We start from the raw sequence: 144,179 nt of genomic DNA on the forward strand, positions 1-144,179 counted from the left end.
TGTTCGAGGCTGTAAGTCAGCCTCCTAACTTTCTCATCTCATCAGTTCCTTCCTTTCTCATCTCTGTCTCTATCCTAGTCTAAAGTCTCACTACTTCTTGCCTGGATAACTAAGAGTTTTATAAGTGATTCTCTTATCTCCAGGATCTCTCCCACTTTGATCCATTCTTTACCAAATTAACATTTTTAATACAAGTGTTTAAGCCTAGTATTCATCTGCTCAGAAAAATCTTCCATGACTCCCCTATAAAATAAAATATGGTGTCCTTAGCCTATCATACAAAGGTCTGCATGATGTGCCATAAATTATCTTTCTAGCCTCATCACTAATAAGCATGGTGCAACTTCAGAGGACTGAGAAGAAAAGAACCATTGTCAATGCACAAAGCAGAGAACACATCTCCATCGAGACCATTCCATAACAGCATATGACACTGATTTCATCAATGCTCTTGTTTCAAAGAATGCCTTTCCAATTTTCCATATAATGTAAGTGTACAAGTCATTGGGAAATCATAGGCAGTAAAAGTTATATGTTCATGCTTCTTGCATGCCTACGTTATTTTTCTTTTGGAAATAAAAATATTAATTTCCTTGGACAATCATAGAACCGATGTACTGGGAAAAGTCTTCGTATCTGTCTACTTCTCTTTTCATCTACTGCTACCACTCTTGGCCAAACCACCATCATCTTCTGCTTGCACCTCCACAGAAGCCTCCCAAATGTTTCTCTGTTTCTATTCGATCATTTGTCTAAAGTGTTCTTCACACAGCAACCAGAATACATTTTTCAATAATGTTAACCATATTATGATACTACTCCCCTGCTTAAAATCCTCCTATGACTTCCCATTGTCTTAGAATCAAATCCAAATATCTTGCAGGCTCTTCCTGGTCTAGTTTATTCTATTTGACCTTATTTCCAACTATTCTCCCCGTTCTGCTTACTAGGCTTCAGCCACACACCAAAAGTTATGAAACTTCTGGTTTCATAAATCTGCCTAACTTGTTCCTACCTCTGGACCTTTGCATCTACTGTTCCATTCACTGAAATGCTCCTCTGTGAATCCATGCCTGGTGGCTCCTTCCTGTCTTTCATGTCTCATTTCATATATTCCTCTCTTCAGAAATTCCTTCCATCACCACCTGATCTAAAGTAGGTCTCTGGTCATTTATTTATTTATTTTTATGGTTTTTCTTTTTTAATAAATTTATTTATTTTAATTGGAGGCTAATTACTTTACAATATTATGTTGGTTTTGCCATACATTGACATGAATCCGCCACGGGTGTACATGTGTTCCCTATCCTGAACCCCCCTCCCACCTCCCTCCCTATCCCATCCCTCAGGATCATCCCAGTGCACCAGCCTTCAGCACCCTGTCTCATGTATCGAACCTGGACTGGTGATCTTTTTCACATATGATAATATACATATTTCAATGCTATACCCTCAAATCATCCCACCTTTGCCTTCTCCCACAGAGTCCAAAAGACTGTTCTATACATCTGTGTCTCTTTTGCTGTCTCGCATACAGGGTTATTGTTACTATCTTTCTAAATTCCATATGTATGCATTAGTATACTGTATTGGTGTTTTTCTTTCTGGCTTAATTCGCTCTGTATAATAGGCTTCAGTTTCATCCACCTCATTAGAACTGACTCAACTGTATTCTTTTTAATGGCTGAGTAATATTTCATTGTGTATATGTACCATGGCTTTCTTATCCATTCATCTGTTGATATAGATTGCTTCCATGTTGATAGATTGCTTCCATGTCCTGGCTATTATAAACAGTGCTGTGATGAACATTGGGGTACACGTGTCTCTTTCAATTCTGATTTCCTCAGTGTGTATGCCCAGAATTGGGATTGCTGGGTCGTATGGCAGTTCTATGTCCAGTTTTTTAAGGAATCTCCACACTGTTCTCCATAGTGGCTGTACTAGTTTGCATTCCCACCAACAGTGTAAGAGGGTTCCCTTTTCTCCACACCCTCTCCAGCATTTATTGCTTGTACACTTTTGGATCGCAGCCATTCTGACTGGTGTGAAATGGTACCTCATTGTGGTTTTGATTAGCATTTCTCTGATAATGAGTGATGTTGAGCATCTTTTCATGTGTTTGTTAGCCATCTGTATGTCTTCTTTGGAGAAATGTCTGTTTAGTTCTTTGGCCCATTTTTTGATTGGGTTGTTTATTTTTCTGGAATTGAGCTGCAGGAGTTGCTTGTATATTTTTGAGATTAATGTTTTGTCAGTTTCTTCATTTGCTATTATTTTCTCCCATTCTGAAGGCTGTCTTTTCACCTTGCTTATAGTTTCCTTCATTGTGCAGAAGCTTTTAATTTTAATTAGGTCCCATTTGTTTATTTTTGCTTTTATTTCCAATATTCTGGGGGGTGGGTCATAGAGGATCCTGCTGTGATTTATGTCGGAGAGTGTTTTGCCTACGTTCTCCTCTAGGAGTTTTATAGTTTCTGGTCTTACGTTTAGATCTTTAATCCATTTTGAGTTTATTTTTGTGTATGGTGTTAGGAAGTGTTCTAGTTTCATTCTTTTACAAGTGGTTGACCAGTTTTCCCAGCACCACTTGTTAAAGAGATTGTCTTTTCTCCATTGTATACTCTTGCCTCCTTTGTCAAAGATAAGGTGTCCATAGGTGCATGGATTTATCTCTGGGCTTTCTATTTTGTTCCATTGATCTATATTTCTGTCTTTGTGCCAGTACCATACTGTCTTGATGACTGTGGCTTTGTAGTAGAGCCTGAAGTCAGGCAGGTTGATTCCTCCAGTTCCATTCTTTTTTCTCAAGATTGCTTTGGCTATTTGAGGTTTTTTTGTACAAATTGTGAAATTATTTGTTCTAGCTCTGTGAAAAATACCGTTGGTAGCTTGATGGGGATTGCATGGAATCTATAGATTGCTTTGGGTAGTATACTCATTTTCACTATCTTGATTCTTCCAATCCATGAACACAGTGTATGTCACCATCTATTAGTGTCCTCTTTGATTTCTTTCATCAGTGTTTTATACTTTTCTATATATAGGTCTTTTGAATCTTCCAGCAAACAAAAGCCCAGGTTGACGGCTTCAAAGCTGAATTCTACCAAAAATTTAGAGTAGAGCTAACACCTATCCTACTCAAACTCTTCCAGAAAATTGCAGAGGAAGGTAAACTTCCAAACTCATTCTATGAGGCCACCATCACCCTAATACCAAAACCAGACAAAGATGCCACACACAAAAAAAGAAAACTACAGGCCAATATCACTGATGAACATAAATGCAAAAATCCTTAACAAAATTCTAGCAATCAGAATCCAACAACACATTAAAAAGATCATACATCATGACCAAGTGGGCTTTATCCCAGGGATGCAAGGATTTTTCAATATCTGCAAGTCAATCAATGTAATACACCACATTAACAAATTGAAAAATAAAAGCCATATGATTATCTCAATAGATGCAGAGAAAGCCTTTGACAAAATTCAACATCCATTTATGATAAAAACCCTCCAGAAAGCAGGAATAGAAGGAACATACCTCAACATAATAAAAGCTATATATGACAAAACCACAGCAAACATTATCCTCAATGGTGAAAAATTGAAAACATTTCCCCTAAAGTCAGAAAGAAGACAAGGATGCCCACTCTCACCACTGCTGTTCAACATAGTTTTGGAAGTTTTGGCCACAGTAATCAGAGCAGAAAAAGAAATAAAAGGAATCCAAATTGGAAAAGAAGTAAAACTCTCGCTGTTTGCAGATGACATAATCCTCTACATAGAAAACCCTAACGACTCCACCAGAAAATTACTAGAGCTAATCAATGAATATAGTAAAGTTGCAAGATATAAAATCAACACACAGAAATCCTTTGCATTCCTATACACTAATAATGAGAAAACAGAAAGAGAAATTAAGGAAACAATTCCATTCACCATTGCAATGAAAAGAATAAAATACTTAGGAATATATCTACATTTATTTTTTTTAACTGAAGTATAGTTGATTTACAATGTTATGCCAATCTCTGTCATACAGCAAAATGACTCAGTTACACACATATATACTTTCTTTTTTTATATTCATTTCCATTATGCTTTATCCCAGGATATTGAATATAGTCCCCTGTCCTATTAGTCATTAGTCATTTCTTATTAATTATCCTGTTTGATAGCATGTATCATCTGAAATTGCTGTGTCATTTATTCATTATTTATCACCTTCACCATCACCACCTCTGTAATGTGAAGTTCCATGACAGAAGTTCATTTCTACGTTTTCACAGCTGTCTCTCTTGCACATAGAACAGCATCTAGAACAGAGGCACCCATTAAATATGTGTTGAATGAATGAACGAACTACTTCCAAGCAGGCTGAAGGGAAATAGATTGTTCTCTCCTTAAACATTTCCAGAGATGATACCACCATTTTTCTGAAAATGAATTCCAGCATCCAATAACTTTTAGTTGTCAGAAAGGTCTTTCTAATATCCAACCTAAATCCTTTCTAAAGCAATTTCTGTCTCTTCCTATTTGGCTCTCAATGGAATCATTAAATTGTCTTCTTACAGTCAGTCATAAATTTGTTATTAGGCCCTAACACTGTTTTTACTCTTCATATTTTCTAACATTGTTGTCTTCTTCTGTCATTGTCAAATTCTCCATCTTAAACTTTGTGAGCCCAATACTGGACACAAATATTACTGCTTAAAATAATGCCTATGTAAGAAAACCTCAGCTTATAAGTACCAACCTTAAAAAAGAGCAGTTCTCATTGTCATCCCACCTCTTCCTTAATCTCTTTTTCTACAGGTTCCATATGTGTTTTTATAAGAGACTTTTATGAAAATGCTCGGATTTTACAAGAATCTGTAAGTTCAAATGAGAATTGAAATAGCTGAAGGACATAGATCCTAGAAAAGATCCTCAATTTGACTGACCCATCTGTATTTTAGCCTAAACTCCACACAAAGCAGATTACAGGCACTATGTCTGAGGTTCCAACAACCCAGAGGAAGGTTGAATGGATAACAGTAAGGGCATACTTCAGTGAGAAGTTATTAAGACTAAAAGTGAGTTTTAGGGGTAAATCTCTTCAAAGTTGAGATGGCAGAAAAGATAAGCAGAACTTTTAAACTATCTGTTTAAAAGGAATCTTTAAACTAGCTGATATTCAAGAATGTGGCATAGTTTTATTTCCAATAGCCAAGACATGGAAGCGACCTAAATGTCAATCAACAGATACACGGTTAAAGAAAGATGTGGTACATATATACAATGGAATACTAATCAGCTGTAAAAAAGAAGAAAATAATGCCATTTGCAGCAACATAGATGGACCTAGAGATTGTCATACTAAGTGAAGTAAGTCAGAAAGAGAAAGACAAATACCATATGATATCATTTATATGTGAAATCTAACATAGGACACAAATTAACGTATCTATGAAACAGAACCAGACTCACAGACACAGAGGACAGGCTTGTGGTTTCCAAGGGAGAGGAGGATGTGAATGATGGATTGGAAGTTTGGGATTATCAGATGCAAGCTATTATATAGAGAATGGATAAACAACAAGGTCCTACCGTATAGCACAGTAAACTGTATTCAGTATCCTTTGATAAACCATAATGGAAAAGAACATAAAGAAGAATGTCTCTGTGTGTGTGTGTGTGTGTGTGTGTGTGTAAAACTGAATTACTTCGATATACAGCAGAAATTAACACAACATTGTAGATCAACTATACATCAATAAAATAAATTTTTTTAAAAAGAAACCCATCTTCAGAAACAGTGTAGTGTAGCTGCAGGACGTCCAAAACAAAAAAACTATCTTAAAATCAGACAGGAAGTTACTACTTTCAAAGGAAAGATTATTAGATTTACATCTGACATTTCAGTAGGAACAATGGAAGCCAGAAAACGGTAATGTATTCAATATGCTCAAATAAAATAAGCATAAACTAGAAATGTATATTTAGTAAAACTGTCTTTGAAAAGGGGCTTCCCTGATAGCTCAGTTGGTAAAGAATCTGCCTGCAATGCAGGAGACCTGGGTTTGATCCCTGGGTTGGGAAGATCCCCTGGAGAAGGGAAATGCTACCCACTCCAGTATTCTTGCCTGGAGAATTCCATGGACTGTATAGTCCATGAGGTCTCAAAGGGTCAGACATGACTTAATATCTTTCAAAAACAAGAATGAAATAAAAATATTTCAAACAAATATTGAGAGTTGGCCACAACACTGCAGGAATTCTAAGAGTTATAATTCAGGTAAAAGGAAAATTATCTGTTTCTTCCAAAATAATTAGCAAAGAAAGTGGTAAATATGTGGGTGACTCTAAAAAAGCAATAACTAGATGAAATAATGACAATGTCTTATGGGGTTTAAATAAAACAACATAGAATTAAAATGCATGAAAACAATACCATAAAATTGGAAAGGAGACCTTTGGAGGCAAAGTTTTCTACAGTCTTTTTTATTGTCAGGTGTGGTAAAGACATTGATTACCTTCGGACTTTGAAAAGCTGAATATGGATAATAAAATTCCAAGGGTAAACATTAAAAAAATAGAGAAAGTGTATAATTTCTAAGTTACTACTGGGAAATAAAGAATGAAAAAATACTCAATCACTTTAAAAGAGGCAAGAAAAGATAGAAAAAGAAACATGCCAGAAGGTGGAACAAAGAGAAATCACATAGAAATACAAATATGTCTGTAATCACAATAAATGTAAATGGGTTAAATGGTTTCATTTAATCAGATTGATTAAAAGTAAGTTTATCTATATCAGGTTTTACAAGAGAGACATAAACCATAACAATTTTTCAAGGGAAAAGATGGAAAAAATACGCCAGGAAAACACTAGCAACAACAATTAGGTTAGTTATATTAATATTGGACAAATCAATGTTAAAGCAAAAAGCGTTACTTGAGATAATGCAGATCAATTCCAGAAAGTTTAGCAATTCTGAACAACATAATTCACAATTTAATCTAATAGATCTAGAAGATACCCAACATAACAAGGTATATACTCTTTAGAATTCAAAAATACTTTAAACTAAGTGACATATACCATATATGTGATACAACTAAAACAATACTTAAAAGGAAGTTTATAACATTAAATGCTTTTGAAAAGAGGATGATCATACTAGGGCTGCTAAGTGTTCCCCCAACACAGCAGTTAGCTTCTCCCAGAGCAAGTCATTCAAGAATGAGAACAAAATGGCATATAGCTTAAGAAGTTAAGAAAAGGGAAATCATAAATCCAAAAAGAGTAACTAAAATGAAGGAAATAATTAAGATAACCTCAGAAAGTAAGACTTTACATAGTACTTTCCATGTGCAGGGTAGTGTTCTAAATTCTTAGCACTTATTAACAAAACCATGCAAAATAGAAAAAAACATGCTGCTGCTGCTGCTAAGTCGCTTCAGTCGTGTCCAACTCTGTGCCACCCCACAGACGGCAGCCCACCAGGCTCCCCTGTCCCTGGGATTCTCCAGGCAAGAACACTGGAGTGGGTTGCCATTTCCTTCTCCAATGCATGAAAGTAAAAAGCGAAAGTGAAGTCGCTGAGTCGTGTCTGACTCTTCAAGACCCCATGGACTGCAGCCTACCAGGCTCCTCCATCCATGGGATTTTCCAGGCAAGAGTACTGGAGTGGGGTGCCACTGCCGCAAAACATTTTTGGGCATGCCAAGAGGAACATGAAAAAATGCTCAGCATCATTAACTAATGGAGAAATGCAAATTAAAACCCACAATGAAGTATCAACTCACGTTGGGTCACAATGGCCATCATCAAAAAGCCTATGAATGACAAATGGTGAAGAGGGTATGCAGAAAAGGGAACCCTCCTGTACTGTTGGTGGGAATGTAACTTGTGTAGCCACTATGAAAAACAGTATCAAGATTCCTTAAAAACTAAAAATAGAGTTCTACATAATCCAGTAGCCCACTCCTGGATATATATCTAGAAAAGATAAAAATTTTAATTCAAAAGGTTACATGCACCCCTATGATCATAGCAGCACTATTTATATTAGCCAAGACATGGAAGCAACCTAAATGTCCATTGGCAGATGAATGAAGAAAGAAGATGTGGTATATATACACAATGGAATATTATTCAGCAATAAAAAGAACAAAATAATTCCATTTGCAGCAACATGGACGGACCTAGAGAATATCTTACTAAATGAAGTAAGTTAAATAGAGAAAGACAAATATTGGTATAACTTACATATGGAATCTTAGAAAAAATTGATACAAATGAACTTATTTACAAAACAGAAACAAACTCACAGACATAGAAAACAAACTTAAGGTTACCAGAATGGAAAGGGATGGGGAGAAGAGATAAATTAGGAGTATGGAATTAATAGAGACAAACTACGAGCGACTTCACTACTTGCTGCTGCTGCTGCTGTGTCGCTTTAGTCATGTCCGACTCTGTGCGACCCCGTAGACGGCCGCCCACCAGGCTTCCCGTCCCTGGGATTCTCTAGGCAAGAACACTGGAGTGGGTTGCCATTTCCTTCTCCAGTGCATGAAAGTGAAAAGTGAAAGTGAAGTCACTCAGTCGTGTCCGACTCTAGCGACCCCAGGGACTGCAGCCTACCAGGCTCCTCCATCCTTGGGATTCTCCAGGCAAAAGTATTGGAGTGGGGTGCCATTGCCTTCTCTGTACTACTATACATAAAGTAGATAAGGAACAAGGATTTACTGTATAACACAGTGGACTATATTCAATGTCTTATAATAACCTATAATGGAAAATAATCTGAAATATATGTATCTGAATCACCTTCCTGTACACCTGAAACTAACACAAAATTGTAAATCAACTACACTCCAATTTAAAAAGAAAGAAAATCATATAACAGAAAGAATGAACAAAATCAAAGCTTCAATTAAAAATTTTAAATCTCTGGCAAGATTGATCAAGTAAGGGCGGGGGCGGGGGGGGGGGGGGGTTCCAAATAGTAATAAGTATAAAAATGACAGAGATTAAGTAGGTAACAAGAGTATATTATGATAAAAAACAACATAAATGAAAACTTGCATGAATTGAATCAACTTCCAGAAAAAAAATATAGCTTTCTCAAACAGACACAGGAATAAACAAAAACCTTGACTAATTCTATAATTGTTAAGTCATTGAAACAATAGTTGAAAATCTTCCCAGATAGAAATCAGGTCCAGATTGTTTTACCAGTGAGTTAAAATACACATTGAAGGGCCAAACAATTTCACTTGACATAAGCCAATTCAGAGTGTGGACAAAAATAAATTACTCCCCAACTGATGAAAAGCAAAATCCCGGCACCAAAACTCAACAAGGACTTTATGACAAAGGGGGCTTCCCTGGTGGCTCAGTCGGTAAAGAATCTGCCTGCAATCCGGGAGACCCAAGTTTGATCCCTGGGTCAGGAAGTTCCCCTGGAGAAGGAAATGGCTACCCACTCCAGTATTCTTGCCTGGAGACTCCCATGGACAGAGGAGCCTGGCGGGCAGAGGAAGATTGTAGGTCAGACTCACTCAATAACATAGATGCAAAAATCCTAATAAAGTATTAAAAAACTAAATCCAATAATGTAAAAAAGGGCAATACGTTATGACCAACTTGGGTTTATCTTAGAAGTACAAGCTTGTTTTAACACTAGAAAATCAACCAATATAACTAACCATAGTCATAGTGTTGTGTCACTCAGTTGTGTCTGAATCTTGGCAGCTCTGTGGACTGTAGCCCACCAGGCTCCTCTGTCCATAGGATTCTTCAGGCAAGAATACTGGAGTGGGTTGCCATTTCCTCCTCCAGAGGATCTTCCCAATCCAGGGATCAAACCTAGGTCTCCCCCATTGCAGGCAGATTCTTTACTGTCTGAGCCACCAGGGAAGTATAACTAATCATGCTTTTATATTAAAGAATGATAATATGTTCACTTACTAGATGGATAAAATTCATATAATATTCAACATCAATTCATAATTGTAAAGAAATCTTATGAAAGTAGAAATCAATGGGAACTTCCTTAATCTGATAAAGCTTCTACATAATCTCCCTGCATTTGTTATTCATTTTATACAGTAAATTACCCCCAATGTTAATAGCTTCATTCAATAATAAACATTCATGCTTTCACATGATTTCTGTGGGTTAGAAATTCAGAAGCTAGGGTTTCGCACAAGGTTTCAGTCAAGAATGTTGGCCAGTACTGCAGTCTCCTGAAGACTTGACTAGGCCAGGAGGGCCCACTTCCAAGGAGGCTTACTCACAGAACTAGCAAATTGATGCTGGCTGCTGACAAGAGGCCTCTGCCACACTGACCCTGCCATTGGGCTGCTTGAGTAGGCGCCCAACACAGCACCTGGTTTCCAAAGTAGAGCAAAGTGGAAGCAGCAGTATCTCTTATAATCTAGCCTCAGAAGTCGCACATGGAAATGACACCCTCATTTCCACAATATCTTGTTACACAGGTCAACTTTATTCAGCATTGGGTTGAGTATATCATTAGGCAGAAATCATTTGAAGGCATCCTGAGGACAGGTTATCACAAAGCTATGACAAATATTTTGTGGTGAAGCATTCAAAGTATTGCAATTTCACAAACAAGACAAAGGTTGCCACTATCATCAATTCTATTCAGTATGGAACTAGAGGTCTTGGCTGATACAGGAAAACAAGAAAAAGAAACAGAAGGAAGAAACAGTCACTATTTTCAGATCATATAATGTATCAAAAAAGAAACAACAAACAAATACACCACAAAATAATAGAATTAAGGTGAATAATATTATGTTTCTAGATACAAAATCAATTTATGAAATTCATTTTTAAAATTTTAAATTAAAAAAACATTTGTTTTATTTGTTTGACTATATCAGTGTCTAGTCGCAGCAGTCAGGATCTTTGATCCTCACTTTAGCATGCAGGATTGCAGGATTTTTTTTTTAGCTGCCACATGCAGGATCCAGTCCCTGACTAGGGATCAAACTCGGATCCCCTGCACTGGAAGTGTGGTGCCCCAGCCACTGGACCACCAGGGAACTCCCAATCAGTTGAATTTTTACACATTAGCAACAATGTTAGAAAATTCAATTTAAAAGATGATTTAACTTACAATAGCATAAAAATTATGAAGTACCTAGGAATAAACCTGACAAAATATATCTGAGACCTTGGAGGAGAATATCATAAGACTTCGCTGAGTAATATTAGCGATCATCTAATAATGGAGGGATGTATCACCATCATGGACTGGAAGACTCAGTGATGCAAGGGTGCCAATCCCCCCAAATTAATCTGCAGGTCTGATAAATTCCAATCAAAAGCCTAAGAGAATTTTGGGAGGAGGAGAGAATTCACAAAGTGATTCTAAAGAACTAGATAGGAGGACTTGCCATACAAAATATAAAGAATGATTATAAATCCCAAATAATTAAACTCTATCTTACTAATATAGAGATAAAAATGTAGCCACTGAAATAAAATGGCCCAGAAACAGACTCATGAATAAACGAAAACTGGACTTATGATAGAGCTGGTAAAAAAGGGCAGAGGAAAAAGGATAACTTTTTTTGATAGGTACTTGGTTATCCATATGAAAAGTAATTAAATTGGACCCCTATCTTACACCATAAACAAAAATAAATTCTTAGTGAATTCAGAATCTAAATACAAAGGGTAAACTATAATATTTTTATAACACAATATCAGAGATTATCTTTATAACCTATGGATAGGAAATAATTTCTTAAAGAAGCAGAAAAGTTACAAGTTGTTGATAATAATGATAATAATGACAACAGAAACACTAAATTTCATAGAATGTCAGATGCCAATGATTATACGATGCACCACTACTTTTAAAATAGGAAAAATATATCAATTAAACTATAGGACAGTTTTCTTATTAATCAGGGTTTTTAACCTTATATTTTATAAACTTATGTAAACATAGATTTTATTTACGTACATGCATAAGAAAGACAATTTGAGAGAAACAGACTAATTAAAATATTCAATATCCAGTATATACAAAGAATTTATGTACTTCATTAAAAGAGGAAAGACAAATAAAGCCAATAGAAAAAAAATAGGTTAAAGATTTGAAATTACACATCATAAAGTACCCAACAGAGTATAAATTACTGCTGCTAAGTTGCTTCAGTCGTGTCCGACTCTGTGTGACCCCATAGACAGCAGCCCACGAGGCTCCCCCATCCCTGGGATTCTCCAGGCAAGAACACTGGAGTGGGTTGCCATTTCCTTCTCCAATGCATGAAAGTGAAAAGTGAAAGTGAAGTCGCTGAGTCTTGTCCGACTCTTAGCGACCCCATGGACTGCGGCCCACCAGGCTCCTCCGTCCATGGGATTTTCCAGGCAAGAGTGCTGGAGTGGGGTGCCATTGCCTTCCCCAATAAAATACTAGTTGGAATGTAAATTAGTATAATTGCTTTGGGAAATAATTTAACATCGTCTCCTAAAGTGGAAGATGAACTAGCCCTACAATCATGGAATTTCACTTTAGGTATATATTCTAAAGAAACTGCTGTGAATGTGTACAAAAGAATCTATAAGAACATTCACAGCATCTCTGTTATGGACTAGCAAAAGATAAGACACAGCCCAAATACTATCAACAGTAACATGGATAAATTGTAAACTATATATACAATTAAATAGTCTATCACAGTGAAAATGAATGCACTACAGCTATACATTAACAGCATGGATAATCTCAGGAATGTAATGTAATGTTAAGTTAAAAAAGCAAATTGCAGAAGAATACATACAGTATGATTTCATTAGTATAAGTTCAAAAACACAAAACCAGGGGACTTCCCTGGTGGTACAGTTAAGAATCCGCCTTGTAATGCAGGGGATGCAGGTTTGATCCCTGGTTGGGGAGCTAAATCCCCACATGCCACTGAGCAACAAAGCCCCTGCGCCACAAGTTCAGAACCTGCATGCTGCAACTAGGAACTGATGCAGTGAGGTAAACAAACACTAGAAAAAACAAAACAAAAACACAAAGCAAACATTGTTTAGGAATAGAACATGTGAACAGCAAAGGCATGTTAAAGGAAAAAATTCAAGATATTATCTATCTCTGAAGGGGGAATAAAGGAGATAAGCTTGGGATGAGATATAAAGTGCAGTCCAAATGTAATAGAATTAGTCTATTACTTGTATTAAGCTACATAGGTGTTCATTTTATCTTGTCTTTAAATTTTTAGTGTATACGTGTAAATTTTATTTTCATATTAATTAATATCTAAAGACAATTTTTAAAAGCTAGATATAATAGTACATATAAGATTTACATCTACTTTGCAAACACAAATGAAACAGTCACATAACTTGAAAGAAAATCTCAAGGAACTTCAAAAAGTCATGATTATACAAGCTATATTTTCTGATCACAATATAATAAAGTTTAAGATTAACGATAATTTTTTAAATGCATCCATTCAGAAAATATAAAATGCCTAATTAAATAAGATTAGAGCTGAAATCAAGACAGAAATTTTAAAAAAATATGGGATGTGGCTAGGCAGTTCTCACAGAAAAAATTTAAATGAATATACTAGAAATTAATGATCGAAAATGAGTAAAGCATATAATGCAAGAAGTTCTAAAAAGTAAAATAAATTCAACTGAAGCAGATGAAATTAGTAAAGTTAAAGTCAAAATGAAATAGAAAACAAATGATAGGAAGAAGCAACTCATGGAATAACAATCTGAATAACTGTCATTGGTAATCAATAAAATGCAAATTAAAATAAGATACCATTTTTACAAAAGAGATACCATTTCACATCCAATACATTGAAAAAATGTAAAATGTGAAAATAACCACTATAGAATCTAAAGAATCTTTCATTCAGTAAAAATGAAAAAGAAAAAATTGTGAAAACACCAAATGTGGATGAAGATGTGAAGAAACAAGAATTTTCATGTTGCTTATGGGAATATAAATTGGTATGAATACCATGGAAAAATATTTGGCAGAATCTGGCAAAGCCAAGAAAGAATATTTTGGGGACCAACAATTATATTTATAGTTATATATTTTATAGAAACTTTGATATAGGAGTTCCAGGACACATGAATATCTGTGTAAAAAATTCTTAAATATTCACCAAGAAAGAATGGATAAATGAATTTAGTATATTCATGAAAGGTATGTTATGTGGTAGTTTAAATGAAGAAACTAGGTTACATGAATCTACATGAATAAATAACTAAAGAAGAAAAAGAAACAAGGAAGATATAAAACTATGTGGCATATGATTGCATTTGTAGAAATATTGAAAACATCCAAAACAATACTACACATTATTTAAGAATACATATATATTAAAGTATAAAACTTGCTTGGGAATTATAAGCACCAAATGCAGAATAATGATATGCCTGGGGAAAAAATGAAGGGAAGAGAATTGGGACGTAGTATGTCAGAGACTTCTAGTATATCTGCTATCCTTTATTTCTTTTTCTAAAATTAAGCAAATAAATTATGACTTCCCTCATAGCTCAGTTGGTAAAGTATCAGCCCGCAATGCAGGAAACCCAAGTTCAATCCCTGGGTCAGGAAGATTCCCTGGAGAAAGGAACGGCAACCCACTCCAGTATTCTTGCCTGGGAAATCCCATGGACAGAGGAATCTGACAGTCCATAGCGTTGCAAGAGTCTGATACAACATAGCGACTAAACCACCATGAAGCAAGTAAAACAAAATGTTTGGATTTGATGGAAGCAAGATGAATACAGATGTTTGTTATGTTTCAGTTCCGAATGATATATTTTATAATATTTTAAATACTTTCAAATGACTCAAGAATATGTAGAAAACCTGAAAAGACTGATATTTACAAAAGATATGAATATGGTCTACTCAAGACAGCAGCATCTGATTCACATAATTTTATATGAGTTCTAACAAGTCTTAAAGAAATGATAATTTTTATGTTATTTGTATCAGAATTTAGAAAAGGATGAAAGTCCTTCAGTTTGTTCCAAAAAATCTAGCATAATCCTGCTACCAATACCAAACTAGGATGACATTTAGCATTTTAAAAAGGGAGGCAGGTAGGGCTAAATTTACTTACACTCATAGATGAAATATCTGAAATGATATGTTAACAAATTAATCCAGCAATGCAGTAAAGTAATAATATATCATGAACCAGAAAAGTGCATCCCAGAAATCCATGAATGATTTTGAATTATGAACTATATTGATATAATTCACTACATTAACATAGTAATGGAGGAAAACCTATCATCTCAATAGATACCACCAAGATAATTTAATAAGATCAAAGCCCATAACAGATTTTTTAAAACTCAGCAGAAATATTAAGAAAATTTCTCAGTCTCATGAAGGATACTAATCTACAACAAAAATCATATTTAATGATGAAATATTTAGCAGCATTTCCACCTAAATAGAATAAGATAAAAACGACTACTTTCAACATTACATTCAAGTTTAGTCAAAGCAATAAGAAAAATAATTGAGAAATACAAATATTGAAAAGGAAAAGCAATTTGGTAGTATCTACCAGAAAACTAAGCATGTATATACACAAGTTTTATATAGCTTTGAACACATAGTTTTCCCCATTCCCTACTGGCACCACACTCCATTAAAATGGTGACAGGGAACTTATGGTTGCCAGGGAGAAGAGATAGTTAGGGACTTTGGGAAGGTCATGTACACAGTGCTACATTTGAAATAGATAACCAGCAAGACCTATTGTATAGCAGGTGGAACTCTGCTCAATGTTATGTGGCAGCCTGAATGGGAGTGGGGTTTGGAGGAGAATGGGTACATGAATATGTATGGCTGAGTCCCTTTGCTGTTCACCTGAAACCACAACATTGTTAATCAGCTATGCTGCTGCTACTGCTGCTAAGTCGCTTCAGTCGTGTCTGACTCTGTGTGACCCCATAGACCGCAGCCCACCAGGCTCCCCCGTCCCTGGGATTCTCCAGGCAAGAACACTGGAGTGGGTTGCCATTTCCTTCTCCAATGCATGAAAGTGAAAAGTGAAAGTGAAGTCGCTCAGTCGTGTCTGACTCTTCGCGACCCCATGGACTGCAGCCTAACAGGCTCCTGCGTCCATGGGATTTTCCAGGCAAGAGTACTGGAGTGGGGTGCCATTGCCTTCTCCTCAAGAAAATTAGAGATACCAAAAAACTTTTCATGCAAAGATGGGCACAATAAAGGACAGAAATGGTATGGACCTAACAGAAGCAGAAGATAGTAAGAAGAAGTGGCAAGAGTACACAAAAGAACTATACAAAAGAGATCTTCATGACTCAGATAATCACGATGGTATGAAGACCATCAATGTGGTGAAAGCTTCCTCTCTCCTCATAATGCATGGTCTTACACAAAGCGAGTGTGTATGTCAAAGTTTTAAATGGGGATTAAACAATACAGCAGAGCGTCAGGACATGAATAGCAATCATTTGTACAGTTCATATCATTTACAGTACTCATTATATTGCTTTTTTTGCATATGCCTTAATTTCCATACTTTTAGGTTTAAAAGAATATTATCAAGCAAATATCTTCAGACAATAAGCTAGAATTGAAGGAAATTAAGAAACTTAGTTGTAAGATGCTTCAATATGTCAGGTGCTGCTACAAAATTCCAGGAGACCTAAGAACATCTTATTTTCAAGTATCTATCATATTGAAAAGTTATGGAATAATGCAATATATTTTATTTTTAGAGGAAAATGCAAATGTAGTTCATTTTTAACTCAGACCCCTGATTTGAGGGCATCAAGTGGAAACTCCAAACCTAAAATTTGGAGAAGATGAGAGGAGATTAAGAAGGTAATATAAACCTCAAAATTGCTAAAAGACTAAGATTTGTCCTCACAATAAAATATAAATGATAATTATGTGACATGATAAAGCACTAACACTTTAATGGTAATCATCTTGCAATGTTTCAAATCAGCATGTATCAGATCAACTTACACAATGCTGCATGGCAATTATATATCACTTAAGAAGATTAAAAAGTTGAGCACAAACACAAAAGTACTGTGAAACTCATAACCTTATGTATAATCCATTGTACCTCAGACGTGGAGATAACTCCTTTTTCCAGTGTCAAAGTGATTAAAACAGCATTGTGTGTGGGTGCGCTAAGTCGCTTCAGTCATGTCCGACTCTGTGACTCTATGGACTGTAGCCTGCTGGGCTCCTTAACTCCAAATTGAAATAAATCAGAAAGTTGCCAGTTTCTCTGCTAGACTGAAAACAACCCAAAGATTCAGCAAAGTAAGAGTGATGACAATTTATATTATCATGGTCTTAAAATAAGCGAGAGGTCTTTAGGCCCTAGCGTAGGGAGCTGTATAATATTAAATGAGGAAAGCAACTTGCAAAATATAATCTATATAATCTCCTTTTTGTGAAAAATGTTAATATACATGTTTATATTCATATATATATATATATTTAAAAACCCAAAACACCATCCAAAATTTAGTTATTATCCTGGAGTAGGGAGAAGGCAGTTCAGCAAAGGGACATGTGCTCTCGACTTCATATGTTTCTGTTAGGCTTAAGTTTTCACAATGAGAAGGCATTAGCCTTGTTCAAAACAATATGGGTATGAAATCTTTACTTTGTGGGAAAAAATTCTGAGGGAGTGGGACAGCACATCAAAAAACTTGTTTTAAACCAGGTCTCCCTCTTCACAGAAAAGTCACCTAAGTCTGTTCTACTTCCTACGAGTTTTTTCCCTCCCCTGGGAATTTCCTAGTCAAGTAACTGTAGAGTACTCTGTCCCTGTTGTCAGGGAAGAAGTTAGGGTTGAAATTCATGAGTCATTGTGCCTTGTTTTCCTAGGACTTAACTCTGGGTCTTAAACAGACTCCGTGGCTCCCTTTCTGAAAGATGAAAGAGAGAAAGATCTACAAAGGGTACAAACTTTCAGTTACAAGATGAACAAGTTCTAGAGATCTAATGTAGAGCATAGTAACTATAGTTAATAATACTGTATTGTACACTTGAAATTTGCTAAGGGAGTAGATATTCAGTGTTCTCATCACACACATACACACACTGTTACCATGTGAGGTGATGGATGTATAAATTAACTTGATTGTGGTAATCATTTCACAATACAGACATACAACGAACTATCATATTGGACACCTTAAGTACATACAATTTTCCTTTGTTAATTATATTTCAATAAAGCCTAGGAGAAAAAAAGAGAGTGTGAAGAACCTAAAGCTATTTGTGTGGGTGTCAAAACTGACTGAGCTTATCTCACTGAGATCCCTTATCTTAAGGGATCTCAAATAAAGAGCTGGAAGATTCAAAATGGACAGCAAAGTTCATGGTCAAAATATTTAAGAGTCCTATGTCTTCTGGCCTGAATAATCCAATAATGAATGGATCTAATAATTCTTTATTTCCAGTTCCCTTTGTCAGTGTAGATCTGGCCAGAGAGGGTTCTGAAGCAAGAGAAATAAAGATGAAGGGAAGGAAACAAAGACAGACCATTGTTTCTGGGGAGCCCTGAGGAAAGGGTGATGCAGACGCTGAAGCAGATGTGGCCACATGGAAGTGTGTTGGGGGCCCTTTGGGTTCCTGTGCTGAGACTCAGGTGACCCTTCCTTTCTAAGTGGAACAGAAGGGAAAACAGCTCTGACATGTGAGAACAAGAAGTTTGGGTGCCCTCTTGGCTTCACCTTAGGGACTTGGTTGCCTTTTGAAATCTCATCCTTTCTTTGAAGCTCAAATTCTACCTTCTTCAGAAAACCCTCCCCAAATAAGCCTACATGATTTATACTCAGTTTGTAGCAATTTAATACCTTATTAAATGACATTCTTATATTATCACCTTACTAGGTTGTAGGTGTCTTTAAGGCAGAAATCTTATTTTGGTTTTAAAAAATGTCCACGATGTCTAGTGTTGGGTTGAAAAAGTAATGTGTTCAACAAGTAAGTGTTTAATGGAAAAGTTGAAAGGAAGAAACCAACAGGCTCCTAAAGGTGCCCAAGCTTCATTCTAACTTGAAGAATACAGAGAGTTGAGTAATATCCCTGCATTCTCAAATCAGAGCGCTGAGGTTCACCCGGTTCATGGTATATTTTTTTCTGAAGAAAGCTACACTGAATGCAAATGAAGTCTCAAAGCCCTACAAAGTACAGTCAGGAAAACACAGTTCCTTCTAAATCCCTTTGGGGACCAGGCTCCCCTCTCCGTGTGTCTGTGTCTGCGGTGAGTATGCCTGAGTGGGGGAGGCTGGGGTGGGTGGGAGGAGGCAGAGGGAGGAGAGACTCCTTGCAGTGATTATGTGGAGGGGATTTGCTATGTCCCTTCCCCCCCCACCCCTTTTCTTTGTCCTCTTTCTCTGTGTTCCTCTCTTTGTCCCCTTTTCCTCGTCCCCTTCTTCTGCATTTGTCTGGGAGAGGATCCTGGAGTGTTCTTTTGATCGAATCAATCTTTCTCTGGCACTTGAGTTCTGATTGGCTGAAGGACTTAGGGAGGAAAAAAAAACTTTAATTAAGGAGATAATCTCTTCTTTGGAAGTTTGGCAGCTCCATTTCACCTCCCCTTAACTCTGTTTGGGATCACTTACACACCAAGGAAGTTGGGGTGTGAGGGGAATTCCACCCCACTACCACTGAGGAGGATACTTTTCCGTCTTGCCTCTCTGTCTCCCAAAGTTTAGAATTCCCTATCCTTATTACTCCGAAGGATTAGGATGCTTGTGAAGCCTTCTGTGTGCATCTTTCTTTTCACCTGTGTCTTCCAACTCAGCCATACCTGGTAAGTAACCTGGACTCTTACCTGGAACTGGGAATAGGTAATTGTGTATAATCTATTGGAGAGAGCTTATTTTCATTTCTAGAACTGGAGGAAGCCTTGGGATCTCTCCTAGGGAAAAAAAAATTGTTCCACGGAGTAGGACTCTTTCTAAATTTACGGTCAGTTTTAGTAAATCTTTAAGATTCTTGGCAATATAGGAATGGATTATAAGATGGGGGGTCCTTACTTTTGTAAATTGCCGGACCACATATATTCAAGTCATTTTGGGGGAAACGGACAGTAGCTCTTTTTACCAAATTCTGATGTCAGCATTGTGGTGAAGAAGAGGTGGTTCAGAGCAAGATCTACTGTAAGCTGAATCTGATCTTTGAGGTGGAGGCGGGAGACAAAATTCAATGGAATCTTATTTTGCACTTTCTGACTTAAATATTTTTTTCAGAATATTCTAAGTAACTGCTCATATCAACACTTCCTAGACACTGAAAAATTTACTCAAGCTACTGAGTTGGTACCAGGTTAACAAACATGTTTGAAATAAACTGTTTTAGAAACATAAACTTCTCTACAAATGTGTTTAATTTATTCCTTTTACACATATTTCTAAATTGCTCAGAAAATGAGAAAATGTGTCTGAAAATGCTTTGTAATCTATAAACCATTACACAAATCATAGATGATATTATCATCCTGTTCATTTAGCTCTTGGAAACCATATAAATATCTATATAAGGAAATGTTAACAAGCAGGTATCCAATAACATACAGAAGAAAGACCTGGGAGATACATGTCGCTAGGTGTTTGGAATTTCTCCCCAATTAAAATATAAACTCAGTTTCTCTCTTTATCAATTTTAGCCTTGCCCATCTATGTAATCAAGATATAAATCCAATTGCTGCATAAACTATTGAGAAAACAAAAATAGGAATTTCATTGCTAAAATCAGCTTCCTATGCTGGTTGAGAGTGTATTCTAATTTTAAATGAGTAAATCCATCTGTATTAGAGAGTCGATCAGAAGTGTGTCAAATGAGTACAACAACTTGCAAGCTAACACAATAATTTGTAACATCGATGATTATAAACTGAACTACCAAATAACTGGTCAGTTTTTAATTGGCATTTTAATTAAATATGTCATGTTAAAAAAAAAAAATCTGTCTTCTCTCTCCATGAGAACAAAAAGACAAAAGGGAGAGGAGACTATTTCAGAGCATTTCTACTGACGTTCATGGTATTCTTCAGCTGATTCAGTATCAGCAAAAGAGAAACACGAGATTCCTTTCGCCAGTCACCAGGGCAGTGTGAAGAATTGTTCTATAAAAATACCTTTACTGTGTGTTCCTTCCCTGCTGGAGGGGGTCATGTTCATTTCATTCCGATACTGACACAGCCACGCTGAAAGGTGGCTGGGTTGCTTGTCTGTCCAAATTCAAGTGTCTGGATTCAAAAAGAGACAAGAAAAAAAGAGATGTGAAAGAAAGTTCTAATTTAAAAACAGGGTTTAAGAACCCCTTCTTGCCTCGCCTGACTTTGAGGAGAAAATGTACAAATCTCCTGTATAATGCAATTAGATTTTAATTGCCTTTCCCCTATAAGCCCCAATTTGAATGCAACATTTATAGTTTGCCAAGAGTCTGATTTGGGTAGCATTTGAAAGTGATTTTTAAGCTTCACATTAAATCTTGATTATTCTTATAATGGAACTATCAGGGTTTTACATAAGGTCATCCTTCCCTTTGTGCCATGAAGAAAAATTTGACCAACCGCAGCCTTTCAGAGTTTCTCTTAATACTTCATTATCAACCTTTTATGTAAGGATCCCAAAAGCATTTAACAAATAGAGAACCACAATTTCTGCTTGGCTGTTCAATTGTAGGCTTTCCTGAAATTGCTGTCTAAAGGAGTCTATCAACAGAAATTCCTGAGCTTGAAAAGGAGAGAATAAAGATGACATTCACCTACAATCTGCAGTTTTACTAGATATCTCAGGGCAAGATAATTAGGAGGAAAAAAGCATTCTCCCCAGTTCCTTTTTGTTGGGACTTATCTGAGAATAATTTTCTTTAATAACTTGAGAATAATATTTTCTTTGAATTTGTTTGTCTTAATCCTAATGGCTTAAGAAAGAGAGAGAAGGGGACTGTATGAGCACATAACACAGCCAAGCAGATGGTGATGGCTATAATGGTGGCCAGAGATAAGCCAATTTGACTTTTCACTTCCAATACTTGTATTTATCTGGAGTGAACAGGCCTAGAACATGTTTTTTCTTAACTTTTACCTTCATTTTACTCCAAATGATGTCTCATAATGATACTAGGTCTTGCTCAGTACTATCCACTTCTCTTTCTTTCTGCTCCACTCAATCACCAAATCAGAAAGATGCACTGGGGGGTAGATGCTAGCCCTGGCTCTGCCCTCATGCTTTAAGGGGGATTTTTAACTACCTCTCCTTCTTTACAAAGGAGTTAAACAGGGTCAGTCTCTTTTCTGCAGGAGAGAAAGAACTTATCTGAAAACTTAGGGTTTTAAGGCAGCTTTGAAATATATATTTCCTTGGTTCTCTGCATGTGCATTTTTTTGGGTAACCTTTCTATGGCTCTTGAAATTTCATCTGATAATGACATGCAAAACCCCTGATTTGAGATTATGTGTGTGTGTTGTCAGGGGCGGGGGGGCTTGAGTCCATATTCTCACTGACTATCATCTCTAGTTTATTATTTTTTGCATGTATGTGAAACTATTTTTCATATAAATTATGAATAATAAAACACACTCATTTAAAAATGATTGAATTCATGGTGATTTGTTGCATATTAAGATTTTGTTGAGTCCTTCCCTCTGATAGATATGAAAAGAACAGATGCGATCGGGTGAGAATCCATTCCATCTCGTCAAACTAAGAGGATTCTCATCCCCACAGAGGTTGGGGATTTTCAAAGTTGGGGACATAAAAAGTAAGGTGTGTGAAATTGCTTTGGAATCTGGAAAATAATATGCCAATATGAAAGATTCACATACCTAATAGCTTCCCTGCTCAATAAAAAAAGGTTTATAGCCCATTAAAAAAAAATGGCTTGAGATTTGTGGAGTAACTTGGAGGTGGATTAGGTTGGCAGCTGCACAGTAGGAAGTCCTTCTAAGGGCTTGCGACACGATTACTGAAATTTAATTTCCATTTTGTCGTTGATTTCTCAACAGTGGAGCCATGTATTGTTTCTTTCAGAGTCTCGGTATCTCTTGCCACATATAATAATATTAATATAATAACTATTATATTTACAAAGACTGTGAGGTCTGGAGGAGACACTTCATTACAGCTTTTCTTGCAAAACCAGTTTGTAGAAGCGATGACGACACTGCTCCATGATACATCTTCATTTTTGTGTGTGTGGATGATAATGTGATACAAAGAAAGATCTTCTTTTTATGACATTATAGAAAGAAAATTGGGCTTTCCTGGTGGCTCAGTGGTAAAGAATTTGCCTGCCAACGCAGGAGACGAGGGTTCGATCTCTGGGTTGGGAAGATTCCCTGGAGAGGGAAATGGCAACCCACTCTGGTATTCTTGCCTCGGAAATCCCATGGACAGAGGAGCCTGGTAGACTACAGTCCATGGTGTCACAAAAAGTCAGACACGACTTAGTGACTAAACAACAATAATAATAAGCAAATTGGGATATTTTTTAAAAGGATCAGAAGAAAAGAGATTTCAAACCAAACCCTCTCTCTTCCATGGAAAGAGTTTACTTTTTCCCCTTTTTCTCAGCTGGAACAATTGGTTTAATGCTACTCTATATTGGGTAATGCTATTATCTCTGGGACTATTAATAAAATCCCTTTTTCCTGGACTCCATTTGCTCTTTTTTTTTATCCAACTCATATAATCAATTTCTCTTAATCTGCTGGCTGATTATTATTATTATAAATCAGGGCATTTCTAAAGGATTTCATCTGCTCACATTTGGATGAAATGGGTTTTTGGCTAAAAGATTCCAAAGATTTCACCAGAGCCTTGCCATCTACTCATCCTTAAAGACTTAGCTCAGGTATTCCCTCCTCCAGGAAGTCTTCCTAGATTGAATTAGCTACCTCTGCCTCCATTTTTCATATTTTGTAGTTTAAAAATAGAAAGTTGCCTGGCTTACTGAAGTTCTTAGTGCTGTATAGCTATAGGCTCCTGAGAAAGGAGAACTTATTTTTAGCTTTGGCTTTGTCCCAGATTTGTCTTGGGACACAATCTATACTCAGGAATAATAATGATGTGAACCAATAGTTAGTGAGCATTCACTCTGTAACTTCGCCAAAGACACATAGCTTGTTAGTAATGAGACAGGAATTTGACTCAACATCACTTGCTACACTGAGCCACCAAACCATCCCGTGTCAGACAGGACTGCTTTGTCTCCTCTGCCCATGATTTGTAGCTCAGTAGCCAGAATACTGGACCGTGCTACTTCATACTATGGCCAGACTTTTTTCTCTGTCTGGCACTCCAATTCTTCTGGGAATTTTTAATGATATTAAGTTTAGTCTGACAAACATGCAGAAGTCTGGCACTGAGAAACAAAAGCTTATACCTGGCTAATATTTTAATTTTTAAAAGTATTTCTTCTGTTAGCTTACTTAAATTGTCTCTTACATTAATTATCCATAGAATGCACTTTTATTTCATTCCTTTCATCTCACTGAAAACTATCTTCTACCTCTTGATTTGGATTAGATATATGAAGTACTGGCTTTTGTCCCCAAACTCAAATTACCTGTTCTTTTCAAGACAGCAGGTTTGTGTTTGTATGAAGATCAGTGCAAAAACTTCTGTGCTATCTGTACTGCCTCTGATGTTAAAAGTTTACTTGTAACATAAGGGAGCTAGTTCTGACTATATTCTCCTAAGAATAAAGATATATATTTGTAGCATCTGTTAGAATTTCCAGGAGTCCAAGAATGATTATGGGTATCCTCCATTTCATCATTTTTCATTTAACAGCTTTTAAATAAACACTTGGGAATCTTTAGAGCTCTTTTGCCTTTTTGTTATCAAAGTAACTAGCCAATATAAAAACAAATTACCCAATATTCCTAATTTAATTGCACGACCAGGAGACATATAGAATAAATATATAGAGTTGATCTTAAACCAGACACACCCAAAAAACTCTTCCCTATTTCCATCAGAAAGGCAGAGGAGATTTCATAGAGTTTAGAGAGATGGGGCAATACAATTTTTCTTAGGATAAACTCTCATTTTTCAGAAAGCAGATTTTTCTTCCTAGGTAAAAGATCAGGCAGGGTTAATAGTTGGGGGAACTCTGAGCCTGGTTCACATAAACAACACTCCCCACTGCCTCCCATTTGAAATATACCTACACTCTGAGGGCCTCTCGAAAGAAACTACCATCCACTTTGGACAGACTCTCTAGTCTCATTATGAGCCAAACTTTTACGGTTTGTTTTTCTCAATCTTTATTGTTGGCTCTTGTTATTGATCATATCATTTCACTGTATGCTTCTAAGATCAGAGCTTTCTCCAGACCAAGAGAAATCAAACCATAAGGGGATCATTTAAATCCACTATTGTCTGACCAGTTCAAATTCACCTTTCTTAATAGGATATTTTCCCAACTTCAGCATCCTCCGGTACCAGCACAGTGTGAGGCTATGTGCCAGCAGCCTCAAAAAGACCCTGTAAGTGAGACAATAGCTCAATCTTTCTATGCAATTCCCTAAATGAAATTCTTATGTTTACTAGGTCAAGCTTAACCCATCCTTCAGAATGAGAAATTCCCCTTCATTCAAAACTGTAATTCTTTTTTGCTACCATAAATCATAGTCCTTTTGCTTTACTCAGGCCCTCCATATCAGACTTTGAAGATTTCATTTCATACTAATATCCAAGCTAATAAATAGTGATAGTTGAACCGTTTTATCCTGTCTGGTATTTCTTCATGTTAATCTAAGGCATATGGTAGAGACTAGACTGCACAGATGGTTGGTTCTGTTCAGACTATTTATTCTGTTGTTTAATTCTATATTATAAACATTTTCTTAGAAAGATAGAGTAGCATATAGAATGACCTGCCATAGTTCAGCTTCAACAGTTATCAACTGCTGGCTCATCCTGCTTCATCTATACTTTTTGTATTATTGTCAACTGCATATATTTCTCTTTGTCTAAACCTTCCATGGTAAATACTACCACGGTTCAAAATAGGCAAAAGAAGGATAGGAAAAGGATTCTTGTGCCTGAGAGATCTTGATAGCCAGTAATTAGAGGGAATCTTGGGGAATATCAAATAGATATGACTGCCCTTGGGGGAAAATCAAGAACACAAATTAGTGAAAAGAGAAAATTTACTCAAACAGATATTTGAGTTTATTTCTATTTGAGATGTGGCTGGTTAGCAAAGGCAACAGAAATTGATAATTGGGTCAGATTGAGGAAAGAAAACTTTTACCATCCATTTGGATTTAGTTCCATTAAGTAATGAAAATGGTACCAAAGTGCCAACGCTTGTCAATTTTCCCACCTTGAACTGGTCACCGAATTGTGTTGTAAGATAATTCTTACAGTTACCATACATACCTTCCTCCTTGATCCTGACATAAACCAATTGACTGATCCATCAATGCAGCTGAGAACATGAATATTTTCTAAAGTCTATACTACAGGGACGAATGTTAAAGATCATAAAACAAAACAAAGTTTTATGCCTTCGTAACAATCCTGGAAGAGGTTCCTGCAATCCCAGGCTTTCTGGGAAGAGTGGTTTGAGCTGTACCTTAGCAGCTTTCACTTAGAGACCACAGGACAGAGAATGAGTTCAGTTTATTCCCAGTTAGAGTCCTCATTTACATGCTAAGTGTTGAAGTGCTTTTCTGTAGCTCAGTGTTTCTCAGCAGAGTTTGCTACAATACATAAAGAAGGAGGGATATGAGGACAGAAAGACCGCTCTATAAAATATCCTGGAATACAAATGCCTTTTCAGTTTCAAGGGAAAAGATTATCCCTTGAAATTTGCGATTTCCTTGGGAAAGGAATCTGCCTGAGATTGTTTTGCAGAGCTGCGTGATACATCGTCGCCTGTGGGCTATTACTGTGGGCTATTATATATTATCTTTGCCTTTGCCGGTAGTTACTTGGCAAGGGCTAGATCTGAGATATCACGGGATTTTAATATAAGCGTTAAGGACAACTGTTAAAACTGAAGCATCTGTTTAACATTTCTTTCTTTATAGCCGAGTGATGTATAACACTTTTTCCTAGTATTTTAGGGCACTGCATTGTAATATAGAAAATTCACATTTATATAAAACAGCTTGAGAATTATTTTTAGAGTTGACTTCCTTTTGAAGAATGAGAGGGAGTTTAAAACCATGAAAGAGATAATGGGGATACGGCCAAAACTACACATTCGTTACTTTTTCCTTTCCTACCGATCTTGAAAAAACCCTCACTTGGCTCCAGTCTTCACCACAATCATTTCTCTTTCCTTTCACATCCACACTCCTTCAGTGAATCTATGCTGGTTGATTTCATTTCACAACTGTTTACTCGCTGTAATCTGGCCTCTGAAATAGATCTATTTCTCCACTGAAATAGATCTCTCCATTGATATCACCTCTGTTCCCTCCTGACAAATTTTTAAGTTGGAGGAAGCTTATCTTTGAAATACTGAATCCTTCTCTTCCCTTCAAGACTTTAAATATCTTGGGCCTTCTACTTTCTAATCCCATCCAATGACTAAATCGGAAAAAGCCTGATTTCAATTATTTCTACTATACAATGTATAAGAATTAGTCATGCTGGTCACTCTTGGAAAAGCCTGCAATTTAAACTTAACTCTTTCTAGTTGTACAGTGAATTGTTTCTAGCTCAAATCTCCTTAGGTACTATCAGCAAACATAGTGAAAATGTTTGGATCAATGAGATATTATTTCAGTCACCAGTAAGGCTTGCCTTCTACGTATATAATTGTGTGTATGTACATATCTGTGTCTGTGCTCTGCAGGTCCGATGTTGCAGAGGCTAGAGTCACAATAAAATTTGCTCAGGAAGAGCTATCCTTGGGTTTTCCCCGGCCCAGTGGATTTTGTAAATTCCATGAGGTGAAACACCCGGCCGTTAGACATACATTCTAAGAGAAAGTTTTCCACCGTGGCATCTGCCAGCAGCTCCGCTAGTCTGGACCCTCCCCTCAACCTTTCTCCTCCTTTCCCCTATAACCTCTCTGTACCAAACCACCAGCTCCAGCTGAAGATCTGTATCTACATTCATTTACCACCACTTCTCCTCTTCCCTGGGTTTCACCCCAAAGTTATTATTACCAGACTGTCTTCTTGAATCGAGCCAACTAGGGCTTCATGACCCAGAGACTCTCTGTGGACCTCAAAGGGCAAAGAGAAGCCAAACCTGTTACTCAAGGACTTGTGGGGAGAGTGAACCAAGGAGGGGATCAGAGGGCATAGAGATGAAAGTCCTGGGCATTGAGAAGAAAACACCAAATCCTGGAAAATTCTGTTTAGAACCTTTGTTTAAAAAAAAAAAAAACAACAAAAAACAAACATGTGTGGAAGGGGAAAAGGGAATCCTAACTTAGAGTGAAGCTATATCAACCACTGGAGTTCTAATGTATCTGGTTACACTTGCCAATCAGTGAGGCTGGCCTGTTAGCTTTGCTGCATGAGACTGAGTTCTTTCCTGGGAGGGACTCTCGTACTGAGGGGATAGCGAGTCGTGTCCACAAACTTAGTGCAGTAACAAGGTCCTGGTCATGCAAAGGGATGAGTAAGTCTGCAGGTAGCATGCTCAGTGCTCCTTCCTGGGCCTGCGCTGGTCTGTGCTGTGGGGCTGTACAGAATCAGGCATGTGTCCTCATGAGGGCTGCCTCACCACTCAGAGCACGAGGTGATGCGCTACAGACCTCCTCACGGGCTACGCTAGTTTGGAGAAAGCCTACAAATAGGGAGAAATAAGTAAAACTAATTGGATAGTGTTTGCCCACAATTAGATACAACTAAGAGTGGGCGTGCTTCAACTTTTGTGATTCATGGGGTTGCAAAGAGTCGGACACGACTGAGAGACTGAACTGAACTGAAAAGAGTGCCCAGGTGGCGCTAGTGGTAAAGAATCTGTCTGCCGATGCAGGAGACATAAGAGATGTGGGTTGGATCCCTGGGTTGGGAAGATCCCCTGGAGGAGGGCATGACAGCCCACTCCAGTGTTCTTGCCTGGAGAATCCCATGGACAGAGGAGCCTGGCAGGCTCTAGAACTTCTGAGCAACTGAGCACGCATGCACGCAGAAAGTTCTACAAAATTGCAGGTTCCCATTCTCAATTAGTTATGTCTACATGCATGAATGCTAAGTTGCTTCAGTCATGTCCAACTCTTTGCAACCCCATGGACTGTAGCCTGCCAGAGTCTAATACTTAAAAAAAATTTCCTATTTCCTTGCAAAGATGGCACCCTTTGAAAGGGCCACCATATGAAGGGGCTCCAGGCTGGGATCACTGCTTGGGTTCGGCATACTGCAGGCAGATCAGGAAAACTGGGCGGGCTCAGGCCCCAGAAGTTTATCTAAAGGAGTAACTGTGGAGTCTTCCTAAGAGAGCATTCTCTCTAAAGGAAAGGAATTGAGAAGATCAGCTCTTAAATCTTGTCACTGGAATTTGTTAGCAAGCCCCTCAGTTTCAGTCCAGTGGAGGAGGTTGGAGGGTGACCAGGAGGGGGTTATAAGCAAAAACAAAAGAACAGTTTCATGAAACCCTGTAAGACTTGTACACAAACAGCAGTTTTGATACGAAATGGAAAAGTAAAACTCTAAAAGGGGTTAAAAGATATTTGCCCTGACATTTAAAAAATAGACTTTTAAAAGGAGAAGTTTTAGGTTTACAGAAAATTAGAGCAGAGAGTACAGAATTCACATCTATTTGCTCCCCTTCTCCCCTGTACAGTACTCCCAATTATTAATATCTTGCATTAGTGTAGTACATTTGTTTGTCCCTGTTTTTTCATCTCTTGAGCCCAATGTGAGCAGCAACAGTGCCCCAAAATGTACTCAGGGGACTTAGTGGTAGATAAAGCAGAACCTGGCAGATATGGGTGCCTGGTGGGCATGAAGCCAAAGAAAGAGTTAGAGCAATGGAATAATAGAAAGTCAGCAGAGACAAGGTGATAGTTAACTGAACCTTTTATGACTGTGGGCAAAACACCCCTAAAACCTCCAAGAAATACCAAGAAATTTTCGGGGATTGGGAGTCCTCAATTAGCATGTGGGAATAAGAGCAAGAGAAATATGAGTTGCAGAAAAGCACAGCAGTAGGGAGTACATGCTCCAGAAATCAGACCGACTAGGTTCCAACTCCGTCTTTACCATTTAACTAGCTGTGGGACACTGACCAACACTCTGCTTCTGTGTCTGTGGCTGTAAAATGGAAGACATACTAGCTTCTACTTCATATAATTGTTGTAATAATTATGTGAGCTTAAAACATGTAAAGCACTAAAAAGAGTATTTTGTGTGCACAGAATAAACACCCAATAAGTCGTGCAGTAACTACTCCATGGGGTTGTTATAAAAAAATGGAAAACGATGACACAGGTAGAGCACCCAAAAGAGTTCCTTATATATCTAAGAGATTCTTATTACTTGTGTGATAAAAATTAAACTTTATATGGGATCAGTTTATATACCGGAGGACTAACCAAAGGAGAGGAAACAACTGTAAAATTTTTATTTGGCAGCGTAAAAGCAAAACTAACTACAGTTATTTATGTAAATTGCTTGCTACTTATGCCTAATTGCTATGAAGCACAATAACAATTATACATAGCATTAAGTGTGTCAGATTAACGTTGCTAAAAGTTTTGATTATAACATCAACCTCTGTGTACATATGCTCAGTGTTCATTGATGCTCTTGTGGAATGATCTGCTAATGTACCACGCTCATCTGCTCACCATGCTAGAAAATTAGTGGGAGCACAGGCTTGCCACAAACTTCTTTCTCATATCCCCACAAATCTTTTTTCAGTCCTTTTTATCCTAGAATTTTCTATTGATTCTGATGATCCTCTCATTATTTTTGCAAAATCTTTTAATTTATTTTTATCGGGTACTTGCTATGTTCAAGGTACTATATTAGGAGCTGGAGGGGATACAATGATAACTAAGACAGCCTCTACTTCAAGTTGAGTATAAGGGAATACAGAAAAACCTTTATATGAGGCAGAAAAAAGTTGCTGTGAATCTTCAAGAAACTGGTTGTGGCTTTTGAGTTAGATACTAATTTAAGAATAAGTAACATTTTTAAAATATTCAGTTCAGTTCAGTTCAGTTGCTCAGTCGTGTCTGACTCTTTGCCATCCCATGGACTGCAGCACTCCAGGCCTCCCTGTCCATCACCAACCCCCAGAGTTTACTCAAACTCATGTCCATTGAGTCAGTGACACCATCCAATCATCTCATCCTCTGTCGGCCCCTTTCTCTCCTGCCTTCAATCTTTCCCAGCATCAGGGTCTTTTCAAATGAGACAATTCTTTGCATCAGGTGGCCAAAGTATTGGAATTTCAGCTTCAGCATCAGTCCTTCCAATGAATAGTCAGGACTAATTTCCTTTAGGATGGATTGGTTGGATCTCCTTGCTGTCCAAGGGACTCTGAAGAGCCTTCTCCAACACCACAGTTCAAAAGCATCAATTCTTCAGTGCTCAGCTTTCTTTATAGTCCAACTCTCACGTCCACACATGACTACTGGAAAAACCATAACTTTGACTAGATGGACCTTCATTGGTAAAGTAATGTCTCTGCTTTTTAATAATCTGTCTAGGCTGGTCATATGTTTTCTTCCAAGGAGCAAGTGTCTTTTAATTTCATGGCTGCAGTCACCATCTGCTGTGATTTTGGAGCCCTCCAAAAAATAAAGTCTGTCACTGTTTCCACTGTTTCCCCATCTATTTGCCATGAAATGATGGGACCAGATGCCATGATCTTAGTTTTCTGAATGTTGAGCTTTAAGCCAACTTTTTCACTCTCCTCTTTCACTTTCATCAAGAGGCTCTTTAGTTCTTCTTTGCTTTCTGCCATAAGGGTGATGTCATCTGCTATCTGAGGTTATTGGTATTTCTCCTGGCAATCTTGATTCCAGCTTGTGCCTCACCCAGCCCAGTGTTTCTCATGATGTACTCTGCATATAAGTTAAATAAGCAAGGTGAAAATGTACAGCCTTGATGTACTCCTTTCCTGATTTTGAACCAGTCTGTTGTTTCATGTTCAGTTCTAACTGTTGCTTTCTGACCTGCATACAGATTTCTCAAGAGGCAGGTCAGGTGGTCTGGTATTCCCATCTCTTGAAGAATTTTCCACAGTTTATTGTGATCCACACAGTCAAAGGCTTTGGCATAGTCAATAAAGCAGAAATAGATGTTTTTCTGGAATTCTCTTGTTTTTTTGATGATCCAGTGGATTTTGGCAATTTGATCTCTGGTTCCTCTGCCTTTTCTAAATCCAGTTTGAACACCTGGAAGTTCACGGTTCACATACTGTTGAAGCCTGGCTTGGAGAATTTTGAGCATTACTTCATTAGCGTGTCAGATGAGTACAATTGTGCAGTAGTTTGAGCATTCTTTGGCATTGCCTTTCCTTGGGATTGGAATGAAAACTGACCTTTTCCAGTCCTGTGGTCACTGTTGAGTTTTCCAAATGTGCTGGCATATTGAGTGCAGCACTTTCACAATATCATCTTTTAGGATTTGAAATAGCTCAACTGGAATTCCATCACCGCCACTAGCTTTGTTTGTAGTGATGCTTCCTAAAGCCCTCTTGACTTCACATTCCAGGATATCTGGCTCTAGGTGAGTGATCATACCATCGTGATTATCTGAGTCATGAAGATCTCTTTTGTATAGTTCTTTTGTGTACTCTTGCCACCTCTTCTTACTATCTTCTGCTTCTGTTAGGTCCATACCATTTCTGTCCTTTATTGTGCCCATCTTTGCATGAAAAGTTTTTTGGTATCTCTAATTTCCTTGAGGAGAAGGCAATGGCACCCCACTCCAGTACTCTTGCCTGGAAAATCCCATGGACAGAGGAGCCTGGTAGGCTGCAGTCCATGGGGTCGCTAAGAGTCGGACATGACTGAGCGACTTCACTTTCACTTTTCACTTTCATGCATTGGAGAAGGAAATGGCAACCCACTCCAGTGTTCTTGCCTGGAGAATCCCAGGGACGGGGGAGCCTGGTAGGCTACCATCTATGGGGTCACACAGAGTCGGACACAACTGAAGTGACTTAGCATAGTGTAGAGTAGCGTAATTTTCTTGAAGAGATCTCTAGTCTTTCCCATTCTATTATTTTCCTCTATTTCTTTGCATTGATCACTGAGGAAGGCTTTCTTATCTCTCCTTGCTATTCTTTTTTACATATTAATCGAGATATAATTCATGCATTGTAAAATTTACCCTCTTAAAGCGTACACATCAATGGGTTTCAGGATATTAAAAAATCTGTACAACCCTCACCACAATCTATTTTAGAGCATTTTCATCACCTTAAAAAGAAATCCTTTATCCATTAGCAGCCACGTCCCATTCTTCCACTCCTTAGTCCTTGGCAACTACTAATCTACTTTAAGTTTATATGGAATTGCTTGTTCTGGACATTTGCATAAAAAGAATCATATAATGTATGGCCTTTTGTGTCTGGCTTTCATTTAGAATGATATTTTCAAGGTTCATTCATGTAGCATTAGTACTCCATTCCTTTTTATGGCCAAATAATATTCCATTGTATGAACAGACCACAGTTTATTCACCCATTCATCACTTGATAGACATTTGGGTTGTTTTCACTTTTGGGCCATCATGAATAATGCTGCTATGAACACTCATGTATTACAAGTTTTTGTTGGACACATGCTTTTAATTCTCTAGAGTAAATGCCTAGGAGTGGAACTGCAGGGTCATATAGTCACTCTATGTTTAACCTTTTGAAGAATTGCCAGATATTCTCCAAAGTAGTTACGCTATTTTGTAATCCCACCAGCAATGTATGATGGTTTTGATTTATCCACATTCTTGACAATACTTGTTATAGTTTTTTTAGTTTAGTAGGTGTGAATTCTTGTTGTGTATTTTATTTGTATTTTTATGATAACTAACAATGTGGCTTCCCTGGTGGCTCAGTAGTAAAGAATCTGCCTGCAGTGCAAGAGCCACAGAAGATGTGGGTTTGATCCCTGGATTGGGAAGATCCCCCTGGAGGAGGGCATGGCACCCACTTCAATATTCTTGCCTGGAGAATCCCATGAACAGACTATAGTTCATAAGGTTGCAAAGAGTCAGACATGACTGAAGTGCCTTAGGACGTGTGCAATGATGTTTGGCATCTTATCATGTAGTTAGTGGCCATTTGTACACCTTCTTTGGAGAAATTTTTATTCAGATCCTCTGTCCATTTTTCTTTCAATTAATTTTATCAGAGTATACTTGCTTTACAATGTTGTGTTAGTTTCCAGTGTAGAGCAAAGTGAATCAGCTATGTGTATACATATAACTCCTTATTTTTTGGATTTCCTTCCCATTTAGGTCACCACAGAGCATTGAGTAGAGTTCCTTGTGCCATACAGTAGGTCCTTTGCTCATTTTCAGATTGAGCTATTTGCCTTTTCACTCTTTAGTTGAAGTGCTCTTTATATGTTCTGGGTAGTGTCTAACTAGATATATGACTTGCAGACATTTTCTTCCATTCTATGGGGTGTCTTTTTACTTTCTTGATGGTGTCTTTTGAAGCATAAAAATTTCTAATTTTGATTAAGTCTAATTTATCTATGTTTTCTTTGGTGACATGTGCTTTTGGTATATCTAAGAAACCGTTGCCCGATTCCAGGTCATGAAAAATTAAAACTGTGTTTTTGTCTAAGAGTTTTGTAGTTTTAGCTCTCACACTTAGGTCTATAATTCATTTTTAGTTAATTTTTATGTGGTATGAGGTAGAGATCCAACCTCATTCTTTTGTATGTGGCTATCCAGTTGTCCCAGCACTATTGGCTGACAATACTAAGAATAGGTAAGATTAATGGAACAGCATAATCAAAGGCATAGAGGCATGAATGCATGGATTTCCAAGAATAGCAACTGGTTAGGCCTGACTAGGGGCTTCCTGGTGGCTCAGACAGTAAAGAACCTGCCTGCAATGCAGGAGATTTGGGTTTGATCCCTGGGTTGGGAAGATCCTCTGGAGGATGGCATGGCAACCCACTCCGTGTATTCTTGCCTGGAGAATCCCATGGACAGAGGAGCCTGGTGGGCTACAGTCCATGGGGTCACAAAGAGTCTGACAGAACTGAGCAACTAAGCACAGCAGAGGCCTGAGTAGAGGACTAGACAAGTAGGGGTGTTTAATGGGAAATGAGGCTGGAAAGGGATGTCGGGTCAGATTATGGAGGGCCTTAAGTGGCCAGAGTTGGAGAACTACAAAAGATTCTTGAGTAGGATGCCATTGGAATCAGGCTTTCGGAAGATTGATCTAGCTCAAACCATACCTGACAGGAAGTGGATAAAAACTGTTAAGTAGAGAGGTTAATCACTAGAGTTCTACAGTGGTTTAGGTCGGGGGCCACAACTCAGGCTGCAACAGTGAGAGTCACTGAGACAATGAGAAAGAAAAGAGGGAACTTGTATGTGAAAAATATTACAAAGGTAAGATACACTCGGGTTTTAATAACTGGTTGGATGCCGAGAATGGATTGAGAGAGACTGGGCGGTGGGGGTAGTGGGGTGGGAAACAGTGAGGTCAGAAGTGGCTAGTTGGCAGGGAAGATGAGTTAACTTTTAAATATTCTGTCCTCCATTGTTTACTGGCTATTTCTATTTCTTTTGGGATTTATGTTGTTCATGTCCTTTTTAAAAAAAAAATGTTTTTTTAATATGTAAGAGCTCTTCATGTGTCATATATTGTAAGCATCTCCCCCAATTTGTCATATGTCCTATACAAGTATTATCTCATCTGACCATCTCAATAGCCTCTGAAGTTGCCACATCATAACCCCATCAGTTATAGTTGAGGTTAACTGAGCACAGACTAGTCTCTTTCCCAGGGCCACATAGTTAATAGGTAGCAGAGCTGAGACACCAACCCTCTGGCTCTAGAACTTCCTCTCTCAGGTTTTCTGCCTAATAATAAGGCAAATTTAATAATAGTTTCCTAGAGAATCATCTGTACTTTAAATAAATTTTAAAGAAAATAGGATATATTTAAATCTTTTATAGTATTTTCTTTGCACACACCAACTTAATTGTATGTATTTGTTTTTCTCTTTTCTTGATGGCTCTAGAGATTTGCTGTCTTATTATCTTTCAAAGACAGCCCTATAAAACTGGCTTCTAATTCTTTAACTTTTGCTCTTATCTTTTTTATTTTAGTTCCCTATTTTTCTTACCTTCACTTTGCTGATTTCAAGAACACATAGCAAAATTTTTTTAACTCTTAAAAAAAAAAAAAAACTTAAGAGTTTTTCTCTTAATATAATAGTGACTTTTAAACAGCATGAGAATGGGGAGGCAGGCTAATTATAATCTCCAGGAGGACTTTTTCACAGATAATCTACTATTCTCTTGTCCCTTGTACCAACTGCCCATCCCACCCCAACCTGTGAAGAATATACTGTTTTGAGAGTGCTTTCTAATAGCTGTGTGTTTCCCCCTGTAAGAAAAAAACTCAAGTTTTAACCCATGAGTTAAAACTTCCCATGAGTCTTCATCCCATGAGTCTTCATATGATATTCTCATTGTTAATATTTAAATTGAAGTTATTTCGAAGGTGTGCTTTTTCATATTAAATGGTAAAAATTAAAAAAATAAACATATTGCCCTCACAATCTGAAGCATTCCCAGTAGAGAAGTCTAGCATTTGTTTGAAAACGTAGCTCTGGATCTCAAGATGGAATTCAGGGTTGGAGGTAAAGATTTGGGAGATATTGCATATTCATGGGGTAAGACCTTGCGCATGAATGAAGGATTCTCTCCTTTCCCCATCTCTCTAGATTGCTGTTCCTTCTGAGTTTCCTCAGATGATACTTCTTCCTGCTCCCACCCCTAAATGTGAGTTCCTTTGTTCTTTCATTCAACAAATATTTATTAAATGGTTACTATCCTCGGGCACTGTTCAAGGCATGGATAATATCTGGTGAACAAAACAGACCAAAAGAAAAAAACAAGAGGGAAAAAAAAAAAACCCTTGCCTAATGAAGCTTACAATCTAGTGGAAGGAGAATATACAAATAAAGATGTAAAACACGGCATTTAGATGATGAAAAGTGCCCTGGAGAAATATGGAGCAGAGAGAGGGAGTGGAAGAAGTTGCAGTTTTTAAATAGATGATCCAGGAAAGCCTCAGAGAAAATGACACGTTTGATTAAAAGGCCAGTGCAAGTGAAGGAACAAGCTATATGGTTATATGGGGAAAGCATTCCAGACAGGAAAGATAGCCCATGCAATAGCCCAGAGGCTGAAGAGTACCTGTTGTGCTGGAAGAACAAGAGGACCAGTCTGGCTGGAGCAGATTAAGTGAAGGGAGAGTAGCAGGAGATTAGACCAGAGGCATAACTGGGTACCAGATTGCACAGAATCTCATAAACCACAGTAAGAATTTGGCTATCATTCTATGTGAGATTTAAGAATCAAAACAAAACACTAGAGGATTTTGAGCAGAGTGGCAAAAATTTGATTTATATTTTAAATGGATCACTTTTTTTATGTTTTTTGTTTTTTTTTTAACTTTACAATATTGTATTGGTTTTGCCATATATCAACATGAATCCGCCACAGGTATACACGTGTTCCCCATCCTTAAATGGATCACTTTTTAAAGGGATCAATCATTTTGAGCATAGATTATGAGAAGAATAAGGGTAGAACCAAGGGGTTCAGTTAGCAGGCTATAACAACAGTCCAGGCAAGAGAAATGACAGCTTGGACCAGGGTGACAGCAGTGAAGGTGTTGGGAACTGGTTAGAGTCCGGATATATTTTGAACTGGAGCTGGCAGGAGTTGATGACAGACTGAACACAGGATGTGAGAGAAAGGAAGGAGTTAAAGATGACACCCAGCAGCTGGAAGAAAGAACTGTCCTTTCCCTAGATGAGGAAGACAATGGGAGGAACAGATTTGAAATGGTGACAGTGAAGATCAAAACTGTTTGGACATGTTAAGTTTGAGCTGCCTATTAAAGCCTGAAGTGATGTCAAGAATATAGTTGGGGGAATTCCTGTGGTCCAGTGGTTAGCTCTCTGAATTTCCACTGCAGGGGTCCCAGGTCCAGTCCCTGGTCAGGGAAGTAAGGTCCTGTAAGCCATGCAGCATGGCCAAAACATAAATAAATAAATAAATTGTGCCTCAAACCCTAGTTCCTTTATATATATATATATATATAAAGGAACTTCCCTGGTGGCTCAGTCAGTAAAGAATCTGCCTGCCATGTGGGAGACCCAGGTTCAATCCCTGGGTCAGCTGGAGAAGAGAATGGCAACTCACTCCAGGTTTCTTGCCTGGAGAATTCCATGGACAGACGAGCCTGTTAGGTTGTAGTCCATGAGGTCACAAAGAGTCAGACACAACTGAGTTTTATATATTATATGTATTTATGCAAGTCTGGAGTTTAACAAAGGCCTGAGAAGAGCTGAGAGGGTCCAGAAAGACACAAACCCTTTGACACCAGCCTGGGTCATGTCATCAGCAACTGTATGTAAAGGGAATGGGAAGCTTACACCTCCATGTAGTAGTAGTATGTTGCTTGAACCACATTCTGTAGAGCCGTCTCCATCTTCCACTGTCTGTTAGCGTCTTTCCTTTAATCATATTACTGTCCCTAGGTGGCACACATATACACTTAAATTCCTTCCTCTTTGGCTCTCCTCACATTACACACTCACTATGCCTTCTATAATCTATATTCTATGTCACTCCCTAAAAGGACATATAAGACTGCAAACTTAATCAATAAATGTGTGGGTTCTGACTGATCTACCCACCAGCCCTTCTCATCTCTCCCCCTCCTAGGGCTTCCCTATTCCCTGACACAACAATATTGGCATTAGGTCAGTTGAAAATACCACAATGATCTCTAAGTGTTCCAGTGAAAACATGAATCACTCACTCTAAATCAAAAGCTATAAATTATTAAGTTTAGAGAGGAAGTTAGGCTTCTTTCCCAAACATTGTGAATGCAAAGGAAAAGTTCTTAAGGAAATTTAAAGTGCTGCTCCAGTGAACACAAGAATCATTCTTATCAACAAGAATGATAAGTGAGGGGCTTCCTTGGTGGCTCAGTGGTGAAGAATCTGCCTGCCAATCAATGCAGGAGACACAGGTTCGATCACTGATCCAGGAAGATCCCACATGCCATGTAGCAACTAAGCCTGTGCACCACAACTACTGAGCCTGCGCTCTAGAACCTGGAAGCCACAACTAGTGAGCTCCTGTGTTGCAACTACTGAAGTCCACACACACCTTAGAGACTGTGCTCCACAGCAGGAGAAGCCTGCACCCAGCACCGAGAGAATGGCCCCCGCTCTCTACAACTAGAGAAAAGCCTGCACAGCAATGAGGACCCAACACAGCCCCCCCCCCCCAAAAAAAAAGAATGATAAATTAAACAGTCTATATGGAGACAGGATTAGTATTAGTGGTCTGGATAGAAGACCAAACCAGCCACAACATTCCCTTAAGCCAAAGCCTAACCCGAAGCAAGGACCTAACTCTTTTTAATCCTGTAAAGCCTGAGAGAGGTGAGGAAGATGCAAAAGAGATGTTTGAAGCTATCAGAGATTGGTTCATGAGGCTTACGGAAAAGAAGCCATCTCCATAATATAAAAATGCAAGGGCAGACAGCAAATGCTGATGTAAATCTGCAGCAAATTATCCAGATTCCAGATCTAGTCAAAATAATTAATGAAGGAGGCTAAATTAAACAACAGATTTTCAATGTAGATGAAACAGCCTTCTAGTGAAAGAAGATGCCATCTAGGACTTTCACAGCTAGAGAGGAAAAGTCAATGGCCAGTTTCAGAACTTCAAAAGACAGATTGACTCTTGTTAGGGACTAAGGCAGCTCGTGATATAGACTGAAGTCAATGTTCATTTACCCTTTTGAAAATTCCAGGGCCCTTAAGAATTATGCTAATTCTGCTCTATAAATGGAACAACAAAGCCTGGATCACAGCACATCTGTTTACAACATGGTTTACTGAATATTTGAAGCCCAATATTGAGAATTACTGCTCAGAAAAAAAAGATTTGGTTCAAAATATGACTGCTCACTGACAGTACACCTGAGAACTCTGATGGAGATGTACAGTGAGATTAATGCTATTTTTCATGCCTGCTAACACAACATTCATTCTGCAGTCCATGACTCAAGGAATAATTTTGACTTTCAAGTCTTATTATTTAAGAAATACATTTTTTAAGGCTATAACTGCCATGAATGAGTCCTCTGTACAAAGTTAATTGAGAACCTTCTGAAAAGGCTGCACCATTCTAGATAACTAAGAACATTCAGGATTCATGGGAAGATGTCAAAACATCAAGTTTAACAGGGGTTTGGAATAAGTTGATTTCAATCCTCATGGATGATTTTGTGACGTTCAAGATTTCAGTGGAGGAAATAACTGCAGGTGGAAAGAGAACTAGAATTAGAAGCAGAGTCTGAAGATGTGACTGAACTGTTACAATTTCATGATAAAACTTGAATGGATGAGAAGTTGCTTCTTACAGATGAACAAAGAAAATAGTTTCTTGAGATGAACTCTACCCATGGTGAAGAGGCTGTAAAGATTGTTGAAATGACAACAAAGTACTTAGAATATTACATAAACTTAGTTGATAAAACAGTGGCACTATTTGAGAGGATTGACTCCAATTTTGAAAGAAGTTCTACTCTGGGCAAAATGCTATCAAACAGCACTGCATACTACAGAGGAATCATTCATGAAAGGAAGAACCAATCAATATGGTGAAATTTATTGTCTTATTTTAAGAAATTGCCATATCTACTCCAGCCTTCAGCAACCACCACCCCGGTCAGTCAGCAGACATCAACATCAACGCAAGACCCTCTACCAGCAAAAAGATTGACTCAGGAAGCCTCAGGGGATGGTTAGCACTTTTAACAATAAGCTATTTTTTTTTTTAAGAAGTTCCCTGGTGGGCCAGGGGTTAAGAATCCACCTGCAGGGGACCTGTGTTCCGTCTCTGCTCGGGAAGATTCCACATGCCATGGGGCAACTAAGCCTGGTCACCATAACTACTGAGTCAGCGCTGCAGAGCCTGTGCTCTGCAACAACAGAAGCGGTGGCAATGAGAAGCCCACACTCCACAGTGAAGAGTGGCCCGTCCCCCAACAACTAGAGAAAGTCTGCATGCAGCAACGAAGACCCAGCACAGCCAAAAATAAATAAATAAATGTCAAGGTTGTAAAGTCCACTAAAAAATAAAGTATTTTTAAAATTAGGGTACATACATTGTATTTTTTTAAGACGATGCTATTGTACACTTAATAGACAACAGTATAGTGTGAACATAGCTTTTATATGTACTGGGAAACCAAAAAATTCATGTGATTGGCTTTATTGCAGAATTTGCTTTATTGCAGTGGTCTGAAACCAAACCAGGAATGTCGCTGAGGTATGCCTATATATTTGCTGAAGTAATTCTTAAAACTCTTGGCATCATAAATGAGTCAGTGTATCTCTATTACGCTCTGTGGTTTTTCTCTCTTCTAGGTCAGTGAACAATTTCCTGATGACTGGTCCAAAGGTAAGAAAAAAATTCCTTTGATTTCTTCGGACTTAGCTTAGCTTCTTGACTGAAGACTATACATGTCAATATCTTTTCATTATATCCACATCTTTTATTATACTGTGTATCTTTTAGGCAGAAAAACTGTGGCACAGAAAGGGATACACCCCAAATCACACAGAAAACTAATGTCAGAGCCAGGATAAGAACTCAGGAATATTGACTCTGAATTTATGGCCAGAATAAAAGTTTTCTTTTGTAGTGTCAGGCTATAGTTAGCCATCCTTCTCAGCACACAGCGGGCAGGCCGTCCTCCATCCTTAAAATGCTGGCTTTCTACTATATGATCTCTAAGAATATTTCCAGCTACAAAATGTTTTCTTCATAGGATGAGAACAGTTGAAAATTCATAAATCGTGTAACTGAGTCTCATTTTGAAGTGAGTACAGTGAATAGAGGTAGTGAGGTCTAGAGTCTAACGAAACACCAGTTTCATTCCTACTTCCACCATTTGCTAGTGGTGGGACCTTGAGCAAATTGTTTTACATCACCTCTCTGAGCTTAGGTTTCTGTTCTATAAAATGGTACCAATTTCACAAGGTTATTTGTGATGTTACATGAGACAGCATATTGAAAGTGCTTACTCTGTAATTAATTTGGAGGAGTGGGAAAGTGGGCAGGAAAAGATGTGCTTAGCCACTTTAAGGCAAATGCCTACCAAGTTCAGCTGCTGTGAGTCTGAAGTTTGACCTCTGTGTCCCTGCAGGCTTACCTGATCTACTCCAGCAGCGTGGCAGCTGGTGCCCAGAGTGGAATTGAAGAATGCAAATATCAGTTTGCTTGGGACCGCTGGAACTGCCCTGAGAGAGCCCTGCAGCTGTCCAGCCATGGTGGCCTTCGCAGTGGTAAGGAAAGCTTCAGCCACAGGTCCCTGGACCCCTTGGCCATAGGTTAGGGCCCCACTCTCCAGGGATGGAATCCAGCCCCCTCTTTACCTTTGTTGGTCTCTGCTCTCAGGTCATCTCCCTCTCTAGTATCTTCTCTGTTTTTTGCTCCAGCTCCTCTTTTTCTTTACTGACACCCTCTCTACTCAACAAATGGCCCTTATCTCATCCCCAATCCTATACCATCTGCAGCCTCCTAGCCTCCTCAAAATAGGTAGGTAAGTAGAGGTCATATATTTTCATGCCTCTTAGCCTCTTCCTTTAGCAGGCTCAGTAGAGAGGTACAGAGCAAATGGGAATTGACTTGGAGACCAGATTCCCATACAGAAGATTAAAAAGTGGCCATGCCAGGAAATGATTCAGGACTAGCTAGCACCTCTCAGAAGCCTCTCAGACTTCCATGTTCCAAGAGAAAGTGGGGATGGGTTCTTTACAATCTGACCTTCAGATTCTTCCTCATTTCTTTCTTGGTCTCTTTCCCACTTAAATGCCACCCATATCAACAATACTCTAACCACTAAGTCGTAAAATCTGTAACCTGAAAAGATGGGAAGAGAGAAGAGCTGAGGTGAGACCAGGACTGGAGCAGATCCTGGAAGAGAGTAAGGTACATTATAAAGGTGGCAAGATATTGGGTTCGCCAAACAGTTTGTTGGGGTTTTCCATAAGATCCTGTGGAAAAGCCTGAACTAAGTTTTGGGCCAACCCAATAGAACAGAGCAGTGAGGAGGGTATATGATGGTATTAAAGGTATGTCTTTGGGGCTGTAATTCCTCCAACTCACTCAATTTTTGGTTCCTGTCAGCTAATCGGGAGACAGCATTTGTACATGCCATCAGTTCTGCTGGGGTCATGTACACTCTGACTAGAAACTGCAGCCTTGGGGATTTTGACAACTGTGGCTGTGACGACTCCCGCAATGGGCAACTGGGTAAGTAGTGATCTTGGGGGTGGGTAGGGCAGCCCAATGAAGTTCATTTAGGCAATGAAAAGCTTGGCAGGTACTTGGTGGAGTGAAAAAGGGTGGTAGTCGTCTAAATCTGAGGAAAATCAAGGTGGACCACTTTGAGCCCAAGCGCTACAGTGACAAACACGGCTGTAGGTAGCTGGGAGCCCTTCTCTCACTGGGAGGTTCCCTTAATTTAAATACAATAGTGATAAAAGAACAGTCCCCTCAACCATGGGAGGGGGGCCCTTCCACAGTGCCTAAAGAAGGAAAGCTACAGGGCTCAAAATAGCCTGGAGTTAAAACTCCCCTCCAGGTCCTCCCCACCGTTCTATACAGAATAAAGCACTTTCTTCCCGGAAGAAAGGAATGGACATTAAGATTACGTTCAGCTCCCAGCCAATCCCAGTCTCTGGCTGGTCTCAGGAATTCCTTGCCCCAGTTGTTGAAAGCTAACTAGTCAAAAATAATCATGAGGAAAAACAGACCCCCTCAAAATAATGTATCTCCGCATATATATGTTTTCCTATATATACCTACTCTCCTTGACTTAGCGCAACAGCCCACTAATCTGACTGCTGCCCATTCTCGCCTCATTAAAGGTGATCAGTTCCTGTAAAGTGCCAGTCTTTTTTTTTTTTTTCTCAAACCTCACCTTCTCTAACTCCCTTACCTTACACCCTTCCCTATCTCATTTCCCCTGTTTACCTCCAGTGTCCTCTGCAGGCCTCTGCCCTCCACCTCAGCTGCCAACTGCTGTTCCATATTACCTCAACTGGCCTCTCTCCCCCTCAGTGTCTGCACCTTCCTCGCCTTTTCCACACTATTTTGTGCCTTCTGGACGTCAACCTCTGGCAGAACATGTGTACACTCTGCCCAAAGGCCAGAAACACAGCCCGGGAAGCAGACACCTGCCTCCCCTGGTAGCTACTTACATCATGGAGTCCTGAGCAGGGGATGGGCTGAAGTTAGGAGTACAAAGGTGTCAAAAATAAATCTGGGGTGAAACTAATCTAGAGCGAGGGCACTAGCCCCACCTGAATCCTTCCTCAATCCCCCTAACCCACTTAGAACCAGCAGCCCAGGAGGCTCTCTGCGGCCTGCTTAACGGCCTTTCTGCCCACTATGTTTTCCAGGGGGCCAAGGCTGGCTGTGGGGAGGCTGCAGCGACAACGTGGGCTTCGGAGAGGCAATATCCAAGCAGTTCGTCGATGCCCTGGAGACAGGACAGGATGCTCGGGCAGCCATGAACCTGCACAACAATGAGGCAGGCCGCAAGGTGAGTCCTGCAGCCCCTGGAATCAGGCACCTGCTCCATCCACTGCCAGGCCTAGGTGCGGACAGCCTGTCAAGTCTTATCTGACTGGGTAAACGTGGTACCAAGCCGGCTGGCCAGGTAGACTTGCAGGAAGCCTCGCAACTCGACAGAGGGCGAGACTCCCCAGGGGCGCAATCCCTGGCCCGCTCACTCCTGGCTCTCTCCCCAGGCGGTGAAGGGCACCATGAAACGCACGTGTAAGTGCCACGGGGTGTCTGGCAGCTGCACCACGCAGACCTGCTGGCTGCAGCTGCCGGAGTTCCGAGAGGTGGGCGCGCACCTGAAAGAGAAGTACCACGCAGCTCTCAAGGTGGACCTGCTGCAGGGTGCAGGCAATAGCGCGGCGGGCCGCGGCGCCATCGCTGACACCTTTCGCTCCATCTCCACGCGGGAGCTGGTGCACCTGGAGGACTCCCCGGACTACTGCCTGGAGAACAAGACGCTAGGGCTGCTGGGCACCGAAGGCAGAGAGTGCCTGCGGCGCGGCCGGGCCCTGGGCCGCTGGGAGCGCCGCAGCTGCCGTCGACTCTGCGGGGACTGCGGGCTGGCGGTAGAGGAGCGCCGCGCCGAGACCGTGTCCAGTTGCAACTGCAAGTTTCACTGGTGCTGCGCGGTCCGCTGCGAGCAGTGCCGCCGGCGAGTCACCAAGTACTTCTGCAGCCGCGCGGACCGGCCACGTGGGGGCGCGGCGCACGAACCTGGGAGAAAACCCTAAGCGACTCCTCTTCCCTCTTCTCGTTTCCCCGTTGGTCCTTGGCCTTTTTTTAGAGACCCCAGTAGTGAGGAATCTAGGGAATAGGGACCCCACACTACCAAGGCCAGGGATCCCGAGGGGAGAGCTGCTGCATTCTCTGCGGAGCTCGCCACTTTCCAACCTGTTTCCAAGTTTCTCTGCTGTCGGCATCGTCCGCCCACCACACTGAGACCTGACACAGCTCTGTTCTGAGACTCTGAGCCATTGATCTTGCCAGGACTTCGAAGAGAACGGGCGTTCCTTCTCCCAGTCGTACCTGCCCTAATGCCTGACCTAGCTTGTGGAACTTAGGAACTGGAAGAACCCTTCTGAGATATGCAGGGCCCAGAGAAAGCATGGCTTTTTTTTTTTTACCCATCTTCCCCCCTCTACCCCTACTCCGCTATTTTCTGCTGTCAGCTCTCTGCCACAGCCACACCTTCCTTGGGCAGAGGCCCTCCTGTGCTTCTGATTCCCTAACCACTGGCATAGACTCCCCAAGAATCTCTACTTTTCCTCCCCTTATCCTTCCTTCTTTCTGTGAAAGAGATACTGCGGAAACTGACCCAAGAAAAAGCATGTTTTTAGGGGTTGGTTCCTAGAGGTGGAAGTTGAAGATGGAGGAAGTGATAACGCTTGAGTGCTGACTTGATGAAAACCAAGGGTGCCACTCACCCCCGTCACGTCTCTAATGGACTTTGCCAGTGGGGCAACAACCTTCTTAGACAATCATCCAAGGTGCCCCAGACACATACCCACAACATCCAGGAAAGAGGTAAGGGGAGAGTGCCAGTTATTTCCTACCCTTTCAAATAAGCTTCTCTGTGCTCCTAACCTACATTCTCCTAGCAACCAACTTTACCTCTACTCTTCCCCAAAGGGTCTTATTCCCCTGAGCCAAGACTGAGATAAATAAAGCTAATTTCCCTTCAGACCCTGGTTTGCACCTCTGAAGACAGGTCATGAGGAATGAGAAGCTGGGATCTCTCCTTTTCACCAACCTGATTCTCAAATAGGCAGGATTCAGAAATTGGATACTTTCCTTCAATATATAAACTTTCTGCAATGAAACTGTTAATAGGAAGTTCAGTACCTTGAACCTTAATTTATTGCAGTCACTGTGACATCTGTTTTTCTTTTTCCAGGTATTGAACTTATTCTTGGGGCTATGGGGAAGGGTACATGGAAGATGTAACCTCTACGCCCTCTCCTCCCTCCCACCTTGTCTGGATACTATTCTCCTGTGGGCCTCACTTCCATGATGGCCTAAGTAGTTATCCTGGCCTGACTGAGGTTCATCTGCCAAGTATTAGGAAATCATGCCCATAAATCTTCCACGGATACAGTCACTCAGTGGCTAAGACCCTGCTACTTGTGGTGCTTCTCATTCTCTTCTCAGAAGGAAGCAGTACAGCAGGGACTTGCTGATGGAATGGGGCTCGGGAAGGGGAGAACTAACTCCTGACAGACCCTCTACAGCCCAAGGAGCCTCCCAGTCATCTCCCTCCCCTAGGCTGGTCCTGGATCTGGGTGCCAGGCAACCCTCTGGAGCAGAATGGGCCAAATGCTAGAAGACTTCATCTCATCTCTTGTAGAGGAGAGCACCGAGGAAGAGTAGCTCCAGATCAGTGAGCGCAGAATGGCTCCCATGCTCCAAACTGAGACAACAGCAAGGGCAGACCTCAAACCCCTGGCCTCACCCTACACGTCTTCTGGTCCCACGAACACCTACTGAGGAGAGAGGCTCACCTTCCCCCCTTACAGGGCACATGCTGCCCTTCAGGGTGTTGGAGTGCTTCACTTCCAGTTCTATCAGCAAAGGCCTTTTGCGCCTTTCCTCAGCTTTGATCTGGGCCTCCTGGATCTCCCAACTAGCCCTTTGTCCCTAATCAAGCAGCAGCATGCACTAACTTGGCTGTCCCACTTGGCAGAATTGCTTGACAGTATAGAAAATATAAAAGTAAAACCTTATAAAGGAAAGTGACATTCCCCAGGAGGTCTCTCAGCATACTAGTAGGAGAACTATTGTGCTTCATGTGTGACAACTCCAGGTCGGTATTTGAAACATGTCATGCTGCCAGAAAGTTCTTTCACAGGTTATTGTTTTACATTCCCAAATGGCTATGATTGACATCACATTCATTTGTGTCTATAAAGAAAACAATACTGAGCTACCTTAGATCTGGATGGCTTTCCCCCTGCCCCTTACATTATCCACGGATTCATTTATTCATTCAACAAACACCACAGTAGAAATACAGTGGTGAACAACATACTGACCTCCTGCATTCATGGAGTTTAAGTTCTCTCTTATAATCAATCGCCAGTACTGTGTTCCCCTTTATAAATGTGGACAACCAGACTGGCTGCTTGGGAAGACAACTTCAAGGTCAGCGAGTGAAAAATATTTTGTTTTATAGATTTAAACTGATGCTGAGAAAGATGTCTGGCTTGTTCCACCAACTTGTAAGGTACCATGGGGTGAGTTCTGGAACCCAGGCCCCTCCCCTCCTCTTGTGTGCTCCTTAGGAGTCCATCTGTCTCAGCCAGGGGACAGAAGCGGAGGGAGGTCCTGAGAAGTGACAAGGATGCTGGGTGGAGGGGACAAAACACTGTCTCCTTCCTGTCCCTGGCCTGTGAGCCTACACACAGGCAGGGCTTTCTTTCCTTGAAAAGAATCTCAGCCTCAACTGGCCTTAGCAGCAGGTTAGGGCAAAGACATAGACAGGGTCGTGCTTGGTGCTGGCGGTGCTGGGGGTGGTGGGAGGGAAGGGCAGGCCAGGGCACTCGCCTATTGTGGGTCTGGATTGGATGCTTCCACTCATTCATTTCCTTTTAATTAACCCGCATTCCTGGAGGAGAAATATTTATGTTGGCTCCCATAGAGGCAATCTGCAGACTGGAAAGAAGGGGGAAGAAAGCCCGCCTTAGCAAAACAATATCTCTAAAGAGCTCAAGAAGAGAAAATAAGAGAACAAAATGCCATTAAAATAGCCTTCTACCCCCACCGGAGTCAATGAAAACTTCATTTCACATGCTAATCCCCCACTCCGCCCCCTTCCCTTCTCACAACACCTTTCCGAAAGTGTTTGGGAAAAGTCTTCGCAGTCAGTACACAGCTCCCCGCAGCTCAGACTTCTCCTTGTGTTAGTTCAGGGCCCCAAGTGGGGCTCTCGCTCCAGCAGCGGCTTTTTTCTCCCCCCCTTTAATTTAAACAAAGACTTCGGAGTTCATCAACCTCCCACTGAAATTCACAGCTGCTGAACAAACTAATCCCCTCTCCCGGCCTTTCTTCCCTTCAATGGGCTCTTGGCTTCAAAGACACTTTGGGAAAGGACTTTGCTGGGGCTCACACTGCTTCATCGATAGAAGTTAGTGCAAGTATTATCTGAAGAGCAAGTGGCTTTACAAACAAATACTGCCTAACAATCCCTTCCTCCCAAACACACACATCTAGCCCGCAGACATGATGCGATCTACAACAGGATTAGAGATCGTACCCCTGGCTTCACACCCGGTCCCTTTGTGTAGCTGAGCTCAGCCCTGAAGTGGTGTGGGGAAAACCCTGGAGCTGAATGTCAGGCACGGATGGAGACACACACACACATACACACACACACATACACACACACACAGTGGTGTGGGGAAAACCCTGGAACTGAATGTCAGGCACAGATGGAGACACACACACGAAGTGATGTGGGGAAAACCCTGGAGCTGAATGTTAGGCATGGATGGAGACACATGCGCACACACACCACACACACACACACACCTCTCCGAGTGGCCATAAATGCTGCAAGGAGAGCGCTTAATTCAGTGCCACCTCCTTTCTTCAACTCTCCTGACTTCCTATCTGTCCCCAAGCCTCTCCCTTGCCTTACTGAGGTACAGGGAGCCAGAACAAAGGACTGGGAAGACAGATAAGAGCAAACTAGGACCCAGAGAAGATAAAAATTGGGAGATGACTGAGGAAACCAAACTAAAGCAGCTTTATTGCACATAAAGTACATCAGGGCTTCAGTGCAGAGTCCAACCATGAAAGTGCAGCCAGAGAGAGAAGGCAGCCCTGAGATGTGTGGGGGTGGGGAAGAAGGGCCTCCAAGTCTTGAAGAAGAGTGCCAGAAGAGTCTTTCATTAATATGGCTCCTATTCAGAACCAGGCTTCTAACCAAAGAATGAATGGGTCTATATCTTGCCTGGGCCAGGACTCAGGCAGGCTGAGTCAGGGGCTGCTCCCAATGGGCAGTGGTCCCTCTGCTCCTATCCCATAGCTTAAGACAACTCTCAGCAAAAGGCAGTGCACCCCCTTCCACCCTCCACCTCACCTAGTTCACCCTTAACAATGCTGGCAGAGAAGTCCCTTCTTAAAAGGGCCTGATTTCTTTCTCTTGGTTCTGCTCAGCACCCATCACTCATGTCTAGGATTTGTTGAAAGGCTGAGTAGCAGTCAACTCTACCCCAGTCTCTGGGGCTCAGAGAAGTATGGAAACATGAAGTCAGAGGCAAGGAGAAGGTAAAGTCAGGCTCATAACCCACAGAAGGGGAAAGACAAAAGACCCACATGATGGGTTCGGCAGAGGTAGACTTGAAAAAGTGATCCTGCTCACCCTCTCAGAAACCACCTGGACAGAATACCCCTGGGGGAGAAGGCACACTGTGCCAGCCCCTGTTGGAGGATAGTTTTAGGGAAAGTGAAGGAGAACAGGCTGACCGAGCTCTGGGCAGATCCCAGAGGGCCAGGCATAAAGGGGTAGAGAGCAGGCACTCTGCTGGTTCGGAGCCAAGTCTACAGCATCATATACCTGGCAGCAAGGGAGGAAGGCTGGGAAAAACAAACAATCTGTTCCAAAATTCCCTTCCTGCAGGAAGGAATTAAGTAACAATAAAAGTGGTCTCCTGGCAGGCGGAACTGCCTGGTTTAGACGCGCAGCTTATGAGCAATGGTGAGGACAGACTTCAGGACAGGCATGAAGCTGGAGACCTCACTGAAGCTGCTGCAGCCCACCACCTGGGCATGCATCGCAAGGCCCTGCTCAGGGCTTCCTGCGTCCACACATCGGGCAATCTCATGGAGCCCGGCCAGCACAGGAGGCGAGAGCTGTGGAAGGATTGGCCCAGAGTTAGTAAGCCCAACTCCACCCCTACCCTGGAGGCATGGAAGGGAGAAGCGATGACTCCCTTCTGGAGTTCTGGAGCCCAGTCCAGGCAACATGTCTATATTCTGTAGGGAACCCAGGGTCAGTGAGGCTTATGGGAAGGGACACTGCGTGCCCTTTGGCCAGGGGTGAGGGTGGAAAAGCAGGAGGCAGATGAGAACCACTGAGTGTACTTACTGTCCCCTCGCAGAGCTTGTCATACAGACATTCTAGACGTTGCGCAGCTTCATCTAGCTTCCGTTTTGTCTTCTGCAGGGAGGGAAATGGATTCTAATTCCAGCCCCTAAGCCTAATACTACACAGGACTGTAAAGAATCATGGTACCTTAGAGCTAGAATGACTCAATGCTCTTTCTTTCATTTGACAGAGGACAAATGGAGGCCTGAAGAGGGTAAGTGACTTGCTCTAGCTGACTCAGCAAAGAATGAATGGCAGGTCTCCTCACTACTGATCTCACCCTCCTTCTAGTACTCCCTGCTGCCTTTCCAAGAGCTAAGTCTCAGTGCTGTTGGGTCCTGCTATCAAGGAGCTAAACTCCAGACCAGACAAGTCTTCCCCAACTCCACACCGACAATATCAAATAAGTATAAGCTACAGACAGCATGTCCAGAGACGGTAAGAAGATTCACACAAGGAGCTGGTCTTACAGTTAAGGGATCCTGGGACCAGCTGGGGTCGGAAGGGAGCATCATGCGGAAAGTTTAGACTCACTAAATCAGTGGCAGATAGGGAGCAGCGCTGCAGAAGTGCCTCAAAGCTGATCTTCAAAGACTGGTGTTCAGGGGGAAGCTCCTTCCTGTTGATCTTGTCCAGTGGCTGCTGACATTGCTGAGGAGGGAGCAGGGAGACAGGAGAGATAGGCAAGCTGTCCTGCTTATGGCTCCCCTCAGGACTAGTCCTCTGTGACTTGGGGTCATGCTGCTCCCACTGGAGCAGAGATGGGGAGGGCCATCCCCCTTCTCTGTAGTAGGGACACTTGGTATCCGCCCCCCATCCCATCTCTTTCAGCCCAGAGTCTGCCTCCAACTTGAGGAATGAAGCCATCCTTCATGCTCCCTCCTTTTCTACACCCAAGAAAAGAAGGTTTCCGAGGGGAAGGAAAACATCATTCCTGTCATCTGCCGGCTGAGTTCTCGTGGGGCTCCGGGGGGAGCATGACTCACACTGGGGACAGCAGGTTGTGAGGAAAGGACCCCTCGAGGCTCAGGGGTGAGGCACATAACTGGAGCAGTAATTGGTGCTGGGGGCATAAATGTCTCTGGCAACTAAAGAGAGAGAAAAGAAAGGCACATGAGTCTAAGCTGAAAGACCCCTTCCACCCTGCTTTGAGGGAGTGGCAGAAACTATGAATGAACAAGGGCACAGAACTGTGAGTGGGGAACCTAGAAGTCAGGAGATGGTGAATAAGAAGGAAGAGGAGGTGGCTGAGGGGAGAAGAGTAAGTGGGGAGAGAGAGGGGACAGAGTGCCCGTCTGAGCATGGGAAGGACCAGGCTGCTTCTGTAAGGAACTAGAGCGTGGCTCATTGGTGAATGTATGAGGGTTGAGTGGGGAGAGATGTATTCACCTTTTTCCTCTGGAGGTTTCCCTTGGGCACTGGAGCATTTTTCAAGGAATCCTGAGGTCCTGCATAGTATAAACACAGGGGTATTTAGGGGCATGACCAGAAACACTGAAATTTTTGGTCTGAAGATCAGTAAAATTGTTTTAGTTGGAGTCTTCCACACACACCCTCTGCAGACCAGCCACACTCTCAGTTGACATTCCTAATCCTAGTTCACTGGCTTGAGGAAAGAGACTCCCAAGGTGGTAGTGGGGAGGGGAGGAGAGGGAGGCCATGGGAGAAGACTGACCTGGGTGAGGAATCAAGATGCCAGTGGTCGGGAGGACACCAGCGCATGGAGTACCTGGCCCTCCTGGAGGGTGGGCCGCAGGGAAGCTGACAGGAGGGGCTGGTGGCTGGGAGCTCATAGGGCTGAAGCCTGGTGCTCTCACAGGAAACAGAGGGTGCACTGGAGGAGCCCTAGGCAGGGGGACAGAGCCAGGCTGCATAATGTTTGGGGGTGCCATGGGTGGAGCCAGGAGAGGCCATGTTCCAGGGAATCCCACGGGGTTAGGAGCTTGTGCCCTTTGCCCTCCTAACAGCTGAGGCTGAGATAAAGCTGAAATGGGACAGAGAGGAGATTCAGACCACATCAGAGAGGAATCATGGAGGAATTAAAAAAAAGAAACTGTAATAATAATTAATAATATAAGTGTATGGAAATCTACCATTTACAAACTATTTTTAACTATATTCCTTATTTGACCCTCAAAACAATCCTGTGGGGTTGAAATGAACAATATAACAATCACTCTCAATTTTCAAAAGAAACAAAGTGGCTAGGTATAATGCCCAAAGTACAAAGCCAAGTACTGACAGTATTAAGAATTCAGACTCCAAGCTCCTCCCACTATATGGACATGCTGCTGTTGCTGCTGCTAAGTCGCTTTAGTCGTGTCCGACCCTGTGTGACCCCATAGACAGCAGCCTACCAGGCTCCCCTCTCCGTGGGATTCTCCAGGCAAGAACACTGGAGTGGGTTGCCATTTCCTTCTCCAATGCATGAAAGTGAAAAGTGAAAGTGAAGTCGCTCAGTCGTGTCTGACTCTTAGCGACCCCATGGACTATAGTCCACCAGGCTCCTCCATCCATGGGATTTTCCACTATATGGACATATTACTTCCCAAATCCATGCTAGCCATGCCAGCTATTTTTCTCTGCACTCTGTCTAGCCAGATCTCCACTCAGTTGGTCACTCACCAGGCCTTACCCCAGGGCCCAGAGGCAAAGGCTGTGCTTCCTGGACCCCAGATGGCCTGTAGTCACTTGTATTCTGCATTCTGGAGCCCTGATAAGGGCTAGGATGGGAAGGTGTCAAGGGCATCATTAGTGATGACTGAGGTGTAAAAATCCTTGGCCTTGGAGGTAGAATTGGAACCTGCAGGAAGAGAAAAAAGGATCAGCATCTTGGAAGGGAAAAGAAAGTACTAAGTAACTGAAAATGGAAAAACAACAGGGAAAATGAAACCAAAGGCTAATTTTTTTTTAAAAATCAACAAAATGGATAAATCTTTATAAAGACTGACAAAGATAGAGAAGACACAATTCATCAAGATAGAGGATGAAGCAGAGAATACTCCAACAGACCCTGAATCCATGAAAGAGATGATAAGGAATGTTACAAATAACTTTACAAATAATTTGACAACTTAGAAAAATGGACCAATTCCTCAAGAACCACAAACTACCAAAACTCTGCCAAAATTAAACCAAAAACCTGAATGTTCTATAACTATTCAAGGAATTAAACTTGTAATTAAAAACCTCCTCCCACCCCCTTCCCCCAAAAGTTTCTAGGTAGACCTAGATAGTTTCACTGGAGAAATTTTACCAAACACTCAAACAATTGACACGAAGGTTCCATAATCTCTTCTAGAATATAGAAGGACCATTTCCTAATTTACTTTATGAGGTCAGTACTACCCTGATACCAACACCACAAAATAAAACTACAGATCAATATTTCTCATAAACTTAGGCACAAAAATCTTAGGCACAAAAATCCTCAGCAAAATTTTAGTAAGTCAAATCCAGCAATGTATATAAAAATAATATACCACAACCAAATAGGATTTATTCCTGGTCATGGGACGTGTATCATGATGTATTTAAAAATCAATCAACGCAATCCACCATATCAGAAGAAAAATCATTTGATCATACAAAATGATGCAGAAAAAACATCTGACAAAATTCAGCACTGATTCATGACTCAGCACACCAGGAAAAGAAGGAATTTCCTTAGCTTCACAAAGAGCATCTACAAAAACCTAGAGCTACCATTATTCTTGGTTCTGGAAGACTGAATGTTCTCCCTCTAAGACTGGAAACAAGGTTAAGGTGTTCACACTCACCATTCTCATTTTAATACTACAAAAAGGCAAGAGAAATTAAAGGCATGTAATCTGGGAAAAAAGGAAGAGGGACAGCCTTTTTAATAAATGATTCTGGATATCCACTGGCAAAAAAATAAACCTTGACTCAAATTTCACACTTACACAAAAATTAATCCAAAGTGGAACATGGACTTAAAACTACTTCTAGAAAAAAACAGTAGGAAATTTAGGGGACCTTGTACTAGGCTAACAGTTCTTTGACTTAACATGAAAAGCATGAACCACAGAAGGAAAACTTTACAAATTGGACCTTATAAAATTAATTTTTTTTGTTGCTCTGTGAAGGACTATTAAAAAGATGAAAAAAAAAATTCTTACATAGTTATACACACACAGACACATATGAGGACATGTAAAACCAGTGAAATCTGTGGATAATACTGTCAATTTCCTGGTCTTGCTATTGTATTGTGGTCATCTGAGATACTGACATGGGATGTGGTGGGTCTGGTATGCATGAGACTTCCCAGTACATTTCATTGTGCCTTCTTGTGAATCTATAATTATTTCAAAGTAGAAAAGAGAGAGGAAGGTTGGGGAGGGAGGGAGAGAAAATGAGCAAGTAGGATAATAGAAAGAGGTGGAGCAGAGGGAGGGACAAAAATGAGGGTGGAAATTAACAGATGGGACAGGATAAATCATCAGAATTTTCCTGCCTAATACCTTTATCTACAATCTCCCTGGATTTTGCTCCCTCTGGTAGGCTCCTGGTCTCACAAATTAACAGCATCCTATCCATCTGGGTACTGTCCTCTACACCATCATCAGTTTCCATCAATTCTACCTACTAAATATCTCAAATCCAACCTCACTTTCTAGTTTTAGATCACTTCATTTCTTCATCATCTCCTGCTATGTTCCTAACGGTCTCTAGCTTTGCCCTTTCTAGACACATAGCTAATCCTTCCTCTGCACAAGACCACTCAATAGCTCCAGAACGCCTTCAGGGTCGACTCTAAACTCTTGAACACAGAAATACCAGGTCTCTCTTGATCTAACTATACATACTGTTACCCCAGCCTCAACTAACTCATTCCACTGCCACAACACCTGCTTTGTAAAGTCATTAAAATGTTAGTCATTCCTCAAACAGGCTTTGCTTATTTTCCCTTTACTGCCTTGGCAGATGCCATTCCCTCTGCCTGAAATAATCTTTCTTCCCTCCTCCTTTGCTTAAATAACTTTTAATCTTCAAGACTCAGATCAAATATCAGTAAATTGCTTTCCGTGTGATCTCAGGGCTCTTTTATCATATCCCAATCAGGGCATTTATGAATTTTACTGTAGTTAATTTTTACACATCTATCTTTTTACTAGACTATGAGCAAATTAAGGGCAAGGATCATGGTTTGTATACTTTTCTGTTCTAAGTGCCTAGCCGTTGTTCAATAAACAGCTATTTAAAAATAACTGAATCTATGCTTTATGACTGAGGTTCGTGACATTGTACAGGAGACAGGGATCAAGACCATCCCCATGGAAAAGAAATGCAAAAAAGCAAAATGACTGTCTGAGGAGGCCTTACAAATAACTGTGAAAAGAAGAGAAGCGAAAAGCAAAGGAGAAAAGGAAAGATATAAGCATCTGAATGCAGAGTTCCAAAGAATAGCAAGAAGAGATAAGTAAGCCTTCCTCAGCGATCAATGCAAAGAAATAGAGGAAAACAACAGAATGGGAAAGACTAGAGATCTCTTCAAGAAAATTAGATACCAAGGGAACATTTCATGCAGAGATGGGCTTGATAAAGGACAGAAATGGTATGGACCTAACAGAAGCAGAAGATATTAAGAATATCTTAATATTCTTGCCAGAATATTAAGAATACAAGAAGAACTGTAAGAATACAGGCAAGAATACACAAAAGAACTGTACAAAAAAGATCTTCATGACCAAGATAATCACGATGGTGTGATCACTCACCTAGAGCCAGACATCCTGGAATGTGAAGTCAAGTGGGCCTTATAAAGCATCACTACAAACAAAGCTACTGGAGGTGATGGAATTCCAGTTGAGCTATTTCAAATCCTGAAAGACGATGCTGTGAAAGTGCTGTACTCAATATGCCAGCAAATTTGGAAAACTCAGCAGTGGCCACAGGACTGGAAAAGGTCAGTTTTCATTTCAATCCCAAAGAAAGGCAATGCCAAAGAATGCTCAATCTACCACACAATTGCACTCATCTCACACGCTAGTAAAGTAATGCTCAAAATTCTCCAAGCCAGGCTTCAGCAATACGTGAACCGTGAACTTCCAGATGTTCAAGCTGGTTTTAGAAAAGGCAGAGGAACCAGAGATCAAATTGCCAACATCCGCTGAATCATCAAAAAAGCAAGAGAGTTCCAGAAAAATATCTATTTCTGCTTTATTGACTATGCCAAAGCCGCTGACTGTGTGGATCACAATAGACTGTGGAAAATTCTTCAAGAGATGGGCATATCAGACCACCTGACCTGCCTCTTGAGAAACCTATATGCAGGTCAGGAAGCAACAGTTAGAACTGGACATAGAACAACAGACTGGTTCCAAACAAGAAAAGGAGTACGTCAAGGCTGTATATTGTCATCCTGCTTATTTAACTTATATGCAGAGTACATCATGAGAAACACTGGGCTGGAAGAAGCACAAGCTGGAATCAAGATTGCCGGGAGAAATATCAATAACCTCAGATATGCAGATGACACCACCCTTATGGCAGAAAGTGAAGAAGAACGAAAAAGCCTCTTGATGAAAGTGAAAGAGGAGAGTGAAAAAGTTGGCTTAAAGCTCAACATTCAGAAAACTAAGATCATGGCATCTGGTCCCATTACTTCATGGGAAATAGACGGGGAAACAGTGGTAACAGTGTCAGACTTCATTTTTTTGGGCTCCAAAATCACAGCAGATGGTGACTGCAGCCATGAAATTAAAAGACGCTTACTCCTTGGAAGGAAAGTTATGACCAACCTAGATAGCATATTCAAAAGCAGAGACATTACTTTGCCAACAAAGGTCTGTCAAGTCAAGGCTATGGTTTTTCCAGTAGTCATGTATGGATGTGAGAGCTGGACTGCGAAGAAAGCTGAGTGCTGAAGAATTGATGCTTTTGAACTGTGGTGCTGGAGAAGACTCTTGAAAGAGTCCCTTGGACTGCAAGGAGATCCAACCAGTCCATTCTGAAGGAGATCAGCCCTGGGTGTTCTTTGGAAGGAATGATGCTAAAGCTGAAACTCCAGTACTTTGGCCACCTCATGCGAAGAGTTGACTCACTGGAAAAGACTCTGATGCTGGGAGGGATTGGGGGCAGGAGGAGAAGGGGACGACAGAGGATGAGATGGCCTGGTTGGCATCACCGACTCGATGGACCTGAGTTTGAGTGAACTCCGGGAGTTGGTGATGGACAGGGAGGCCTGGCATGCTGCAATTCATGGGATCGCAAAGAATCGGACACGACTGAGCAACTGAACTGAATTGAACTGATACTTTATGAAGATAGGAATTTTCATCATTTTTTTAATTAATATATTGCAATCATGCCTGGTACTTGGTAGACACTTAATAGGTATTTTTGAATGACTGAATAAGCAGGGTCTTACCTGGTGAGAAGACTGGAATTTCAGTCTGGGAGAGGATGTCTCTTGAGAGTAGGGGGTAGCTCCCACGACAACCCGGGGAAAAGGGAAAGGGGGAGACTGTTGGCCCAAGACACCAGAACCCTGGGCATGAAAAAGTCGATCTCTCAGCTGCTGAACTGGTAGCTATAAAAGTTACAATAATGAAAGACTGTGTTAAGTAAAATTAAAACAAGCACACATCCTCTCTTATAAGCCTAGCCCCACATAGCTTTCAAACCTCAGCTGACCCTCCACATTTTGCCATCTCAGAGAACTCAAAAGATCTCTAACCCCTGCCAAACTTACATCTGCTTTACTAGTTATTTCTCTTTGAAGGTCCAACTCAGCTGTTTTAAACCACTGAGAAGCCTTCTTCAGCTTCTCCAAACAAAGCCAGCCCCTTGCCTGTGAAGTCCCACAACGCTTAGTATAAGCTTCTGTTATGGCAGCATAAATTATTGACATCTGGTTTTCCTCCAAGAGACTGTCAACTTCCTGAAGGACTAGGTCTTATTTATCCTGGGAGCTTTAGCATTTAGCATAGTGCCCATAACACAGAAGTGCTCAGCTAGTGTTAAGATGACTGAAAGAAATGGTTTGCTCTCTCCACATGCTCCCACTTACCTGAGCACAGTCACTGGGTAGGTAGCTCATGGCAGTGGCCAGGCTGCCCTGGGCTGCCAGGAGGTTGGCATACTGAGTGATTCTGTAGGTTGTGGCAGGGCCTGGGCTCACCCCATCAGGACCCCGCAGTAGCTCCAAGCTCCTGTTAAGAACCATCACTTTCTCCATCAGGTCCTGGAGGGACAAAGAAAAGGGCAGTCAGTCCTCATCAACTCACACCCTGCTCTCTTAGCTCAGGCAGCTCAACCAAGGACTTCCCTGCTACGGATACCAGGTGATGATACATGATATGTAAGAGACATAACAGCCAGAGAAGGGCCACTTGGCTTCACTTCCCAAGCTGTTTGGGTCTTACACTCTTGTACATTTCTGCCTCTTCATTTTGGATTCTTTATCTTTTATGCTAATACATCTCAATTTCAGATTCTGTTATCCTTTTATTTCATGTGTGACTTTGTCTCCCCGTGACTGTGATCACCATCTTCTCTGGGCACCCACAGAGTATCTGGTACAACTTAGATTCATAGGACTTTTCATAGACGCTAATAAAAGGCCCAAACTCAGTATTATTCAAATATAGAGTAAACTTATATACCCAAACCTGAAGTGAGAAAAAAATTACGAAGTTAATATCCAAGCAGCTGCTACTCAATCTCCCTTGACTGAGAAGGAGGGAAGATGACAGCTTATCCATGGAAAAGGTCCCAGACTTTGAGGGCCCTTCCCTCTTCTCTAAAACTCCTGATTCTATCCTGGATACCTAGAAGACCCGCCTCTGATGTCCCTGCAACCTCCACTGCTAGCCTCTCCTGAAGGCCTGGTATGGAGGGACCAGGGCCCTGAAGTGAAGGGGTACCTGTAAAGCCATGGGGGATGAAGCCGGCTGGCATTTTGCCCAGCACTCCACCAGCCGCTCCACACTCCCTGAGCACACATAACAGAGTCTGGCTTCAGAGGTGAGTGCCCAGCCACTCTCCTGCTCCATACGAGTTCCCAGCCTGTCTGCAGAGAGATAGAAGGTTCTTAAAATGGCACAGCTTCCCTGTGCTTCTCCTCCTTCTCCTGTTTGAAAATAGGTGGGGGACCATGAGCTATGGGACAAGTAGCCACAGTGGCTTTAAGACAACACCAAGGCTAATCCTGCTCTGCAGTGAAGGGCAAAGCTCTTGCACTGAGATTTGACAAGAAAAATTAAAAGAGGACAATTAATGCCTTCCACAGAAAGTAGAGATGCACTCTAGTCCCTGACAACATGGCTTGGCTTCCCAGAGTTCAGGCTGTGCCTGTCTCCTCCCTCAGTGTGTCCACTGACTCCATGCTAGAGTCACACCACTCCACCTTGGAGCCAAGGGCCACCTACCACAGAGCTCGGGGAATTTCTCTGGCTCTGAGTATGTCAGCAGCAAGGCCAGAGCCTCTCTCCAGTTCTTCAGGCTACAGGCATGCACCATGTCTTTCCAATTCTTCTGTATAATGCAGGCTAGCAGCTGTAATGGGCAGTGAGGGAAGGAGGCCATCAGCTGCTCATGCAGCATAGGCAGCAGGAGTCATACACAGGGATGTGCTGAGACAAGCCTCTCCTAAGTAGCCTTCCTATTTGACCACTGACTAGGGGCTCGGGGTAAGGTAAGGGTGGTTGAAGTAGGAGGAGAGAGAGGCAGATCCTATAAATGCCAGTCCCGTAGTGCGGACAGCCACTTGACAAAGTCCAAATAATCCCCTCCTCCTCCTCTCTGCATGGTGGGCAGTTACCGGGGCGATTCCGGTTTTCTTCTTGGCCAAGTAGCGCTCCTGTGCTTGCTTCAGCAGATCTGAGCCTCCAGCCTGGGCCAGGATGATGGCATCAGCAAAGCGCTCTTCCTTCAGACACAGCTCTACGGCAGGGCCCAGTTCTCCAAGCAGGAGAGCCCGGCTCAGGAGTCCCTCCGTGTCTGCAGGCAGAGCATCCCCTCTGCATCAGCCTGCCCTCAGACCGGTACTTTCTGTCCCCACCTCCTATACCCTGCCTCCCTGAGTCTCCCTCACCCCAAACTCCCAAGATTCATTCCTTCACAACAAAATGCAGGGAGGTGTCCAGGGGTGCCCAGGTCCAGTGGTAAATCTCTAAGGACAGAACCCAAGACAAGGGAGGGACTCATGGCAGCATCACAGGTGTGCCGTGTGTTTGCTCAACAAGAAGAGGGTCACAGTTCTTTAAGCAGGAAGACAGAAGGATGAAGAATACCTTGGTAGAAGGCCTTCCATATGAAGGATCCATCCATGAAAATCTTTAGCCAGAGAGAGCTCTGACTGGTACAGGACCACCCAGCATTTGCGATCATGAAGGGAAGCAGGAAGCCGGGGACAAGAAGGCAGTGTCCAGGTCTCGAGAATTCTGAGCCCACCTATCCCCACACAGAGGGTTCCTCTCCCTCAGGGTCAGGGTACCTTCTGTGATGGGGATCTCCCACAGAGTCATGTTTTGAGGGATCAGCTCATCAAAGAAGTCTGAGGAGACCGAGGCTTCCCAGGTGGTATGTTTGGAGGTCTGTACAAAGAAGGACAAAAGTGGCTACTTGGGAAATGAGCCTAGAAGACAGAGAGCTGGCTTAGTCGCTCTCTCTGGGAGTGCTATTAAGAGTTGTCCCTTCAATAGAAATAAAAGAAAAAATAAACAAATGGGATATAATCAAACTTGCAAGCTTTTGCACAGCAAAGAAAAACAAAAGACAATAAACAGAATAGAAGAAAATATTCACAAATGATGTGACTGACAAGGGCTTAATTTCAAAATATACAAAACAGCTCATATAATTCAACAACAACAAAAAACAACCCAACTGAAAAATGGACAGACAACTTAAACAGATATTTTTCCAAAGAAGACTTACAAATGGTCAACAGGCACATGAAAAGATGCTCGATTATTGAGAGATGCAAATCAAAACTACAGTGAGATATTACTTTACACTAATCAGAATGGCCATCATTAAAACGTCTACAAATAAATGCTGGAGCGGGTGTGGAGAAAAGGGAACCCTCCTACACTGTTGGTGGGAATGTAAGCTGGTGTAGCCAAAACAGTATGGAGGTTCCTTAAGAAACTAGAGTTTCCATATGATCCAGGAATCCCTCTCCTGAGCATATATATGGACAAAACTATAATTCAAAAAGATACATGCATCCCTATGTTCACAGCAGCACTATTCACAATAGCCAAGACAGGAAACAACCTAAATGTTCACTGACAGGTAGATGGATAAAGAAGAAGTGATACACACACAACGGAGTACTACTCAGCCATAAAAAATGAAACAATGCCATTTGCAGCAAGATGAAGAAAGACAAATACCATATGATATCATCTATATGTGAAATCTAAATTATGACACAGATGAACTTCTCTATGAAACAGAAACAGACTCATGGACATAGAGAACAGATTTGTGGTTGCAAGGGGGAGGGAGGTGAGGAAGGGATGGAGTGGGAGTGTGGGATTAGCAGATTCAAACTAATGTACATAGAATGGATAAACAAGGTGCTACTGTACAGCATGGGGAATTATATGCAGTATCTTGTGATAAACCATAATCGAAAAGAATATAAAAAAGAATGTGTGTATATATATATATATATATATACACACACACACATAACTAAATCACTTTGTAGTACAGCAGAAATTAACACAACACTGTAAATCAACTATATTTCAATTAAAAAAAAAAGAAGAGTTGGCTCTTAATGGGTAAAGCTAAAAGAATAACCAGGTAAAGTTTGGGAAGTGCTATACTTCATGGTTAAAAGAGCTCCACTCCTAGCTCCAAACCTTGTGGGTTCTGTTTCTCGCCCTGGTTCTAAATGAGTGAGGAGTTTGAAAACTTCCACAGAAGTTGAGCACTTATTGAGAGCAAAGTGAAGGGCTAGGAAGGGGAAGATTCCTTAAGGGCAGGTTTTCTATGCTACCCTAGATGGGGCTGGCTGGGCTCCTTCCATACCTGTATGGAGAAGGCCTGTTGTCTGTTACTGTTGAGGTCATCTCCCTTGGACTGAGGGCTCTCACCCAGCCTCAAATCACTTCTCAACCATGTGGCCACCTGCAGGGAGAAACATATGAATACCACTCTTCCCAACACGAGATCAAATGAATATTAAGCTTTTCTTCCCACCTTCATACTCCACCAACTGGACTTACTGAGATCTTTGTACTATTTTCCTGGGAATCAGAATAACTCCAGGAGGTAAAATCCTCATATATGCATTATTGAAGCCCAGGAAGAGGTATTCTGAGATGGTTTCCACTGGCAGGATTCTCTTTTTCTACAACAAACATGTATTTCTGACGTGAAGGCAGCTTACCTTCTTCTGAAGTTCATCTTTACTGTATCCTAATAGCTTCAGGAACTTCATCCTGGCGTCCTTCTCTAAAGTCACCTAAAAGCCGCAGAACACAGAAGTGTCCATTATATGAATGTGAATGACTCTCTCCTGCACCAGCTGGACGGGGTGCTAGTGTACCCTCAAATGTAGCTCTACCAGAAGTGCCCCCTGAGGCCAACACCATCTCTCCACTCTTTTCCGCAGGCTTGATTCCTGTGGGATTATGGGTAGATGTGTTAACAAATCCTTTCTCCCTTCTGCATGAGAACTGGACCTTCAAGTTGACTTCCTAGATCTATTATGCTGGTACCCTGATGAGAGTAAAATGTCAGCTATGTTTCTGCTTGTGACCGATAAATTGCCTCTGGACTGGAACTATGTAAACTATTAATAATTGACGTGGACACCATGCTATGGGCTTCCCTGAGAGCAAGGACTCTTGACTAAACAAATCCCTTGCAGGAACCCTAGAAGTTATGCTTCTGGAGTTCATAAAAGAGATATTGGCCCTTGTGGGCCTGAGGCTTCTAAGCCAGGGCAGCTAACACACCAGCTTGATGTATATCTCATCTCCTTGCACCTGAGCTGTCTTCTGAGGAGCTGAAGGGGAGAACCCTAAGCTGCTGCATGGACTGCAACAAGGGCTCCCACAGAAGAGAACCACTTGATGCAGTCTTGTGAATCTAAATGGCTAGGTGAGAAGACTCCTTCCAGCTGATCTTCTTCCCTTTCTACTGCCCCATGGCATGGCACTGGAAAAGCCTTCACCCTGGCTCTGGTAAAGTACCCAGGACATCACCATAGTAGAAAAAAAGGCCAATGTCACTTGTATTCCTCAGTTTCCCTAGCTACAGAGAGTCTCTGAGCCTCTGGTAAAATGCAGATTTTGTTCCCAGGATGGGTGCTGTATAGGAAAAAACCCAACAGGGTTAAGGCCTCTGTAATCTGGGCCAGAGGGTGGTTGTTGACAGAGGCTGAGGCATCTGGCTTTGGGGAGACACTTATGAGCAGCCAGCCTTCAGGCTTCCTACCTTCAGAAACTGCCAGAGCATCTTTTCACTTTGCAGTGATGCTTGGTGGATCTTGTTCTGACAGTAATTCAGGAGATTTCCTGATCCGAGGGCCTCCTGCAGCTCAGCTGACTGTGCCAGGAGTTCAGGTTCTGTGGTGACCTGACTGATAAAGACTAGGCGGAGGCAAGGCTGTGGCACCTGATGGACAGGGGTGCTGGGGAGGCCAAAGGTCACCAGCTTGCCCCCAAACTGATAAAGAAAAACAAGAAGGGTAGGGCAAAAATTAACACCAAGTCAGGATTACAGGGGAGGCTATCTATTGGTCAACCCTAAAAGATAGGAAAGCAGTTTAAAAAAAAAACAAAACTCCTGGGGGTGGAAAGAATCAGGAATTGAGTAGTGAATGTGCCCACATCCCAAAACCACCCCTGCACTTTCAGCACCATTAACTTAAAAGGTACAGTCCATGGTACTCATCCTTTTCTCACCTGTTCTGGTACCATCATTCTCCTAGAGTTATTTGATAGTTATCACTATCCCAGGTAGGGGGCTTCCCTGGTGGCTCAGATGGTAAAGCATCTGCCTGCAATGTGGGAGACCCGGGTTCGATCCCTGGGTTGGGAAGGTCCCCTGGAGAAGGAAATGGCAACCCACTCCAGTACTCTTGCCTGGAAAATCCCATGGACGGAAGAGCCTGGTAGAATACAGTCCACGGGGTCGCAAAGAATTGGACACGACTGATAGTTATCACTATCCCAGGTAACTCTGGACTAAACTCCTTGTCATTATCACAGTCTTTTTACCCACTGTAGCTGAGCAACAATAAAATCTTCCTCCTTCTTGTTCAGTGTCTCCCATGCCCTGTGCTAGCATTTTCCTCCTTCATCCCAAGCCCTAGACTACCACCCTTTTCCTACGGCCATCCAGGAGCTTGTACTGGTTTCACAAGGCCACAGGAGAGAGTTTAAGCTCCTCTGCCTATAATGCACAAAATCTTTCAAAATCAGGACCAGACCTGCCTCTCTAGCACCGTTCTCTCTGTTCATTCATGTGATCATTCTGTGCCCAGTACATTCCTGCCTCTATGCCTTCATCCACCACAACACTCCCACCTGAGCATCCTTCTCACCAAGTTAGGTACTTTATTATTATATAAAGCACCTGGCCCAAAAGCAGAGCCCAGTCAAACTCCTTTACTCCAGCAGTTCTTCCCCTTGGCTGCACATTAAAACCACCTGGGGAGTTATCCAAGGTCACCAGGCTATACTCCAGACAAAAAAAAATCAGAAGCTCTGGAGGTGGTACCCAGGCACTGGTAACTTTTTTAAAGTTCTTCAGTTTATTCCAATTGTGGTCATGTTAGACAACTACTACTCTACTCCCCAACCATTCACTACTCTCCCTCTTTAATGAGTGTTTTCAGCCAGAATTCTTCTCGTGACTCTTATAGCACAAAATCTACACTACAGGTCAGTGCTAAACACAGCCATCTTAACTTCTGATTTGTATAATACTCAATCGTTCTTTACAAAGTGCTTATATGTATTCTTTTTTGAATGTTGGATGGCATGGACTGTTTGCTAACCTCTGTTCTCCTAGGGCAGGAGACGTGGGGGGTATCAAATTCTCTACCCTCTTCCTCCTGTTCTTCCTAAGGAGAGATTTCCATTTCTCCTTGGCCCTAGTCCCTAGCTGAGTCTCAGTGGACCACAGACAGAGGGACTGAGGGTTAAGAGGTGATGTTGGTGGGAGACATGCAGGAAAATCCTTCCCTCTGCTGTCCCCCACTGGGAGAGGGGTTGGGTTTGGAATGTGAGAACAGTACATAAACAACGTTTAGGGTAGTGTCCCTCATCCCCCATATATTGTCACGCTGCTAATTTAACTTCTATGCAGAGTACATCATTTGAAATGCTGGGCTGGATGAATCACAAATTGGAATCAAGATTCCTGAGAGAAATATCAACAGCTTCAGAAATGCAGATACCACTCTAATGACAGAAAGTGAAGAGGAACTAAAGAGCCTCTTGATGAGAGTAAAGGAAGAGAGTGCCAAAGCTGACTTAAAATGCAGCACTCAAAAAACTAAGCTCATGGCATCTGGTTCCATCACATCATGGCAAAGAAAAGGGGAAAAAAGTGGAAGCAGTGACAGATTTTATTTATTGGGCTCTAAAATCACTGTGGATGGTGACTGCAGCCACAAAACTAAAAGACCCTTGCTTGTTGGAAGGAGACCTATGAAAAACCTAGACAGAGTATTAAAAAGCAGAAACATCATTTTGCCAATAAAAGCCCATATAATCAAAGCTATGGTTTTCCAGTAGTCATGTACAGATGTGAGAAATGGACCATAAAGAAGGCTGAACACTGAAGAATTTATGCTTTCGGATTATGGTACCAGAGAAGACTCTTGAGAGTCCCTTGGACTGCAAGGAGATCAAACCAGTCAATCTTAAAGAAAATCAGCCCTGAATATTAATTGGAAGGACTGATGCCAAAGCTCCAATGCTTTGGCCACCTGATGCAAAGAGCCAACTCATTGGAAAAGACCTTGATGCTGGGAAAGACTGAGGGCAGAAGGAGAAGGCGGTGACAGAGGATGAGATGGTTGGAGGGCATCACTGACTCAATGGACATGAATTTGAGCAAACTCCAGGAGATAGTAGAGGACAGAGGAGTGCCTGGCGTGGTACAGTCCATGGGGTTGCAAAGAGTCTGACGTGACTTAGCAACTGAACAATAAGAACAACCCCCACCCGCTAACCATCCCTGGAGGTAAATGGGGCTCTGTGTACATTTGGCCTTGAGTCTATAGGGCAACGGCAGTGGGAGGGTCAAAGGTTTTGAGCAGAGGAGAGGAGGAGATTTACATTCTTTCTCCTCTGCTTTCTATTCATTCTGTTCTTGCTTTGTATTATAACCATGCCTGGACTCTCTATCAGTCCAGGTATGCGGGAAAATCAGATGGAATGGCAGGCAATTCTCCATAAGTGAGAGTTCAAAAGCAACCAATTCTTTTAGACAGGACTGGCACTGCAAGCAGGGTAAAGGGGTTGAGAAGGAAGCTTAGCAAATCACTGCTTGAGCAATAAAATGGAACCTGATCTGAGACTCAGGCAGTGAGAATAAACTTCTTATAGAACACAGCTCCATGCTGGGGACACAGTAGGCTATACACACACACCACACTTACAGCAAATGAAACACCTGCTGGCCTCCTCATCCATTTGGGGGGTTTTTTCAGGGGAGGTATCAGTGATGCTTGGGCCACTTGCTCTGGTACCTGCAATGGTGGGAGAGGCTGGCCTTTGCTGAAGGAAGATGAGATCTGGGGACAAAAGGACACCTGCATCACCGGTGTGGGGTGGTGGCTTAGCAGGAACTCCACCTACAAAGTCCATTTTGGGAGGGATCCCTGAGATACCCAGTCTGGCCCACAAAAGTCAGGACTCTCATATTTCAGGGGGCTGGTAGTAGGATGGGATGCCCATGCAGCAGGCTCCTGGAAAGCCAACTATATTCGATGTCTACAGTGAAGTGTGACACAAAATGTATCTATAGGAGATAGGGAGGTAAGTTCATTCTTCAAAATAGTGGGGGTCCCAGCATGGAAGCCCAATTCCCCTGAAATACCACAAGGAACATCCAAGAACAAGAGTCAAGGTAGAGGCCTCCTTTGTATTTGGCAGGAACTGACATCCTTCCAGGAGGATGGACACTGGTGCAAAGGTTCACAAACCCGGGGTTCCCAAACCCAGGGCCCTAGTCTCCCAAGTCTTCAGGAGTCCCCACTTCTCCCCAGGCTTATGTCCTTTGTTCTCCCACTGAACAGAGACAGTCCCTTCCCTCCAGCATTTTCCACCAAGCCCTTCAAACCTTGTCAGCCTGTCTCATCTGCTGGACTTCCCAGCTCCTACCCATCACAGAGTATAAATTGATCCAGCCATCAAAGGAAGCAGCAGAGAACACCAGAGGGTCCCGAGGGCACCATTGCACATCAAAGCACCAGCTGCTCAGCATGGGTAGTTTATACACCACCTATTGTGAGGGAACATAACCAAGAGGGAAACCCTGACTTAGGTAAGGCAGCTAGAGCACAGAGGTGCAGCTGAGACTGCCCTACCACCCCAGCACACCCACAGAAGGGCCAGCCTACCTCACTGCTCCCCAGGTTCCAGCACAAGATCTGGCTGTCCTTGGCACTACTGAGCAGCAGCTCAGCATCAGCCTGACTCCATGACACTGACAGGATCCCCCTGAAAAGGAAAGGGAAGAGGAACTAACATTTGTTGAATGCCTACTACAAGTAGCGTGCCTTATGTATCTTGGGTAAATGTCATCCCCTCAAAATAAGTAGTGTGGCTTCATTTTACAAATGAAGAAAATGAGGCTTGGGAAGAAACTGAGGAACTTGCAGCAGTCATGCAGCCAGAATCCAAGTCAAATTTCAGAGTGTGGGCACGATGTGCTATAACCACTCTGCCACCCACAGGTCCCTGCAGGATGGCCTGCTTCTCTTCCCTGATTGTAGAGTGGGTGGAAATTCTGAATCAGCATGAATCAGGGAAGCAAGCATTCCTATGGGTGCTTTTAGCCCAGGAGGGTAGTGAGGACCTAACTCTCCGAAGTCCCCAAGGAGTTACACAGGCATGATCCTTGAGTTAGAAAGAACAGACTGTGGGGCTGCTGCTTCTGCTGTAGGCCCAAGAGCTAGAGCTTCAGAGGCAGGCCTGTTCACAGGAAAAACAGGAGCCAATGTTCTTTTATTGAGAAGTCTTGGAGGAGGCAACCTAATTACCTAAGAAATGAGCATGTCCTCAGATCAGAGACTGGGGGCTCTCCCAGAGGAACTAAACATTGGTTCCAATATTTCTCATGACCCTACCCCCACTCGTATGTCTGGAGGTTACATGGAATCTCAGGCTCTTTTCTATAACCTCAGGGTCTACAGGAACTCCTCTAGATTGGAGGTGGGGCTAGAACTGCTTAACTGTGTGTTCACCAGGATGGCTCTGAAGCCGGGAAGAACGTCTGCTAGCCAAAGTGAGGCACGTATTGCCCTCTACCCAGGTCAGCTATGCCCTGCCCTCCACCAAGGATGACATGCTACCTGCTGTGACTCTCCAGCACCTTTAGGGGTGAGGAGGCAAAGCGCAAGTCCCACAGCTGAATTACTGGAAGACGATCATCTTCTGAACAAAGCACCAACTGGGTGGCGATGTCTGGGTGCCAGGCCAGGCCTGAGCAGTGCATCTGTGAACAAAGCAGATCCCAATGGGCAATAGAACCTGACTCTTCTTTTTATGAACCCTTTTTGTCTAGCTGAAATGGGACCTCTCTGAGGGTTTTGTGTCTTTGTGTTTTGTGTCTTTCTTATGTAATTGGGAACACCACAGCCATTGGGGAACAAGTGATGACCGTAAGCAAGGAGCTTCTCTGAGCTTTCACTCTCAATAGGAAATCTACCACAGGGCTGAATCCACACGTTTAACAGCTGAAAGCAGAACCCTGGCCTGGGGAAGAGCAGCTCCGACGACGCTAGGCCTGAGAGAGACAGCAGAGCGCGAGCCTATATTCTGCCTGTATTTAACTCACCCGGTTGCTGTGATCACTGACTTTGATGATAGGTTCATTCTTCCTGAGATCCCACACGACTGCCTTGCCGCTGGGGTGAGCAGAAGACAGAATGTGTTGAACTTGACGGTTCCAAGAGAGAGCCTTGATATCTTCCAGGGGCTGCTAAGGCAGAATGGGGCAGGGAGTGGGATGAGGACAACCTGTCACCCCTGGGCCAAGAGACAGCTGGTCTGCCACTGATCCCAACCACCCACAGAAAAGCCAAGAGTAGACGTGGGGCTACCCAAACCATGCCAGTCTCAGGAAGCTGGAAGGGAAGTTTTCCAGAGAGGATCCTTTAGAAAGTGATGTAGAAGCTGAAAGAAGGACAGGTGCACCTGGGTTTTACTCCTATCCCAAGATGCTCCTGAGAGGACAGAGTCAAGATTTTAAAAAGAGCCTTCTCAACTATGACAAGAGAAAAAGGGAGAGGAGAAAGGTGAGGGTAGGAAGGAGGGAAATATAGACACCCAAGACCCCCAGGGAGAATGAGGCAGACAGAAAAGCCATTGATACTTTAGGGCACAAAATGCTATCAAATTCATACTGAACTTACCTCACGATACTGTATGCATAAGACAGAAAAGCCAGAAAGAAAAAGATGGAGGCCCAGTTACAGACTGACAAGACATGTACACTCAGACACAGAGATACAGGAGACCCCCAGCTACATGGGGGAACAAGACACAGGGACAAAGCTGACCTCTCCACAAAAGGACAAGGGTGTATCTGGGTGTCCTACTCTTGCCCCTGGTTGGCTAAACCCAGGGCCCGGCCTTGCTTAAATTATACTATGATAAACAGTACAGTCACCCCTTCTCTCGGTGTCTTTTACTCCCCTCACTCTTCTTGCCTTCCAGAAACTTCTAGGACAATCAATGACCACAAGCCACTTCCACCCCTACCCCTATTCCCCAACCTCCCACCAGTCCCCACCCACCTCCATCCCTCTATTATCTGGCTGGTAGGCAACATGTTAGTCTGTGGAGCTTTACTGCTCTCCAGTGGTGAGACTGAAATCTGTGCGCTGGCTGCCTCCAGAATTTAATTCTCTCTGGGAAAATCAGCTGCACACTTTTAAGCAGCAGCACCAGGAGCCTCCTCACCTGTGACTTGGATCCTGGGGTCATTGGTACACTCAGGTTATTCAAATCCCAAATGAAGATTTCAGAATCATTGGCCCCTGAGGCCAGGAGGTTGCCCTGTATGAAGGAATATGCCTTTGGAGACATACCATCCCAGGAAGAGATGAGAGCAGAAAAAGGGGAAAGAGACCCACATTTGGGTTCAAAGCCACCCCCGTAACAACCTGGGAAGGCTGAGTTACAGACCAGAGGTCACAAGTGCTTCCCTTCAGATCTGTTGCTCCATGCCTCGCAGGTCTGATCAACTGAGATGCTAGTACCTGGAAAGGATTAAAGTCAAGGGCTCTGACAGCCCCAGAGTGCTTCTGTCTCTGGGCAATCACAGGCTCCTTTCCCGAAGACAAGACGTGGGTCACATTGTACAGAGTAAGCATGCCATTGTCCCCGCCGCCTGCAATGACCCCGGAGGCTTCCAGAAGCCCACTGCCAAAGCTCCCCCAGATCAGCTTGTGAAACCTACAAAGAGGAAGAACTGGCATCAGCGACAACTCAGGTCCACATCAGTCAGTAGAGAATGGGCATCTTTGTCAGCCTCTGCCATTATGCAGGCATCCCCAACCTTAGGGCCTGCCTGTCTCCCTCATTTCCCAGATGCAGAACAGAAGTCTCCTCTGCCTGGCCCTGCCCTTTGGCTGAAAAAAAATACTTCAAATAGATTACTTCACTTAATCCTCCCAACTCAAATAACAATACTTATTGATAAGTTCCTATGTACTAGGCACTGCTTTAAGTGCTTTACATGTATTAGCTGATCAACAATCCCATGAGGTATTTACCTTATTTTCAATTGAGGAAAATGAGGCACAGAGAAGTTACAAAACTCCTGTTATACAGCTAGTAATTTTACTCCTATTTGATGGGGAAACAGTGGAAACAGTGTCAGACTATTTTTGGGGGCTCCAAAATCACTGCAGATGGTGACTGCAGCCATAAAATTAAAAGACGCTTACTCCTTGGAAGGAAAGTTATGACTAACCTAGATAGCATATTCAAAAGCAGAGACATTACTTTGCCAACAAAAGTCCGTCTAGTCAAGGCTATAGTTTTTCCAGTAGTCATGTATGGATGTGAGAGCTGGACTGTGAAGAAAGCTGAGCGCTGAAGAATTGATGCTCTTGAACTGTGGTGTTGGAGAAGACTCTTGAGAGTCCCTTGAACTGCAAGGATATCCAACCAGTCCATCCTAAAGGAGATCAGTCCTGGGTGTTCTTTGGAAGGAATGATGCTCAGGCTGAAACTCCAGTACTTTGGCCACCACATGCGAAGAGTTGACTCATTGGAAAAGACTCTGATGCTGGGAGGGATTGGGGGCAGGAGAAGGGGATGACAGAGGATGAGATGACTGGATGGCATCACCAACTCGATGGATGTGAGTTTGAGTAAACTCCGGGAGTTGGTGATGGACAGGGAGGCCTGGCATGCTGCAGTTCATGGGGTCGCAAAGAGTCGGACACAACTGAGCAACTGAACTGAACTGACAGCTAGGAAGGAGAAGGCAATGGCAACCCACTCCAGTACTCTTGCCTGGCAAATCCCATGGATGGAGGAGCCTGGTAGGCTTCAGTCCATGGGGTCGCTAGGAGCCGGATACGACTGAGCGACTTCACTTTCACTTTTCACTTTCATGCATTGGAGAAGGAAATGGCAACCCACACTCCAGTGTTCTTGCCTGGAGAATCCCAGGGACAAAGGAGCCTGGTGGGCTGCCATCTCTGGGGTCGCATAGAGTCAGACACGACTGAAGCGACTTAGCAGCAGCAGCAGCAGCAACAGCAACAGCTAGGAAGTGACAGACTCAAGGTTCAAAGTCAGACCCATCTTATGCCAAAGCCTGAGCTCTTAACCATCATAAAATATGGTCTTCTACTGAGAGGAAGATCCGAACTCTTCTACACCTGAATAGAAGCAGGTTCCCTAGGCCAACAGTTGCTGTCCCCTCTTAAATAGGAAGTGAGAAAAGATCTATAGACCTGCCCTTCCCATGCCATGCTCATGTGACTAGTCTACTGGAGCTGCCATATGTATTCTGTGGGCCAGCCTTAGAGAAACAGAGGCATGAAGAATAAATGCACTGTTTGGGAAACACTTTTCTGGCTTTCTGAGCATCTTGCATTCTGGCACACTAGAAAGAGATGGACCCTGGGCTTCCTGGTCAAGAACAGGGTCCCCTGAAAAGCCCCTAGGGAAGGGATGTGAAACCCCCAATGCCTCACAGGTCGTCTTCCCTCCATTTCACAGCTGTTAGCCAAGGATATTTCCACACCCCTTCTGAGAAGGCAGATTTCACACTGAATGATGTCATGTAAGATCCCAAACTGAAATTAAATGTTTCCACACTCTGGGAACAGTCAGCAAAGAAAGTAAATGGGGAAACCAGGCAAGAACCTGTCTAGCCAGTCCTTAGATCAGAGCCAACCTCTCAGAAGTGAAGAGCTGAACACTAATTCAGACAAGGCCAGCATCTGAACAGAAACAGCACAGCTGAACAAACAGTGGGTCTAAAACTACTGTCAGAAAGGCTGCTTTCTAAAGTTACGCTGATGTTACCATGGCAGAAGAATGGTTCCATGCTGGCTCCAGAGGATGCCATGTCATCCAGGGGCTAGAGCTCAGCACGGGCAGAGAACAAGACAGCAGATTACCCAGAGAAGCCTGACATAGTCCACACAAGAAGCAGAGGAAGGTGCACCCAGAGAAACTCACATGGGAATGCAGCAACCTCAGTATGGTCATAGCACATGACATACGAATCAGAGTAAAAGGTACCCAAGACCTCAAAGGAGTCACCACAGGGTTAAAGAAGAGGACCCAGTTACTTTAGAGTGGCTGAACTGCAGAATACAGGGTGCGACAAAATCATTATCCTTTGTGTAGGCATGTAGAAAGTACATTCCTATTGTTAACACTTCAATGAGAGTGGAACTGGAGCCTGAATGGCTGTGATAGACAACACCTGGGAGTAGGGAACACCTGGGAGAGTCTGGCAAAGAAGACTTAGTCGTGTGTGTGTGTGTGTATGTACAAAGAGAGCACACAGCATGTGAGCAAATGTGATGTCTGTTAGTGTTAAAACATTAACAACTGATGAGTCTAAGTGAAGGTATGTGGGCTTAGTCACTCAGTCATGTCTGACTCTTTGCAACCCATGGACTGTAGCCTGCTAGGTTCCTCTGTCCATGGGATTTCCCAGGCAAGAAGACTGGAGTGGGTTGCCATTTCCTTCTCCAGAGGATATTCCTGACCCAGGGATCAAACCTGTGTTTCCTGAGTCTCTTGCACTGCAGGTGGATTCTTTACCATTGAGCCATCAGGGAAGCCTTTATCATTGTAATATTCTGCAACTTTTCTATGTTTGAATATCTTGAAAACAAAAAGTTATAAAACAAACAAAAAAGATGACCTGAAAATAGGAACTAAAAGATTTAAGGAGAGGTATAGGGAGAAGAGTTTGTATAGGAAAGTGGGAACTTTGAAAACATGAAAATACAGGTGGAATTCTTTGCTAGAGTTTCCCAGGATAATGATGGCAGTGATGAAGACTGTACAGCATCACAGAATGAGAGGAGGCACCTGAAGAAAATACAGCTTCCTTGATTCCCTCCCAGGCCACCTGAAGCAGAATGTCCAGAGTCAGGCCCTTAGAATCTACATTGTTAACAAGTGCCCCCCGTGATGCTAACAAGTTGCCAAGGTTGAGATCCATCAGACTGCATACCAGCCTAGAACAACAGGAAGTAGCTGAATTCATAAAGAACGAACTAGCCTATTGGGGTAATGAACTCACGGCTACACTTTTGGTAAAAAGGAAAAGACAAGGCTGGAGAGACCTGTGAGATCAGATTATCATACCGGCTAAGCTCATCAGAGGCCAAGCTTCAGCTGCCGTATGATTAGGAATACATGCTATATAATTTCTTGTCCCCATGATTTCTGTACTTCTGTATTTTGGATTTTTATTTTATTTGCTTAGTAACGTTCCTTATGAAAAACCTCAACCTCATGTTAGTGGGTTAGAGTGAAAATGAGTTTGTCCACATCCTGGCCAAAATAACTGAGGAAATCCAAGTTTCCTTAGAAGCTAAACAGAGCAATGAGGGCAGTGCTCCAAGCTGGAGAATGAAGACAGTGGGGTGGAGCAATGGCTGTTTGAGAGGAGAACTACTTTTCTGACTGCCTAGTATGCACTAGGCTACAATGTGCTGACTATATATCTCAAATTTACAGTAGAGAAAATAGAGTCAGAGAAGTTAAAATAAGGTGCCCAATAGGACAGAATATGGTAAAGCTGGGATTTGAACCCAACAACAAAGCCATGTTCTCTCTACTCTGTGATCCTGATGTCTCTAAAGAGAAGGCAAGTCTTAGAAACAAGAAAACTAGGAGTGGTAACAAAATGATCTCTTACCTAAAGAGGGGTCATACTGCCAGCCAAGGAGCTGAACTGACATAACTGTATTGGAAGATAGATTACTTACTTTCTCCATGTTACTAGAAGATGAGTCAGACATAGGCTACAGAGGCCACTCAGAGATCTAGAACCTCAGTATAGACAGAGGTAGAGAGCAGCAAATCACCCAGTGACCTCTGAACTCATTCAGGCATAGGCAGCCATGTCCCTAACCCAAAAGTCAATACATAAACAATGTATTATTCTACCAGAAAGCTTTCTTTTTGGGGGGGATTCATCTAACAAACCAAACATCACTTGCATCAGCGCACATGCTAATCCATTTTGATGCTGATTGCATCCAGCGGCATTTATCCATACGCTCTCTTCACTCTATTTATAGCTTTTAGCTATCTCTTATCTACACTCAAACACTCATGGTTTTCAAAACATTCCTCTTTCAGTCAGGTATTTCTAAGTAGATAATATTTCTCTGATGCATCATGGATTGAGTATAAGGGGATCTTCAGGATTCAAATGTAGTTGAGGCCTGGGTCAGGTAAAAAGGGCTGGCAATGGAAGAGGGAAGATTTTGAAAAATGTTAAATCAATAATAAGAGAGATACAGAGAGGGGTTTTTTTTTTTGTTTGTTTGTTTTTGTTTTTAGGGGAAAAGGAAGGAAATTAGGCTAGAAAAAGGGAAGAACATAAGACCTAAATTTGGAGCCCAGTAGGTTCTTAGACTTTTGGCCACCTCATGCGAAGAGTTAACTCACTGGAAAAGATTCTGATGCTGGGAGGGATTGGGGGCAGGAGGAGAAGGGGATGACAGAGGATGAGATGGCTAGATGGCATCACTGACTCAATGGACGTGAGTCTGAGTGAACTCCGGGAGTTGGTGATGGACAGGGAGGCCTGGCGTGCTGTGATTCATGGGGTCGCAAAGAGTTGGACACGACTGAGCGACTGAACTGAGGTTCTTAGAAGTCATCTTATACAACCTCTTCTTTATACATAAGTGAGGAAACCTAAGATCACTGATGGAATTAAATTTGCTTGAAGTCATATAGTTTTAGGCAAGGCAGCAATCCAACACAACTGTGCTTTCCATTTAACCATGCAGAAGATGACACAGAAAAGAGGAAAGCATAAAGCAAAGGGTGGGTTGAGCTTTATCTACCCTGATCATTTTGGTCAATTGTTTGTGATGCTGACTTTTGAGTAAGTGGCCTAACCTAGGCTAGAATGAAAAGAAGTGAGTGCCTTAGACCCTGGAGCATCTAAGATGATTTCTTCAGAAAGGCCGCAACAGAACTGCATCAAAGGTAACCCCCTAGGTCTTCGAGAAGGAGAATCAATCTTTAGACCCAATTACAGAGGTGAAAAAAGGAAGCCTTTTCAACCTAGTTGGCTGCAAAACAGGTTGTTACCCTTGAAAAGCTCTTCAGGCACTAAGACCAACAGAAGACTGACCATAACTAACTGAAGTGGTGGATATGAATGCTCAGGTTGGTAATCCAGAAGTTTCTAATATCACTCATTTATTCCACAGATATATTTTCAACTACCTAATGCCAGGCACTATTCTAAGATGTTAGAGATAAATAAATAGCGATTAATAAATAAATAAACAGCGATAAATAAAACAGACAAAAGTCTCTGCCTACATGGTTCTCAGGATTCAGTTTCAAGGTTTCTTAAGCAATAAGCTCTTTCTTAAGAACTCTTGGCCTTAAGGAGCCACTACTGTGCTGAAGCTGCTACTTGGCTGGTTTAAGAAAAGAGCCCTTGCCCACTGCCCCTTTTCTTATCTTCAGGAGTATAAATATGATTAAATTAGCTCTCCTCTTTCAGCAGCCCTTTCTGAAATGCCTACTTACAGGTTAAGAATATCTCATCATTACTGGCAAAATTGCCAAGGCCTCTCTTCAAAAGGTACAGGTACTGGAAATAGAAAGAAATGTAAAAAACTGCAAAATAAGAGATACTGTAATAAAGTGATAAAGGAGTGATAAATAATAAAGGAGTGATAAAGTGATATACAAGCTCAAGAAAGTAAGAAGAATAACTTATTTTTATTATTAAGTCAAGCCATGAAAAGAAAGAGGAGGGTACTTCTATGTATCTTAATCACTCAGACGAACTAAAAAAGGCGTAAGATGAAAAGTTACATAACAGACCAGCAATCTTTTAAGGGGGATGGCAAGAAAATCCTCTGGGATATAAGAAAAGGATTTATATTTTTATATTAAAAAATAATACAGTAATACATGTATATTATTTATATTGAAAATATACTTGAGTGCAATGAATATTCACATTTCTCCTGATGGTGCAAAAATCTGGGGATCACTGATTCAGACTATAAGCCTCATCTTTACAAAATTAATAAAAGAACAGTTGAATAATAGAAAGCAGGTCTTGGAGTCAGCTAGGACCAGACTTAAATTCTAGCTTCCCGGGGTTTTGGTTCCCTCCTATGTAAAATGGGAATAATGGTATTTATTGGCTAGATTCATTTTAAGAAATGAATACAATATACAGAGCCCCAGCATAGTGCCTGGCATGTGTACATAGGCTCAGTGAATGCTCATACCCAGCCCTGTAAGTCTGCCAGAGCCATGAGATCCATGAGTGCCCAATCAGTGCCTGACAGCAATGAGGAGAGGATCATTCATTTGCCTCTCATTGGCAGAAAAGGGAGATACGGTGCAAGGCTGTTATTTTCACAAGAGCCAAGGGAGGAAGGAGCCAACATCTCTGGGTTCCAGAGAGAGACCAGGTACTCATGGGTCCAGGCTTGTGTGAGGCATCTCTATCACATCATTCTGCCTGATGCTGCTGCTCCCCACAAAGGTGTGAGTGGGAGTTTTCAAATTCTTCTTGCAAAATAAACCCAGAATTAATTTCTCTCCAACTTAAAGATCATTCTCCCCTCACTTGTCCCCTCATGAGCCCTGAGAAACACACACCACTCCTGAGACTCCCCATCAAGGTTTGTATTAGGATCTGTCCTGCATACCCATCAACAGTTCAGACATAGTACCTGCTGGAGGCAGAAAGGACTCCCTTGCGTTTCAAGTCCAGAGAGGGGTCCCTGAAATCAACCTCAAAGATTTCCAATGTGCCATTTGTACTAAAGGAGGCATCTAGCTGCTGGGCAGATGTTCCTAGGCACAAGAAAAGTCAGGAAGAGGCAGCATGTGAGCAACAATATATGCATGGATTTGGGGTATAAATGGTTAGGTAGTAGAGAAAAGGAGGAATGGGGGAAAACTGGATATACCCTTTTTCAAGTGGTACCTCCAAAAAAGAGCAAGAAAGCATGAGGTGCTTAGCCTTGAGCCATAATTGAAGATTGTCCCCAGGGACTAAAACTCCTAATATCCCCTTGCTTATGCTGCTAGACAACCCCACCTTTCCATGACTCTGAAACTTTCTCTGAAGCACAATCAAGAGCACTGGATACTAAGTTTCCCTTTAACCTATCCAGCGGATCCTCATCCACAGTATCACCATACCTGTGGCCAGATACACAGGGTACTGGCTGGCTGGGCTCCACACTTGGACAGCTTGTCGCTCAAGCTCCTTCAGCTTCATGGTCTGTCCTGTAGGTGGCAGAAAAGTGACATGATCCTCAGCCTACTGAAAACAACAGTAGAAACCACAAGCTTTTGGGCCAGATAAAGGGAACACCTGTGGACACGAGCACCTGTTTTCCTCGCTCCACCATAGGATGGAGTATTTGGAGGCAATACAGGGTGACAAATACATGATCGACTGCAGATCTGTAATGACAATTCATTTACCCAGTTGGACAGGGAAACCTGGTGTGCTGCAGTCCATGGGGTCGCAGACAGTCAAACACAACTGAGCACTGAACTGAACTTACCCAGTTAATGAAATCTAAGGCTTTAAATCCTAAAAGATACTGAACCACACTGGTTGCCACAGGCCCAATGGTGATGATAACCATCAAACCAGAAAATCTCAGCCACTCTATCCATTCCCTTGGTTTTAAACATTATCCATATGCTGATGACTGCCAAATTTCTATCAGCAACACAAATCTCTCCTCTGAGTTACAAGTTCTTATATACAACTGCTAATCAAATATTTCCACTTGGGTTTAGTAAAGATACCTAAAAGTTAGTCTGTCTAAAATGGAATTCTCCATTCTACCATCTCACCCCTTCATCTGTTGTTCCTTCAGGCTTCATTTCAGCAAACAGCCAACTGCTCAACCCCAAACCCTGCAAATCACCCTAGATCCCTCCTTCTCCTTCTTTCCCTTCTAATCTATCATTAAGTCTTCCAGATTTTACCTCCAAAATATATCTTAATCTATTTTTCTCCATCTTCACCACCACTACGCTATTTGAAGACCCTATCATCTATCACCTAGATTACTGGTCATCTCCCTGCTGCTCATCTCCATCACCCAATTCTTTCTTTGCATAGAGCAACAGTAAACTTTTAAAATAAAAAAGAGGATTTTGACATTCCATGCTTAAAGTTTTTCAGTGGCTTCTATCACACTCAATAAAACACAAACCCCCTTGAGCCCTGCTCAAAACTACCACTTCACTTCAACAATGAACTTGATGGAGTAAACTTGGGACCCGCTGTGACCTGCTTGAGCAAGCCCACAGCCAGGTTAGTCTTGACCAACAAAAACAAAAGTTTTATTACTTAATCTCAAATGTACTGTCCAGCTTGAAGAAAGCTTAGGGCTGCCAACTCAACCAAGACTTCCCGGGCACCTCTAAACACTTGAGGCTACAACAGGACTCCTCTGACGAGATTGCACATCATACTATACGGTCACCAGTGCCACCTGCTGGTCAAGATCATTTTCACGTTTCTGGAGAAAGGTCTCTGAAGTGGGAGCTACAATTAGCTCAGTGCACTTAACGTGCACCTCCCATTTAATTCTAATAATGGTTCCGGGGTCAGTAGTTACTATCCCCATTTTACAGGGAAGAAAACTGGCTAGGCCAAGCTGTGAACCCCAACCAGCCTTCAGAGCCCGTTGCTTTTAACCATTACACCAGTCTAAAGTAAACTCCATAGTGCTTAAATACCAGCCTACAAATTGAGAAGATAGGCTTGTCATCTACTTTGTTCAGAGACAACTGTTGGCAAAAATGGTCCCCGCTGCGGTCAGAATGGCGGGGCCTAGGAGCGTCAAAGGTGGGGAGAGCTATGATCATGCAACCAAGAGCTGGACACACTGGTGCAGTGAAGGGGGAAAGCCAGCCTCCTTAGCTGTCCACTCCCTATGGAGGACGGTCGGCCTTCCCCGCGGTTCACCGGCGTCAGCACCGACGGGCGTTTTCGCCCGGGCGGGACGCACGGACCCGCGGCCGACTCTGGGCCCCGGACAGGTCAGGGCCCAGGGCTGCTGAGGGAGGCGCGAGGGCAGCGCTGGAGAGAGATCGTCGTCGGGCTGCGGGGCCCGGGCGCCGCAGGGAGAGTGAGCCGGCTGCAGTCCGACAGCAGGGCGGGCATCGTGGGGTCCCCTGAGAGGCACACCGGCCTTAGCCCCCGGGCGGGAGCCTGGCGGGCCGGGGTCTCCGCCGAGGACGAGCGCCTCCTGGCACTCCTGCTAGAGAAGAACCGCGCTCTGGGTCCCCGGCGCGCCTTCTGCTCTCAGGAACCCCGGGACAGGCGGGGAAAACCAACCTGCGCGGAGAGCCCAGCTCAAGGGTCTGGGGCCGCAGAGCTGGAATCGGGAGCCGGTTCCCTCAGGGCTTTGGAGCTCCGCGGGCGCTGTGGACGGCGGTTGCAGAGGGCCAAAAGTAGTGCAGGCCGCCCGCACCGCCACAGGCGCCGCCAGATGCCAGGCCCGGGACCCGGACAACCCACGGAGAACGTTCCCTCATAGAAATGTAGCTTTTAGTGGGGCTTCCCTCACCTGTCCTGTGATTATGCAGTGGGTCAGACCCCGCGACTATTAAAGTTCTGGTGTATTTTCCCTCAAAGGGAAAATACTAATTAAGCGGAAAAGACCTGGTCCTAGCTCCAGGAGCGCTCTGTGGAATCCACTTAGCTGAAAAGGTGAAAAGCAATCTAGGCCAGGTGGGGCTAGCGATAACCCGCCTACCAATGCAGAAGACGTAAGAGACGCGGCTTCCTTCTCTAGGTTGGGAAGATTCCCTGGAGAAGGGCATGGCAACCCACTCCAGTATCCTTGCCTGGAGAAGCCTGTGGACAGAATCACCCAGCGGGCTACAGTCCATAGGGTCACAAGGAATCGGACACAATTGAAACGACTTAGCCCGCACAGGCCTTAATAGCAGAGTGACTTTGTGCGGCGAACCAAAAACTGGTGCTCCCAAATGTTGAACTAATTAAGGGCTGTAGATGGTTGGAGAGCGAGGGACCGTAGACCAGGGGCTGCTGCTGCTGCTGCTAAGTCGCTTCAGTCGTGTCCGACTCTGTGCGACCCCATAGACAGCAGCCCACCAGGCTCCGCCGTCCCTGGGATTCTCTAGGCAAGAACACTGGAGTGGGTTGCCATTTCCTTTTCCAATGCATGAAAGTGAAAAGTGAAAGTGAAGTCGCTCAGTCGTGTCCGACTCTTCGCGACCCCATGAACTTCAGCCTACCAGGTTCCTCCGTTCATGGGATTTTCCAGGCAAGAGTACTAGAGTGGGTTGCCATTGCCTTCTCCGAGACCAGGGGCTACCCGGAAGGTATCAGAGACGAGACAGGTGTTGCACGTTGAAGTTTCAAGAAGATAGGTGATGTCCCAACAAAGAGAAAGGGGCCCAACAGACTGATAGGCGCCCTGGCATTTCCCATACTGTGAATGAAAGCGGCTACAGTTGGGGAACTGGGCTGACTACAGATTGTGGAATACTAATTCCACTCTGCGGGTAATTGGGAGTTACTGAAAATTATAGGTAGATATGGTGGCTCAGGGGTAAAGAAGCTGCCTGTTAATGCAGGAGACTCTGGTTTAATCCTGAGTTGGGAAGATCCCCTGGAGAAGCAAAAGGCAACCCACTCCAGTATTTTCTTGCCTGGAAAATACCATGGATAGAGGAGCCTGGCAGACTGTAGCCCATGGGGTTGCAAGAGTCGGAACCAACTTAGTGACTGAACAACATGCAGTAAGATTATATCACTAGCAATCTGGATCCCCTTGCAGAGAGAACAGAGCTGGAGGCAGGGAATCAAATTAGGAGACTAACAGAACAATTCAGGTACCAGGTGATGAACTCTTGGATTGACGGATTGTAACAGATTGTAATAGCTGAACAGGCTCTTGTGACTGATAGGTAAACAGTTGGCAGGGATATCTATGATCATATATATCGATTGAGGGAATTATGGCATTTCCAAGTAAAATATTCTGTAGGCAGCTGAAGATTTTGGACCTAAGTTATTTTGATTCAGAACTTTAATGCATGAATTCTACTGTAGTCCAGTATGATATACCTCCAAAGATGGTGAGCTGATTATGACTGGGCCCTGTCTTTGTGACACAGCTCTAGATTTCCTTTTCACATGGATATGGGAGTTTTGAACTCAGAACAGAAAAGAATGTAGGGTACTGGTGAAGAAACAGGATTGAAAACTGAACCTCAGGCAACACCTTAAAGGAGGGAATGAGGCCAAGGTGTGTGTTCTGAAAGAAATCTGAACCAAAGGCATAAGGTTAGTTTCAAGTAGGACATGATTTAAAAAAGAACAAAAAACACACTCTTCCTGCAACTGGGACATCTTAGAAATTCTTTTCACCTTGTTTTATAAATGCTAGTTTTCTTTTCTAGGTAACTCACCGAAGGCAATTATTTTCTTGTTCAACTTTATATCCCCAAGGCCTATCAGTGTCATCTATATTAGGCAGACAGACGTTTGTTAAATGATTATCAAATGCTTTAAAGGACAGAGAATGAAGACATAAAAAGCAGTGGAGACCTTCAGAGAGGCATTTCAAAAAAGAAGAAAAAAAAAAAGAGGCATTTCAGCAGACCTACTCCCTGATCTCATAAACGTCTTTCACTGTCTTCACACCTCCAAAGGACCACTTATCTAATGTGAATGCACTTGCTTCCATAGATCATGCTGAATGTACACTTTTTTATGGGACAGGTTTTTAGGCAGTATCACTGTAATTTAAGAAAATGTCCCTAAAGGGAAGAAAAGAACATAAATTGGTTCTCTTTAACAGATGCATTGAGATAGACCCTTAAAAACATGGTTTTTCTCTTCCTAAGGCTATTATAGGAGCTTGGATGAATCATTAAGGTAATGAAAGCCATGCATAGGTTCAGTAATAACTCAGTGACTATCCTCTAATTCATAAATATAGGTAATGTCAACTTATAACAGTCTAGGATTCAGAAGCTGCTTTGGAATACATATTCTCTTTTTTTTAAAATGAAGTATAGTTATTTACAATGGTGTGTTTTTAATAAATACATATTCTTATGAGATACACACAAAATTAGAGGCAATCACAGCCCTAGGCCTGTCCCAGAACACCTATTTATCCTATAGTATTTTGAAACATGTAAAAGTACACTTTTTTTAGCTAACTACTATTATTAAAAGTTTTTTTATGGGAAATAAATCTGTTCCAATTTGAAAAGTCAGAACACCCTGTAAATGGGGAGCTACCCGTAACTACCTGCTGCACAACTGGAACCCTCAACTACCTTTCCCAGCGAAATTAACAGACCAACATCCTCTTATGCTTCAGTTCAGTTTAGTCACTCTGTCATGTCTGACTCTTGGCAACCCCATGGACTGCAGCATGCCAGGCCTCCCTGTCCATCACCGACTCCCGGAGTCTACCTAAACTCGTGTCCATTGAGTCAGTGATGCCATCTAACCATCTCATCTTCTGTTGTCCCCTTCTCCTCCTGCCCTCAATCTTTCCCAGCATCAGGGTCTTTTCAAATGAGCTATGCTTAAGCAGTAGCTATTCCCAGAGGAAATGAGGCACAGATACCACAGCACTAAGTTTTATTAGGGATTTCATTAAAGTTAAATTTCTAGGATTGAAGGAGTCAGTTAGGGAACACAAAGCTCATGAAGCCTCCTCAGATCTCATAGTGAACCACTGGCTCAGGTTCTTTGTTGGGATCGCCGCCTCGTTCCAGGTACAGATTATTGTAAGGATACTGCTTTGGCCCCTAAGGAGAAAACACAGGTCAGCAAGAACAACATATATCCAGCCAACACCTGGCTACAGCCTACCCTGAGCGAAGAATCACACACAGTAAACAGGTACACAGTAGCTTCTGGTGAGACCCAGCTGGGCCAGAACAGCAGGGACAGCACTCTTTTTCCCAGCTCAGCCCAAGGCAGTGAGAAAGCCTAGACTGTAAGAGAAGTGGTGCCGAGAGAGAGGGAGAGGGGGAGAGAGGGAGAGGGGAGAGGGGGAGAGGGGGAGAGGGGGAGAGGGGGAGAGGGGGAGAGGGGGAGAGGGGGAGAGGGGGAGAGAGAGTATATGTGTGTGTGTGTGTGTGTAAGAGAAGGGGTGCCTACAGAGAGAGAGTGTGTATAAGTGAAAGGGTGCCTACAGAGGTAGGGGGAGAGAGAGAGAGAGTGTGTGTGTGTGTATAAGAGAAGTGGTGCCTACAGTATATGTGTGTGTGACAGAGAGAGAAAGAGGAGGGAGAGGGAGGGAGAGAGAGAAAGGGAGAGCATGAGGGAAGCTTTCTAAATGAGATGATGCATCCATCCATCCCACTCTCTCGGGGTCGAGACAGACTCAATCTCCTTTAAGTCACTCAGCCTCTAATGGCTCCACCACTAAAGTGGCCTAGCAAATGAGGCGTGCAGGAGCAGCAGTGGGGTGAGCACAGAGGAAACGTGGCTTGGACGTGCTTTAGGGGCTGCTGGCTTTACCAACAAACAGCTGTCAGAGAACAGCTCAAGGGGAGGAGAAAAGGGTGATGTGCTTACAGAATTGAAAAATGGAAGAGCCACACTGCATTTCTTGCTCTCCTGAAGTGAAGTTAGTGCTCACACCAGCCCTATGTGCACTCTCCAGCCTGGGGCCCCTGGGGCTCGGTAGGAAGGCTTGTGTCCATGCACAGACATGCGCGCTACCGTTAGGACATTGCCTATCTCAGCAGAGGCAGCACTGTGCAGCCAACTGGAGACACAGCAGCCTCCCGCTTTTAGTACCTTTCTCACAGTCCACCCTGTAGACTATTCCCAGGTTAATCTTTTAAAAACCTAGGCATCATTACAGCATTCTTCTGTTCAAAATCCCAACATGGCTCCCTGCTTCCTAGAGGCAGGCCAAGTCATCAATGTATTCCCAACCCTTAGCACCTTCTGTACCTGGTACATGACAGGAGCTTCATAAACATTTATTCAACTAATGCATTACTATACCATCAAGTCCACATCCCTCAGCCACGCAATAAAAGGTGCCCAACCAAACTGATCAAATGCACTTCACAATATTTCTAACACAGCAGTTTCCACACCTGATTTCCCAGCACATCAAAATTACCTGGGAACTTGTTAAATATTGATTGTAGAACCCCACTGTGGAGTTACTGAATTAGGCTCTCCAAGAGCTAAGGAATCTGACTTTTTAGCAGTTCCCCAGGTGCAGCTGGTTGTCTGAGAGCTATTTATAAACCTATTCCACTCCAGCTAACTCATTGTCCTCTTCCTCCATTCTGTTTTCTTCCCCCAAATGTTCTCTTCAACTTCTCTCCATCATCTAAACATATATGTTTTAGCATCTAGCATAATCCTAACAGCACAAGCATATATATTCACTACACACATATATACACAAAACCTTTGCCAAATTCCTATGTATGTTCCAATGTTGCTCACGTCACATATCTAAATTTTCTTATCCGAATTAAATGTCCTCAAAGCTAGACAGTATATTTTCATTCTTCTTTTAGTTTATTTAAGTATAGTTGATTTACAATGTTTGTTAATTTCTGCTGTACAGCAAAGTGATTCAGTTATGTGTTAACTGAATCAGTTAACTTTTTCATATTCTTTTCCATTATGCTTTATCACAGGATATTGAATATAGTTCCCTGTGCTTTATAATAGGACCTTGTTGTTTATCCATTCTATTTATACTAGTTTGCATCTGCTAATCCCAAATTCTCAATCCATCCCTTCCCCACCCCCTTCCTGGCAACAAGTCTGTTCTATACAGACAGTATATTTGCTGTGTCCTTCATGTTCTTTAAATTAACTGTCCATGCTTGTAGTAAACATTTAATTGCTTCCTATAGAAAATGCCCTTCACACCAATAAAGGATAAGCTTTCAACTTGAGATTCCTGGACTCTACCTTAAAAGATCACTTGCTGAAATACGGTGGTAAGTACAGTTCTCCAAATGGCAACTCTAAAGACTAGCTGGCTTCTTCATTCTCATTCCTCATCTAGTCCTACATAGTTTCTTCTCACTCAGACTGACCCAAGATACAGGCAAAAGCTGTGCTCTGGTACTTATTCCAGGCCAGTAGCTAATAGCTAAGGCCCTCTATAGGCCTCACCAGGAAGCCAAGCTTGGTATCGGGTAGATCTCTACTCCAGAGACTGCATTCCCTCAGGAAAGTGTGCCTGAGGGAGCACTCATCAGATACTCACCACAGGCTGGTAGGCGGGGTAAGTTTCCCCTACCCAAAACATGAACAGCATGAAGGCGACGAAGCCGAAGAGGTGCTTACACATGAGGTTCCAATTAACAGGAGTCGGGGACGTGTCCACACGGTTCCTGATATACATGTCCAGGTCCCAGTGCATCTGAGACAGAAAGGCAGATCACCGTCACATACTGCTCTTCCTGCAAAAGGCAGGCAGTCCAGAGTGATTAGAGCCTCAAACAAGACTTGAAAGGCATTCTCTTGCCCTGGGCAATATTCTGAGAGCCACATCTGAGATACTCTGGCCCACAGGACTGGATGCTGGCTTATGTCTGGGTTTGGTTGATCAGACACAGTCCCAATCATGAACATTCACAACTCAAGAGCTTCAATTATTCTCAGAAGTCCTTTACACACACACACACACACAGGGAACCTCAGATCTCAGAGCGCTTGACCCTGCTTCCTTGGGCAGAAAAACCTTAGTGTTGTTGATGTTTAGTCGCTAAGTCATGTCCGACTCTTTGTGACCCATGGGCTGTCCATGGGGTTCTCCCAGCAAGAATGCTGGAGTGGGATGCCGTGTCCTTCTTCAGGGGATTTTCCTGGATCAGGGATCAAACCTATGTCTCCTGCAGTGGCAAGCAGATTCTTCACCACTGAGCCACAGGAAAGCCCACTTGGGCAGAAAAGTGCCATCTGATCTACAGAAGACATACGGAAAAGGAAGAAAGGGCAAATGGGACATGGTTCTCTCACCGGTTCACCCCAGTTCAACCGCAGGTCTGGGTGGTCCCAGTCATACCATGGATCCCTCTCCTGCTGTGAGCGGTCAGGCAGTTTCGGATAGTCACCATACCTGAGAGACAGCAAGAACTTCTGGACACGGCTTTGAGAGCCTCCGACAATGCACAGCCTTCTCATCTCTGAGATGAGAAACCAAGTGACAAGATAATGGCCTCCCCCTAAGGACAGAGGAACTAACCTTCCAATCAAGATCTCAGTGTTTTCCTGTGGTGCACATATTGAGAAATGTTGGGTTAAAGGGCTGCTGGTAAATATCCCAAATATCCCCCCAAAAAGACTGTGGCAATTTACATTCCTACAAATGGTACAAAAGAGATTAATTTTCCTGAATGCTTTCCAGTATCAAAATTATTGTTAATAAAATATTTGCTATTTTGTTTTATTAAATCTCAATTTTTACTCACTAAGCACAGCACTAACTGCAGAAGTCCAAATTGTTATTAAAAATTCATGTCAAACTCCGAAACATTATTTAACATATGTAAGCTTTTCTTATCTTCTTTCAACAAAAAGAAAAAAAGTCACACCATGTTATAATGTTAGCAATGGAAGGGAATTTGACAATCAATCACTCTGTTTTCCTCAGTAGACAGAAAAAGAAACTGAAGTTTAGAGTCTGAACCTAAGGTTGCCCAGTTAACTGGAATAAAAACAAAAAGGTACAGATGAGAGAAGCACTGTTCCTAGCAACTGTGTTTCTCAACCACAAAATTGACACACATCTCGAAGCCTCAAACACCGTATGGGTGTGATAGGCTGGATTTTTCACCAACAAGTCCAGGTTCAACTTATACAGACTGCTACGGAGGCTGCTCTTGTCCACAACACAATAAAAGTCATAGGAAATGATGACAACTAGACATGTGTCACAGAAAGTGATTGGAAAACAACAAGACGAATAGGAGCTGCTGAAATCACCGCTGAAAGAGTGATGCTAGGGAGAAAATGAGGATGACAGTAATCAATTCAGGTAATTAACCACAGAGATGGTGTGGGGGAAAATCATCAACTGGAGCAAGAGTTAGCCATTTAACCTTTTAAAGTTGCTAAGATTTCCAAAACGCTAACAGCAACGATTAAAAAAGAGAAATATACACATATTAAGACACAGTACTCTATCTACAAATAAGGTTCTCATGACAGCAGTCCAGCTCCAGCCTGGTCACGTGCCTGGATGACACCACCTGAGCCCAGCAGATGCTCAATCTAAATGAAACCCTGCGCTCTGGATGGACCAAGGAAGGTTCCCGCTATTCAGGGGTCCTCAGGGGAGCTATTAAAACCTCAGCTTCCTCATCTGAGAAAACAGCCTGAGCCAAGGAGGAAATTAAAGTCCTCTCGACTGCAGCTGCTCACCCTTCCCCTCCCACCTCTCTCCACCGAGAAAAGCACCCACACCACTGACTCTGAGGGGTCACGAAAAGGTTCGGGGAAAAGGGTCAGAGTAGAGCCACCCACCCAGTCCGAACTTCTCCCATTACTACCCGGGTGCGAGCAGACCCTATCTCACCCCGTGCCATCATCTGGGTACGGCTCGTAGTCTTCCACCCGCATATTATACTTCTTGGCGGCGGCAGCCCGTTCTTCTGGGGTCTTGGGATAGGGTCCCGGGAGCATGTCCTTGGTAATGTGGGAGGCTGGAGGGCAGACGAGGGCAGGTCAGAAGCGACCTCATTTTTCCTGCCACTCTAAAGGCTTCAGGCTTCAAGGTCAGAGCCCGAGGCTTCGAGGGACCAGCAGACCTTCCTTCTGTTTTTGTGGATATCCCAACTCCACCTCCGCCCTTCCCCGGACTCGGCGGCCGTGGTACCCCACCAAATCCACCCTGCGCCCAACACAATAAACCTCAGGCACTCCCCCCTCCCACCCACACTGAGGCCTCGACCGTTCTAGCGGACCTGTCCGTGCACCCAGCGGCACCACGTTTCGGGCTGCCTTTTGCAGCCATCGGACTCCCAGGACCCCCGCCCTGGCCGCCGCCATCTTCACCTTCTTTCAGTTTCACCCCGCACATGCGCAAAGACCTTGTCACGGCGGCTGAGCCGGGCCAAACGCGATTAGGGAGAAAAGTGTTAAAGGTTCACTAAGGGCGGGGCTTAAACGGTGCTGGGAAGCCAGACGGAAGGTCCGCGGATCTGTAGAGGCTGAGAGGCAGGGAGGAAAGGACAGAAAAACAAGCGGGTCACTGCTTTGACATTTCTGATTGTTGAGTCCCTTTTCTCCCTCTGCTGACTCAGATGCATCCCGGAATAGCGGGCACTCGGAATCTGAGTATCTTGGGTGGACAGCTGACTCGCCTCCCCCAGGACCTGTATAAATAAAATGAGCCTGTTTAATCTCATTTTTAGGGCTTCCCTTATAGCTCAGTCAGTAAAGAATCTGCCTGCAATAAAGGAGACTCGGGTTCGATTCCTGGGTCCGGAAGATCCGCTGGAGAAGGAAATGGCCACCCACTCCAGCGTTACTGCCCGGAGAATCCCATGGACAGAGGAGCCTGGCAGGCTACAGTCCATGGGGTCACAAGAGTCGGACACGACTTAGCGACTAAAGAGAGAGAATCTCTTCTCTGACTGCTTGCCTTGTTCCTCTCCTTCAGTGGCACTTCCTCTTTACATATTCAAACGTGATCATTCTTCAAATTTAGTGCTTGGTTTTGTTTGTTCATGTTTTGTTTTCCACATTAATTTTTCCTTCAGTTAGAGTAATTTTTTTCTTCACTTAGAGGCACGATGCAACACATAAATTGGCCACAAACCGGTTGTTTTGTTTCAGCCGCGCGGCTGGGGGAATCCCAATTTCTCGACTGGGGACTGAATCCACACCCTTGGCCTTGAAAATCGAGAAGTCCCAACCACTGGACCACCAGGGAATTACCCCCCGCCCCACAAAGGGTTCTTCAGTTTCAGTCCCGTGTTTACATCCGAATGTCTCAGTTACCTCAACCCAACAAATATAAAATCAGTCCTATTATTTGAACCCGCCTCAGATTTACTACGGAGAAGGCGATGGCACCCCACTCCAGTACTCTTGCCTGGAAAATCCCATGGACGGAGGAGCATGGTAGGCTGCAGTTCATAGGGTCGCGAAGAGTCGGACACGACTGATCGACTTCCCTTTCACTTTTCGCTTTCATGCATCGGAGAAGGAAATGGCAACCCACTCCAGTGTTCTTGCCTGGAGAATCCCAGGGACAGGGGAGCCTGGTGGGCTGCCGTCTATGGGGTCACACAGAGTCGGACACGACTGAAGCGACTTAGCAGCAGCAGCAGCAGCCCAACAAAAGAATGGGAGGGGCATTATTGTTCGAATATGAATGTTTTTATTTACACAAGTATGATTTGCATAATTTACAGTATATACATGCACATATTTCCAGGAACTTTTAGGGTGATTACTGTTTTGGAGTAGAATCCATTATTATAGACATTCGCAAATATATATCAGAGCAATAAAAATTGATACATACTCTTCAGTATATGAAATTTGGGGGAGAATTATAGCAACTTGCCTTCTTGCAAATGAGCAACTAATTGATGTTCAGAATGGTGGGATGACATCTGCACTCGATCAACAGCAAACCCTGATCTAATTCAGTCGAGAAACAGAGTTGGACTAAGAAAAAAATGCCTTTTAAGTAGGTGAGATAGCAGAGAAATCAAATGGTGCCAAGCAAAAAAAAAAAAGAAAAAGAGAAAACGCCTTTGATTTCGGAATTCAAGTTGCCATATATTTTTTTGCAGAGGACTTCAGATGAAACTTTGCTCAACATCTATGTATTGGACAACTGCTTTTCCTTCTGACTTCCTTAGGTGGGTCAATTTTGTGTCTCTCCCCATCTGTTAGGGTAAAATTTAATGCCTCACCAGAGGATGAGATGGTTGGATGGCATCACCGACTCGATGGACGTGAGTCTGAGTGAACTCTGGGAGTTGGTGATGGACAGGGAGCCCTGGCGTGCTGCGATTCATGGGGTCACAAAGAGTCGGACACGACTGAGCGACTGAACTGAACTGAAACTTGCCTTCTTCTTTGCCTGTTTTGTAGGCCTGGACGCACTGAGCAATAATATTTTATGAACTGGTTAGCCCAAATGATTACCCGTGCTCAGTGAAGTAATTGTCTAGTCCTAGGTCTACAGTGTAGAGCTATCGGTTACCATTAGGAGGCACTCCCCAAGGGCTCGGGCCGGCGTTCTTAGTGTCTCTGGGCCGCTCACTCTTGCCGCCTATCTCTATGGTTTCCGTTGTATTTTTCTCCGGAATAGGCGCAGCTTCCGCTTCCGGTGGGGCCGTCCCTAGCGGTAGAGATGGCGGCGACTGCAACGGAGGCCGCGTCCTCGGCCTCTGCAGAACCCCGGGAAGAGGCTGAAGGCCCTGGCCCCGCCTGGGATGAGTCCCAACTGCGCAGTTACACCTTCCCGACCCGGCCCATCCCGCGTCTGAGTCAAAGCGACCCCCGGGCGGAGGAGCTTATCGAGAATGAGGTAGGGGGCGGAGCCGCTTTCGAAGTTGGAGGGGGAAGGGACCAGGTTGGGAGGAGAGGTCAAAGGCAAGTGGTGGTAGAAGGGAGGGACCCGCTGGGCTGTGGACAAGGGGCTAAGCGGGGATGGAGAGGGAAGCAAGGAGAAATGGAACTTGCGGGGTTCATGCTAGTTAACAGAAGTTATTTTGAAGTTGGAAAATAATTGTAATCTTGGGACAAGAACCCACCAGCTCCTTGGGACAACTTGATTTTTTTCATTTAGGAGCCTGTGGTGCTGACGGACACAAATCTTGTGTATCCTGCACTAAAATGGGACCTCGAATACCTGCAAGAAAATATTGGCAACGGTGACTTCTCCGTGTACAGTGCCAGCACCCACAAGTTCTTGTACTATGATGAGAAGAAGATGGCTAATTTCCAGAACTTTAAGCCAAGGTCCAACAGGGAAGAAATGAAATTTCATGAGTTTGTTGAGAAACTGCAGGATATACAGCAGCGAGGTGGTGAAGAGAGGTAAGTTCCAAGATCATGGCTTTTTCTATTGAATCTAGGGCATCCATTTTTCTTTCCTGTATTTATTTGGGGCTGAATTTTTTAGCTTGAAGGATGATGGAATGACTAGACTTGAAGTGTGACTTTCAAATTTGTTGTTTTCATAAAGTGAGAGTCACACTTGCCTAGCAGAGTCTGGTAGGTGAATGAAATGAGTGGAGGTTTGGGTGAAAGCTATGACGAAGCTGAAGGCATATGCCCTGTTCAGAGTGAGAAGTCATTACTTAACTCTTGTTTCCATTTTGGAGTGCAGCCCCAGGGTTGCCAGATAGTCTGATCCCACCCCTCCCTGCCCCACTCCAGCCCCGAGAAGCTAGAAATCAGGATTTCCATTTTAAAACATTTTTAAGCTTTAAGTGTGGGCAGCTAATTCAAATTTTTTAAAATGCTGCCAGAGGCCAGTTTAAAACATCAGTGAATTTCCTGAGACTGCAGGTTTGCAGCCTTTGTCCTAAAATATTTGAATGGGGGCAGCACAGGCTGAAAAGTTGAATAGGTGAGGGTAGGGAGAATATTGATGTTCTGCATTGTATTGACAATAGCAAACACAGGACACCCACACACATAGGGGTGTGACTTACCTCTCCCTTTTAACTCTCTTTATGAGGACCTTCTCTTACATAGTTCTCAGACAGCATCCAGTCCTGCTTTAACTTTGCTCCTGGGGAATTGCTGTCACTGAGTACTTGATGGTGACTGACTATCTCCATCTCACATTTGGTGCCCAACCCTGGGCTTTTCTTCAGTTTCCAGCCCCATTTGTCTTTCAGACTCTGTTAGCAGTATGTGGCAGAGTGAAAGGATTTGAAATACCCACCTCCTTCCCCTCCCCCCCTTTTTTTGTTTTCCTAACTCTTAGCTATTGTCATAATGTTGGGACTTTTACCAAAAGAGTTTCCAGAATCTGAACTACAATAGATTCGTTCTTTATGTCTTATAGAGACTGTTGCAGTTGAATCCGTTCATGCATTAATGTCCTCAAATTTACCACAGTGTGCACTGATGCACACACAAACACACACACACAACCAACATTGAGAAGAAAGATTGATTTGAATGATGCTGGTGGAGTGTAAATCTGTTGGGTGAACATATGCTCTAGAATGAGCTTGAGATAAGATATGAGTCTTTTGATTTCCCAGTCATTTTAAGGTTCTTGTTTCCCACAGTGAGAACATTTTGCCTAAATGTGAGCTAGGAGTGTAGTCTGTACCTTATGGATGACTTAAGGAAAATTTCTTTACTGTTTGCAGATTTTTCCCTACAGGCTGACTTTAGCACCAACTAACCCCATTGTATAATGATACAGGTTGTTATGATTCTGAGGTAAAGGGATCCTCTTTGAGCTGTTTTGAGTATTTACTGTTAAGGTTTCAGAGGAATTGTTTAGATTCCTGTTTGGGAAGTGTTTCTGACTCTTTGAGAGTTACTTGAGAAATATTTGTATGAATATACGTACTTCATAATCTCTGGGGAGCATTCCAAGGTTGTATTCAAGTCCTGAGGGTTCCATGTCCCCACACAGGTAGCTCTCTCCAAGTTAGCAAGATTTTTAATTAGGGTTGCTTTAAACATCATGGTTATCATCAGGCACTGAGATACCTTTGAGCCTTTTGAAATAATGTTCTCAGCACCATTACTTTTTTTCCTTCATGTTTGCCGCCTAAATAATATTTCTTTGGGGACTTGAGCAACTGTGTTTGGGTTTTCATATGTATTAAGTAATTTCTTACCTTCCTCAGGCGTCTTAGGGGCCCTGAGTCTGCAGAAAGCTTAGTGAGGTTTCTTCCTTCAGCTCCAGATGGCTGCTATAGATAGGTGGCTGAATCAGTTAAGATAAACTAGGCTTCATTCCAGGACTCAGCAATGTGAAGCAACAAAGGTTTATTTTTCACACATGCTACATGTCCATCTTAGGTCACCTGGAGGCTCTGCTCTTAGGTCATCTTTTCCACTTTGGGACCTAGATCGCTCCAGCAGTTGCTATCTGAAACTTTGCAGTTGCTGTGGCAGAGGGAAAGTAATGTGGTGGTAATGTGTACTGGTTCTTAAAGTTTGGAAGCAGCACCAGTCACTTCTGTGGACAGCTTGGTGGCCAAAGAAGTTAAATAAGGAAGCCTTACTTGAAGGAGGTGCAGAAGAATAACTCTCACAAGGAGGGAATATGATCTGCCACAATGGCTGTTGGAGGCCAAAGGAGACCTCTCAGGCCCTGAGAGTTTCTGGAACAGGCTGAATCATTATTCTAGGGTTCCTAGTGGGCTGCCATCTCTGGGGTTACACAGAGTTGGACACGACTGAAGCCACTTAGCAGCAGTAGCACCAGCAGCATGGGTAGGCTTTGAGGAATCTATGAAATTAAATGAAAGTTCGGTGTATGAGCATTTTTATGGGGAACCTCCCTTGGGTACTTTTTTCCCCTCTTAGATTCATGAAAGATTCATAATGTGACCCAGAAAAGCCAAGAATCACTTCTTTAAAATACAAAATTTGATGTTGAACAGAGCTCAAAGAAGGATAGGAGAGGATTCAGCTCTGTGAGAGTCCCATGACTGCAGCTGTTTTTGTTAGAAATGTTGGTGTGGGCTTGGGTTTGAATTTCCAGGTGTAGGGAGGCCATGCCACAGACAGTGTGTACATGCACTAATCGGATTTTCTTTTTGGGGAACATAGGTTGTATCTACAGCAAACACTCAATGATACTGTGGGCAGGAAGATTGTCATGGACTTCTTGGGTTTTAACTGGAACTGGATTAATAAGCAACAGGGAAAGCGTGGCTGGGGGCAGCTGACCTCTAACCTGCTGCTTATCGGCATGGAAGGTAAGAAATCTTTCAGAAAGCAGCACGACTTGGGGTCACATGAACTGATTTCTAATCCTTTCCCACCACTTACTCGATCCATGACTTTAAACAAGTCATGTAACTTTCTTAAGCCTCAGTCTCCTCATTTGTAAAACAGACACGGTAATACCTTAAAATTGACTATGAAGGTTCAATGAGATTAATATATGTTACATGTTTAAAATAGCTTCAGGTACTCTAAAAAGAAAGTTCCCTTTTCCCTTCTTCAGCTGCTTTGTGAATACATATACTCAGTTACTGGAGATCTCTCTAAAATTCTGCTGTTTTCTGTTGGATATGTCTGCAGATTTTTATCCTAGTAGAAGAAAAATATTTTTCCAATATAAATTGAACTTATCTTTTGAACAGATAATATATTTTTGGGGTTAAATTCAAAAGGTATAAATAGGTATGTAGTAATAAATCTCTCTTACACTCCAGTTTCCCAGCCTCTCAGTTTCCATCCCTCCCTGGAGGCACCAAATGTTGTTAGCTGCTTCTGTATCCTGCTAGAGGATTTTACACGTATATAAGCAAATACTTGAATACTACTTTTTTTTTTTTTTTTAATTAAAAAGAGACACCTTTAAACTCCAGTGAGGAGAAAGAAAGCTACTTACCAACCAGGGTCATTGTGTCAATTCTGTCACTAGCTCAGTGCCGGCTCCTAGTAGAGGTCCTTAGTAAATGGTGAGTAAATTGAGTTGAACAAGGAAGCGGAGTAATGACTCATTATCAGTCACCACCAGGCTCTGGAGTCTCTTCTTCCCCTTTGATTGTCTTTTCTCCAGATTTGTATCTTTTACCACTAGTATTAATGAAAGCTTCTAGTATTGCAGCTAATGAATTGTCCCTTAGCCTGCCCCTTTGAAGCCAACTCTCGGTTGACCCACCAGGAGCCAGTTCTTGTTTACTTGACTCTGAATTTGTATGTTGCCTTTCTATCCTGTAGTAGAGGGCAAGGAAGTAGATCCAGCAGGCAGAGACGAGAGAACAAGTCTTCTTCAGGGATGCACATGGACTCTGCACCTAGTAAAGTGGCTGTCTTGGCCCACTCAGGCAGACTGGGGAATGTTTTCTAAACTCCATGCCTTGCAGAGGGCCTTTGAGCTCTTAAGGACTGTGCAGAGAAACAGTGGGGCTCTTTATAACTGTCAGATGCAGCCCCAGTTATAAAGAGGAGCATGCATACACAAGGGCAGATAATTCAAGATGGCATTTTAGATAATTTGCATTATTCGGTGTACGCAACACTCTTCAGGAATTTGTTATGCTCCCCCTGCCCCCACGAGAATCAACAGCTCCAGTGTTGATCTAAAGAAGTGTTGCAGTCCAACAGGTGTGTTGAAGTGGGAGCAAAGGTTGAGAATCTTTGAGCTCCAGAAAGTGTTAGTCACTCAGTTGTGTCCGACTCTTTGCAACCCTATGGGCAGTAGCCCACCAGGTTCCTCTATCCGTGGAATTCTTCAAGCAAAATTACTGGAGTGGGTAGCCATCCCCTTCTCCAGGGGATTTTCCTGACCTAGGGATTGAACCCGCGTCTTCTGCATTGCAGGCAGATTCTTTACTGTCTAAGCCACCAGGAAAATCCCTGGTGAGCTCCAGAAGAGCTACCCAAAGTAAGTACATATATACAACTTAAAATGACTGGTTAACTGCATCAAAGAAGAGCATGCATGCATTGCTGATACCATCATTTCAACTGTTTCTAACTCTTCCTCATGTTTCCCTTGAGTTTGTGCCATTGTCAAGAGTTCAAGTGCAAGTTCCCACTAGCTGTCTGAAAGTAGACCATCCCTGTGAAACCTTCTATAAGCCAAGATGATGTAAAACAAAGAAGCAGTTATCCTAGGGCACATCTTGCTAACGGATGCACAAAGTAAATAGAGAGAAAGCACAGATGCTCACACAATCAGAGCTGTCGTGGCTTGATGCTGAGTGTAGTTTCTAGGGGAGGAGGTTGGCAGTGCTACTCTTACTGCTCGTGCTCACTGCCTCTGTAATGGCTCACTCCAGAGCAAACTCTGAGTGATACTTCTGCCTTTTTCTTTGTAAAAATGAAAATTCTCTTTGAATTTCTTTCAGTTAGCAAAATAGGTGTAAATATAGGTCTCCTGTAAAAGCAAAGTGATATAAAGCGAACTTCTGAAAAGCAGGGCATAGCTGTATGGAGTGTATTTTGTCATGCTTGTATCATTTTGATGTGCAGTTGTATACAGTAAGGGCAGCAGCTGTCATATAAGGAAGTCTATTCTGCTGATTGATGGTGAACCCTTAGCCAGTGATGTTTGCTACTAGACCTATCACCTATTAAAAGTGTAACACCTAATTGAATGAGAGTTGTGATTATAGTCTCCCTGATTTTGATTTGGACCCTTTTGCTGAGGGGGCAGACTAGGTTTCTCTGTAACACTGAAGCCTGTGTTCCATCCTGTGCAGTAGAGCTACTGTCTTGAATAAGAATGTCTTTTTTCCTACAGGAAATGTGACACCTGCTCACTATGATGAGCAACAGAACTTCTTTGCTCAGATAAAAGGCCACAAGCGATGCATTTTGTTCCCTCCGGATCAGTTTGAGTGCCTCTACCCGTATCCTGTTCACCATCCCTGTGACAGACAGAGCCAGGTGAGCTTGCGTGATCCGAGGAGGGTATAGAACTCCTTAGAGATCCAAGATGGGCATGGGTCCCCCTTCTCTGTGGCAGTATGCCAGGTTTGGATAAACTCAGAGGACAGTTTCACAATGTAGCTTACGTATTCCTGGCCCCTGTGGTGGTCCCCAGATGGTCCGGGCAAAGCCCTCACTGATGCTGGTGGGCTCTAGTTATTCTATTTGATTGGATTATAAATTCATGAAACAAAATGTGTATGTCTCCATTAGATTTTATGATTGTTTACTTTTGTCACAGATGCTACTTTTTGATAAAGAGAAGGATGAATAGAATTGAGATATGTCACTTAAGGTCTTTTCTGGATCTCAGTGAGGTATGTAGTTGACTTTGTGGCCAACCAGAGAGCTCCTCTTCTTCCTTGAGGAGAAAGCTGCTTAGCTGCCTTGTGTAGGAGTCTTTGCTGGTTCGAATATGTGTTTGGGAGAAAGTTTCTGAAAGTTTGGCTGAAAGATGAGTCCTAATTCCTCAAATCTGCAGGCCATGAGTAGGTTTCTGACCTGTAAACCTCGATGATTGGCTTTTGACCTCAGGATCACAAGGCCTAGTATTCATTTAGCATTCAGCAGTGCCCATCTTCTTATGTCATTCTCTGGGAGAGTTTGCGTATGTTTAATGTGTGTTGTGTCTTTTGCTGGATTAAAAAAAATAATTCTCAAGACTTTTTAAGGGATCTTTCTTGATTACCAAAGTAACAGATAAAAATTTGGTGATTGACTGATTTTTTTTTCCTCTTGAACCTCTCAGGTGGACTTTGACAATCCTGACTACGAGAGGTTTCCCAATTTCCAGAACGTGGTTGGTTACGAAACAGTGGTTGGCCCCGGTGATGTTCTTTACATCCCAATGTACTGGTGAGGACGGGGCTAGACTGGGGGCTTCTGGGGAGCTTTCTTTCCCATTCCCTGGAAAGCCTTATCCATGTCACTTCTTTTGAGTTGTGGCAGGATTGGACTTAATGTGATGTACAGGAAGGTTGGCATATCCGGATGATGAGCGTACTTAACCCGGGGGAAATGATAACATTGTTTCTAGACAAGATAACAGTTCCTCTGGTCCAAAGAGGCCCCAGAGGCTTGAGGCTTGGCTCTTTGGTATTTGAAGACCAAACACCACTCCCTTTAGCTCCAGGGTGTGTTTAATAGGATGAGTGTGAAGATACTGTTTTCCTTATATAGGACAGCTATATAAGGACTTCCTAGTTTCAGAGGAACCATCCCTCTGAAAAGTACTGGTGGCAAACAGCAACCTGTTTGTTTTCTTGCAGGTGGCATCACATAGAGTCATTACTAAATGGGGGGATAACCATCACTGTGAACTTCTGGTATAAGGTGACTATGGTTTTTTGTTCTAGATGGGAGTGGGGTGAGGTAGGTGTGATGAATTATTTGGGGGTGGGGCAGGGAGGTTGGCTGTCTCTGGAAGTGATTGCCGGGTCTTTGGGGGAGATGAAGAGGGTTGGGGTTGAACTGGGTTTCTTAAGAGAGGATGGTGCTTGGTATAGTGCATGACACTGAAGCCTGCTAAAGACATTTCCTGAGCTGCTGCTTCCTTTGCAGGGGGCCCCAACTCCTAAGAGAATTGAATATCCTCTCAAAGCCCATCAGAAAGTGGCCATAATGAGAAACATTGAGAAGATGCTTGGAGAGGCCTTGGGGAACCCACAAGAGGTATGTGGCTGCCCCAAAGTGGTACTCCTGTGACTCTGGGCAGAGTGACCAGGGAAAGTCAGGGTTGGTGTCATGTTCTCTGTAGCTCGTCTGTTGCAGTATCTGTTGTCCTCTCTCTTCATAGAGGTTATGGATATGTTCAGAAAATTCTAATTTTTTGGTGAGAGCTGGGCTTGACTGGTGGATCAATTATAATCTGTTCCATGCTAGTAGTAATGTTCCTCATGGGGCTTGTGTGCCAGCTGGGGACCCCTGAGGGGATTCTTCTGGAACGGAAAGCGAGCAGTAAAGCATCTTCTCGCATGCTCCCAGCTGTGCCAAGGCTGCTCTAGGTAATGTTGAGACCTGCTTCCCACACAGGTGTGCCAGTGGCCCATTGCATAAATGGGGGAGATTTGTATTTGTGATGCTCTTTACCTCTGTCCTGTGGATAGCCTGTGCATCCATAGCACCTGTGGGGAGAGAGCACCAGCCCCAACTGCAAGTGATCCTTTCAGGATAAAGAAGCATTTAAGATTCTTAAGACACATTTACGAAACACGCAGATAGACACTCTGAGGTGTCTGGGGAGTGTTAGCTCCTCTGACCGTCTGTCTGTCAGTTTGGTGCTGCTTACGTGTATAGGGTGTTGTGATAGGGAAAGTAATCCAACATGGACCCAGAGGAGGGGACCATGCCCCAGAATACTGGGTTGACCTCCAAGAAGAGAGTTGATTAGAGGGTTTACAAGATTGAACGAAAGCCTTGTCCTTGCCCTTGGCTGGACGTTGATGTCTCCAGACACACCCCGTCCTGCTCTGGGGCTAGAGGACAGACAGTTCTGACTGGCTCCCCATGTCTTTCCACAGGTGGGGCCCTTGTTGAACACAATGATCAAGGGCCGATACAACTAGCCTGCCAGGAGTCAAGGCCTCCTGCCAGGTGACTGCTAGCCCGTCCACACCGCTTCATTGATGAGGACAGGAGACTCCAAGCGCTAGTATTGCACGCTGCACTTAATGGACTGGACTCTTGCCATGGCCCTGGAGGCAGGTGTTTGGGGCAAGGCAGGGTGGTTGGCACTCCACTCCCATTCGGAGGGACTTCTTACCCTTGCCTCTGTGCCCCAGCACCTTCCCTCTCTGCCCCCTAAAGTCCTGCATTCAGTGTGTGGAGTCCCCAGCTGCTGGTTGTCATCATGTCTGTGTGTTGGTCTGTCAACCTCGGGGTGTGTGTGCGTGTGTGTGCCTGCACACGCGTGTATGTGTTTCTTCCTCACTCCCTCCTTCTGGGTCAGGATGCCACTTCTGGCTCTCAGCTCTGTCTCCTGCAACCTCAGTGCCTCAGCCTGAGAGAGAGGAGATGCTCTCGGATGCCCCCACATCTGGGCTCCAGGGCCACAGCTGTCCTGTCCGTGAGGTCAGTCTGCCCCCTCCCAGTTTTTACAGAGTGAGGCTCTAGGCTGGTAGGAACACTACGGGACTCTAATGGGAGAGAGAGGGAGGGGGAGGCTTCCCTCTGAGAGCCTCAGTAGCTTCCTCGGAGAGCGAATTAGGCAGGGTTCCAACTTGGACCTTCAAGCTCAAGCCATACACAGAAAAGCACCTTGGGACAAAGGAACCAAGGATTGTGCGAAACGTCCAAATTACAGGAGTTTTTACATACAGCTGCTTTCTTTCAGCACCAGCTCTTGCTCTCTGTCCTGGGTGCCAGGGGAGTCCTCCAGCAGTGGCTTCTGTAGGTTCTAAGGGTGCAGGCCTCTTGGGGATATGTGTGTGTGCATGTGTCTACACTGGCCTGCCTCTCTGCTGACCAAGTTTCTACTGCTTAACCTTGTCCAGTGGAGCATGCAGCGGGAACTCCAAGGCAATACTGCCTGAGCTGGTCTAAAGCTTTTAAACTCATTTTTAGCCATTGGATGTTTGTCAGGCCTCACTGCAACAACCTGCCTGAGACCGACTGGCTAGAGCCTTCAGATCCTACGACCCTCCCTGCCCAGGCCAAGTCCTCGGCTACGTCTGTGGAGCTTCCTGGCACAAGTAGACTAAGTGGGGTCAAGCTGAGGCAGCTAACTCACCACCTGTCATCCACCTCATGGCAAGGGCAGAAATGTAGCCTTGCCTCTTGAAGCCAGCACCTCTGCCAGACCCCACTGTAATGTTCCACAAACACCTTCAGAAGTCAGGGCAACTGGTGGAGCATGGAGTGGAATTTCTTTTCTGTTCATAGTTACTTGTGGGAACCACTCTCAGGGCTGCAGCTCACAGCTGGGTCACTGGGCACTGCACAACTCAAAGGGCTCGTGTGGTGAAAGTGGGGCCCTTGGAATCGGCAGTGTGGGAGCCCTGCGTCCTGTCGCCTCCACTCCCATCTCCACGCGCCTTCTCTCTGGAAGGAAAAAGGACTTGGAAGTCTCTGGGTTCATTTTTTTCCTTTTTTTTTTTTTTGCCAAAGGTTTACTTCCAATGTCTGAGCTGTGGCTCTCACCCCCAGAGCTCAGTTTATAGTTAACAGCGCACTGATGGACTGAGAGGATGCGCGTGTGTGTGCATGAGCGCACCTGTGTGTATTCTGGGGTGGGGTGTTTATTTTTAGTACCCCATGCTGGGGTTCTCTGATGCAGTGTGGGTGTTCAAACACGGTACCTTCTAAAGTGTAGTTCTTTTAAATATAGCCAATGCTGGAAAATGTGACCGCAGTGGTCTCCATCCCTCCATCTCTTTTGGGAAAAAGGAACGCAGCAAAGAAAACAGGACAGAGGAAGGATAAATTGATCACATTCACATTTTGAAATACAGCACATTCTTTTCATTCTCCTCAGCATGTCTGCAGCCTTCCTGGCTCATTCCTCAAAGATGTGGGTGATGGCTTGGTCCTCTCAGCTGATCGTCTCTGGGTGCTGTGCCCACCCATGTCTGACCAAGGTGGAGGGGCCTTCACAGGTTGGGTCCTGATTCTTGGGTAATACAACAGGGACCCCTGACTGTTAAGACACCTAATGTCAAGTGCTTTTGTCTCTGTTCCTCACTGTCCTGCAAGGTAGGTATTTTCATTTTACAGCTCAAGAGTAAGTGATTGGTGGCAATCAGGATTCCAACCTAGTACTATTTGGCTACAAAGCCCCTGCTGTGCTTCTCTAGAAAACTGTTGATTCTCCTACTGTACTTCCTCTAAACTACAGGCCTTGCTCAGATCTCACCCACTGGGCAGTATCTAGTACAGACAGGCTTAGCCCAAAAGAATACAGCTCAGGGTAAAAGCTCTTCTGGGCTCCAGCAAACACTTCTTGGGGAAAATGCCAGGAAGCCATACTATGGAGTTAAAAGAGTTCTGAAATGAGTTACAGGGAAACAGTTCTGGATCCCATTGATTACGTGCATGTCCTTGAATAGGTCCGGTCACTTCTCCCAGCGTGCTTGTGCACGTGGAGCATTGAAGATCTAGGTCTGGAAGTTCACTGAGAACTGTAATTCATGTTCTGCTGCCTGCATTTTCCCTGATGAAAAGATTGAGGCCCTTCCCTTCACATAGCTAGGCTAGGGCTGTTCAGGCAAAAATTCTGCTTGTTGCAGAGGAAGCGTCTCTGCCCTATTGCTTAACACCTATCGTAACTAGCAGCATGAGGGCAGACACAAGAAGGAAAGGTGGGCGTTTGGGCCTGTATAGAGGTCAGCCATGTTGCATGCTCCTATTTTTAAACCAGCAGGTACAGAGGAAACTACTCTCTCGTGAAGTCTAATATTTGTTGGGGGGTTGGAGTTGGGGGATGGAGGAGGGGCTGTTCTGGGCATCAGTTGAGCAGATGCCCAGGATGCCTGGGGGAGACCAGCTTCTCCTACAAATCAGAGCTCTAAATTACAAGGTTTTTACCAACACGAACAGTTGGGGGAAGTCGTCTGCTCTCATTTGCGTAATGGTTTCTGTCACTGGTGATTAGACACAGGATGAAGGAAAAGAAATTTGACAATTAGGAATGAGCAATCATTAATCTGAATCTGTTAGGAGACAGAGAGGGGAAGGATCCTTATCAATGGCCAACCCAATGTGACGAGACCCTCCCTCTGTCCCCCAGAGACTCTTGGGCCACATACCCTTTCATTGTTTCCTCCACAGGCTGAGCTGTTATCTCTTAACAAAGGCTGGGTGGGCCCCTTCCCCAGGCTGAGGTAGATACAGGAACAGACATCTAGAGCTGACAAGGAGTGTCAAAGAGTGTCAAACGCAAGCGATAGGGCAAAGAATAGCAATAGAATGGTTTTGACATGTGTTTCTTGTTTGTGGAAAATGTTTTTGTAATCAACACTACAGATACCCCACCTATGACAAGAATTTGTTAGATTCCAACACCGAAGGATGTGGAGAAAACCTGCTCTTGTATCCTCCCGGAGCCTCTCTAGTTGGAGAGGAAAGCACACGAAATACCCAGAGGTTATGAAGCCATGTGTCATGCACCCTGTGAGGACAAGATTAGAGGCTGTTGAGAGAGGAAGAAGATGAGTGGAGAGCAAAGCTCAACCTCCGGGCTCCTCCTGGTGCTTGGGCTCATCAGGGAGCACGCTTCACCCTGGGCCTTCCCCCTCACATATCATTGCGGCTGTAGTTACGTGGAAGGCCCTGATGTGTGAGCAGGTGACGAGATGAACTAACAGGCTGAGTATTAAAGTGTGAAGAGCCCCTACTTGGATCTTATGTCTCCATGTCACCTTGTCTCATCCTTCTGATTCTTCGAAGATCATGGACAGTATTTGCATCAATTGTTATTTCTCAGTTTTGTGACTTACATGGTGGTGGTTCCTTAGGTCAGAGGCTTCCTCAGGGATTGGAGGCAGGGATGGCAGAGTTGGTGGTTCGTTGTCTCCTTAGAGTGGGAGCTTCCTGTGGATAGGACTGTCTCTCCCCTTGGTAACTTCCCTACCTCTGGGTCTTCTACCGTTCAAAATCCAATGCAGAGGTCAGTAGGACTGCAAAGAGGGGTCCTCAGTGGTCAGTTTTACCCAAACAAGTTGGATATAGGGATACACCTAAGAAATGCTTGTAGACTTCCAGACGCCCTGGCCTTTCTGCCCGTGTCATCTTCCCTTTTTCTGGTACCTCTGGTGCTTCCATCCAGCCCCAGCCCGCTTCTCTGGTATCCTCTCAAATTGCCTTCTCTAAAGAGATATTCCAGCTTCCTTTTCCAGAGTACCCCTTCCCCCAGTTTCTCCTACTTGTCCTCTCCCTGCCTAGTCTCTGCAGCAGCCCCGTCACCAAGGTCCTTTTTGTAAACAGTCACTTTCGCAGAAGGTCCCTGGCTGAGGTGTTTGGATTGACTTTCTCTAGGGTCCCTTCATCTTCCGTTTCTGGTCTGCAGTAGTTTTGTGTACCTGTTGTGTACCTGCTCTGTTCTCTTGCCATCCAGTCCTTAGTCATGTCTGCACATCCTGGTTTGGCTTTGCTCACTCTGGGAGCCCTTTCTGCTAGTCTTCAGCCAGTTCCATTCAATCCTCATAGGGTTTAGGGTCCTCTTCAGAGCCCTGCCGAGCACTTCTGGTGTTATTCTGGGGGACAAAGCCTCACACGTGGGCAGCCTTGAGTCCCAAGGGCCTGTGGTTAGTGAGACCTCCAGTGAGGAGTGAGAGGAGGGAATCCAGAGTCATGGACAGTGGAGGACCAGTGAGAGAGATTGAGCAGGAGACTCCCCAGGAGTAGAGTCAGCTGAGCCTGGCAAGCCTGGAGGGAGGAACTGAAGTTTGTGCTTCTGTCTACATGCATTGGTGTGCCTCGGGGTCCGGCAGTTGAGGTTTGGTGGGTGTTCTGCGAATGTCCCCTGATTTCTCTCAGGTATCTTTGGTGATGCTCTGAGTCGCCAAATTGGCTCACTTCTGCGTTTCAGTGTTTGCTGAAAGGGAGAAGCACACTGAGTAGTCATGTGTTAGGAATGGAGGGTCTTAAACAAGAAAGACCCTGGAAGCCAGGGTAGCAGGAGACAGGGTTCCAGTGGTCAGCTTATATAACCAGACTGTCACTTCACTCCTCCAGGTGTTTAGTACAATAGCTGGTTAGAGGAGTTTAAAAAAAAAATTGGGCCTTGCCTTCCCCATCTAAATCTGGTCTTCAGGTGATGTTTTAGGAAGGAGCATGTATCCTTTAACTTCCAGTGAGAAACAGCGTAACAATCTAGTGTAGCGTATAAAAGCATGGATTTGGCAATCAGATGTATTTGGTTCAGATCTCTAGTTCTGCTACCTTCCGGCTGGGCTGGATCTTATTGATTGAGTAGACCTTTTTGAGCCTCAAGTTTCCTCAACTATAATGATACCTGTGTAGGGAGAGGGAGTGGGTGTTGAAAATATCTACCTCAGGGCTGATGAATCGATGGAAACAATGTTTGTAAAGCTTTAGCACAGGGCCTGGCAAGCACTTAATAAATGGCTGTGGTAGTTGTGGTTGTACTTATTCAGAAACTCAAGTTTAGTGATACCTTCACTCAAGAAAAGTGTAAGGAAGAATAAATTGTGCTGGAGAAGTTCATATTGAGATTGGACAGACAGATGAGCCTTGGTAATCTTAAACCCACCTTGGAGGGAAACAGTAGAATCTGATGCCTTCTGCTTGGTCAGCCAGATTTTTCCTCTCTACACCAGCCCAGGGCCGGCGTGAGAAGCTGTTAGGTGCAGGCTCCCCTTAGACTCTGAGGGCTGAAGGCAGCTGGATGAGTGTCCATTATACCCGAAGAAGCTATTGCCAACCTTATACCATGAAACATGGCAGCAGCTAAGTCAGGCCCCCTCGGTGCAATGTTATTTCATGTATTTAACTTGATTATTCCAGGACAGAAGGGCATTCAGAAGAGAATTCAGAAAAAAAGACTAGGATCTTTACTAGCTACCATTTGTGGAGCCTCTGGAGCATTTCTGTTCCATACCCAGGGCCCATCTCTACCCATTTGTGCTCAGTTCATCGCAGCCATCAAGCAGGCAGTTGGTGTCACAGGTCTGCAGAGGAGAAGCACCTGACAGGCTCAGGTGTTCACAGGCTTCCTGCAAGAAGTCACACAGTCTAAGCTGATTCATGGAAGACAACCAGGGTTTGGGAGAAGTGAAAGGCTTAAGTTTCTCCTCTGGCTTCTCACTCTCCCAGTTCCCAAAGCAAACACTCTCTTCTTCCATGTTTAAGTGTTTTAGGAATCACTTCTAGGAAGGAGCTAGACAGTGGACCCCCAAAAGAAGAAAACCCTTTGGTTGGCCAGAGAAACCTTTGAAAATCGTTTTGGTTGTCAGCCCAGGTTTGTCCTGGAGTGCAAATGGATTTGACTTGCTCAGTTGTAACCCCATCACTGCCTTCTCAGAAAGACTGCATTCTGGCCTTTGGAGTTACACTCTGCCTCTCTGCCCAGAAGAGATGCTGGATCCAGTACTTGAGCATCAGCCCGAGATGTACTCTGATTGCCTGGAATGCTCAGTCTTCACACTGAATACCCATTTATCTCTTAGGTTCTGCCTTCACCCCCTGCCACTCCCCTCCTCCCCACTGTGAGCCACTCATATCCCTATGCAACTGACCCTGGCTTCCAGCCCTGTGGGTGAAGAAGACCTCTCTAGCAGGTGCCAAGCCATCTTTGGACTGCAGGCCGTTCTGTAGTCACTTTGCAGTCACATCTAGATGTCTTTCACCCTGGACCTTGGCACCCTTTTCTTTGGCCACAGAAAATGTTGCTGGGTTTTTTTTCAGTTTGCTTGAAACTTACTTGGTCATTGAGATCAGTCCTGCCCTTCAGGAAAGCTCTACTACTTATCTCCAAATCCAAGCTACTTCTGAGCCAGGTTCTGTTACCTCTTGAATGTGTAGTGAATGGTGCAGTATAGGGTCATGGTTGAGAATGAGGACTTGGCATATTTGGCTTTGAATCCTAGGTCTGGTATCTTATGTGACCTTGAGCAAAGGACACTGCCTGAAACTTCATATATATGGGTATAAATTCCTACCTTGTCAGGGTTACATGAAATCACATATGTAAAGAAAGGCTCAGGAGGGTGAATGTTCCATAGCTCAGACTCATCTGTCATTGGACCCAGCCTTGTCTCTCAAGGCCTTTATTTCTCTTCCCATCTCGCTTTCTGACAAAGGTCCTGCTTCTACTCCCAGAGCAAGTCTGGTTGTCAGGTCAGGAGCAGAACAGAGATAGGAGCATAAATTTCCTGCTCATGTTACCATTTCCTACCCTTTCTTGGGTTTTCCTGGTGGCTCAGACAGTAAAGAATCTGCCTGCAATGCTGGAGACCTGGGTTCGATCCCTGGGTTGGGAAGATCGCCTGGAGGAGGGCATGTCAGCCCACTCCCGTGTTCTTGCCTGGAGAATCCCCCCATGGACAGAAGAGCCTGGCAGGCTACGGTCCATGGGATTGCAGAGTCGGACACGACTGAGCAACTAAGCACCCCTTCTTGGTGATCTCCAGCTTGTTTTTTAAAAGGACTCTAATCTGTACTGCCATTGCTGGGGATTGATCTTCTGAAGTTGTTTTCAATTATATTAAGAATACCTGAAACACACTTTCAGTGAAAATTAAAAACCTCAGACCTGCTGCCACCAAGGGGATCAGAGGCATTGAAAGTGTGTGGGCTGCTGGCACAACAGGTATAAGGTGGGTGTGGCAGGGGCATGGGGGCAAGGAGGTTGGCACAGAAGCTGCCGTGCTCATCTAGAGGCAGCACATGGGCTTATTAAATTTCCCTCCAAGTTTTTGAGTAGTGAGCTTTTGATTTGTTGGAGCAAAGCCCCACCCACTTTACAGTCAGTACAGTCATTGTTTTCATGGGCCTTATGTGATGTTTTGACAAGAATGGAGGTGTTGGATGTGACTTCTGGGCTTAAATCCCTATTGTCCACTTCCTAACTATAATCTCTTAAGTCTCTGTCTCTGCCACTTCACCTGGGAGGGGTTGAAAATAGCACATGGCTTGCAACATCGTTAGGAGCGTTTGTGATGAATTTTTTTTTTATTGGAGGATAATTGCCCCACAATACTGTGCCAACCCTTGCCACACATCAACACGAATCAGCCACACAGGCACACGCATGTCCCTCCCTCCCAAACCCTCCCCCACCCCTCCACTCCCATCCCAGCCCTCTAGACCATTACAGAGTACCAAGCCAAACTCCCTGCATCACACAGCAAATTCCCATTTGCTGTCAGTTTTACATATGGTAATGTATATGTTTCTGTGCTACTCTCTCATGATTTAAAAAATACGTATATATTTGTTTAAATGCACTGGATCTTAGCTGCAGCATGTGGGATGTAATTCCCCAACCAGGGATTGAACCTGAGCCCCCTGCATTGGGAACGTGGAATCTTAGTCTCTGCACCACCAGGGAAGTCCTGTGTGATGATGTTTTTAAAACACTCAATTCAGTATGGGCACTCAGAAAATGGTTTATTATGTAGACTCAGTATTTAGTTAGTGCTTGGAGGGCTGGGATTTTTTAATCCTGCCCTGACCCTCAAGTTAATATGTGAAGTGGAATCACAGATATATTGGGGTGGGGGAAGCAAAGTGGAAAAGATCAGGTTGTGAAAGAGACAAAGTCTGTGAAAGGCAGAGATGGGGACAAAGATGGTCCAACTCTGTGTGACCCAATGGACTATACAGTCCATGGAATTCTCCAGGCCAGGATACTGGCATGGGTAGCCTTTCCCTTCTCCAGGCTATCTTCCCAACCCAGGGATTGAACCCAGGTCTCCTGCATTGCAGGCAGATTCTTTACCAGCTGAGCCACAAGGGAAGCCCAAGAATACTGGAGTGGGTAGCCTTCCTGACCCAGGAATCAAATCAGGGTCTCCTGCGTTGCAGGAGGATTCTTTACCAACTGAGCTATCAGCGAAGCCTCCCTAGTAAGTGCCCAATACATATAAATTCCCTTTTCTTTCTCTTCCTTTCAGTTCACTTCAGTCGCTCAGTCATGTCCAACTCTTTGCAACTCCATGGACTGCAGCACCACAGGCTTCCCTTTCCATCACCAGCTCCCAGAGTTTGCTCAAACTCATGTTCATTAAGTTGGTGTTGCCATCCAATCATCTCATCCTCTGTTACCCCTTCTCATCCTGCCTTCAATCTTTCCCAGCATCAGAGTCTTTCCCAATGAGTCAGTTCTTCACATCAGGTGGCCAAAGTATTGGAGCTTCAGCTTCAGCATCAGTCCTTCCAGTGAATATTCAGGAATGATTTCCTTTAAGACTGACTGGTTTGATCTCACAGTTCAAGGGACTCAAGAGTCTTCTCCAGTACCACAGTTCAAAAGCATCAATTCTTTGGTGCTCAGCTTTCTTTATGGTCCAACTCACATCCATACGTGAGTACTGGGAAAACCATAGCTTTGACTAGATGGACCTTTGTCGGCAAAGTAATGCCTCTGCTTTTTAATATGCTGTCTAGGTTGGTCATAGCTTTTCTTCCAAGGAACAAACGTCTTTTAACTTCGTGGCTACAGTCACCGTCTGCAGTGATTTTGGAGCCCAGAAAAAGTCTCTGTCACTGTTTCCACTGTTGCCCCATCTATTTGCCGTGAAGTGATGGGACTGGATGCTGTGATCTTAGTTTTTTGAATGTTGAGTTTTAAGCCAGCTTTTTCACTCTCCTCACTTTCATCAAGAGGCTCTTTAGTTCCTCTTTGCTTTCTGCCATAAGGGTGGTGTCATCTGCATATCTGAGGTTATTGATATTTCTCCCAGCAATCTTGATTCCAGCTTGTGCTTCATCCAGCCCAGCATTTCACATAATGTACTTGACATATCATTTAAATAAACAGGGTGACAATATACAGCCGTGACATACTCCTTTCCCAATTTGGAACAGTCTGTTGTTCCATGTCCAGTTCTAACTGTTGCTTCTTGACCTGAATACAGATTTCTCAGGAGGCAGGTAAGGTGGTCTGGTATTCCCACCTGTTTAAGAATTTCCCACAGCTTGTTGTGATCCAAACAGTCAAAGGCTTTGGAGTAGTCAAAAAGCAGATGTTTTTTAGAACTCTCTTGCTTTTTCTATGATCCAATGGATGTTGGCAATTTGATCTCTGGTTCGTCTGCCTTTTCTAAATCCATCTGGAAGTTGTCAGTTACCTACTGTTCCTTTAGGAAGCATCTAGTTTACCCAGTGTAAAAGGAACTCAGTTGTGCATTCCTTAGTGTGAACAAGTAATATCAGAATTCCCTTTTCTAGGATGAAATCAGTTACCCTAAGGAGTGTGAGAAAGAATTTAGGGAGAAGAGTGCAGGGGTCTGCTATATTGGAGCTGGAGTAGGGGTCCTTTGGTCATCTCATTGGCATGGGGGTGGGTGAAGAAACCATGGTGTTGAGAAATGAGTTTGAAGAAAGAATGTGGGTGCTGAATGCTAGAGGGAAAAGTCAGTCGATGAGGAGGCTGTGCGAGTGAAAGACAGGGACAGGTCGGTGAACTATGGATGAGAGCAGAGTTCTGCAAGGAAAACCTTAGAAATTGTGACTTCAAATCAAAGTTGTGAGGAAAGTCTTACATTCAGGCTGCTGTCATCTTAATACGTCTAAAACTTGTGGTCTTTCCAGAAAGGAAGACTATAAAAAGAAAGCAGAAATCTTCAAGATGGAAAGCCTTTTAAGTGTTTTCAGAGCCGAGGAAATGCACGACTTAAACAAGGTATCTGACAGCCTAGGTGGGGTTCAAAATGTCTGAGAAAATGTAGTATGTGCTGAAGCACACCAAACTCAGGGATATGAGTTGGGGACCAGCTCACTAGGTAATGGAGGCCCTGTGATAAGACTTTCAGAGACAATAAGGAATTTCTGGGTGCCTTTTTAGAATATAGTCAGTAGCCCAATCAATGTTTCTGGTAGTTTTACCATCTTGACCATCTGAGAAGGCAACCTCCAAAATAATGGGGCCGTATCAGTTGTTTCCTTGACAGGAAAGCATCTTTTAACTCTGGAGAACTTAGGATGAAGGATAGGCATGTTTAAGAACATGGAACCTGCAGCGTTACTGTGTTTACTTGAATCTGTGCAGTTTGTTTTTAAATCCTTTAACATAAGAGGGAGAATTTGCATTTTAGTTTGATAGGCTTACCATATAATACCAACTAAAGAGTGTTGAATAATTTATTTAGGCTTGAATTTTAAGTTGGAATCTTGCCAAGTCTCTGTTGCTTTGGAAGATTTGAAATGATTTGAGATTTGCTGTATTAGTGTGATTTATTGGTGATATGATAAGTACTTGGGAAGGTTTGTTTTAGTCAGATAAATGAAGTACTTAAGGAAAAAAAAAATATTAACCTTACACAACTCCTTTGTTGTATAAACAATAAGGTTTGCAAGCTGAACTTAACAGCTTAGGCAAGAACTAGAATTTTGAATATGAACTTTGGGTATGACTCTTAGAATTAATTTCTGGATAATTATTTTCTACACACAAAAGCATCCCTAAACACAAAAGTATCAGACACCTCCCAGGGAAACTGCTGTAGCATTAGTATTATAACAGACCCACCCACTCAGCCTCTCCAGGTACCAGTCATTCTCCGAGCAGCAGTTAAGATGGCCACCGTGGGTCAAATCATAGCTACAGACATGGGTTTTGAAAGTTTTTGAAGTTGGTTGGCAACATTTAGGATAAACGTAAAAAACAAAAACTTGTGGTTTCTCTGCAAAATTAGAAGATCTGGCAACAGTTAAATCACATTTCCATTTGACAACAGTTGGCTCAAGCTGAGTATCTACCACCACTTTGGGCACATTCCTTCCAGTTTGCCAGTCACCACTCTTCATTTTGGAACCTAATACCTGGTTTATCTCACCTCTGTGACCTGTGTGAGTGACTTTTTTGCATGTCACCTCCGAACTAGAGATTTTTCAAGGTTCCTAACAGCTGATTGATAGCTGAGGGAAGGGCTCAGGAAAAGTGCAGTCCCTGCCCGCCTCTCTATTCTCATCGTCCCTACCATGGCTGGGCCATCTTTTTCCATCCACGTGGCCCTAGGGCTGGCTTCAGCCCGTGGAGGAAATATACTAGAAGTTCCCTGGCTCAAACTTCTCCACATTTGCTGCTCTTGTCTATAACCAGACTGCTTCCAGATAATCTCTTGCCCTATCTGCCTGGGCTCTGATCTCACATCTCAGTTTGATGTGAACTTCCTGCTTACCTTGGTCATTTAACCACAGCCTTGCTTTAAGGTTTAGGGCTCCCAGGCTCTGCTTTATGAAGCTCCCATAGCTGACTAGACCTGGTCTGTCAGGCTTGGTTGTGAATCTTCCAATTTAGACTCCCACATCCCAACCATCTCCACCACCACTGCTAACTCACTGGGCAGTGTGGTTACTCAGTTGAGGAATGGAGGACAGTTGAGGGTTCAGGAGACATGGGAGGTGAGGTTGGAAGTGTTTGCACTTTCAAGAGAAGGATGGAGGCTGAAGCCAATCACAGTGTAAGGAGGCAGACAGGAGAAGGCTTTTTAGGTGAGGGAGGCCAGCAAGCCTGGTTGTAGACAGAGGAGAAGGCAGCAGGAGAGAGAGAATTCAGGTGTGAGAAGAAAGTCACAGAGGAGGCTCAGAGTGATAGGATAGGAAATAGCAATAGTTGGTGACACCCAGGGAGATTCTGAAGCTTAGGTGCATCTTAACACCTCAAGAGTGGCAGGAGTGGGCACTGTTGGAATTCTGCAGTCCCCTAGAGTTAGGGTTAAGTAAATGTCAGAGGTTAGGAGAGTAGAAAGAGGGCATGACTATGGTGGGGCCAGACCTGGGACGAGAGAAATTTCCAGCGGTGCAGCCAGCAGCATCTCGCAGTATCTGTAGACATGGTAGAAACATCTGAACCAAATGGTCATGAAGCTTGGTGCAAACGAGACCCAGTGAAGTTTGATGTTGGATCCACATCAGCCTAGACTAGAAAGATGTCTGCAGCAGTATGCCTTAGGGCTCAGTCTGGGCCTGTGTCCTGTCTGACATTTTTATTGACAACTGACCGAGGCGGCAGGCTCATCAAGTTTGCAGGTGGTAGAGCTAGGAGGGGCAGCTGATACTTTGCATGAAAGAGTCAGGATTCAAAATGATTTCAGCAGGCTGGAACACTGGGCTGGAACCAACAAGATTAAATTTAACAGGGATAAATGTAGAGTCCTGCACTTAGGTTAAAACAAAATCAATGACATAAGTACCGGGTGGGGGGTGGACCAAGCTTGACAGCAGTTCATGAAGAAAAGACCTGGGGGGTTTAGTTGACTGCAAACTCAATATGAGTCAGCTGTGTGATGTGACTGCTAAAACCTCAAATACAATCACGAACTGCATTAACCAAAAAGGAGCAGCCAAATAAAGGGAAATGCTTACCCCACTGTTTTCTGAGACTGTCAGGCCACCTCTGGAATACTGGGTCCAATTCTGAGGTCCATTATCCTAAGGAGGTCAGTGACAAGAGAGAATATTTGAACAAGCACCCAGTGTGGCATTAGGCTTGAATACTGCCAGAAAGTTTCCAGAAATTATGTGGTGCTGAGGTTCTGGGATGGAGGGCAGGAGTGACCCCTGGCAAAGACGGTTGTATCTGGAGCACTTATCTGCTATTTGGGAGGCTTCCCTAGTAGCTCAAATAGTAAAGAATCTTCCTGCAATGCGGGAGACCCGGGATCAATCCCTGGATTGGAAAGATCCCCTGGAGAAGGAAATGGCAACCCACTCCAGTATTCTTGCCTAGAGAATTCTATGGACAAAGAAGCCTGGTGAGCTACAGTTCCTGGGGTCGCAAACAGTTGGACATGACTTAACAACTAACACACACATGGGGACCTACTTTTCCTCACCTCCTATGGGTACCCAGAGGCATTGGCCTGCAAATTTCATCCTGGATTTCCTGAAGTCAGACAATTGGGGATCACTTAGAAGGGATCTAGGATGGGGATCAGTGTGAGAGCAGGTAGAGAAATGGGGCAGTGTGGCAGTAAGGTATCTGCACACTTGGACCTCAGCAACACCTTCCCAGCGTCCTTCTCCAGGACATGTAGTCCCCACTTCTGTCACAGCGTGGCGCCCTCACTCCATGTCGAGATCCCTAGTCCACAGCGGGGAGCCAAGTGGGCCGCAAGGCCGCAGCTGCCCTTCCCACACTCCCCACTGCAGGGAGCCTGCGGGGCCGCTCTGCTGATGTGTGACTGGCCTGGGGCTCCCGTGTGGCAAGAAGACAAACAGACGTGGAATTCAGGTGTGTCTCCTGTTACAGCTGAGCATTCTGGCCTGAGCTACTGTGCACGTGGCCTCTTGTCTGCCCTGGCACAGAGCCCAGGGTGCAGAGAGATGATGCTCTGGCAGGAGGGTTCCTTGGCACCAAGAGCTTCATCTCTGTGGGGTCATGGACCATCCCAAATCCCCTGCCATGGGCTGGCTAACTGACTGTTCGCAGTTTACCTAAACCAAGTTTTGTTTGTCTTGAGTTCCTGAACTATTTGAAGTAGAATAACACTGCCAAGTTCATAGAGTTGTTAGGACTGAATGAGTCAGGCATCTAGGGCAATGATTCTGAACAGTTACAGGAATCACCAGAGGCGCTTGTTGAAAGTATAGATTTGTGGCTCCATCAGCAGTCATTTGGTAGTTCTGGATGAAGCTCAGGAATCTTTTTAGTCAGCTCCTCAGGTGATTCCGATGTCCATGGCATTTTGAAAAACTGACCTAGGACATACAAGACTACCTCGTATGCATTAGTTCTGTTTCTCAGAGCACACAAGGACAGTGTGGCGATCAAGAGTACACAGTCTTTCTCTCTAGATTATTTAGCCAAGATGTTGGGAGGAGGAGGATGGGTCTCGGGACAGGGACACAATGTTTAAGCCCAGAATGGGTGTTTGAGACCGGAGGAGGCTGATGTAAGGAGGGCCATAGAGAGCTGGGGTGCTGGCATTGTTGGAGAGTGATGGGGGTGTGTCAGTGTATTGTAATGCTGAATGTAATGTGTTGTTGAAGGGAATGAGATCAGTGTACTGGGGGGAAGGAGCAGAGAGGGTGGGTTGGGGTACATTGGCGTTTTCTTGAGGAGCTGGAGGTTTGTTATATCATGATGGGGCCACAAAGATGAAGTGGTGGAGACTGTGATGCTCAGTGAAGCCCCACGGGGGCAGTCATGCTTCGTGATTTATAGTGAGACATCAAGCCCAGGCTTCAGACTATTCTCTCTTTGGTTCTCAGAGGGGAGTTGAATGCTCCTTAAGCTTCTGGGGGAACTTTTCTGCTCCCAGAATGTACCAGCACAGTGTGTGAGAGAGAGCGAGAGAGCGAGAGAGTGGGGAGGGGAAGGTGAGCTTATGTGATGAGATTCTGAAAAGTCTTTCCCTGAATTTCCTGACTGACTTGAGGAGAGGGAGTCAGTCTCTACTCAGTCAGTTTCCTCTCCCCTACCTTCACAAAATAATGTTTGACCTGCCTGGTTTCTCTTGGGATTCAACTCACCAAAAGGGGGCACTCTTGTCAGCTGCTCATGAACATGAGGATGTCTGCTAACTGAAAACACCTTCCAGAAGCTCTGAAGATCTTCCCAGAGGAACATTCTAGAAAGAATCCTCAAATTTCAAATCCTTGAACACTGGAATTGGAAGAGATCTTAGATGCCACCTGATACAGTCTCCCTCAGTTTGGTCCTGGAAGGACCTTGTGAGAACACCCTACTTTCTAAGCCTTTGGATATTCCAGAGCATGGTGTGGGAGACAAATCATACGTTACCTAGGGAAAGGGGGGCTCAGTAGAGTCAGGTAGGGGTTTGTGGGTTCTGCTGGTAAACACCTAGGAGGTCAGAGGTAGGTGAGAGCCTATAGAAGGCTCCTTAGAGCCAGGCAGTTGGAGCTACACCTTAAAATGGGTGGAATTTATTTTTAGTTACATTTGTTCAATGATTTTATGAAAATTAAGGAAACAAAAAATACCGGGATGAGAGGGTGAGGCATCTGTCTATAGGGGAGCCTGAATCCATCTGAGGTTTGGAAGACAGTAGAGAGACCACCTTGCTTAGAGAGCTGGGACCACTGTCAGAGCAGAGAAAGTGAGGAAGACAGAGTGGTCTGGCTGTGGCGGGAGGGGTGAGACTGGAAGCCAGAGGAAGGACACTGGGGGTTGGGCTCTCGGCAGGGATGGTGAGGGTTGAGGCTTGAAGAGCAGTTGAGAACACCCAGGAGACAGAAGAGAGAAGAGGTTTCCAGGGCCAGGTGTGAACATACTTCCCATCCAGAGAAGCACTGCTCAAGGAAGCAGGAATGGAACCCAGAGAATAGAGGTCATTGAGCTGGAGAGAACACAGGAGCGGCAGTCACAGCCCAAACTCCAGTAGCCTCATTTGGTATAAGAGGCAGGGGTGAAGACCAGTGGAGGTCCTTAGAGTTGGTGATTAAGAGGTTAGCGGAATAGTAGGGGTTGAAGAGTGAGTTTGTGGATAAGAAATGGGGCAGTAAGTGTAGACCACTCTGGGTTATTCTCTGAGAAATATACAGAGGGCTGGAGATGGGCTGTAGTTTGAAAAACAAGCTGCAGCAAGGCTTTATTAGCCTTGGGGAGAGGAGTAAATCTGTGGACAGAGGACAGGGGAGAAGGAGCTGTTGGAGAGGAAGAGATTGAGCAGACACTGGGAAGAGCCGAGTTGTAGACAGGGATCAAACCTGCATCTCCTGCATTAGCAGGTGGATTCTTTACCACTGAGCCGCCAGGAAAACCCATCCATCAATTAGGTAGATGCTATTATTATTATTTTATAAATGAGGAAATTGAGGTTCAGAGAGGGGAAGTAACTTAGTTGAGGCCACACAGCCAGTCGGTGTCAGAGTTAAGTGTTTGGTTTTGCTGATTCCCAAGCATGTGCTTTCTGCTGTGCCTTTTAATCACTACTGGGTAAGTGACCGTGAACAAATTAATTTCTTCCTCACTTTCTTCATCTGAAAAGTAGGGATAATAATAATGCTACCTCATAGATTTTTGTGAGGATTAAATAGATTAATATATGAAGAGGACTTAAAACACGGTCTAGTACGTAGAAAGTGCTACTTAAGAGGATGCTGCCATTATTATTATTATTTGTAATTAATCCTCAAAGCCTCCAGCCAGAAGCTAAGGACTTATAGAGAAGTGAAAGAAGATCTTGGAACATACAGGTAATTTAGAAAGGATCAAGTAGTGGGAGAAAAGTGAGAGAACCGTGTCGTACAAGCGGTTCTCAACCAGGGATGTTTTTGTTGATGTGGCCGGGAGGAGCTCCTAGGTTTTGGTGGAATCCGGAGTGTTAACAGTGTGCAGTCATTTCCCAGTTGAAAATGTGCAGGAGAAACTTAGCTAGAAAGGATGCTTGGTATTAACTCCTCAGAAGAGGAGTTAATTCCAATTCCAGACTGGGAGCAGCTCGAGCAAGTGTCGGGAGGAGCTTGAAGATCTGCCTGGCTGGAGAGAATTAGACTCTGTTGGAAGCAAGTGTTCCTGGAGGGAAGGGAAGGGTTAGGGCTGCAGAGGAGGCTGGGAGCACATCCTAGAATGTCAGACTGAGGGCTCTGGACACTGAGCAGAGAAATGGAAACCCATGGGGTTCTGGGTGAGAGCATGGCATACTTAGGGAGACCACTCATGCAGTCAGGGAAGACAGTGGCTGAGAGGGGGAGAATCTGGACTAAACCCTGGAAGAAAGACTCATGAATTGGACTAGATTTGGGGCTGGTTTATGCGAATAAGCAGCAACCTAAGGGACACTTGAAGGAAAACTCCCAGTGTGAAGATGCATGAATGGAGAGTGGGCTGAACCTGACCTAGCAGGCACATGACCTAGGAGAGAATTCTGGGAGAGGTGAGCTGGTTTGGGACTCAGGTGGTCACAAGTGAATTTAGTGTGTAGTGATGGGGAATCTGGAAGGAGATATCTGGTGAGGAACTGGGGATGCTGGTTGAAAGTCAGGACTGAAGTACCGATTTGGGAGTCATTAATCCACATTATTGAGTACGCTCAATACACATATAAAAGAGGGCCCCTTTGAGGGTCATTCCTATGGGGTTGCTAGTTGAATTTAAAGTCCTGCTTGTAGATAAGTTGGTCATGGGAGAGAGGCCCGTTCTGCAGGTAAGAAGAGTTGCTGGGAGAGAATCAGAGAGGTTGGAGAACTAGGAGAGGGCAGAAAGCGTCCAGGAGGGCATCACCAGAGCCAGATACCCCAGGGAAGAGGCCTGGGGCTGGCTGCTTCCAGAGCAAGTGACTTCGGGACAGCAGTAGGGTGGAGGCCAGAGACAGGCAGAGGGGCCACTAAAGGAAGGAGGCAGTGTGTAAGGATAGCTGGTAGGCTGGAGATGTTTGGGAACTCAAGGAAAAAGAGAATTGAGGTTCCCAAGGCAGGTTGTAAAGCGGGTATATGAGAGGAAACACTGAGACTGATGGAGTAGGAGAGGAAGCACTCCTCTGAGCTGAGGGGTTCCCTAAGAACCACCCCCGCCGTAGGTACAAAGTAGCAGATTTCTCTTGGCTCCATTCTCTGGCCTTTCTCTGCTCCTCTTTTAACCCCTAGTTTAGGCTATTATTTCCTCTCTCCCTGCCTCAAGAAACAGAGAAAAACAGCTATCTTGATTTATCTGGCTTTTCCACCCTGCCCTCCAGACTCAGCGATTCTCACCTCCTGTGCCCTCAGCCTTCCCTTCTCCAGGATAAAGTTCAGTTCCTGTAAGGTGACTGGACTGTAGAGTTTTTTCCTGTTTGCCATCCTCAGTGCATGTGGGCTTTTCAGAAAGCTTGTGGGCCACCCTGTGCCCTTCTCCCCCTCCCCCCTTGTCTTCTACTAGCCCTATTCAGGCAGGACTTGCCTTTTTTTGTATGTTGCTTTGATCACAGTCCCTTCTGAGAAATGGTTCCCTGATCCCTCCCCCACCAACTCCCTGGTCTCAGTCTGTCACCAGACTTAGGAGTCAGCAAAGGATGTTGAAAACTCCTCTCCTCGAGGAATCCTCCAGCAATTGGGCTCATTCAATTCTTATTGCTACTTCCTCTGTCGATTTTGCAGATGGGGGTCCACTTAGATAACTGCAGATAAAAAGCAGCACGTGCTCTGGCATCTTCCTGTTTTGGAACTATTCTGCTTCTGTTGTATTGTAATATTCCAGAAGGCAGCTAGAGATCGCCTAGTTCAGGGATTTCAAAGACTATTTTAAATTTTAGAAACTTCGATTCTAAATACCCACATACACACAGATGAAAGCAGAAATGCTGTGGCTGAAGTTTACTCACCTTTGCTCCCATCCTTGCCCACAGCAGCGTGGGTGCTCCTGAGCCCCTGGAGCTCCACAGAGCACATTCTAATGTCTTCATTTACAGGTGAGGAAATGAGGCCCAGAGAGATGAAGAGACTTGCCCAGAGTCACACAGCAAGAGCAAACACTCAGGATTTGCCCGTGATCTTCCCGGTTCTGGCATTCTAGGACTTACTAACTAGCCAGGCTGTCCCTCTAGTGTTCTTTACGTACTTTGTGTTTGTCATTCAGTCATTTAGACGTTTATTGAGCACCTGCTATGCGTTGGGTACAGAGTAGGCCCTCAGGACTATTAGGTAGCAGTCCTGGGAGTCAGTGAAAGCAAAAGCAGACACTGCTCTCATAGGGCCTTCAGTCCAGTGGTGGAACTGAAAAACTGTATCTGTGAAGAGCACCATAATGGAGAGATCAGCAGTTTAATAAGGAGGGCTTATACGTGGCATGTCAGTCCTTTGGGGCTTTTAGAACAAAACACATAGACTGAGGCGCTTATAAACAACAGAAATTTATTTCTTACTGTTTCAGAGGCTGGGGAGTCCAAGATCAAGACACCAACAGGATTAGTTTCTGTTGAGTGCCCCCTCCTTGTTCACAGATGACTGTCTTCTCACTGGGTCCACGCACTACAGAAGGGCAAGGGAGCTCACTGGAGCCCCTCTCATAAGGGCACCAATCGCCACCCAAAGGCCCCACCTCCAGATACCATCATGGTGGGGATTAGATTTCAACATATGAATTTGGAGGGACACACAGACATTCAGTCTATAGCATGAGGGATTTAACCTAGTGAGGAAGTGACCTGAAGCCAAAAGCTGAACCTAAACTAGAAGAACAGAGGAGAGAAGAGTTCTAGGTGGAGGCAGCAGCATAAGCAAAGCCCAGTGGAAGGAGGGAGCCGAGTGGGATGAGGAATGAAAGGAGGCCAGGGTGACCTGAGCATAGGAAGTAGGGCTGTGGCCGGGCAGGCACACAGGGGTTGTGTATAAGACGGCAGTGCAGGCTGTTGAGAAGTACTGGAATTAGATTTGTGTTTCGGAAACTTGTCTCCAGTTGCAAAAGTAACTGAATGACTTGTGCCCGACTCTGTCCCAGCTGGGTTCCTTTCATTCCATCTCCTTCTATCTGCTCTTCTGACCTCAGTTCCATGCTGCTTGGGTGGTACTAGCAGAGTTTGTTTCCATTTTTTATGGCATATGCATTTCAGCTCTAAGGTATATGTGTGCAGTGTAGTGTGTGAATGTGCTATGACCGTATCATTTATTCATTCAATAAATATTAAGTTATTGAGTGCCAAAGAATCTGCCTGCCAAAGCATCTGCCTGCCAAAGCAGGAGACGCCAAGAGATGCAGATTTGATCCCTGGGTTAGGAAGATCCCCTAGAGTAGGAAATGGCAGCCCACTCCAGTATTCTTGCCTGGAAAATTCCGTGGACAGAGGAGCCAGGTAGGCTACAGTCCACAGGGTCACAAAGAGTTGGACACAACTGAAAAACGGAACATGCACACTTGAGCCAGGTACTATTTGATTATCATTACGGGCAACCAATAAGCTGAGTGATAGCATGTCCTAGTGTGTGATGTTAGTGTGTCGTGTCATCATGTGTGGGTGCCCGTGTGTGAATGTGTGCTCTTAATGATGCTCACTGCAGGTGGCTGTGTTACCACGTGGCTATTGGTGTGTGTCTCCCCTAGGTGTCCTTGTATGTGACTGTCGTTATGGGTGTTGTGTGTCGCTCAGTATAACAACAGTGGGTGTGGTTGAGGGTATGGGTGTGTTGCTGTGCAGTGTGAATGTAGGACTGTCAGTGTATGGCATGCATGGCCTGGCCAGGTGAGGCTTGGTGTGTGATGTGTGTGTCTCGGTGGGGGCCATGGGAGACCCCCATCTCCCGCCGTAAATCTGGAGGAGAATGAGCTTCCTGGACTGTTGGAGGCTCTCTTGGTGGCCCCCGGATGATTGATGCAGGAATGGAGCCTCCGCCTGGCACGGCCCTGGGACGCTGGGGAGCTGGAGCCTCCCCCACTGGCGCTGGAGGGAGAGGGGTGATAGGGGCGACCAGGCGGCTCTGGACTGCCCAGACGAGGCCAGATTAATAAAAAGGGACCTGGGGGAGGGAAGGCCAGGGCGGCGGCTGCCGCAGGAGACAGCTGAGATGAAAGCGGCCCGACTGGTGAGCAGGCAGGTGGCCTCTCCCCTGCCCTGTCAGCACTTTTTAATGTCCCCCTGGTTAGAGTATGCGGGAGGACTGGGGCGAGGGGAGCCAGAGCTCACCTTTCCCAGGCCCTGGGGGAGGGACTGGGGTGGGAGGAAAGCAGTCAGAGATGTAACTGAGAGGAAGAGCCTGGCTTATGCCCTAAACGCTGTCCCCTAAACACTTACCTTGGCTTAGGCTATCCAGGGATGGCAAGGTTAGGAAGCAGCTGGAGAAACAGAAAACCAGAAAGGGGGGTGGAAGGGGGTGACCGTGTGTACAAATGTGGGCACAGCACATGCAGATTACGGTCAGGTGGGAGTGTGTGTGTGCGTGTGTGTGTGAAATTGAACCAGCTACGTAAATGAGCATGAGGCTGAGTTCAAGGGAACGTGTGAGCAAGACCAAGACCCTGTGTGTTTGTGTTTGTTCAGCTCTCTGCTGTCGGCAACTAAAATTTTTAAACAGGGCTCTCCTCCTGGCTTGGCCTGTTGCTGGTATGTGGTTTGGGGAAGGTCGTTTAGTCTCCCTGAGCTCACGTTCAACTGTAAGTCTCTCTATAAATGTTTGGGGTCATTGTTAATAATTGCACATGGGTGTGTTGGGTGACTGTGTGTGAAGGTGTGGGTGTGTCTGGAGGCCTGAGTGTCATGGTGGGTATCAGCCATAGTGGGTGCGTGGGTGAGAGAACAAGTGTGTTAGTAAGTGTGAACTTTATTTGCAATGAACTGTTGTGGGAGGGAGTATACAGGTGTTTGAAATGTATTTGCTAATCGTAGTAAAATATACGAAAATACCTGTATGGGCCCAAGAGTGGGGAGCGTGTCTGTGTGTGGCCGTGAATGTGCGTGTTTGGGTATCCACATCATCCCGTGTGTCCGTTTGCAGTAGGTGATTTTGTGTCTCAGGGTGTATCTGAGTTAGTTGTCCTGGCACCTGCGATGAACGGGTGCCTCTTGGAGCATACACTGGCCGTGTGGGGGTGTGCGGGGATGGGTTTGCATGTCCGTGTGTGTCTGGGTGTGTGTCCCAATGCAAGTGTGGTTGAATGTGCCTTTGTCTCAGTCGCCTGAGTGTGATGGCAGTGTGTGGTGCCTTGGTGTGGCTGTGTGTGACAGTGTATGTGCGTGTGTGCGTGCGCGTGTGTGTTTGGTGAGCGGCTCTGCTGCCTTAAGCACCTTTCGAATACATTGGCCACAGCTCATTGAATCCTTTAACAATCTGACTCTGCTCTTCCTTCCCCGTTTTTTCTAATTCAGTTCCTCTTATTACAAAAATAAAAAATAAAGCGCTGCCCCTTTCCAGTGGCTGGCACCACGGAGCCCCTGCCTCGGGACCAGCCTCGTTTCACTCCATTTCGGAGAAAACGGGAAGTCGGTAATTTTAAAAAATATTTTCTACTTTATTTGGGATTTAATGTTCTTACAGAATCCTGCTGCCTCCCTCTGTCCCCCCTCCCCACCCACCCCCAGCCCCACATGCAAGAGGCGTAATGGCCCGTTCAGCATATTAGGGGAGCCAAGTGTGCGCCCTTGTGTGTGTGTGTGTGTGTACATACCCACACTCTTGGAGAAAAACACGCAGAGACCCACAGCAGACACACGTAGGAATACACAGCAGCTCAAATGTATACTCAGACATAAATTCAAACACTCTTTCCTAATACTCAGACACCACACAAAGAGACAGTCACACTCTGAAGGGAAACGCAAAAGCAGGAGCGCTGTCGGTGAAGACTCAGCGGAGACATGAAGGGAACCAGACAGAGGGGAGGAAGGAAAGAGATGTGCTCCCAGTGACGGATCAGAAGCAACTTTTACACCATAAATGAACATGAGTGATTCAGGAGAACGAGAGGGTGTAGAGCACCCCTGGGCTAGGTCTTGTCCCTTTTGTACCAGGGGATATTGATGGTCAAAAAGTGATTACTCAAGATCAAGACTAGATGTGGGGACAGAAGTAATTCTGTGCCACTTCCCTGTATCCTCCTATCAGGGTCCCAGGGCAGTAAAATGCATAACTGTATGCGTGTGTGTGTGTGTGTGTGTGTAAGATGTGCTTTTGAACAGGACTAACTTAAGTGCCACATACATATTAGGCTCAACAAATGTTTGCAGAGGCTAGCAAGGCCTAGGTATGGCTGTGTTTGCCTTTAAATGTGTATTTGAGAACCTGTGTCTACACAATGGGAGCACCCATCATGGTGTGTAAGCCTGTGTAAGTGTGGCTGTGTATGGCCGTGTCTGCACATAGACTCTAAGCCCCACAGGAGCAAGACCAAGTGTCCTCTCTATAGCTCCATCACCTAAGAAAGGGCCTGGCACATAGTAGGTGCTCAATAAATATTCATTCAAGAACAAATGAATGGACAAATTCACTCTGGAAGATCAGATAGCTTAGGAAGGACCTGATCATCATGGATAGAGACCATGAGCAGCCCAGTCTCTGGGCAGGACCTGGGAAGAGGGAAGATGGTATATACCATGAAATGTGGAGGGTGGGAACTCAGGCAGTCTCTCCCTGCCTCTGTCTCTTTTGCTAGGAGATGTGGGCCCTGTGCTCAGTGCTTTGTCCAGAGTGATGAGTTTCAAGAGTTATTTCAGATGTTCTGTAGTGAAAAAGAGAAATGAGCTATCCATTTTAAAAATATGGGACAGGTGAGGGAGAGAAGGGCAGAAGTGGACAGAAATTCAAGATGGATGGATGGACAGAGACAGATAGACACACTGAGTAAACACATGAACTCATTAATAGATTTATTTATAGACAGACCAAAAGACAAATAGAGACACAGATAAACAGGTGTACAGATAGACACACACACTGACATGGATAGGCAGGCAGTCTCCAGGAGAGACTGACAGATCAACAGACAGGCAGACCAATCGGTGCACAGCTAGATGGACAGGTGATTGCACAGAGAAGATGGATCTGTAGCTCAGCATATAGAATGGGCCTCCTCAGTGGCCATGCCCCATATTCCATCCTCCTTCTTGGCTAGTGGAACCCACTCTTTTGTTTGGTGCTCGGAGACCAAGTGCTTTGGGGAAGGTTGAATCTCTCCCTTGCCCCAGAGGTGACTCTGAATTGGTCCAGGAAAGTCATGATAATTCCATTCCCCTTGCTGGAGATTGATTAAGAAATGGACATATGATACAAGTCTGACCATTGAAATGTGGGAGGAAGTCTGTTAAGGAAACTGTGGGGAAATTTTACCTCAAACTTATACAAAGACCCATGGAAGAGATGTGCCCTCTTCTCTCCTGGATTTTGGACTTTGCTGTGTGAAGATGTAACATGTTGAGTTGCTGCAGCCTTTTTGAAACCCTGAGGCTTCTCCTGAGTCAAAAGCCAATGTGCCAGAGATGGCGGAGGATAGCTGTGAAAATCTGGGTGCCAGACGATGCCCCCAGAGTCACATTAACCAATTTAGGAATCTCCCTGCCCCCAAACTTCTTGTTATCTGAGATAATATTTTTTTTTATCATCTAAGCCACTTTTGGTAGGACCATCTGTCACTTGCAGCCCAAAGCATCCTAGTTGCTACAAAAATCAACTGAAAAATTGGCAGACAAATGGTTAGGTCAAAAACAGGTAGAAAAACAAATGGGCAGGTGGACAAAGATGGGTAGTCAAACCTCAGGCATGTAGCTATATGGCTGGTTAGACAAATTTAAAAGCAAAAAGAAATGGGTACATGAATGGATGGATAGACAGAGATGGACAGATAAACAGACAAACTGGGCAGCAGACAGTTGGAAATACAATCAGACTCTGACCCTCATGTTTATGTTTATCACTTATTAGATACTTCATTGTTCCTATAACTATGTAATTTTCCGTTTTGGGAGAAACTCTCTCTGTCCCTCTACCCTCTCCCTCCCCCTCTCTCCCGCTCCCCTACCTCTCTCCTATCTCTTCCCTCTGTCTCTCTTTTTCTCCCTCTCTCTCTCTTTTCTTTTCTTCTCTTTTCCTTTTCCCCATGTCCTCCCCTCTGCTTTCTCCTCATGCTTCATGTGCCTCCCCTTATATACGTGCACACTGACCTCCAACTATGTTGACAACATCATCAAGAAATTCCTCCACCATGTCTTATGCTTTCTTCTCTGCTCTGGTCAAAGTCCAGGCTCCTGCAGGCTCTTGGTTCATCCCCTTGACCTTTCATATTCTCGGTTCCACTCTTAACAGAGGCCCTAATATGTTTTTTGGGTTATGGCCCTTGATGTGTTCCCTCAACCTTGCTTGTTATCTGCCCAGACAGTAACCCTTCCTTTCCTCCTCTCTTCCACTGCCCTTCCTCCTCCTCTTCCTTCTCAATATCAACAAGCTTCCTTGAGAGCCTACTGTGTGTAGAGTGTGTTCCTTCCACCCGTAAGGCAGAGATCTGGAGCCTGACTGCGCGGGTTGTAATTCTGGCTCCACCTCTTCCTAGCTGGGTGACCTCAAGCAAATTTCTTACCTTCTCTGTGCCATATTTCCCCATCTACAAGATGAGATTAATAATGGTATTAACACCTGCTTCACAGGACTGTTGAGAGGACTGATTTGGTATGAGAAGGGTGCTTAGAACAGTCCTGACATATAGTCAGTACTATAAAAGTGAGAGTTCTGCTTCTCACTTTATTATGCTTCTGGCTCTAGGAATTCAGAATTCTCAAGTATAGAGGAAGATAATTATCAGCAACAAAGCAGCCCCTGTATGCTGAGGGTCTTATATGTGGTGTCTCACTTAAAACAAAACAAAACAAAAAACCTTGTGAGATGGAACTGTCACCACATATGTTTCCTGAACAAGGCAACAAGGCTTTAGGTGGCTGAAGTGACTCGCAACAGACCTCACCACCCGTAACGGGGAAGATTCAGGAGTTGAACTCAGATTTAGTTGATTCAAAAGCTGTGCCTTTTCCAAGACACTGTGCTGTTTCTTTAATTTGTGGATCAAGAGTTTAGGATTTGGAATTAGCAATTCAAAGATATGAGGTCTCAGAGTGCTGGTGCTTTGGGTGTCCTCTTACCTTGACTGATAGCAGTTGGAATATGAATAGCTTGTTTTCAGAGTGGTTAGAGTGTGTGACATGGGATTGCAGCCTCCCTGCCATATATCCCCACTCTCTGCCTTCTGAAATCAGTGCTGGCCTCACAGTATGATTTGGGGGTTTCCGGAGGGTGAGGGTCAGGTGAGTACTGGAGGACAGCAAGAGTCACCAAATTAATGCCTTGCCTGAGGTCAGGAAGTCCAGGGCCACCTGGAGATGAATTATCTGGTTAAGAGGCCATGACCAGGTAGATCAATGGAGACAGAGGGTTTTGCCACTTATCGCCCTGCATTTAAAGAGCTGTACTGCTGGGGCTCATGAGGACTGTTGCCTTTCTCCAGTAGTGCCCCCGCCCTGGACCACTGAGTCCTCAGGGAGCCTAACTGGGAGACCTAAGAACTGAGGGCTTCCCTAGGAAGCAGACTCTGAGATAGAGATTAATACACAGGGTGTTATCAGGAAGCTCTTGGGGTCAAAACATTTGGAGGGAGAGGAAGGAATCAGGACTGGGCAGAGGCCAACCCTTTGGGCCACTCTGGGAATAGAGTGGCCCTTGAACTTTTCCCCAAGTTGGGGCCAGATTTTCTGCCCTTTTCTATCTTTTCTACCCTTGGGTCATGGAATACAAGTAGTCCCGGAAGTGGGTGTGACCTTAGGCTGGGCTGCTCTCCTCAACTGAGGCCAATTCCACCATGATAACAGAAAGCTGAGGACTGTCTGCAGCACTCCCAGCAACTGGGGTAAGTCCTTCACTGAAGGGGATCGGGCAGCACATTACAGTGTCCGCCAACTCACCTCCCTGAGCTGGGGAGGACAGAGCACTCACACAATGAAGGAAGGCTTCCATGTATGAGACAGTGCCTGGGCTTTGAGAAGTGTAAGTAGGCAAAAAAAAAAAAAAAAGTCAGGAAGGGGAACAAGTAGGCAAAGGGGAGTTTCTAGTTGAAAGAACAGCATGTACTAAAACCCAAAGACAAAGTGGACACATGAGAGGTAGGCAGGACTCAGATCTGAAGCTCTGCACTGCTGTGCTAAAGAATTTGAGTTTTTGAGGACTTCTCTGGTTGTCCAGTGGTTAAGACTCCATGCTTCCAACGCAGAGGCACAAGTTCAATCTTTGGTCAGGGAACTAAGATCCCACATGCCGTGCAGTACAAGTGGTGGTGGAGGGCAGGGGGAAGAATTTGAGTCTGTGTATTAAGGAGGTGGGAGCCTTTAAGGACTTTAGGACAGCATGTGGCATAATTAAAATTCACACTTTAGAATAATCTTGACATGCCACTTACTAGCTATGTTCCTAAAAAGTGACCTAACCTCTCTGTGCCTCAATTCCCTCCTCTGTAGAATGGGGCAATGGTAGTGCCTGCCACTTGGAGTTATTGTACGAATGCAGTGAGATAGTATGGATAGAACTTGGATGTGGCAACCCTTGGTGAAGATTAGCTGTTGTTATTAGCTATTATAGGCTAGATTGGGATGGGCAGAGACCCGTAGAAAGAGCAATGAGATGGCCGTGGATGGAACTGTGATGGAGCTTGGGAGTGAGACAGAAGAGATCTCAGCGAAGCAGAAGAAAGAAAGAGGTGCTGATGTCAGGAAAGCCAAGGGAGGAAAGAGACCCCCAAGGAACAGCCAACACAGCTCATTGTCACAGAGAAAGCATCAGCAATCAAAGTGGCAGAGTCTATGGTGAGGGGTTCCTGTGATATACCCTGAGGAAAGCATATCATCAGAGTGGTGGGTGGAAGGTAAGTTGTGGTAGTTTGAAGAGTAAAGATGAAGCTGAGGGTTGTATATCTCTGAATGAACAGACATATGGATGGAGAGATTCACCAAGGTCCATGCTGAGGCCATCCAAATACAGTCTTTCCAGATGACCTAAGCTTGTGCCCTCCTCTCATGTTTCCCACCATAGACTGTATCTATCATAGTTATCTCTATTCCTTCCTATGTGTCTACTGGACCAGAAGCTCCTTCAAGCTAGGATCCTCAGCCATGTCTGGGTCCTTCTCTGTACCAGATGAATGGTACTGACTACAGGGGCAGGAAATCAGCAGCTCCTTTTGGAGAGAATGAACCATCTGAGGTGAGACCAGGAAACAATTTTCCTGGTTTGTAGACTGGTCAGTCAGCAAAGAAGTAGTGAAACTATGTCCTGAAGGAAGATGTGTGAGGGCAAGAGGGTTAGCTAAGTATACAGGGAGGCATGAATCAAGGGATTTAGAGAAAAATAAATACAACTGACCTTTGAGCAGAAATTCTTAGCCTTTTTAGATCCTAGATCCCTTGCAGATGCAATGTAAATAATGAACACTTGCCCCAAGAAGAACATGTGTCACACACTCATATTCAGTCTACATGTGATTTCAGGAGTTTGATAGCCACTGACGCTCATCTGTGAACCTGTCCAGTGGTCCCATGGGTTTCAAGTCAAGAAAGTGCTTCCAAATGAAGTCCTATGACCTGGGGTATATCACTCACCCACTTTTGGCTTCAGTTTCTTTATCTGTAAGATGAGGAATCATGAGATGGAGACCATAGAAATGAACAACTTTGCAAGTCATCTGAAGCAGGTATTTTATTATACAGACCCACAAGTATTCTACCTGATTAGTAGGTAGAATTATCTCCATTTTGAAAACAGGGAAATGGAGACTTGGTTCAAGAAACTTGACCAAATTGACACATGAGTAAGTGAAGGAGCTAGAGAATCTACCCAGATCTGTCCAGCTCTAAATCCTGGGCTCTTCCCTGTAAACTGAGCTGCCTACCAGGGATAGTACTATTGATGTCTGTCTGCTCATCCCTGGCATGGTTAATGCACTGAAAATACGTGAAAATTATTTAGAAACTGAATAGCACTTTTGCAAATATAAGATACCACATTGATATCCTCATTACTGATCACCCTGTATCTAAATCCCTTCCTTGGCATCTGTTAGTTCTTCCTCCAACCTCAGGCAGCTTCTTCCTTGCTTCTGTCACCTGTTCTTTCTTTCCCTCCCACTTCCTGAAGGTAGGTTTCTTTAGTCCCTCTTGCTTTCTTTTCTTTACTTTCTAAATCCTGTCATCCTACAGCTTCAGCTGTGACCTCCAAGTAGTGAAGTGAAGTGAAAGTCACTCAGCCATGTCTGATTCTTTGTGACCCCATGGACTATACAGTTCATGGAATTCTCCAGGCCAGAATACTGGAGTGGGTAGCCTTTCCCTTCTCCAGGGGATCTTCCCAACCCAGGGATTGAACCCAGGTCTCCCGCATTGCGGGCAGATTCTTTACCAGCTGAGCCACAAGGGAAGCCCAAGAATACTGGAGTGGGTAGCCTATCCCTTTTCCAGCCAATCTTCTTGACCCAAGAATTGAACTGGGGTCTCCTGCATTGCAGGCGGATTCTTTACTAACTGAGATATGAGAGAAGGTGACTCTCAAGTCTATACTCCAGTCCAGAGCATTATTTCAAGCACTTGCTGGTAATTTATTGCCTAAATTATGGGTCTCAGGCTTTGCTGTGCATTAGAATTGCCTAGTACTCTTGCCTGGAAAATCCCATGGACTGAGGAGCCTGGTAGGCTGCAGTCCATGGGGTCGCTAGAGTTGGACACGACTGAGCGACTTCACTTTCGCTTTTCACTTTCATGCATTGGAGAAGGAAATGGCAACCCACTCCAGTGTTCTTGCCTGGAGAATCCCAGGGACGGGAGAGCCTGGTGGGCTGCCATCTTGGGGTCGCACAGAGTCGGACACGACTGAAGTGACTTAGCAGCTTAGCATGCAAGGTATACTTGATATGCAACAAACCACACATATCTAAAGTGAACAATCGGATAAGTTTTATATATGAGTACACTCATGAAACCAGCACCACGATCAAGATAATGAACATATTTGTATCCCCCCAAACTCCTTGTTTCCCTTTACAATCCCTCTTTTTCTCTCCTCAACCTCCATTTCCATCCCCAGGCAGCCATTAACCTATTTATGTCAGTATAGATGAGTTTGCATTGTCTAGAGTTTTTTGTAAATGGAATCATTAAATATGTACTCTTTCTTGTTTCTGGCTTATTTCATTCAGCATAATTATTTGTTACATGTATTAACAGCTCATTCCTTTTTGTTACTGAGTATTAGTCAATTGTATGAATATATAGCAGTTTGTTTCTCTGTTCACTAGTTTATAGACATTTGGTTTTCCAGTTTGGGGCTATTACAGATAAAGCTGCTGAGAACATTTCTATAAAAATCTTTGTGCTTTTATTTCTCTTAGAAGTGAAGTGAGTCATGTAGTAAGAATATGTTTAGCTCTTTAAGGAAATGCCAGACTGTTTGTCAAGTTGGTTGCACCATATTACACAGCCATCAACAGTGTATGAGAATTCCAGTCATTCCACTTCTTTACAAATGTCTGGTATGGTCAGTCTTTTTAATCTTAATCATTTGAGTGGATATGTAGTGGTATCTCATTGTGGTTTTAATTTGCATTTTATTAATAACTAATGATGTTGAGCAGCTTTTCAGGTTCTTATTTTTCCATTTATCTTCTTGGGTTAAATATCTGTTCATATCTTTTGCTTATTTTAAAAATTGCATTGTTGTCTTCTTACTATTGAGACATGAAAGTTCTTTACATATTCTAGAATACATGTGCTTTGTTAGATATGTGTTTTACAAATAATTTCTCTCAGTATATGTCTTACATTTTCATTATTTAAACAATATCTTTTGAAGAGCAAACATTCTTTTAATTTGATGAAATTTAATTTATTGATATTTTATTATTTGCACTTTTCTGGACATATTTAAAAAGTCCTTGCCAAATCCAGAGTCATTAAGATTTTCTCCTACATTTTCTTCTAGAAATTTAATGATTTTAGCTCTTACTAGGTATATGATTCTTTTCAGGTTAATTTTTGTATGTGGTGTGAGGTAAGGGTCAAGGTTAATTTTGTGTGTCTGTGTGTGTCTGTGTGTGTCTGTGTGTGTCTGTGTGTTGGGGGCTATCCAATTATTCCAGCATTGTTTATTGAAAAGATTCTCCTTTTCCCATTGAATTGTCTTGGTACTTTTGTCAAAAATCAATAGAGCATTTGTTTCTGAACTTTATTCTGCTCCATTGATCTGTTTGACTGTCTTTATACTAGTACCACTCTGTGTTACTGGATTTCAGAATCCCTTTACAAGGTTGAAAAGATCCCCACAGTTGATCAAGGAGGAGAGAGAGGCAGTGAGCACAAAGTAAGCCAAAGGACCTCCTCTGTCTGGAGAGGTCCAGACTGAGGGAGTATAATTACACTTGGCCCAGCCTGCATTGTAACAATGACAACAACACCGACTAATATTTACTAAGTACTTGCTATATGCTGACACCATGCAAAGTGATGTACATGCACTATTTCATTTAATTCAATCCACCAACAACCTATGAGATTGGTACTAATCTATCCCATATTTTATAAGTGAGGAGACTGAGGTTCAGAGAGGTTTACTCACCTACCCAGGGGCACAGAGCTTGGAAGTGGCCAAGCTGGAATTGGGACCCAGTCCATTGGATTCCAAACCATGTTCCTAACTATGTGCCAGACTAAATAAAACATGGCTATCTATTCCCCTAAGTGGTGAGGTCCTGATACATAAGATCCATAATTTATACACTTCTGCCACACTGCAGTGACTAGATAGTCCTGAAGTTTCTGCCAATGGATGAGTATCAAAATTATCAAAGAGAAGTTTCTATCTTAGAATGGCAGAGTAGACATACTTTTCCCAGTTTCTTCCAGTCTTCCAACTAAAACTCCTGGACATAATACATAGAGCAAACATCAGAAAACTCTGAAAAGTAGAGATAAGAAGGATAGATCAGCTAGGGAACTTGAAACCTGAGGAACAACATAATGGTGAGTTCCCTGAGTTTTCTTTTTGTCTCACCTCATGTATCTCAGACTTAGAGCTAAAGAGGGCAGCAACCCAGAAATACTAATAAGTACAGATTTTTTTTTTGTTGTTTTAAGTTCCAATGAAAGCTTGCTCTCTTTAGTCAAAGAACTAGGAAAAGGACAGCCTAGGAAGGCAACTTATAGACAAAAACTGCTCAACTCCAGCCAAATACCACAGAAAAACCTGTGATCCACCTCTCACCTATTCCAGCAAGGGCAATTGCTGATTCTATACCTCTACCTTCACTAGCCCAAAAGGTGGCATCCCAACCCTCTGCAGGATGGTGTCAGAGGAGACTAAGAAGGGAGCCTGGATGTTCATACTGGCCAGTGGTAGCAAGTGGTAGCACAGCACAGCATCAGTGGAGACCACATGAGGAGCCTGGACTTTCATCCATACCCAGCAGCAATAAAGCAACCCTTCTCCTCCACACTGGGGTGGTATCAGAGGAGGCTTACTGGAGAGCTAGAACTTTCCTGCCTCCATGATGTCAATGGAAGCCATGTGGGTGGCAGCAACAAAGTACCCCCTTGCATCCAGGAAAGTATCAGAGGGGCTTCACGGAGAGCTGGAACTTTCACCTCCATCCAGCAGTAATAAGATCAGAAGCAAAGTGGGGAACCTGAACTTCTACTCCACCTTGCAGTTGCAAAACAGTGTTCTCCCCCTTCTTCAGCTGGAGGAGTGTCAGAGGAAGATAGCAAAAACAGAAGATTTAAATAAAGAGTCTTGTAATACCCAAAGTGTTCAAGTTTGGATAAAAATAAATCACTCCTCATGAACAAGGAAGATGCCAAACTGAATGAAAGAAAAGACATTAAATAGATGCCAACGCTGAGATGACAAAAATGTTAGAATTATTTAACAAAAATTTTAAAGCAACCATCACAAAAATGTCTCAGTGAACAATTATGAACATATTTGAAACAAAGGAAAACACAGAAAATTTCATCAAAAGTATAGAAAGTCTCAGCAAATCAATAGAAAATATAAAGAACCAAACAGAAATTTTAGACCTCAGTGGATAGGCTCAAAAGCAGAATGGAGAGCAAAGGAAAAAATCAGTGAACTGGAAGATAGAAGAGTAGAAATTACCCAATCTGAACAACATAGAGGAAAAAAACACTGAAAACAGACTGCAAGACTATAACAAAAGGTCTAACATATTTGTCACTGGAGCCCCAGGAGGAAAGAAAGAGAGCAGGGCTGGAAAAGTACTCAAAGATGGCCAAAACTCCCAGAAATTCAGCAAAAGATATAAACCCACAGATTCAAGAAGTTGGTACATTCCAAACAGGATAAACCTCAAGAAACCCACTGCAAGACATATCATAGTCAAACTTCTAAACACTGAAGACAAAACTCTTGGAAAAAGTGAGAGAAATGACACTTTACCTGTAGAGGAAAACCAGTTCAAATGCAGTAGATTTTTCATTAGAAACCATACAGACGAGAAACAAATAGCACAACATTTTTTCAAGTGCTGAAAGAAAAGAACCGTCAGCCTAGAACATCCAGTGAAAATATCCTTTAGAAATGAAGGGGGAATCAAGATATTCTCAGATGAAGGAAAATGAAGAGAATGTGTGACTAGAAGACTTATCCTAAAAGAATGGCTAAAGAAAATTCTCAAAATAGAAAGAAATTGATAAAAGAAGGAATCTTGGAACATCAAGAAGGAAGAAAGAATATACTAAGTAAAAATATGGGCAAATATAATAGACTTTCCTTCTACTCTTGAGTTTTCTAAAATGTGTTCATTGAAGCAAAAATTATAACACTGTTTGATCTATGTAAAGGATATATTTAAGCCAATGATATAAATGGGAGAGGATAAAAGAATGTAAAATGAAGTAAAGTTATATAGTTCATTCGAGCTGGATAAAATGATGACAGCAGTAGACTATGATGTTATGCAAATATAATGTAATACCTAAGAGACAAATTTTTTTTTTAAGCTATGGTAAGAGATACCCTCAAAAACATTACAGGAAAATAAAAGCAGAATTCAAAAAAAATGCTCAGGTAAACCATAGAAAGGCAGGGAGATGAAAACAGAAAAAAAAGACAAAATAAAAAATCCTCAGAAAATAAAAAGGCAGAACCTAATATATCAATAATTACATTAGATATAAATGGTATAAATATGCAAATTAAAAGGTTGACAGAATGATTAAAAATCTTGACTTAACTATATGCTGTCTACAAGGAGCTCACTTCAAACATATCTCCTATATATAAAGGCAAATTGAAAGCAAAAGGATGGAAAAGATCATAAAACCATAAAAAAATTAATCAAAAAAGCAGCAGTTCATATGTACATCAGTCCATATGCCATGTTAACATCAAATAAAGTAGACTTTAGAGCAAATAAAATTACCAGAGACGGGGGTGTAATATAGTGATAAAAGGGTTACTCCATCAAGAAAATGTACAATCCTAAGTGTGTATGTACCAAGCAACAGAGCTGCAAGATATGTTAAGGCAAAAATTGATAGAACTGAAAGGAAAAAGACAAATGTAAAATTACAGTTGAAAAACGTAAACATCCCCTCTCAAAAACTGATGGAACAACCAAGAAGAAAATCAGACCTCAACACCAGCTTCAACCAAAAGAATCTGATTAACATTTACAGAACACTGTCCAGCAACAGCAGAATACACCTTATTTTCAAGTGTATGTGGGACATACACCAAGATAGACCATGCTGCTGCTGCTGCTAAGTCTCTTCAGTCATGTCCAACTCTGTGCGACCCCATAGATGGCAGCCCACCAGGCTCCCCCATCCCTGGGATTCTCCAGGCAAGAATACTGGAGTGGGTTGCCATTTCCTTCTCCAGTGCATGAAAGTGAAAAGTGAAAAGTGAAAGTGAAGTCACTCAGTCGTGCCTGACTCTTAGTGACCCCATGGACTGCAGCCCACCAGGCTCCTCTGTCCATGGGATTTTCCAGGCAAGAGTACTGGAGTGGGTTGCCATTGGCTTCTCCAAAGATAGACGATATCCTGGGCCATAAAACTAACCTCAACAAACTTAAAAGAATTGAAATCATTTATGGTGTGTCCATTGACCACAGATAAAATTTTTTATAAACAGAACTGATGATAACATAAATATAACAAGAAACTCTTCACTTAGAAATAAAACAACACATTTGTATATAATCCATTGGTCAAAGAAGAAGTCTCAAAGGAAACTTTAAAGATACATTGAACTGAATGAACATGAAAATACAATAAATCAAAATGTATGGGCCACAGCTAAAGTAGTACTGGCAGAAAAATTTATACACTAAAGTCATGCGTTAGAAAAGAAGAAAAGTCTCAAATCAGTTTTACAAGCTCTCACTTCAAGAATCTAGAGAAAGAAAAACAAGATAAACATAAGACAAACAAGAGAAGGAAATAGTAAGAGCAGAGGTTAATGAAGTTGTAAACAATAAAACTGAGAAAATCGTGAAACAACAATCTGGTTCTTTGAAAAGATCAACAAAACTGACAAGCCTTTAGCAAAAATCAACAAAGAAAAAAAGATAAATCACCAGTAAAAGGAATGAACAGGAGCTACCACTACAGACCCTGTAGACATCAAATGTATAAGGGAGTAGTATGAACAATTCTTACACACACTGAAGAACACAAACTGCCACAATTCATCCAATATGAAACAGATCATTTTAATAGCATTCTAACTATTGAGGAAGTTGAATTAATAATTTTAAAACTCCTATAAAGGAAATCTCCTGGCCCAGACAGTTTTACTGTGGAATTCTACCAAATGTTTAAAGAAGAATGTAGTGCTACACAATCTCTTCTAGAAAACAGAAGAGGGAGGAACACTTCCCAATTAATTTTATGAAGCTAATATTACCTGGATATCACCAACAAAGACTGTATCCAAAAAAGAGAAAACTACAAATCAATATCCCTCATGAATATATGCAAAAATCCTCAACAAAATACTAGCAAAGTAAATCCAGCAACATATAAAAAGAATTATATGGCATAAGTAATTGGAGTTTATTCCAGTCATGAAAGGCTGGTTCAATATTTTAAAATCAGTCAATGTATTCTATGTACAGGCTAAAGAAGAACAATCACATAGACATATTAGTTGATGAAGAAAAGTCATTTGATAAAATTCAATACCCATTTATGATTAAAAAAAAAAAAACCTCTCTGAAAAACAGGAATAGCAGAGAACTTCCTCAATTTGATAAAGAGTATCCATTAAAGTCCTAGCACTAACATTATACTTAATGATGAAAGACTGAATGTTTTCCCCCTAAGACCAGAAGCAAAATGAGGATATCCATTCTCCCCACTTCAATTTAACATGTTCCTTAAACTTCTAGCCAGGATGATAAAGCAAGAGAAGAAAAGAAAAGAAAAGCTATATCGATGAGAAAAGAAGACATTATGTCTACTTAAGGAATCCCAAGAATATTTTTTAAAAATGTAAAATACCCTAGAATTAATGAGTAAATTTAGCAAGGTTGCAGGATACAAGATAAATATATAAAACTCAATTATTTTTTATATATGAGCAATGAACATATGGACACAAATTTAAAATATTTATATAATTGCTCAAAAAGTGAAATGCTAAGTCGCTAAATCGTGTCCAACTCTCTGAAACCCCATGGACTACAGTACACCAGGCTTCCCTGTCCTTCACTATCTCCCAGAGTGTGCTCAGATTCATCGAGTCAGTGGTGCTATCTAACCATCTCATCCTCTGCTACCCTCTTCTCCTTTTGCCTTCACTCTTTCCCAGCATCAGGGTCTTTTCCAATGAGTTGGCTCTTTGCATCAGGTGGCCAAAGTATTGGAGCTTCAGCTTCAGTATTAGTCCTTCTAATGAATATTCAGGGTTGATTTTCCTTAGGATTAACTGGTTTGATCTCCCTGCAGTCCAAGGGGCTCTCAAGAGTCTTGTCCAGCACCACAGTTTGGAAGCATTTAGTTAAAATAACATGGGCAGGATGTGTATGCTTGTATTTCTTTCTTTAAGAGGGTCTTTTTAAAAAATGGAAAGATGTATCATATTCACAAATTGGAAGATTTAATATACTATAAATGTCCATTCTTCTCAAACTGATATACAGGTTTAACACAATTCTTATGAAAATCCCAGGAAGATTTTTTAATAAATATAAACAAATTATTCCAAAATTTGTTTGTAAAAAATCTGAGGAACTAGAATAATTAAAACATTATTAAAAAGAAGAATAAAGTGGGAGGAGTTTATCTGTGCAGTTTCCAGTTCTATTATATAGCTACAGTAACAAAGATCGTAAGGTATTCATAGAGGTATAGGCACAGATCATGGAACTGAGTAAACAATCCAGAAATAAACCACACAGTTGTGTCTAACTGATTTTTGACAAAGGTACAAAAGCAATCCAATGGAGGAAAGATTATTCTCTTAACAAACGTGCTAGAACAAGTGGAAATGCATAGGCTTGAAAAAAGAACTGTCTTAACCTAAGTCTCATACCTTATAGAAAAGTGAACTCAAAATGAAGCACATATTCAAATGTAAAATTAAAATATTTAGAAAAAAAACAGAAACTTGTCAGGATCTCAATAAGCAAAGAGCTTTTAGACCAAAAGCGTGATCCATATAAGGAAAAATTGATAAACTGAACTTCATAAAAATTTAGAACTTCAGTTCTGTTAAAGACTGTTAAGAGAATGCAAATACAAACTACAGGCTGGGATAAAATATTTGCAAATCATAAATCCAACAAATGATAGGTATATGAAATATATAAGAAACTCAAATTCTTGACATTTAAAAAAAAAAGTCAAGCAATCCAATAGAAATGGACTTAAGACCTGAAGAGAGAGATTTCACCAAAGAGGATATACATATGGCAAATAATTATATGGGAAGATATTCAAGGTAATACAAAAACAAAAGCAGAACCAAACCACAATGAGAGATTAGATACCTATCAACATGGCTTAAGATTAAAAAAAAATCACGACACTGCCAAATGAGGGCAAGGATGCAGAAAAACGATCACTCATACATTGCTAGTGGGAATGTATTGTATAGTCACTCTGGAGACCAGTTTGGCAGTTTCTTTAAATTATCTATCTATCTATCTATCATATGACCCAGCAACTGTAATCCTAGGCATTTATCCTAAAGAAAAGTTCTCAGTCAAATAAATGGGTGAGCTGGTTTTGGTTGCTCTTGGAAAAAAAAAAGAAATGATAATAATTTATGTCTACACAAAATCTGTACACAATTGTCCATAACAGCTTTATTCATAATAACCAAAAACAACCCAGTTGTCTTTCGATAAGTGAATGTTCTTCTGTGGGGAAATGTGGTACATTCACACCGTAGAATACTACTCATCAATATAAAAAGGAATGAACTACTGATACATAGCACAATCTGGATGACTCACCAGAAAATTTGGCCAAGTTAAAAAAAATAAAAGCCAATCTCCAAAGGTGATTTCACCTGTGTGAATATTATATAGGTGAAATTATGTGATTTCACCTATATGTGAATTATGAAATCACATAATTTCACCTATATAATATTCTTGAAATAACAAAATGGGATAACAGAGTAGTGTTTGCAAGGGGTTACAGAGGTAATGAGAGCTAGAGGGAAGTAAATGTGGCGTGAAGAGCAAGATGAGAGATCTTTGTGATGAAAGTTTTCTGTACCTTTTCTTTATCAGTATCGATATCCTGATTGTGGGATATTATGTTACAGCTTTGTAAGGTATTACCATTCAGTGAAGCTGGGTAAAGAGTATTTGTGTTATTTCTTACAACTGCATGTGAATTACCTCAAAATAAAAAGTTTAATTTTAAAAAATTATCAACATGGGACTTCCCTGCTAAAGACTCTGGATTCAATCCCTGGTCGGGGAACTAGATCCCACATGCCACAACTTAAGATCCCATATGCCCCAACAAAGACTGAAGATACCGTGTGGCACAACTAAGATGGGGCACAGCCAAATAAATAACAAATAAAAATAAAATTTGTTTTGAAATAATCAAAGAAAGCAACTACTTTACACAAGCCCTTCATAAACCTTACCCTGGGAGATGAGGCACAGCTGGAAACATATACAGAATCAAAGTAAGTCTAAATAAATGCCTGTATGGTAGGTCTGAGTCATTCTCTGATCCTTGGGGCTCTTCCTTAATACCAGGGAGGACAGCCATGTCCCCTGTAACACTCTGTGGGACTTTGTCAATATGGGGCCTGAAATTCAAGGAAGCATAGGGCAAAGCTGCAGGGTAAGTCTCTGGTTCTTATGTTGGAGGAAGATATGAAAAGAGTTGAGGGACAGATGTGAGGGAGGACAGAGCCAGCTCAGGAGCCACCCTCTCCAGAAACGCTCTGCACAGTTGCCCAAGTTAGGTATCCCCTTCCATCTGCTCCATTAACCTGCATCACAATTTACTATGATTAATAACTTACTTCTCTGTCTCCCCCTCTAGACCATACATTTCTTGAAGGCTGAGATCATTTCTTAGTTTTCCTCTGCATACCTTAAATGTTTCATTTTTGAGTTAAAACAAAAAGACTATTTACTCTCTAGTTTTTTTAGATGTATGGCTAAGACCTTTCTTTGTATTTGGGTGTGCCAGCTAGCATTCCATCATCATCTTCCCTGCATGAACTATACCCAGAATGCATTGACTGCCATTTTCAGTTTTGATTTCTTTCACATGGATTGGAAACTTAAAAAAAAAAAAACAATTGAGAAACAATCTGAATGCAGAGCCTTAGACTTTAAATAATTTTTCTTCTTTTTCAGTTGCACCACCAATACAAAATTTGATAACAAAATTCTTTAGCAACTTGCTGTTATGGAAACTTTCCAAACAGCAACACTAGTTTTTTTTTTTTTTTTTTTTTTAATTACTTTGGCTACATTGGCTCTTAGTTGCAGTACGTGGGATCTTCCTTGCGTCGTGTGGAATCCTCCACTGCGGCGCACTGACTCTCGATTACGGTGCACAGACTCTCCATTACGGTGCACAGACTCTGGATTACGGTGCACAGACTTGGTAGTTGTGGCCTCCAGGCTGCAGAGCACACAGACTTTGGTAGTTGTGGTGCACGGGCTTAGTTGCTCCATGGCATGTGGGATCTTAGTTCTCCAACCAGGGATTGAACACACATCCCATGCATTGTAAGGGGATCTTAACCACTGGACTGCCAGGGAAGTCCCAGCAACATTAGTTTTGCATTCATGTTTTAATGGCTTATGTAATATTTATTTAAATCAGATAATAAGAATAATAGGCACAGCTGGCATAAATAAGCAGAGTTTAGAAACAAATGACTCTTGGTAAACATGCAGTTCAACCCAATGGGGGAACGCAAGTGTACAGCATCCTAGCCATGAAGGTTTGATGAGCCATGAATGTTAGTATGTTTTACAAAAGAATTGATGGTGTCACTTAAGCCAGTGAGCCAGGTAAGTGCAGGTTGAAGTCCCATTTTAATAATATCAGTAATTTAGTAATCTCACTAATAACAAACACTTATCAAGTGCTTACTGTGCCAGGCATCATGCTAAATGCTTCTATACATATCTCAATTAATCCTACCTAAAGAAAGTACTATCCCCATTTTATAGGTAAAGAAGTTGAAGCTCAACGAAGTCCAACAACTCTGTAAGTTCTCACAGCTTTTAGGTGGTAGAGCTGAGTTTCTGTCCAGTTCCAAAATCTGTGCTTTTTATGCACTACACTATATTATTTCTGTGTGCATGCATGCTCAGTTGCTCAGTTGTGTCTGACTCTTTGTTACTCCATGGACTGCAGTTCACCAGCTCCTCTGTCCGTGGGATGTTCCAGGCAAGAATACTGGAGTGGATTGCCATTTCCTCCTCCAGGGGATCTTCCCAACCTAGGGATTGAACTCATGTCTTCTGCATTGGCAGGCAAATTCCTTACCACTGACCCACCTAGGAAGCCCATGTTATTTCTAGTATATGTCTAATGGATGAAAGAATGAATGCAGGAGCACATACAGAGGACAGGGTAAGGCTGGAAGTTGGGAGATATTTTTCTACAGTCAGGAAAGTATCCCTTAAAGACCAACTGGCTCACCCTTGGCATTTCTTAAGGTAAGAGGGGTTCTGAAGAAGAGGGTTAGCTGTTCGTAGAGGACTTGGGAGAGGGGGAGACGCACTGAGGGTGCTAGAGGAGGCCCACGCCCGGTGCTGGGTAATGTGGGGCACCTCTCTTTTACCTAGTCCAGACTTCTGACCACCATCACCAGTGGCCTCCCTTTAGTTCAGTTCTGCCTTTTATTTCAACTGAATCTGCCCAGAATTTTAAAATCTTAAATATGAAACGAAGGGAAAATAGCAAAGCTACACTCTCAATGCCTGGACTAGAAGCTGAATTTGGCTGCTATAGCTTAGGGGCCAAACACCTTCTTGTTTCTCGCCTCAGCTCTGGGTGGATCAAGCATGATGGATTCAGGCTGGCACTATGATCTGACCGAGGCTGGGTGTGTGTGTAGGGGGATGCTCAGTTCTTCCCCAGGCCTCCTTCTTAGCTGCTTTCCCTAAGCATCCGTCCCCTGGCCAGCTGCATACCTCTGCACCTCAAAGCCACTGGGCTCCTAGGGGCCTAGTCTCCTAGTGAGGAAGAATGGTCAAGGTTTGGCTCATCCTTGTATTTCAGTCCCCTCTGTCTTCCTGCTCCCCACCTATTGCTATTTCTTCTGCTTCTTGGGTGACTTATCCTAAGAAGAGGCTCTGCTCTACCTCCTCAGGCCCATTTCTCCCTGCCCTCTTAAGTCCCATTACCTAAAGCATACCTACTGACTGAAGTTTAAGCTAGCTTTCTTCCTCACTCAGGTTCCTGGCTGGTACTTGGGTTGGTGTCTCCTTTGCCTCGTACTTTAAAGAAGGCAGTGTGCTTGTTGGTGCCTCACTGTCTCCTGCTGGATCCCTCCCACGGTCTGGAACAGATTATTCACCTCCTGAAAGTAATTCCTTCTACCTGGAATGCCCTTCCCTCCTTTCTTACCTAGACATCTTTTAACTATGCTATGGATCACAACTCAGATGTCACAGCTTCCAAGAAACTTCTCCAATACATCTGTGCTGGGCGCCTTCCTTTCCTCTGTGTTGAGTGCCTTTTTAGCTTTCAAAACATCATACTGAAATTGACTTGTTATTTATATGTCTCTTGCTCTAGGCTCTGATCCCTGAGAACCTATGTCTTGTTCACTGCTGTAGTCCAAGCACCTAACAATGTTTGTTATGAATTAGGTGCTCAGTGAATATTGTTTATTTATTGCTTGAAAGTCTAACCTACTACCCATCAACTTTCATCTCCTGTATAAGAGTGGTTCTGTCTCCCTGACCATGGGTGGGACAGAATGACTCTCACCTCCTGACCCTAGTGAATGAGCAAGTGCAGCTCACCTAGTTACTCACTTTCTCAATGGACTCATTCTTCCTGGGTTCTCAGAAACCTCCTGGCTTTCTATGTCTGAGGATCTTCCAATATATATATATACATAAAAAACTGTATGTGGAAGTTGTATAAGTCAGGATAGATGGGTGTGTGGCTGTAGCAACCCCCCGTTTCAGTAGTTTAAAGCAAGGAAAGTTTATTTCTCACACACACCATATGTGCATCATGGTTGGGCTGGGGACTCAGCTTTGCACTGTTGTCTCTGAAGGATCCAAGCATGGT

At 43.3% G+C, this 144,179-nt stretch overlaps 4 protein-coding genes across 15 annotated transcripts; 2 read left to right on the top strand and 2 right to left on the bottom strand.

Moving 5' to 3' along the window:
• Positions 1-20,988: 20,988 nt before the first annotated feature.
• Positions 20,989-81,239, bottom strand: SEC31B (SEC31 homolog B, COPII coat complex component). Of its 12 annotated transcripts, none has more exons than XM_070780656.1 (26): positions 81,151-81,239; positions 78,987-79,073; positions 78,512-78,635; positions 71,339-71,534; positions 71,040-71,135; positions 69,913-70,056; positions 69,428-69,570; positions 68,474-68,573; positions 68,194-68,355; positions 67,511-67,645; positions 64,333-64,563; positions 63,281-63,355; positions 62,920-63,018; positions 61,370-61,469; positions 60,695-60,873; positions 60,303-60,429; positions 59,799-59,944; positions 58,943-59,116; positions 58,301-58,462; positions 53,533-53,710; positions 52,583-52,891; positions 52,297-52,355; positions 51,894-51,995; positions 51,442-51,558; positions 50,908-50,979; positions 20,989-21,275 (listed from the first exon to the last, which is right to left on the bottom strand). In XM_070780656.1, the coding sequence occupies exons 2-26, from the start codon at positions 79,063-79,065 to the stop codon at positions 21,204-21,206; spliced, it is 3,381 nt and encodes a 1,126-aa protein (XP_070636757.1). In that variant the 5' UTR covers positions 79,066-79,073; positions 81,151-81,239; the 3' UTR covers positions 20,989-21,203. The 12 variants fall into 12 exon arrangements, with proteins under 12 accessions (XP_070636757.1, XP_019808515.2, XP_019808513.2 ...); XM_019952956.2 differs by lacking the exon at positions 20,989-21,275 and adding an exon at positions 47,965-48,470; XM_019952954.2 differs by lacking the exon at positions 20,989-21,275 and adding an exon at positions 49,541-50,672 and having other exon boundaries at positions 69,913-70,053.
• On the top strand, positions 41,506-46,503 carry WNT8B (Wnt family member 8B). Its single transcript, XM_070780394.1, has 6 exons — positions 41,506-41,516; positions 41,615-41,648; positions 42,397-42,535; positions 43,380-43,505; positions 44,657-44,799; positions 45,008-46,503. Exons 1-6 carry the CDS (start codon positions 41,506-41,508, stop codon positions 45,551-45,553), a joined length of 999 nt encoding a protein of 332 aa, XP_070636495.1. The 3' UTR covers positions 45,554-46,503.
• Positions 81,240-84,427: 3,188 nt separating the features above from the next.
• On the bottom strand, positions 84,428-89,921 carry NDUFB8 (NADH:ubiquinone oxidoreductase subunit B8). Its single transcript, XM_019988684.2, has 5 exons — positions 89,763-89,921; positions 89,375-89,501; positions 87,817-87,916; positions 87,062-87,217; positions 84,428-84,614 (listed from the first exon to the last, which is right to left on the bottom strand). The coding sequence occupies exons 1-5, from the start codon at positions 89,845-89,847 to the stop codon at positions 84,522-84,524; spliced, it is 561 nt and encodes a 186-aa protein (XP_019844243.2). The 5' UTR covers positions 89,848-89,921; the 3' UTR covers positions 84,428-84,521.
• Positions 89,922-92,136: 2,215 nt separating this feature from the next.
• On the top strand, positions 92,137-102,752 carry HIF1AN (hypoxia inducible factor 1 subunit alpha inhibitor). Its single transcript, XM_019988685.2, has 8 exons — positions 92,137-92,347; positions 92,609-92,859; positions 95,572-95,720; positions 98,222-98,367; positions 99,158-99,264; positions 99,678-99,741; positions 99,970-100,080; positions 100,929-102,752. Exons 1-8 carry the CDS (start codon positions 92,171-92,173, stop codon positions 100,971-100,973), a joined length of 1,050 nt encoding a protein of 349 aa, XP_019844244.1. The 5' UTR covers positions 92,137-92,170; the 3' UTR covers positions 100,974-102,752.
• Positions 102,753-144,179: the final 41,427 nt, after the last annotated feature.

This window comes from Bos indicus, chromosome 26, assembly GCF_029378745.1.
Source record: "Bos indicus isolate NIAB-ARS_2022 breed Sahiwal x Tharparkar chromosome 26, NIAB-ARS_B.indTharparkar_mat_pri_1.0, whole genome shotgun sequence".
Classification (NCBI taxonomy): domain Eukaryota; kingdom Metazoa; phylum Chordata; class Mammalia; order Artiodactyla; family Bovidae; genus Bos; species Bos indicus.

Bases quoted from the DNA above. Each gene is read 5' to 3' on its own strand.
- HIF1AN (XM_019988685.2), top strand. From the start codon at position 92,171: ATGGCGGCGACTGCAACGGAGGCCGCGTCCTCGGCCTCTGCAGAACCC. The intron at 92,348-92,608 runs GTAGGGGGCGGA...TTTTTCATTTAG, and splicing joins AGGAGCTTATCGAGAATGAG to GAGCCTGTGGTGCTGACGGA. The intron at 99,265-99,677 runs GTGAGGACGGGG...GTTTTCTTGCAG, and splicing joins CTTTACATCCCAATGTACTG to GTGGCATCACATAGAGTCAT.
- SEC31B (XM_019952953.2), bottom strand. From the start codon at position 79,065: ATGAAGCTGAAGGAGCTTGAGCGACAAGCTGTCCAAGTGTGGAGCCCA. The intron at 70,057-71,039 runs GTGAGGAGGCTC...ATTCTGCCTTAG, and splicing joins CCCCAGGATCCAAGTCACAG to CAGCCCCTGGAAGATATCAA. The intron at 53,711-58,300 runs GTAAGACCCTGC...CTCTTCCTGCAG, and splicing joins AATTCCAGTCTTCTCACCAG to GTTCCAATTCTACCTCCAAG.
- NDUFB8 (XM_019988684.2), bottom strand. From the start codon at position 89,847: ATGGCGGCGGCCAGGGCGGGGGTCCTGGGAGTCCGATGGCTGCAAAAG. The intron at 87,917-89,374 runs GTGAGATAGGGT...GCTGTCTCTCAG, and splicing joins TACCCAGATGATGGCACGGG to GTATGGTGACTATCCGAAAC. The intron at 87,218-87,816 runs GTGAGAGAACCA...TTTCTGTCTCAG, and splicing joins GGTTGAACTGGGGTGAACCG to ATGCACTGGGACCTGGACAT.
- WNT8B (XM_070780394.1), top strand. The intron at 43,506-44,656 runs GTAAGTAGTGAT...TATGTTTTCCAG, and splicing joins CTCCCGCAATGGGCAACTGG to GGGGCCAAGGCTGGCTGTGG. The intron at 44,800-45,007 runs GTGAGTCCTGCA...CTCTCTCCCCAG, and splicing joins ACAATGAGGCAGGCCGCAAG to GCGGTGAAGGGCACCATGAA.